The sequence below is a fragment of the Halichoerus grypus genome, chromosome 7 (assembly GCF_964656455.1).
Source record: "Halichoerus grypus chromosome 7, mHalGry1.hap1.1, whole genome shotgun sequence".
Lineage (NCBI taxonomy): Eukaryota > Metazoa > Chordata > Mammalia > Carnivora > Phocidae > Halichoerus > Halichoerus grypus.
Genome location: NC_135718.1, coordinates 96,587,765 through 96,731,943, shown reverse-complemented (window position 1 = coordinate 96,731,943; position 144,179 = coordinate 96,587,765). Strand labels below are relative to the sequence as shown.

Here is a 144,179-nt window from a genome sequence, read left to right as displayed (position 1 = left end):
ATAAATGATTGTCAAATGAAGGGGTGAGCTAGATCTTGTGAGGTTTCCTTGACGCACGTTCTCTTTAGTTTTTGTTATCTCTGCTACAAGGAATAGCTGAATTTGTTTTTGTGTAAAATTAAATATGTTTGAATTAGATTTGTCTTCCTGTGATCCTTAGAAAAATGTGTTTTAAAAATAAAATAAATATGATAGTGAGAAAATTAAGATGCTTTGGTGATCTAAATACTTGTGAAGTACACTTTTTTTTTTTTTTAATGTTACAAAATACTTTTAAAGAGTTCCAAGTAAAGTTAAGAGGGGATCTACTGGATTTTGGCTAAGTGCTAAACAAAAAAAAAAAAAAAAAGTTTTTTAATTCCCTGTCCAAATATTTCAACTTAAATTTACTGGTAGCTCTTTCAGAGGCAAGATGGGAACTCTGCAATCCTTTGTTTGTTATAAAGGAAATGCTTTTGTCTTCAAATGTTTGGAGGAAGGATTAAGGGCAATTTATGACTTGGGTAGAAAGTAATAAAAGTAGTAACAATGGAGTGTCTTCTGAATTGTCATCATTTTCTGGAATTAATAACAATATCAACTTAGCAGGCATTTTACGTCCAAAAGGAATTACTTTCATGTGTCACGCTTTAACGTAAACTCTAATACCAGTCCTGTAGCTGCTGTGTGGGATCATTTCCTTCATTCCACTGTTTAAAACCAGTGTTCATTCAGTTGTACGGCAGAGGAATCCTGCCATCAGATCTTTTACCACAGTGCTCAAGAAACATATTTATAATTCATTTCTTTCAGGAAATAAACTTCAAGATCTGCATAAAAAGTCTTTTATTAAGATAAGTCACAGCTTTTTTAGTTTCTCCAGGAATATGCCATTTTTAATTCCCAAGGGAAATCATAATAATAAATAAATTAACCTAGTAGGTTATTTTCCTTTTTTATGGGACCCCTTTTTATTAGTATAATCCTACTTTACAGATTTCTTACCAGTTGTTTAATTAAAACAATCGCATATACTTTTTACAGCATTTTACAATTTATAAAGAACTTTGTTTTTTAATTTTTTTTTATTTTAAAGATTTTATTTATTTATTTGACAGAGAAAGAGAGAGCACAAGCAGGGGGAGCGGCAGGCAGAGGGAGAGGGAGAAGCAGGCTCCCCACTGAGCAGGAAACCCGATGCGGGGCTCGATCCCAGGACCCTGGGATCACGACCTGAGCCGAAGGCAGTTGCTCAACCAACTGAGCCACCCAGGCTCCCCATAAAGAACTTTTTAAATAAAATTTTTTTGATCTTTGCAACAATTCTGTCTAGCAATAATAATAATGCTATTATATATTATTAAGCCCTTTTACTGTTTGAGGGAATACAATAGTCAGTGGTATCAGGACATTACCCAGTATCAACTAGCAGATCCAGAACTCAATGAAGATCTTACCTCCAAATAACATCCTCTCTTAACTGTACCTCTGGTAAATTCAATGCTGTTTTCCTTGGGGTGTGTTTTTAAAAAGAACTCCCAGAAGTGTCAAAACATTATTATTGCACACATTCTAGTTTCTGTTTTCCAATAAATGGTTGGTTCTGTTGCTTAATGAAGCTCAGTTTTTTGAAACCTGCCCAAGTATTCACTTTTTTGGTGAGTGTGACGTGGAAAGTAAATCTGAGATGATTTTAAAATAAGCATATGAGTTTTTGTATGATACTGTTTATTTAATTATTTTAATGCTTCAGATTTGTGTAATGGAACCACTCTCAGTACCCTCACCTGAAAATGAGGGATATTTCCTTAATTTCTTCTACATAAGACTCCCTTGACATAGGATGAAATGTAGATATAACATTTTTAATGTGTTTGTAGATCATTCCATTCGACATCCTTTGATTCCAAGATGAGAACCCCTGGATGAATTAGCCTCTAGCTCTAACATTCAGTGTTTTTGAATCAAATGTCAGATAATGTTCCTGTGTATGTGGTATTATTTTCTCCAATAACTCAAATCCTCAATGAGTTGATATTTGCTCACCTATCATAAGGTGGATTGCAGTGATCCGTATAGGTCTTTGCTGAAATACATGTGTCTTCTCTCCACCCAGAGTAAAAGAAGCCGAAGAGGTGTGCAGGCAGAAAAAGGGAAAATCACTTTATAAAATAAAACCAAGACATGACTCTGGAATTGTAAGTATTTAACTCTTCTCTTTTTAACTTGTGATTTGCTTTGGCTTTTAAACACTGTTTTCACAATATATACAAACTCACATAATAACATTTTAATAATTTTCCTCTTCAGTGTGAGAGAGATTCTCTCTCTCCTTTTCTTTATGCCTTTAATCAGGCCCAAAAGGCTAAGAGAATCTCAGGATCTAGCATCCAAAGCTTAAGAATTAAGACAAATCTGCTAAGGGAATGCATATACCTAGATATGTGTGTGTTGGCAGGAGTTGGGGGGCAGTTTCCCACTTTCTCCATTACACAAGCATCACCAGCACAAGGCTGCATTTGAACCCCGAGTGGCTGTTATCGTTGGATTAGCACCACTGGGATCTAAAACATGATGGGAAATGCCAAGTGTAGTATTGTCCTTTGCTCAGACTGGGGGGCTCAGACCTGGCGTGTACCCGTATGTGGCTGTTTAACAGTTGTCAGCCAGTAGGCTGAGTTTAACAAGCTAATCTAAGCTTCCTCCTTGCCCACTTCTTTCTTTAAAATGCCATATTGTGCATCCTGGAAGGCAGGGCTTGGTAAAAATGACGAGTTTTCCCTTGTGACGCTGTCAGTATTGTTTTAAATGTTTTGAGGGTGTATCACTTGGTACCACAGGGATAAGTAAATGATGCTGTTTTAAATGAAAAGTTGGGTTAGGCTTAAAATAGGAACATTTTGAATTGGATTAATCTAATGTGGTCTAAGTGGAAAAGATCAAAATAACCCAGGTTGGGATATGATTAAACTGATTAAACCCTATTTAGAAAAAGGAAGTATATCTTCATTTAAAAGATATTTTCCCTTTAGTTTCTCTATATCAAAATTAGTCTTCTCTAATGACAGGTATTATATTATGGTTTAGTTTATTTTCTTTTTGATTAAAGTACAACCTTAAAGGTGCATTGAATGAAGAGGAATAATTATTAATTAACCTCAATCATGCCATTATAAGCATAGAAGAGAATTAAATCATATTAACCATGAAACGAAGCAGCCAATTCAATCTTCATATTTATGTATGTGTGCATAGAATTGAGAATGAGAAAGGTGAGTTGGCACTTTTTCATGTTGGTTAGACGCTAAAATTTTAAAGCTTTTTTTTTTTTTTCTCAAAAATATTTGGTGATTTGGCTGGTGAAAATTCTTTTTTTTTTTTAAAGATTTTATTTATTTGAGAGAGGGAGAGATAGCGAGAGAGAGAGCATGAGCAGAGGGGAGAGGGAGAAGCAGGCCCCACTGAGCAGGAGCCCAAAGCGGAGCTCGATCCCAGGACCCTGGAATCATGACCTGAGCTGAAGGCAGCTACTTAACCCACTCACTGAGCCACCCAGGCACCCCTTGGCTGTTGAAAATTCTTAAAGATAAAACAGTTTACTTATATCTTTTTCCTTTATGGGCTGGTGGATCTTTAACCTTTTCCCAGAGAATTTGATCCAAATGAAAAGATCTTGTTTGAGCTATTCTAAACTCCGTACATTTTTTAAAGTTCTTCTTTCTAACTATAACTCTTATCTGGTGCATTTATTTTCAGAAAGCAAAAATAAGCATGAAAACCTGAACAATGAAAAGCAGAATGAACATGAGTCACTGTAACCACTTCCACAAAATTCAGCTGACCTGAGGCTGGGAAGAAAACTACATCATTTTGTTCATTTTTCCTCTTGACCTCTTGCACAATCTTTGTGTTTTCTAGACAGTTCACTGATTGTTGAATTTTACTGTACATTCATAAAAATGCAAAAGCAGTAGACCAGTGGAGAATTTGACACCTTTTCTTTTTGTAAAGTTTATGGTATTATATCGATAGACCAAAACAGCATGTATAAGAGGCAATATTTGCATTAATGCTGAACATGCTAAATGTTAACCTAAAATTTACTTTTGTGAGAATATTCCTTATCCCAGCAAAACACTTTCCTTTCTACTGACAACCAGTACTCCATGTCACTGCATTTAGATTTATGGTTAAAATGTTATTTCTAGTGAATTGTTTGTATCAGTTACATGTCTACATATAAATTTTCTATTTTAAAATTTAAGTACCATTTATATATCATGATCAAGGCTTTCCCAATTCTTGGGTTGCTCTCCCTAACTATATATTTGTGAAAGAAGATTATCATTTTTTACGCAAGTCAGATAATGAATAGAAGAAATATAGCAAAAGGTAAACCCTTTCCTATAAATCATCTAATATAGGCAGGAATCAGAGTTTTAAGTTTAATGAGGGCTTTTATCAGCCTGTGTTCTCTGAGACCCTACATAAAGCTAATCTTCAGCTAAAATAAACTAAAGGTGTGCCTCTCTATAACTTTACCATTGGCCTTCATAAAGAAAACATGACTCAATATTTTGAAGGAATTTAAATAAATGATGCTCATAAAATTGCCAAACATGACTAATTGTTGGCCATAAAAGGGGGGTGGGTAGTAAGTTTTTGGATGGATTGGCATCTGTTAATTAAACGTACCGGCCTGAGTATTTTTACATGATTGGTTTTGTCTTTATGTGTTATAGCAGGTGATTAAAAGCTGTCGGATGAATATGTAATGATTGGTTATCTGAAGGAGCTTAGGAAAGGATTTTCTTTTATTTCACTTTGAGGGGTAAAAAAAGTAAATCTCCCACTCTTTGTGAGAGTATGTTAAAGTCATCTCATGATGCATTGTGATGGTTTTGTCTAACACTAATAGGTAGGGTTTTTAAAAATTCTTTTGATGATATTTGTTGGGGGTTATGGTTGTTGATATTTCTTGCTATTGGAAACCAATCATGGAAAGCAACTTAAAAAAGAAAATGTTCTGAATCATAACTATGTTTGCGTTTATGTAAAGTGTGGTCTCTTACCTTTTAGTTTGTAATTTAAGTGCAAAGAAACAGTAGTGGATTTTGGCTGTTGTTTTGTAGTCTTCCTGTCTCCTTCAGTCCCTCCAGTGTGTATATTACCATTCTTCACTGAAATAATAGGGCATTTAACAAAGATCGCTATGTGCAATACTGTATTTAGTGTTTCTATTTCAATTTTTCTAGGATGTTAATTTATATGAAAATAAAATGAATAATAAAAGAGTTCTGTACCTATTGTGTGTATATTGCCTAAGGAAACTTGCAAAATGCAGTCATCATATTTAACACAGGGGGAAAATAAGTTAGACTCTGTGTTTGAAGATTTTTAAAAAGTTCTTATTTCAAGTTTAACAATTGTTAGTAGTTGAGTATTTGAAAAAAAATTGAAATGCTTCTTATGCAATCTTAAGGAAGAGGTAATTCCCACTTATGAACAGAAATATATCAATATTTGAGAAATCCTTTTTCCAAAAGTTAAAAGTTAGATGCAAAAATTCATTGGATACAGATTAAGTGGTGAAGGGCTATTGGAAGATGATAAGGCCAAAGGGAAAATAATGGTGCAGATGGGATGTATATAGAAGAGGAAATAAGGAATGAAAACTAAGCACTCCACTACTGGAGAAGCATGACAAGAGTTTTCTTACTCCATAAGTAAGCTTTGCGTTTGGGTCTGATCATTTTTCAATATAAACTCTTTTATCCCCTGTACATTGACTTATCATCTACTTTGTGTCAAGGCATGGTGCTAATAACTGCATGTCTCAAAGATCTTCATCAAGTTGGGGGGCGGGGAGAATATAAAGCAACAATTATGGATCATTGTAATGTCCAATTCAGAGAGCACAAAAAGCTGGGGAGCCTGGCTGGCTCAGTTGGTAGAGCATGTGACCCTTGATCTCAGGGTCGTGAGTTCAAGCCCCACGTTGGTAGTGGAGTGTACCTGAAAAAAATTACAAACAGAGAGCACAGAAAGCTAAATCTAGAGGGATGAGTGGGTATTAGGCAAGTGAAGGGAGAGAAGAGAAATCTGCAGATGGAAAGACAGTGATCAAAGACACATCCAAAACATCATTTCTTTTAGGAGTTTTACCTAGTTCAGATTAGATAGAGGGAAGGAGCAGAGCATAAAGTTCAAGAGAGAATGGTGAAAGATGTTGCTAGAGACATAGAAAAGAATTTTATAGTAGGAACAATGTAATTTTATGACAGTTTGGGGTCAAGAGGATCTTAGAATCATCTAGGCCCTTCCTACTCACAGGCAGTACATCAGCAGCACAGAGAGCACCTGAGAGCTTGTTCGACAGGCAGTCTTACAAGTTTTCCAAATGGTTGGTGAGGAGCGGATGATGATGCACTTCTGAGAGATGTAACAAACTGAAGGAAAAAAGGCATGGAAAACAGATGCAAAATAGTCTGCCACACCTGTGGAAGAATTAGTTCTACATCAAGCAGAAGAGATAGGGTGTGAGGCAGGGTAAGTGATAAGGGGCTAGGGGTGAGATCAGGGGCTAGATCACGGAAGTCTTTAATAAGAGGAAACAGTATGTAGTACACTGTGGAGCCAGTAAGTTATTTTAAGGTAGTAATGTGAACTGGTTTGGGTTTAATAAAGCCCATTCTGGTACCAGTGTTGAGAAGTATAAGCCTGGAGGCCAGAACACCTTTAAAGAAACTATTGCAACAATGAATCATGGAACACTACCTCAAAAACTAATGAGGTACTGTATGGTGACTAACATAACATAATAAAAAAAATAAAAAGAAACTATTGCAATTCAAAGAAGAAATAGGACTTGATCATAGTAGTAGAGATGGAAACTTGGCGCTGAAGAAAAGGGTATTTTTAAGGAGGTAAAATATATATGAGAACTTCTAAAATCTTTACATGTGAAAAACAAGAAAGCATGTTGAATTTAAGATGACAATCTGGTTTCTTGTCTGGGTTATCTGGCAAAGTATGTCTCTGTGCATCAACAAAGGTGATAAGAGGAAATGCTTCAGTCAAGTTTCTTCAAAAATGTGAGTGTCTTAGAGAAACCTGATAAGCCTATCAAGAAAAGCAGCTCCCAAGTCTTTATCTCCCCAAATCTGCTTCATTTTCTTCAGAATACCTGATATTATATAGTTAGTTATTAGTATATAGTCTGTCACCCATTCAAGTTTAAATCCAGAAAGACAGACTTTTTTCCTTCAGGACTAAATCTGTAACATTAAAAGCAGTATTGTGGGGGCGCCTGGGTGGCTCAGTCATAAGTGTCTGCCTTTGGCTCAGGTCGTGATCCCAGGGTCCTGGGATCGAGCCCCACATCAGGCTCCTTGCTCCGTGGGAAGCCTGCTTCTCTCTCTCCCACTCCCCCTGCTTGTGTTCCCTCTCTCGCTGTGTCTCTCTCTGTCAAAAAAACAAATAAAATCTTTAAAAAAAAAAAAAGCAGTATTGTGGCACTCAATAAAGATGTACTGATTTAATGAATAAATAAATTAGAGGAAGAGAAGGGAAAAGTTCAGGGCTGAAAGGGAATGAAGAATCCATATTGTGTGCTGGACATGCAGTTGGTATTTCTAGTAGCTGGAAAATACTGATGAGGAACTCATGAGAGAGGTTTAATTCTGATTTTGATGTAAGAGCCACCTATATTCGGGGTGATAGTTGAAATCAGTTAGATTGTTGAAACTGCCTGGGAAATCGGGAACAGATTTTTTTAAAAAAATCACTGAGATGGGGTTGAAACCAGTGTTGAAAAGACAAACAGAAATAGAGAGGTCACAAAGGGAACCTCAGGAAGATTAACCAGGGAATTAAAAGCAGAGAACCATGAAGAAGTAGTATTGCAGAGGTCAGAGTAAATAGCACTTCAAAAAAAAACACTCTCTCCACTGTCACCATCCTTTTGCCCTTCAAACATACTACTATTATAAATAACAAATGTAATAAAATATATATAATGGATTGACTTATTCAATATTCTGTCTAAAACTTTTAGACAAACAGTGTAGAAAAGAGATTTAAAAAAACAACAAGACACATGAGTTCTGGAGTTCTATTCCTGATATGACTGAGTAAGCTTCTAAGAGACCAATCCTCCCCAGATAATAACTATAAACTCTGAACAAAATATAAAAACCACTTGGAGGCCCTGGTTAGTGAACAAAGGAGGCAGGTTCTGGGGCCTCAGGGAGGATGGAACCAAAAGACAACCGACAGAATGGGAGAAGATATTTGCAAATGATGTATCAGATAAAGAGCTAGTATCCAAAATCTATATAGAACTTCTTAAACTCAACACCCAAAGAACAAATGATCCAATCAAGAAATGGGCAGAAGACATGAACAGACATTTTTCCAAAGAAGACATCCAAATGGCCAACAGACACATGAAAAAGTGCTCAACCTCGCTCGGCATCAGGGAAATCCAAATCAAAACCTTAATGAGATATCACCTCACACCAGTCAGAATGGCTAAAATTAACAAGTCAGGAAACGACAGATGTTGGCAGGGATGTGGAAAAAGGGGAACCCTCCTACACTGTTGGTGGGAATGCAAGCTGGTGCAGCCACTCTGGAAAACAGTATGGAGGTTCCTCAAAAAGTTGAAAATAGAGCTACCATAGGATCCAGTAATTGCACTACTGGGTATTTACCCCAAAGATACAAATGTAGGAATCCGAAGGGTTATGTGCACCCCGATGTTTATAGCAGCAATGTCCACAACAGCCAAACTGTGGAAAGAGCCAAGATGTCCATCGACCGATGAATGGATAAAGAAGATGTGGTATATATCTACAATGGAATATTATGCAGCCATCAAAAGGAATGAGATCTTGCCATTTGCAACAACGTGGATGGAACTGGAGGGTGTTATGCTGAGTGAAATAAGTCAATCAGAGAAAGACATGTATCATATGACCTCACGGATATGAGGAATTCTTAATCTCAGGAAACAAACTGAGGGTTGCTGGAGTGGTGGGGGGTGGCAGGGATGGGGTGGCTGGGTGATAGACATGGGGGAGTGTATGTGATATGGTAAGCGCTGTGAATTGTGCAAGACTGTTGAATCACAGATCTGTACCTCTGAAACAAATAATACTTTCTGTATTAAAAAAAAAAAAGAAGATAGCAGGAGGGGAAGAATGAAGGGGGAGAATTGGAGGGGGAGATGAACCATGAGAGACGATGGACTCTGAAAAACAAACTGAGGGTTCTAGAGGGGAGGGGGGATGAGAGGATGGGTTAGCCTGGTGATGGGTATTAAAGAGGGCACGTTCTGCATGGAGCACTGGGTGTTACACGCAAACAATGAATCATGGAACACTACATCAAAAACTAATGATGTAATGCATGGTGATTAACATAACATAATAATAATAATAATAATAAAGACAATGGCCTGAGGACAGGCTTTAGTAATGGCACAGCACTTAGCAGCCAGAGTCCCAAACCAGCAGTCTTTTTGGCCAGATGACATCATCTTTAAAGTCCTGGGGGTGGGAGGGTGGGGGAGGAGAGCCCCGGTCAACCAGAATTCTATACCCCATGAAAATATGCTTGCTTTTATAAGAAAACTACTCGTATTTATTACAAGGAGACCTGTACTATAAGAATGCTAAAGTTCAAGTTGAAGAGAAATGATACCAAAAGAGAATGTGCATCTTCAAGAAGGAACAGCAAACATTGGAAATGGTAAATACCTAGGAAAATATAAAAGACAAGTTCTTTTTGCTTTTAATTTATTTTAAACACTGACAATTTAAAGCAAAAAATATATAACATTTCGTTGAAGAGTTCATAATGTATGTAAATGTAATGCATAAGGCAATTTCCAAAGATGGCACAGAATGAGGGAATAAATTGCAAGATTTCTACATTTTACATGATGCAGTAAAATATTAATTTCAAATAAATTGAAAACAAGGGTATATACTCTCAAAATGTATAGTATAACCCTTAGTGCAGCCACTAAAACATAAGGGAAAGAAGTATAGCTAAAGAGCCAATAGATACATTAAAATGGAATTCAAAATATATTTGAATACTTGGGGACAAAAAAGGACTAGGAACAACAGAATTAGGACAAAGGACAAAGAACAAGATGACAGCCTTAAACACCACCTTATGGACAGTTATTTTGTATGTAAATTTATGTGTAAACACTGTAGAAGGCAGAGATTATCACAATGTACTTTTTTTTTGAAAGGCAGCATTATGCTGCCTACAAAAACACGAATTAGAAAGATACAAATAGATATAGTCATAAATATGTATGCACTGATAACAGCCTTAGAATAAATGAAGTAAAAATTGACAGAATTAAGGAAGAAACAAACTGTTCCATAATCATAGCTGGAGGTTTTAATACTCCTTTCCCACCAACTAGTAGAACTAGACAACCGATCAGTAAGGGAAGGGAAGAAGGGTCTATAAACAGGGAAGGAGATAGTGCAAGTGAGTGAGCAAGGAATCTCTATAGGGTAATGGGAGCTAATCAAGCCCCATTTATGGAGGGAAACCAAACGAGGCTTCCCACCAGAGATGTGGGACTAGAGTGGGACTTACCCACCAGTGAGAGTCAATCAAAAATAATTACAGTGGATGCCACACAATATGGCAAACAAAACAGCAGGTATGTCACAACAGGAGAAAGCAGAGAAAGCCCCAAAGAGCAAACTGGCCCAGTTACCTTGTTGGCCCATGTCTACACCTGCAATATCTCCGATGTCACTGCTACACGGGAGCCAAGTGCCCCCCCCAAATTTTGTTCTGAACTGGGAATGGATGGAAATGACAGAAAATGACTCGATATAGAAAGCTAAGGGGAGAAAGAGCATGAATATCCCCTCAAGACAAGTCTGCAAAACACACTTCCCAAAGCACTTAAATTGTCAATAATGAAGAACAAATCAATTCAATAAATGAAGACAAATTCACTTTCAAAAATGCAAATAGGGCAAAATTTACGTGAGTTAATAATAACTATGTTTAGCACCTGCAAATAATTTGTATTATATAATCATTGAAATAAAAGTACATATGTAAGCAAACAATTCTAGATGGACTCAAGAGATCATTAGTGATTTGGAAGATAGTACCAAGGAATTCACTGAAATTGTATCACAGGGAGATAAAACATTTTTAAATGTGTAAGAGAAGTTAGATACAAGATAGACTGAGAAACCAATCAGAGAGGCATTCCATAAGGAGAAATTAAAGGAAATGGTAGAGAAGCCAGATAATGGCTTGAGGGATGGCTGAGAATTTGAATTAAAGAGAGACATGAATTCTCTGCTTGAAAATGTGTAACAAATTCCAGGCAGGATAAATATTGATAAATTTGCGTCTAGAAAAGTCAAAGTCAAAGTCTCCAGCCACATAAAGACAAAATTTCAAGACCCCCCAAAAATATACATCACCTACAATGGAATGATAATTATACTGAAAGCAAGTTTGTCTTCAGCAACAATAAATATTAACAAAGGGTAAATAGTACCTTCAAATTATGTAATGAAAACAATGAATCAAGACCATTATACCCAGTTTAAGTATCATTCACATGGAAGAGGACATAGATATTTTCAGACATATGAAAACTAAGGGTTTACTACCAAAAACCTCACTGAAAGAGCTGCTAAAGGGCACACTTCAGCAAAGACAAAAGATAAAGACAGTGAAAAGTTGGGATATAAGAAATCACAGAGCAGAGAAATTGGTGAAATAAATCAACTCTAGATTGTAAACAGTAACTATAACGAGTATGTTTATAAAGGGGACTAGAATTTTATTAATAAAATGAATAGGAGAAATTGAAATAATTCAAGCATGCTAAGGATCTTGCCTTAGTCTCTTCATTCATATCATTCAGAAAATGTTTATAAAGTGGCTGATATGTGCCAGAAACTATTGTTGGCTTTGAGAGTAATGCAGCAACAGTAAAAGGTCCTATCTGGGGTGGGGGTGGGGTGGGGGGCAAACAAAAAAAATCATGAAAAATAATGTCAGGTGCTATGATAATTTAGTAGGGTGACCAATAATTTTTCTTCAAACCAGAATACCCTTGAGGGTGCAAGGACGTACTCTTATGTCAAGAAAACCTCCATAAACTAACACCATCCCATACAAACTCTGGCCACCCTGTGAATGTGCTATGTAAGCTTTAAGTGCTATGATGAAAAAAAGGCAGAAGATAGCAACATTGAATATGTTTACACTCTGCTACAAAAATATGAGATTAAATATAAGTGAAAGTTTTAGGCTATTCTTTAAAATAATGGAAATAATTAAAAACACAAAGGGAATTAAACTATCCATTCAACTAAAGGCCAGAAAAGCAAGAAAAAGCAAAGCAAAACAAAGTATGGTAAGAAGAGAGTGATTTGGATGCCAGGTAGGAGGACTAGGGAAGAAAAGCAATTGTCAGACTCTGGAATCCTGTGCAACCCTTCCTTGTGTTACATCCGTCAGTCATGATCCTTTTCACTTCCCAGCCAATCAGTGAACTCAGACCTTGAGAGGCTGTATTTTTTAATTTTTGTTTTCCATGAAATGCATCTTATGCATTATGTAGTCAAAAACAATAGGAAGAGGTTTAAGTTTTAAAATGGTGTGATAAAGGGAATATTTACCCCCGTCTTTTCTCAGAAATCATCCCAAAGCAATAAGGAGCAAAAGCACAAACTTCGTCTTTGATTAAAATTACAGGTATTGAAAACCCAAACCACAAATTACATGGAAGATCTTCCAAATGTGTGGGTATGGAAAGAGGCAGAGAAGGGATGCTCACGGAGGCAGATCTCAGAGAAAGCCAGGAAGGTCTTCTTCAAGATGAGGTCACACCCTTAGGTGCCACCTCAGAATCCTGTCTTTGCCATAATGGATGTTGGTACATTGGCTTTAGAAGCTTCCCAGTATATGGTTTACTTTTTCATAAAGCAGGGAGGAGGCCTAAATGAGCAATGAGACAGACAAGTAAGATTTGCAGGAAGATGTCTACCAATACAATAAGGGGGAGAAAATTACTCTGAATTGGAGTAATAAGTGCAAGAATAAGTCATGCTCTCCACATTACTTCATAATGAAATATTTGCTAGCTTGAAACAAAGCCCAATCCACTCCCCAACACACATCTCTCACCAATAGCTGGTGAGCTTAACCTGCTAAAGATTATTCGAAAATACTACAGACCAACACATTTAGGAAGAGTACTGCAAAAATACCAAGCAAAATACTAGCAAACACAAAGAAGAACCACAAAGAAGTGGGGTTTATTTCTGGGATACCAGAATGATCATATGTATATGCCTTTGCATGTTATTATGTATTTTAAAATATTTATATGTGGTGAAAAATCATGTGAGTTCCTCCAACTGCTAAAAAATCATTTTTGCATTCAACATAATTTTTGATGAAAAAGTCTGGATGATGTAAATACGTCCTTAAAAGATCAAATATCTCAAGGCAAAGTCAACTTTGACCATAATGGGAGTGTTAGGAATGTTCCCATTAAGAGCTCGTAACAAGACCAGATGTCTACTTTCACCATTTCTATTTATCACTCTTCCGATGAGAGAAAAAAAAATTAAAAGGATAAAATTGAAAAGGTGGAGTTAAAATAATTTTTATTTGCTCTTTATCAGATTATACACTCAGAAAACAAAATAATCAGCCAAAAATTTATTGGAAATCATCACAGAATGTGGTAAATTGACTAGGCAAAAAATTAACATACAGAAATCAAGAACTTTCATGTATACAAACAATGTCCAGCTGGAAGATATAATTGGGAAAATTCCCCACTTAAAATAGCAGCCAAAAAAGGTGAATAGCATGGAATAAATTTAATAAATAATGTGTGAGATCTATATGAAAATAACTGAGAGACACACAAAAAATAGAAAGGCATATGACTGGTAATGTCAGTACTCCCTAAAGGAATCTTTAAATTTAATGAAATCCAAATAAAAATATCAACAGAATATTTTGGGGTGTGGGATGGCAAGAACTAAAGAAGCTGACTTTAAAATTTATATATAAAAATAAATAAACAAGAAAAGTCATGAAGGTTTTGGGGGGGTGGGAAGAGCAGTAGAAGGAGGAACTGGCCCAACTATAGTTAAACATGTATTAAACATGTTAGAAAGTGACAATAAGTATTTGTAACAGCAAAATAGTGGAAATTTCTAAATAAAGAGGTAATATGCAGGCTTTTTTTTTTTTTTTTTTTTTTTTTTTTTTTTTATTTGACAGAGAGAGAATGAGAGAGAAAGCACATGAGAGGGGGGAGGGTCAGAGGGAGAAGCAGACTCCCCGCCGAGCAGGGAGCCCGATGCGGGACTCGATCCAGGGACTCCAGGATCATGACCTGAGCCGAAGGCAGTCGCTTAACCAACTGAGCCACCCAGGCGCCCATATGCAGGCTTTTAAAAAGAAAGAATGTGGGGCACTTTCTGTACTGTTATAAAAGATGTACAACATTTTGTTCAGAGAAAAAAAATCATGAAAAAGCTAATATCTTTGTCATTTTTGTGTGGAAAAAAACTAAGAAACAACACTGTACAGTGCACTCCCCTTTATGTCAAAATGGGGGCAATGTGATTACTGAATCCAGAAACTAGCATACATAGATGATCTCGGGAGGCATTCACGAGGAACTGCTAATATGAGCTGCTTCTGGAGAAAGGAAACTGGTGGGCCATGGGATAGGTGAGAAAAAGATCTCTCCACTGTTCTTTCCTTTGGTTCTTTTGGATTTTGTATAATTTTGAAAAATAAGTCAATATAGAAATATTTTATAATTTTGGGGATGTATCTCATTTCAATTATCAGATGACACACCTATATGGTCAATTCTGTGAAATCAAGCAGACAATATGCTTTAGGTAATTTCTAATGTTTGCACATCACTATAGCAACTCTCTCAGATATCGTCCACAGGGAAGATCAGAAAAATTCTCACACTAGACCACTATGGAGATTTGTAAGGGTGGGAAGCCAACCTTGTTTGTCTGTTGCAGGAATGAAAAAAGAAAAAAAAAAAAGTCAGGGTGGTCTGTAGGCCACTGGACACATTTTCTCCTATGGTGGTCTGATTGTTACAGTAACACTGGGCTTTTTATTTCACAATGGCCCATTTTGGTAATTCTTATGCAAAACCCCATTCACTTCAATTGTGGAGTAACTTCACGCAGCCCTCATTGACTTTATGTAAATGGCTATAATCCTATCATATACGGTAAATTTTCCAGAAATTAACATCACTTTCTAATCCATGCAATGGATCCCAGCCTAATCAACAATGAGATTTTTCTGTTGGTTTTGGGCTTTTGGGGTCAGAAATTGGCAATATGCTTAAGCCATGTTGTAGTAAGCCATATCACAATAGAATTCAATTAATCTAAATTGGGCTCCATAATACTGGTTATTTCATATCCATATATTTCACTTGGTAAATGCTATCTGTAACTTGTCAGTATATCCTTAAATTAGGGAGCTCATTTTTTCAAGCAAATGGTGAGAATCAAGAATTTTAATATTTAGTTTACAGAATTCCAGGATAAATCCAGAAATAGACCCCATCAATAGAGTGCCTTCTAGCACATGTAAAAACAGATGTGTGGTGCTTATGGGAACACAAGTTGTATATTGGTTGGCTCCTCAAATAAAACAAAAATTAGAAAAAATATACACCACCACAAAACAAAAACAGAAAGCAAAAAACTACAAGATGTAAATATTTGGATAACTCTTAAACCTTTTTGCTGAACTTTCAAACATAAAATTTAAAGTTTCCAGCCTTGATTAGACACCCAATTCATAATTTGGGATCCAGTACCTACTCACCAGACATTAGCAATTGCATCCTTCTCATGGCCTTGGTCTTGTTAGATGAAGAATGTCCCGGCAGCAGAATTTTATGGATGGAGGTAGTGGTTAGGAACTCTTTATGTGTACCAGGTTTTTAAACACACTTCTTTCCTTCAGGATTGGAGTTGGGGTTGGGACTCAAGCTAACTATGCTTCATCAGAAAGGAGTGGCACTGCTCAAATAGCGGAGAGACGCACAGGACAAGGGAAGGGTAGAAGCATTGTGTAGGACAAGAGTGGCTCAGTGAAATGATAGTAAGGCTCCACTTTTTGTATTAGGTAGTGAGCAGACATCGCCCGAGGAAATGTCACTCATGTCCTTTATTCCTATTCTTTCTAAGTACAGTTGACCCTTGAGCAACATAAGGGTTAGGGGTGTCAACCTTGCACAGTCAAAAGTCCACTTATAAATTAACTTCTGACTCCCCCAAAACTTAACTTTTGTTAGCCTGCTGTACTGGAAGCCTTACTGGTAACATAAACAGTTAACACTTATTTTTTATTTGATTTAATTTAATTTAATTTAATTTAATTTTAGTATAGTTAACATACAGTGTTATATTAGTTTCAGGTATACAATATTGTGATTCAACAATTCCATGCATCACCCAGTGCTCATTACGACGGGTGCATTCCTTAATCCTGATCACCTATTTCACCCATCCCCCCACCACCTCCCCTCTGGTAACCAGCAGTGTGTTCTCTAGAGTTAAGAGTCTGTTTCTTGGTTTTTCTCTCTCTCCTTTCTTTTTTTTTTTTTCCTTTGCTCATTTGTTTTGTTTCTTAAATTCCACATATGAGTGAAAATGGTATGGTATTTGTCTTTCTCTGATTGACTAATTTTGCTTAACATTATACTCTAGCTCCATCCTTATCATTGCAAATGGCAAGATTTCATTCTTTTTTATGGCGGAATAATATTCAATTGTGTGTGTATGTATACATATATATATACACTCTTCTTTATTCATTCATCTGTCAATGGACACTAGGGTTGCTTTCTTATTTTGGCTGTAATAGATAATGCTGCTATAAACATTGGGGTGCATGCATTTCTTTGAATTAATATTTTTATATTCTTTGGGTAAATACCTAGTAGTTTGATTGCTGGATTCTATTTTTAACTTTTTGAGAAACCTCCATACTGTTTTCCAGAATGACTGCACCAGTTTGCATCCCTACCAACAGTGTAAGAGGGTTCCCTTTTGCTCCACATCCTCTCCAACATTTTTTGTTTCTTGTGTTTTTCATTTTAGCCATTCTGACAGGTGTGAGGTGATAGTCTCGTTGTAGTTTTGATTTGTATTTCCCTGATGATCAGTGATGTTGAGCATTTTTTCATGTGTTTATTGGCCATCTGGATGTCTTCTTTGGAGAAATGTCTGTTCATGTCTTGTGCCCATTTTAATTGGATTGTTCGTTTCTTGGGTGTTGAGTTGTGTAAGTTCTTTATCTATTTTGGATACTAACCCTTTATCAGATATGTCATTTGCAAATATCTTCTCCCATTCAGTAGCTTGATTTTTGGTTTTGTTGTTACTCCGCTGTGCAGAATCTTTTTATTTTGATGTAGTCCCAATAGTTTATTTTTGTTTTTATTTCCCTTGCCTCAGGAAACATATTAGAAAAAGGTTGCTATGGCCAATGTCAGAGAAATTACTGCCTGGGCTCTCTTCGAGGATTTTTATGGTTTCAGGATTCACATTTAGGTCTTTAATCCATTTTGAATTTATTTTTGTGTATGGTATAAGGAAGTGGTCCAGTTACATTCTTTTGCATGTAGCTATCCAGTTTTCCCAACACCATTTGTTGAAGAGACTTTCTTTTTCCCATTGGATATTCTTTCCTCTTTTCTCAGAGATTAATTGGCCATATAATTGTGGACTTATTTCTGGGTTCTCTATTCTGTTCCATTGATCTATGTGTCTATTTTTGTGCCCGTACCGTACTCTTTTGATTACTACAGCCTTGTAATATAACTTGAAGCCTGGAATTGTGATACCTCCAGCTTTGCTTTTCTTTTTCAAAATTGCTTTGGCTATTCTGGGTTTCTTGTGATTCTATATAAATTTTAGGATGGTTTGTTCTAGTTTTGTGAAAAATGCTATTGGTATTTTGATAGGGATTGCATTAAATCTGTAGATTTCTTTGTATCCAAACATTTTAACAATACTTGTTCTTCCAATCCATGAACATGGAATGTCTTTCCATTTCTTTGCCTTGTCTTCAGTTTCTTTCACCTGTGTTGCATATTTTTCAGAGTACAGGTCTTTCACATCTTTGTTTAGGTTTATTTCTAGGTATCTTATTATTTGGGGTGCAGTTGTAAATGGGATTGATTTCTCAATGTCTCTTTCTGCTGTTTCACTGTTAGTGTATAGAAGTGCAACAGATTTCTGCATATTGATTTTGTATCCTGTGACTATACTGAATTCATTTATCAGTTCTAGCAATTTTTTGGTGGGGTTTTTAGGATTTTTTATATATAGTGTCATGCCACCTGTACATAGTGAAAGTTTTGCTTCTTCCTTACCAATTTGGATGCCTTTTTATTTCTTCTTGTTGTTCGATTGCTGTAGCTAGGACTTTCATACTATGTTGAATAAAAGTGGTGATAGTGGACGTCCTTGTCTTATTTCTGACCTTAGGGGGAAAGCTCTCAGTTTTTCCCCATTGAGTTTGATGCTTGTTGTGGATTTTCAATATGTTGCCTTTATTATGTTGAGGCATGTTCTGTAGAAACCTACTTTGTTGAGGGCTTTTATCATGAATGGGTTGTTGTACTTTGTCAAAGGCTTTTTCTGTGTCTATTGAAATGATCATATGGATTTAGCCTTTCTCTTATTGATGTGATGTATCATGCTGATTGATTTGTGAATATTGAACTACCTTTGCATCCTGGGAATAAATCCCACTTGATTTTGGTGAATTATTTCTTTAATGTATTGTTGGATTTGGTTTGTTAGTATTTTGTTGAGGATTTTTGCATCTATGTTCATCAGAGATATTGGCCTGTAATTCTCTTTTTTATAGTGTCTTTGGTTTTGTTATCAGGGTGATACTGGCCTCATAGAATGAATTTCGATGTTTTCTTTGTTCTTCTATTTTTTGGAATAGTTTAAGTAGAAAAGGTATTAAGTCTTCTTTAAATGTTTGATAGAATTTTCATGGGAAGCTATCTGGTCCTGGACTTGTGTTTGTTGGGGATTCGATTTCCTTGCTGGTAATTGGTCCGTTCAAATTTTCTATTTCTTTTTGCTTCAGTTTTGGTAGGCTATATGTTTCTAGGAATTTATCTGTTTCTTCTCAGTTGTCTAATTTGTTGGCATGTAGTTTTTTCATAACATTCTCTTATAACTGTTTGTATTTCTGTGGTGTTTGTTGTTATTTCTCCTCTTTCATTTCTGATTTTGTTTATTTGAGTCCTTTCTCTCTTTCTTTTTTCTCTTTTGATGATGATTCTGGCTAGAGGTTTATCAACTTTGTTGATCTTTTCAAAGAACCAGCTCCTAGTTTCATTGATCTGTTCTATTGGTTTCTCGTTTGTTTTGTTTTGTTTTAGTTTGTACATCATTTATTTCTGCTCTAAGTTTTATTATTTCCTTCCTTCTGATTTGGAGTTTTATCTGTTTTTCTTTTTCTAGCTCCTTTAGGTGTAAGGTTAGACTGTTTGAGATTTTTCTTGTTTTTTGAGGTAGGCCTGTATTGCTATAAACTTCCCTCTTAAAACTACTTTTGCTGCATCTCACAGGTTTTTGGACCATTGTGTTTTCATTTGCATTTGTTTCCATGTACTTTTTTATTTTTTCTTTGATTTCTTGGTTGACCCGTTCATTGTTCAGTAACATGTTATTTAATCTCCATGTATTTGTGGTCTTTCCAAATTTTGTCTTGTGGTTGATTTCTAGTTTCATAGCATTGTGGTTAGAAAAGATGCATGGTATGACTTCGATATTTTTTTTAAGATTTTATTTATTTATTTGAGAGAGAGAGAGCGCACAAAGAGAGAGTGAGAGAGAGAAGCAGACTGCCCGCTGAGTGGAGAGCCTGACGTGGGGTTCCATCCTAGGACCCTGAGATCATGACCTGAGCCCAAGGCAGATGCTTAACCAACTGAGACACCCAGATGCCCCTAACTTTGATATTTTTGAGTTTGTTGGGGCTTGTTTTGTGGCTTAATATGTGATCTATTCTGGAGAATGTTCTATGCGCACTTGAAAAGAATATATATATATATATATATATATATATTCTGCTGTTTTAGGATGGAATGTTCTGAATATATCTGTTAAATCCATCCGCCCAGTGTGTCATTCAAAGCCACTGTTTCCTTGTTGATTTTCTGTTTGGATGATGTGTCCATCAATGTAAGTGGGGTGTTAAAGTCCCCTACTGTTATTGTATTACTATTGATTAGTTCCTTTATGTTTTTTATTAACTGTTTTATGTTGTTGGGGTGCTTCCATGTTGGGTGCATATATATTTACAATTGTTATATCTTCTTGTTGGTTTGTTCCCTTTATGATTATATAGTGTCCTCATTTGTCTCTTTTTACAGACTTTGTTTTAAAGTCTATTTAAATATAAGTATTGCTACTGATATAAGTATTGCTACTCTGGCTTTCTTTTGACATCCATTTGCATGATATATTTCTCCATCCCCTCACTTTCAATCTGCAGTTGTCTTTCGGTCTAAAAAGAATTTCTTGTAGGTAGCATATAGATGGGTCTTATTTTTTTTCATCCACTCTGTCACAGCTTATAGCCTTATAGAGTTTCCTTTGTATATAAGTGTCTTCTTTTCTCTTGCAATCTTTAAAATTCTTTCCTTGTTACTTTTTTTTTTTTTTTTTGCAATTTTAATTACTATGTGTCTTGGGGTGGACCTCCTTGGATTGAATTTGTTGGGGGCTCTCTGTGCCTCCTGAATCTGGATTCTGTTCCCCTCCCCATATTTGGGAATTTTTCAGCTATTATTTCTTCAAATACCTTTTCTGTCCCCCTTTCTCTCTGTTCTCATTCTCAGATCCCTATAATGCAAATGCTGTTATGCTTGATGGAGTCACTGAGCTCTCTAAGTCTATTCTCATTATGTAGTATTGGTTTCTCACCTGTTCAGGTTGACCATTACTCTATCCTCCAGGTCACTGATACATTCCCATAGCCTACTATTTATTCCATCTATCATATTTTTAATTTCATTTATTGAGTTCTTCATCTCTGATATGTTATTTTTTTATCTCTTTGTCAAGGATCTCACTGATATCCTCCACCCTTTTCTGAAGTCCAGTGTGTATCTTTATAATCATTACTTTAAATTCTCTATCAGGCATATTACTTATTTCTGTTTTGCTTGGATCTCATATTGTGATTTTGTCTTGTTTTTTCATTTGGGACATGTTTCTCTGTCTCCTCATTTTGTCTACCTCTCTGTGTCTGTTTCTGTGTGTTAGGAAAGTCAGCTATGTCTTCTGCTTTTAAAAGTAGTGGCTTTATGAAGAAGAGGTTCTGTAATGTCCTGCAGTGTAGTGTTCCTTATTCACCAGAACCTGGCACTTCAGGGGAGTCTCCTATGTGTGTTGCTTGCATCCTACTATTGTGTTTGGGTAGCTTTTCCTTTCAGTCCAGATGTCTGCACTGACTCTGCCTATTGTGGGCTGTGCTTGCTCTCTGTGATGTTAGTGAGACCCAGGCATCTACGGGGGCGTGATTGCAGAAGGGCTGGGGGGTGAGGCAGCAGTATTAGAAAAAATTTGTAATGTTTTTATTTAAATTCCAGTTAGTTAACATACAGTGTAATATTAGTTTCAGGTGTACAATATAGTGATTCAACACTTCATTACCACACCTGGTGCTCATCACTAGTACACTCCTTAATCCCCATCACCTATTTTACCCGTCACCCCACCAGTGCCACGCCCCCCACCCGTGACCATCAGGTATTAGAAACTTTGCACTAAGCTGCTAGTCTAGGCCATATCCTCCACAGCCTAGGGCATGAGTGGTGGTGGCACGCGCTGTGTCTGTGTGCGGGGTAGCTGGGCAGGGCGTGTGTGTGGCATTACCAAATTTGCACTGAGCTGTTAGTCCTAGGCTGGATCCCTTAAAGCACAGTGCATGGTGTGTTGAGGCAGTGGCTGGGCAGGGTGCATGCGCAGCATTGACAAAATTTGTGCTGAGCCTAGGGCTGAGGCCAGCAGGCTTGGAGTGGGCAAGTCCTCAGGAGAATTTGTGGGCAGGGTACACTGCTAGCCCATTAGGTAGCAAGTGCTGGGCAGCACCACCTCCTGCAGACGGCTCTGTGTTTCTGCCGGGGGGCAGGGCAGGAAAATGGAAACTGCCAGCTCCTTTTTTACTGGAGAAGTCCCCCAGCACACTCCAAAATCAGTATAAACATATCTCCCTCCCGTTGTGCAAGCTGTCACTTCTATGTTGCCTCTCCATGGGCTGTGTGGTCTCTTTAAGGGCAGGGACCAGGCTATCACTAGCCCTCCAGGCTCACCCAGTGCTGCTGAGTCAGCTGACTTTCAAAGCTCCAGGCTCCAAGTCCCGCTGGTTATACAAACTCTGGAATCCAGCCCCTCTGGATTTCAAGGCCAGAAGTTATAGGGATTTGTTTTCCCTGTGTGGTCTCCCTGGTGCTTTCCCCTTTCTGCACCCACAGTGCCCTCCTCCTGCGGGCAGCTCCAGACCACCCTCTCTGCCCTTCCTAACCTCTCAGATGCAGCTTTGTCTCTACATTTGTTTGTGGAGTGTGTTCTGCCAGTCTTTGGATAGCTCTCCAGTTTATTTACTTGGAAGTGGGTGTTACCTAGTTGTAAACGTGGAATGAGGTGAGCTTGGGGTCCTCCTACTCTGCCATCCACCCAAGGGAGTCAACACATATTTTTAATGTTAAATGTATTATATACTGTTTTCTTACAATAAAGTAAGCTAGAGAAAAGAAAATGTTATTAAGTAAATCATGAGAAAGAGAAAATATATTTTGCAGTACTGTCCTGTATTTATTAAAAAGAAGTCCATGTATAAGTGGGCTTGACAGTTCAAACCTGTGTTGTTTTCAAGGGTCATCTGTATTTCCAAAGGTAAATTTGTCTTTTATTCCGTTATTCACTCTCTCTCTTTTGGAAGTCTCAACTCTGGTTTTTTTGCTTTTAGCTTGTCACTTGATTCGAGTCTTATTTCTTCAAATGGGACAGTTTTATCTAGATTATTTCACTATCACAGCAGACCTAACATCTCCAAAAACCCATGTCATCACCTCACTTGTATTGGGTTCCCCATCTTTTACACTAACATACTCCTCTTTAGTCACCAAATTCTGCAAATATTTCATATATTTGTCTCTTTCTTTCAGATTCAATTCTGAATCTGGCCCTGTCTGGCCCTAATCTTCCATCTAAGTTCTTGTAAGAGCTGAGCTGGGCTGTCTGGATATGGATTCTGCTCCCTCCAGTCATCTTGCATATTGTGACTAGAATGATCCTCAATCAAATTTGTCAACAATTTCCTATTTCGTGTAAAATCAAGTGGAACCTCCTTTGCTTCTCTTTCAAGGTCATCCACATTCTTTACTCTCTGTTTCCCCCTCCTCCCAAAATCAACTCTCCTCCCACCCCCACCCCCGCTCCTGCCAACACACATGCTAAGGTGAATATTATGGGATCCACTCAGATACCCTCTTCAGGGCTGATGCACCCATCCCATCCCACCTCACCTCCTGACCCCAATGAATTAGTCAGCTGCTGATGGCTCAAAACTCCATCCCTTACTAAGAATTGTCCTTAGTGCAAGAGAATGCATGCTCCCTCCAGGGGATGCTCTGAAGCCTGTAACTGGCTGATGTGGGATCCAAACCCCTGTCCTCCTTGCTGCAATTTGGGACCACTCTAATCACCATCCCAGCACCAGAACTCTGCTTAGGATCAGATGGAGCCTCAATTGCAACCAGATTAATTTTTCTGCTACACAATCCTATTTCCTCATTCCCTTATAGGTCTGTGTTCTGAAATTACTCCCCGATAAACCTTCTGCACAAAACAGTTTGTCTCAGAGTTTGGGAGACCAATCTAAGATAGGCAGTTCCAGGAGTGGTCCAGAAAGTGTACTCTAAAACAGGATTTGGAGATGGATCACTTGCCAGTCAATTGCCAAAGATGGCCCCTGGCATGCTGTAGCATGCACTGTTAATATTTCTCCCAGGAATAAAGTGAGGTGGGATGTTTGTGAGGGGACTCCTGTCTGGTGCAGTACTTTCGGTGCTTAAGAATTATAAGGTACACCACAAAAAAAAAAAAAAAAAAAAAAAAAGAATTACAAGGTACAGTGTGACTATACAGACTTTGGAATTGGGTAACAACTTCCAAGTGGCATAGATTTATTGAAGAGATTAAAAAAAAGACTTAGGGTGATTGATGACCAATTCATTCAGAATATGAAAGCAATGTGGTCTCTGGCAGAGTTTAATTAAGCCCTAGTCTCCTGCAGTCAGGCAGACTCAATTGTAGAAGTAGTGCTATTTCAGAAAAGTTTGGATTCTTAGCTCCAGCAAGACTTCTGTGCCAAGGTTAAGGTCCTAATAAGGAAGGATTGAAATTCTAAAATTGGGATGAGAATACCTTGATAAATGTTGTCAAGAATCTCAAACTCGTCAATTCCTCTGAACTTGACGGGCCTGTCTTTAGACACCCACCCCTACCCGGGATGTGCTGGGTTAGCTAACGGGTAAGGGCAAAGTCACTGCGGGAGCCAGGTTAAGTAAGTACGGGCTTGTGTTCTGAAGGTGCTGGATCAAGGAGGGGAGCAGAGGGTTAAGCTACGTATCACCATGGGAGCACTCTCCCATGATTCAAGATTTACCACTGTGGCAAATACCACGTGATAGGGTACCAGCATGATTCTTAGAGTATCACAAAAACTGATCCATATTCAATGACATAAAAATGCAAGAGCTTCTGGGCGCCTGGGTGGCTCAGTTGGTTAAGCGACTGCCTTCAGCTCAGGTCATGATCCTGGAGTCCCGGGATCGAGTCCCGCATCGGGCTCCCTGCTCAGTGGGGAGTCTGCTTCTCCCTCTGACCCTCCTCCCTCTCATGCTCTCTGTCTCTCATTCTCTCTCAAATAAATAAATAAATAAATCTTTAAAAAAAAAAAATGCAAGAGCTTCTATGATGGATGGTGGAGGAAAGGATCCTCAGGCTCAGAGAAGTGGGCATGCTAAGGTATATCTGCCATGTAAAGCTAAAAAACCCACCAGCCAATGACAGTCCCAGGAAAGCCTGTGTTCAGTAAAGCAATGTTGCCTGTGCTTGTTTTAGGAGCAGCATGGTACTGAGAAGTTCGGTTGTCTGTAGCCCAGGGCTAACAGTAGGAAGAGATGCTGTTAAAAAACTAGGCTCCCTGATGAACCTGAGAATAGCGAGCTCTCAAGATAATAGAAGCCAGGTGCCAGTGCTCAACTTTCAGGAGTATCGTGGGCACAACTGTTGCAAGGAGTTATGGGATTGGAGTGGCATCCAGAGAGTCCCAACTGGGAGTTAATAGAACATGGTGTTGTTCCTGGATATGAGATAGATGGGCTGTCAACACGGGTATTGCTTAATTTATATAGTCAAAAGAAATCAATGATGGATTATCAGAGACAGAGGGCAGTATCTCAGTAAAAAATCACAATTCCTTGCTCAGTTTCCAGATCAGATTGGAACCCATTGACTGAAGGAGGGGCTGATTCTTTAGAAGTCAGGACCCTTTAATACCAGGACAGATATATTTATTTGTTATTCCTCTGGCACTTAACCAGGGGAGTTAAGACTAGTTACTCAGGTAAATGTGCTATGAGGAAAAAAGAGGAATACTCAGAACTTTTGAAAATTATTGAACACTGGTTCTGAATTTACACAAATATCCGGAGACCCAATAAACCAACACCACTGCATATTAAAATGAGGGGTATATAAAGGCTATCAGAGTCCTAGCCAGTCTGGTTCTCAGAGGGCCCACTACTCTATTGACCAATCTGGTGGTCCTTCTCCTAATCTCCAAATGCATAATTGAAAGGGACACCCTTGGTAGTTTGAAGAACCCTCACAGTGATTCCTTGATTTCTTGAATAAGAACTATTGTAGTGGGGAGGGGCAAGTAGAAGTTTCTGAAACTTCCTACCCCAGAAAAAAGAGTAAATGAAAAACAATGCTGAATTCCAAAGGGGATGGAGTAAACTAATGAAACTTTCAAAGAGTTGAATATTATGATAACTCCTACCATATCCCAGGCAAGTTCTTGCAAAAATCAAATAGAACATGGCAGCCCCAGTTGCAGCTACTGTGCTCAATGTATTTTTTGTTTGTTTGTTTTTGGTTTTGTTTTGCTAGAACAGGTTAAAATAGCCTCCAGCACTTGATCTAGCAAATGTGTTTCTAGCCACACCTATCAGGAACACGAAATGGATGCCATTGGCATTCCCTTGGGATAAACGATGGTGTATGGTCTTGCCCTCAAGTCTTTGCAAGTTTCTTACACCCTTTATCAAGATGCAATCTGAAATAACCTGGATTTTATGGACATTCTGTAAAATGTCATATTGATTCACCATATGATTGGCATCATGTAATAGGACCAGATGAGAGATACGGGGAAAGTATATTGGAGGCCTTGGTTTATACATAATATATACACCAAACTCTAAGGTTTATACACTATAAACCTTAGAGAATAGGCAGTAAATCTTACAAAGATTCATAAGACTTCTGATTCCAGACAAGATGGAGTAGACACATTCTGCTTACGCCTCCCACTAAAGACTCTGGAATATATATATATATCTCAAATATAATAAGGCTCTAAAAGTTGGGGGAAAAGAGGTAGATCAGGTAGGAACCTTGGGATCCAAGGAGTGACATTAAAGTGATTTCCCGGGCTTCCCCTACCCCCAACTCCCCTTATGTATCCCAGACTGAGTGGTAGAGAAATCAGCAGCCCAGAAATGCCAAAAGATCCAATCATCACCCCCACCACAGAAACCACTTGGTTTCCCATTTTTCCCTTTTGGTAAATGGCCTGCTGTGTTTGAGAAGTAATGGCAGTGGAATTGGGTGAAGAGGGTAGCAAGGGTGGGTGGAGGTTAAGAAGGATTCAAAGGATAACCTGATGATCAACAAATTTTAACTGTATTTTATGATTTGGTCATATTGGTTATCTTGTATGTAGAGCTAATCATCAGTGGTGATAAGTCAATCATCACATGAGCTTTCTAGGAATACATACGTTCTAAGTTGTTCACTCAATAGCACAAATTCATTTTCATTGACTTTATAACTTAAAAATCTATTGGCCAACTTCAGAAACAAGTGAACTGAAATATCTTAGCCTCATTTAAGTGGAATATTCTGTCCCATTTAATAAACTAAGATATATTATTATTAAGTTAAATTTAATTCCTTTGAAGTCCATACAGTAAATCAATCATATGCAATTTTATTATAGTGTTTATTGTTTTATTGGTAATTGAATTACTTGAATGGGATATAAGTCAATTAGTTGAAAAATAGAGACACTGTGAAACTAAGAAGTATTTAAATTAAGAAATGTTGAAACACATGAAAAGTGAATGTGAAAATGGACAAAACTCAAGACAAGTTCTGGCTTGTTGAAGAGATAAGTGTGGTGCCCTGGGCATTACAAGTAAGATGAGCTATTTGCAGCAGTTTCTCAACACTTCCTCATTCAGAATTTCTTATTCAAAGAGCACAATGAGAAGAGCTTAAGAATTCTGTCTTCAGCTGCTGAGCAATCTGTAAGAGGCTTGGAAACTCCACAAGACCAGGATTGACAGCCATCCCCATCACCTCTGCTCCTTGAATGCCTGATTCTGATTCTCTTTGAAGATGCCCGGTCCCAAAGGAGGTTGCAGGACGTAGGCTAAGGGCTGAACTCACCATGATGGGACAAAAGCACTCTGAACACACAGTGCTTCCTTCATTGCCCACTGAAACAAATTCTGAATTCCATTTTTATGGCACATCACACCAGGATCACATATAATCCTAGAGTATCTTTATTTGTTCTATAATTTAATAGTACACCTATAAAATAATTACATTATACTTATAGCTTTTCTTCATTTATAAACAGACAAAAAAAAAAACAATTAAATACAATTTGAGCCATTATAAGGTAAACTTTGTACATATAAGAACCCCCAGAAGGAGCTTCACACTGCAGCATATCATATTGCTTCTATTGCTACACCCACAATTGGGTTCAAAGAGAGTGTGCTCATGTTTGTATTCTGTGAGTTCATAGCTTAATCCTTCCTCTATCTGTGTGGGTTATGTGTTAATAAAATGACAGGGTTGGCTTTGCAGTCAGCCAGAGACTCCCATCCGCTCCCACCCTACTCTACTCCATTGGCCTCTGTTAGGGTCATGTGGACCTCCTTCCTTCACAGCTTTTCTGCTGTGTGTTCTGCACTGAGTCTGACTTGAGGTTTTCTATTCAATGCAAAAATAATTTCTGAACTTGGACACACTCTCCACTCTTTCTTTCCATCCCAAGGTTCCAGCCTTCAAGGATTTCTGTTGAGTTCTGCCTCCTGATTCAGGGCTGTATATACCCATTTCTAAAACCAATACCCCTTTTTACAACAGCACATTCTGCTCAGGGCTCATGGAGTTACAGAAGAGACAGAAATGAAACCTGCAGTGTAGAAGCAGGAAATGGAGTCAGGGACACACCACGCCTTGATCTCCAGGTGAATGCACCTAGACCCGCCCCCATCACTGTCTAACGTCAGGAAGCCTCAGTCCCCCAAGCAGTTTGTAGAGGGTCCCACAAACCTGGAAATGGGCCTTTCTGAGTGCCCTTGGCAGCAGTACTTGAGACTTGGTGCTCAGAAATTACCAATGAAAGGTTTTCAAAGTATGCTGATTCCCACCAACATCTCATTCACATTTATCAGATTCCATAAACATTACTCACAGGGAAGCCTCTGTGGGGCAATTTAGCAAAGGGACTGAAACTAAGTATAATTTTGCAAGAAAATAAATTATGTCAGCTTTGTTCTGCCAAGAGACCGCAACATGAAAACCTTATTGATTCCTTATAAAAATAAAAGGTAAGCTGATGTTTGATCATCCTTTTAAAAAAAAAAGTCCGTTCTTTGAAAAGGAAGCTTCTGTAGGATAGCTTAACTAGATTTCTATTCTATATATTTTATCTTTTACTTTCTCCTACACCACAAAGTGACCTGACTCCTTATATATTTAAATATTTCTCTCTTTTACCAGGAATTTTTTTGTCTGTTTGTTTAGTGTCATGGTAGTAAAATAGTAGACCTTCTCACACCACATATGCATATTAAACATCACAGGGCTTTTGAGTTCCCTGTTGACGACTTCCCAGTGAGTCCCCTCCCTACACCCATCCATCCCAACGCACGTCCTACCTTGTGCTGCAATGCTTCAGTACCTTCAGTGAAATACTATTCATTGTAAAATCACAATGTAAAATCACCTGCCTTCTCCCTGCCCAGTCTAAGAATAGGTGCATGACAGTGAACTGCTGACCAGGCATTATTACTGAGTGAACCCCCCTGTGAGCCTTACTCAGAATGGTGCTGCAAAGCCAGAGTCCAAACTCGTGAAACAATACATGGATAGGTCTATAGTGCTTTTGAACAGCTCTTTACAATACAGGTCAATTACAAAACCAGCGTTAATATGGAGACCTTTGTGTGTAATAATATTCTAATTGCAGCGATAATAGCATGCACACCAGAGTTCATCTGAGTCCACGGATGTGGGCGGGGGAGGGAGGTGGGGGACGTGGGCAAGAAGAGGTGGTGGTGGCTGGGGGTGGGGGAGAGTGTGGCCTGCTGTGAGCAAGGTCCCCAGGGAAGCCCATTTCATGATCCCAGTGGCTCAAGTCGTCTTCTCGGCTATCGGGTTTGTTAGGAGAACCTCCCTGTGTACGGACATCGTCCGGATCCGCATCGCAGCAGCGCGAGGGCAACCCTCCCTTCACCGGGGAACCTCGCAGCCGGAGGGCCCCGGGCCCAGCGGGAGAGGGGTGAGGGCCGCATCCTTCACTTCCTGGGAAAAGGGGAGCTGGAGTGTAGGGTGAGGCCCGGGAAAGACTCGCTTTTCCACACGGTGGAAACATCAATGCCACATCGGCAGCGCAGCCCCAGAAAGGCCCCCTCTCCGACCGCTGGCTGGTGGGTAGTGGGTTTCCAGCTGCGGCCCGCAGGCCTGAAACGCAGCCTGTTTGGGACGCACAGGAGGGGCCCGCGGTCGGCCAGGAACACAACAGCGAAGCTCCCCCTGCGGCGCGCGCGTGTGACAAGGGCGCCGTCGGCCCCGGGAAACGTGCTTGCGGCGGAGGGGGCCACCGGGCAGCGCGTGCGTGGGCTCAGAGGACGGGGACGGCGGCGGCGGCGGCGGCGGCGGCGGCGCGCAGAGCGAGCTGCGTCCCGCCGCGGGGGCTTCACTGCTTGTCCGAGTCGCTCAGGTTCACGGACATGCACCGACACTGCTTCACCTTCTGGATCTTCTTGAGTCGGAAGGGAGGGTCCATCCCAGGGCATTCGAGCTCCACGAGGACGGAGGTGACGCGCTGGGGCTTGCAGAAGGCGCACGACTGGAAGGACTCCTCCTCCTTGCGGACGTGGCGCGGGATGTAGAAGGAGTTGCACTGGCCGTAGCAGAAGCGGTTGAGGATGGTGCGGCTGCGGCAGCCCTCCTCGCTCACCGTCTGCCGCAGCGGCTGCGTTTTGCACCAGTCACTTTTGAGGTACTTGCGCTCGGTGACCACCAGGGCCTCCTGGCTGGAGGCCAACACCTCCTTGATCTGGTGCTGCCATCGCTCCGAGTGGTTGCTGCTGCCGTCCTTGTAGGGCGAGGGGATGGCGCCCGCAGGCCGGTTCTTGCGGGCCTCCGCCACCTTCACCAGCACGGCCACCAGGCACAAGGACAGGGAGAGCTTCCAGAACATCCTGCAACGAGAGAAGAGCGAGAGCATTTGGCTGGGGCGGGTGCTGGGTTTCCTGGTTTCATTAGGAGGAGCTGCAGTCCGGTGGGGCAGCTGGGAAGTGAGAGGGCTTAGAGGCCACCTGCGGACAGCAAGGATGCTCTCCGAAAGGCTTCCCCGAAGGCAAGGCGAGGGACGCAAGGGTAAGTAGAAAAGAAGACAGAACACGTACACATGTTGAACAGCTATGGAAGAATTACAAAGCAAAGGTCGCCAAAAATAGCCCACGCCGGTTTGCCGCAGTGCCAGTCATAGTTAACAAGTGTACTGCATTTTCATGTAGGACGTGAGCAGTACTGTCCTATGCACATGACGCGTGTACCTCATTTGATCCTCAAAACAGTTTTAAGTTGGAGGTTATTATACCTACATTACAGTGAAGGAAACTGAGGCCCACAGACGTTAGTAATTGGCCCAAGGTTGCACAATAACTGAGAAATGTCCAGGAGCCAGCCATCTCCCTCCGGAGCCACCGAAAATAACCACAAGAGGTGGATCTGATCAGGAATATTAGCAAAAAGTAAAGGAAAGGTGGGCATGGTTCACAAGTTTCTTCCAAATGAGTACTAAACTTAGGAATGGACACAGATCAGGGAAAGTAATATTTACAACCTCTGGTAATTGTTAGGAATAAAAAATTACATTTAACATCTGCACAAAAATATTCAAGTTAGTTCGAGTGAGTCATGAATTAGATTCTTGTAGTGGAAACCACGTTCCAGTCGTGGAAGGAATTGCCAAGGAATTGCCAAGGTTGTATTAAAACTGCCTTAGACAATGCAATGGTAACCCACAGGAATAGAATATTTCTTCTGTGTTATAGGGCCTCGTGACCCAAGTGTGCAGGGAGCTAGAGCTAGAGAGAAACTTACTTTGAATCATGTCCTGTAGGAAGCAAACCAAGTCTGACTGAAAGATGGACTTCTTTGAAGTTTAATTCATAGTTTCCATTGTTATATTTCCATTAATACCCTCGAGGGACAGCAATACCCCTCAGTAGAGATGATCCTTATCTCCTGATGACTGTAGCTCCTTCATTATCCTTGTCATCCTCACCATCATATTCATGTTTATTCATTGCCTCCCTGGGTATTTTACCACCTCTAGAACTGCATGAGACTCTCATTCCTTTAACATGTACACACCAAAATGGCAGGTAGAAATTATATATATATATATATATATATATAACATTATATGGTTCTTTAATGCACACTTCAAATTTAATATTAAATATATTAACTCCCTGAACTATTATCAATGTCTTATCAATATATTTCTGCTAATAATAATAGTTTACATTTATTGGTGTTCAAAACCCATCCCTCTTATGGTTTCCTTTCATGTGTAAACATATCAAAATTCTATGAAATAGGTAATATTATTTCTCCCATTTTATGGATTAGGAAACTGAGGCATGGAGAGCCTTTACAACTTATCAAGATCATATGGCCAGTATGTGAAATATTTGAATCCTGGCTCCATGCATCCTGGCTGCAGGTGAGTATAGCTATCTTGTTGCTAAAAATATTTGTGTTAAGGGGCGCCTGGGTGGCTCAGTTAGTTAAGCACCTGCCCTCCTCTCAGGTCATGATCCCAGGGTCCTGGGATTGAGCCCTACGTTGGGCTTCCTGCTCACTGGGGAGTCTGCTTCTCCCTCACCCTCTGTGCCTGCTTGTGATCTCACTCACTCACTCACTCACTCTCAAACAAATAAATAAAAATTTTTTAAAAATTTGTGTTAAAATATCTAGGCTAAAATATTTCTATATGTCATTATTAGTCTAAGTGTAAACCACAAGAGGCTTTTGGAAACCACATAGCAGAGAATTCCTTCATTTATCAAGTTTTGTTGAGTATTTATTCTGGAACAAACTGTAATAAGCCTTGTGAATACCAGTACCTCCCTCAGAGACAAAGAGAAAGTTCTTCCAGTGTCAGATGAGCCCTGACAAGATCTGCTCTCCCTGTTCTCATCTCATGGACCTCCTCATCTACACTCTCCTACTTGCTCTGCTCCAGCAACACTGACCACCTTCCTTTTCCAGAATGTATGTGGCGTTTTTCTGCTCTAGGGCCTTACGTTTGCCTTTCCCCCAGATATCGACATGGCCTTCTACCACAGTCTTCAGGTCTCCGCTCAATTATCACCACCTTAGTGAGGCCTTCATGGGTAACTTCATCACAAGCCTGCCATTCACTGTCTCCTTCATCCCTGCTTTGTTTTTGTCCCTGGCACTTAGCATCTTAGAAGATAGTACCGAAGGATCTTATTAAATTTTGCATTGTCTGACTTCCCCAACTGGAATGTAAGGTCCAAGAAAGAAGGACCACCTGTTTATCCTGCACTCAGAACAGTGTCTGGTACATAGTAGGTGCTCAGTAAATATGTGTTGAAGGAAATACGAATGCCCTGCATTTTGGCATGCAGATGACAGTGCTGTAGTTATGGGAGGCACAATGAATGGCATAGGTTTGCACAGCCAAGAACATCTGAATCACTGGGATGCTTTTAGATGTAGATTCCTCAGCTCCACCCCTGAATCTGGATCTGAATCTGTAGAGTTGAGGTGGAGTTTGAGATCTGTATTTTAAAGAACTGCTTCCAGTGATTTCCATGGGCTAGTGCCCCAGGGGATAAGGGGGGACACAAGGAAAAAGCATCAGTTTGTCCTGGACAGGGAACAGGGAAGGCCCAGGAAGTAACAGCTAATGAGTGTCTTAAACTCCAAATAGGATCCTTGCGGGCAGGGACACTGCCAAGAGTGCAGACTTAGGCAAATGTAATGACAAGAGACAAGGGAAGTAAAAATGTTGAGAACAGAGAGGGGGGAAAAAAGGAAAGATTTTCTTTTTTTAGAAAAGCATTTTTGTGCAGTACAAGTACTGAAATTTTGAGGCCGAATTTTTAAAGAACTTTCCTTATGCCTCCTTAGTTCCACACATGAATTGTCACTTGAAAATGGCCACGCTTCCAGCAGATTCATGGCAAGCACTGAGTATTGGACTCATTCAACTTACACAGCTTATTATATTTGCAGAATGATTTGTGATCTCAATAGTCTCTTAAAAAGAAAGTATGTTGGTTCCATTTTAATAATTTCCAAAATTATTAACATTCTGAATAAACACAACCAAAAGTTTTAAGTCCCAGCCATGGAAAGATTTACAGAGTCAGCCTGGTCCTCAACCCCTAGTTCCAGGAACAGCTCCACATGCATCTTTGATAGGCTCAAAGTTGCATGCTTTCACTCAATAGGTCCTAGCTGTTGTCAGGGAGAACAGAACTAAAACATATTCTGATCAACTTGGGGTAAAAACTCTTAGATTCGCAGTATTAGATGTGATGATTAACAACATGCATTCTTTGAACTCTTTGAAATATTTTTCACAACATCTGGCAATCACCCTTCGAAGTTATGCGTCACACAAGAACCTAAGAAGGAAAGCAAACCTCTCATTTTACAAGACCAGGAAAAGAGGCTGATACAGCTAGGGGACTGGGGCCAACCCAGGCTCTTCTCTTTCCTTCCCTCCATCTCGTTTCTTTATTCCTTCACATGTAGCAACAGGAACATTGCCAAGGATCTGGAATCTCGATGTCAGGACAGGTAAGTAGGCAAGAGGTATTTTGCTTCAGTGACTGTTAGGCTTTTCACTTCAATCAAGGACACTAAAGCAACTGAGTCAGTTTTTGCTCAGGGCACATTCTCCACTAGCCCTTTAGTTTGTGGGGTCCTCAGGGGAGAGAACATGTATGCCTCTTTCTTCAGTTCACTAACTATCACACACACACACACACATACTTGCACACACATGTCAGTGGCCCCAGCAGGACCTGAAGTTAGCACTCAGAGTCCTGCTTGGCCTTGAATCACTTTGCTACTCAGAGAAATGGTTCGCATACAATTAACCTCTCAGGAATGTTGCCATAATCACTGGTCCCACCGCACCAACATCCTTCATTTTACCCTCACATCTTGTGTTTGGCTTGTCTCAGAAGAAACTCGTAAATAAATCCTTTCGGTTTTATTAACCATCCTTGTGGCCTGACAATGTTCTCAGTTTGCAAGGGGTGCCAGGACCGTCAATGCTGATATGCTAAGCAGTCTGGGTCCGTCAACGTGGGTTGTGTACAGAGAGAGACGGCAAAAGCACTTTCTTCTTAAGTAATGCCCTGGGGCCTGGCCTTTCTTGGTATCAGAACAACGGCTGCACAGGCCAGGATAGTATCTAGGCAGCTAAGAAATAACTGGCCCCTTCTATCAGCCTTTTCTAGAAGTCTCAAGGGGTTCTGCAATAGGAGCTTGAGCAGTAATGCTTCCTGATTTCTAGGAAAGCCTGCTGCAGTGCTGAATCCTCCCTGCCAAAAGGTGTAAGTGACCAAAGGCCAAGGGTTCAGCTAAGCTGATTAACTCACTCCCAGAGTGACCTTGTTGAGTTTTAGAGGTCAGGTCAAAGCAGTACAGGGCTGTGCATGCGTGGTGAATGAGATGAGGCTCAAACATTTTCTGTGACCTATGTAAGAATTCTAGACATCCTTGGCAGGTTGAAGGGAAGCACCCAGGGCTGAATATGGGCAGGCACATCTGGGATAAACTTGCTCCCACGGCTCAAGTGAAAACGGAATCCAAATCAAACAGCAAACTCCAAACAAAACCCCCAACGGTGTTAGAATTCAACGATTATTTTTATGAGTTTTACTACTAGAACCTCAACAGCCAAAGGTACTTCATCCGTGACATAGATTCTTAGTTTGGGAGGCTGTGGCTGAGGTCTCCAACTGAGGTGGGTATTCCTTGGCTCTGGGATCATCCTCTTAGCCTAAAATCACTTGTCTGCTGAAGCCACTTACTTTCAGCAACTGTAATCTGCAGCACACCATAGCCCATGGGCAGATCCCAACCTGCACGCTGTTTCTGTAAGTAAGGTTATATTGAACACAGCCATGCCTGTTTAGCTACATTTTCTTTATGGCTGCTTTTGTGTTACAAAGACCGAGTGAGTAGGGGGGACAGAGACACAGCCCACGAAGTCAAAAATATTTACTATCTGGCCTTTCCCAGAAAAAGTTTGCCAAATCCTATTCCTAACTTTTCCTCTCCCATTCAGTCATTGCTTTCCCTTTCCCTTTGTGCTCTTTTGCTAGAAAGGTAGCTTTGAATTTTAAAATTTCCAACTATGAGACATTTCAAACATAGAGCAAAATAGAACATATAATAAACCCTGTCTGCCCACCACCAAGATTAAAACGATACTAATAGTTCCTATCTTTATTTTGCAATCTATTTCAATTTTGAAAGAAGTAAAATAATATAGGTAAAGCCACAGATTTGTTCTCTTATCCTTCTACTGTCACTGAGATGACCAGCATCCTGAAGTTGATTCTATCATTCCTGCTGGTGCTTTTCCATGTTTACTGGTGTGTTTTGCATATGAGGGCATGTTTGTGTGCACGCATTTGACCGTCACATGTATATAGTACTACACCCTTGTTGAGCAACTTTTATTTTATTTTACTTATTTTATTTTTTGAGCAACTTTTAAATTCAACAATAGGTGTTTGAGATTTTATACATGTGGATGTTTTTAGAAGGAGTCTATTCATCTCCACTGCTGAATCTTAAAGCACAGTTTATACATTCACCCTACTGGGGGACAGTGAAGTTGCTTCTACTTTGTCACTGTTACCAACAGTACTGAACAGTTTTGTGTGTGTTTATTGATACCTATCTGTTATAGGTTTACTAGAGGAGACACTGAGAAGTGGAAATGCTACATCACAGGATATGTACAACTTGAGCTTGGCAAAGTTTTGCCAAGTTACTTTCCAAGGGCTTGTACCAGTATTCTCCCCGCCCAGAGTAATATGTGAGTCCCTGCAGATGCACATACTTGCTAGCCCTTGGTGTTACCAGATTTGTTAGGTTTTGCCTATCTGACAAATTTGAAATGGCATCATATTATTATTATTTTAATTTGCATCCTTCTGATTACAAGGGAGTTGATCACCAAGCTCAAATACTGTAGTTGTACCTTGAAAGGGAGTGATTGCAACTTATTATAAGTAAAGGAGAGAAATTAAAACATTAGGAAAGGAAAAATAAGAAGTACTAACTATCAATCTTCTGAACTGTCATGAGAAGAATAGGAAGTGGCTTGCAATTTCAAAGTAGAATGATCAGGACATCCCACATGACTCAGAAGTTTGAAATCCAAATGGATTCATTTACTTTTCCAAGTGACATTGCCGGAGTGGAACACTGACTATCGTTTTGTTCCAGGAGAAGTTTAATTTCATCTGGAAAAATTATATTGTGTTTTTAAAAAAAGGTTTTCAACCAAAGAAGAAATGATACTGTCATTATTTACTTCGACTTCTGGATAGCAAGTGTATCATTTAGGAATTTGTAATCAGAGTTCTTAATCTTTGAAACAATTGTTGGGGTAAACTCAGTCTGGGAAATGTAACGCTGAGGCAAGATGGCAGCAAAGCATTAAGTTAAATGAGAAAATGGATGGGAAAGCTCTTTGAGCGCTGTAAGCTTCTACACACATGGTTGCTTTTCTCAAGAGCAGAGCCACTTGGGAATGAGAGTGAGAACATGGTTTCTGGGCCTGGAGCTGCCCATCTCGTGACCCTGTGTGACTCACTCCTAAGCTTCCCTGGGTTCCCCTCTGTAAAATGGTGTTAATGGCACTTGCCATCCCCATTCCATGTTGCTGTCATGAGGAGTGTGGCACTGAGATCCAGTCATCATCCAAGTACTCTCTGAGTGAAAAGAATCATGAGTTTTATTTGAAAGGAAGGAAGAAATTACAAGCAATCCATTAAGGATTTTATAGGCAGTGACATTGTTCTCTGTCGCCATTAGGCAGAATCTTTATTATTATTATTATTATTTTCAGATGAAGATTTTAGGCTGTGGCTCAAGGGACTAGTCATACTTCAGTGATTCTGTGCTTCTCAACCTCTTTCCTCAAGTCTTCCTAGGACAGCCTTGTGTGTTCACAGCGGGCTTCTAAGACAAAAGGCTTCCACTTCTCTGACAGCAGGGTATAGATTTTCTGTCTGTGTACACATAAGAATCAGAGGGTCCTGTCTGAAATGCGTGAGCAAAATCAAAAGCATCCTGCCCATGCACCCCATCAACACTCTCTACTTCAAGCTACTCTGTTTCACTTGTGTGACAGTGGATATCAATGGGACAAGGCATGTAGGAAAGCCTGACAAAACTGTGTACCCCAGTTTCACTTCTTCTGGAATTCATGACAAAAGTATTTTTATTCTTTTTCTTTAGTCTTTTGATGATGTCTTTTATGGATTTTTCTTTCTCTGGCTTCCTCTTAGAGGATAGTGTTCCCCAAGGATTTTTCCATAACCCTGTTTTCTCCTGCCTCACATTCCTACTAAGAATTTCATCCATGCCAAGACTTTAGCCACCAGTTGCTATCTGCTCATGACTCCCAGACGCTATACCCAACTGCCTACCAAACATTCCCTGGATGCCCTATAGGTACCCCAAATTTTATATGTTCCAAATCTCATCCTGTTTTTTCACTCAGCTCCTCTTCTGAAAGTTACTATCTCCATAAAGAGCACAACATTTATCCATTTCCCCCAGGCCAAAAAGCTGAGAGTCCGGGCAGGCCCCAGTTGATTTACTACCTGAGAGCTAATGTCCTCATTCTTCTTGCTAATAAAAGCACAATGTTGTGCAGGTTCTGGAGTCCAGGTCCTTCATGGGCACTTCTACATACCTTGGAGTACAGAGTTGATAGGTCCAAGTCAGTGACTAACAAGATGTAAGAAATAGCCTCCTGGGAAAGATTTTTACTCCCTGATAGAAAGAGACATGCCAGAAGAAGTTATTGTTCTGGTCTGGGTTGTGTTTGTGCAAGGATCTGGTGACTGAGGTCACAGCAGCCACCAGGAGGGTACAGCATGGGATGAAAGTCAAACCTTTGCAATATAAAGCACAAAATGGAAAGCCACTGGATTCTTGATTACATTGGTAAACCACTGAATTAACCATCCCTACAACTGCTTATCTCTGGGCTTCAATGTTCTCAGTTAAAAAACTCTTCAGTATGTAAATCATTTTTATTTGGGTATGGAGAATATCCAAACTTAATCTTCTCACATATTAAATCCGTTAACAAGACCTTATTGTCTTTCTTGCCTCACTTCTAAACCCCACTGTTACTACTTTGGTTTGGGTCTTCATCACCTGAACATTACACCAGTCTCCTCACTGGCCTCCCTGCCTCCAGACTCACACTCACATCCACCTTCCAGGCTCCTATCAGAGTGAACATCCTAACATGCAGATCTGTCTCTGTTATCCCTTTCGGTTTTCCCTTTTCAGATTTCCCATCATGAACAAGTTCAAAGTCTTTGGCACAGTGTACAAGCCTTCTGTGATCTTTGTCCCCTCTAGTCTCATCATGTTATCCCCTCACAATACCACGTTATGCTTGAAAGACACAAAAGTATGTGTCCTACCGCATGCAAGGTTGTTTTCTACCTGCAATCATTTGCACAGTTGTTTCTTTTGCCTGAAATACTGTTTCTTCAACCACTGGTGGGTATTTAAGTTTCACTCAAATTCCACTTCCTTTGTGACAGAATCTGTGCTTCCCGTGTTCTTCATTTCTGCCATTATCATACCTGCCTCATCACAACCAACAGGCCACTGTGCGGCTATGGGCTGTGCATTCTCCCCACCGGAGTGTATGTTGTTGGAAGACGTGATATTTAATCTTTGTTTCCATATGGAATTGTGGTTGGTCTACAGAATAGTTCCAATAAATGCTTATTTATGCATGCATGAATGAAAGATTGAATGATTACATAGGTTTTAGCTACACTGGTATAGATGAGAATGTTTTTATTTTTAAAAACTATAAAGAAGAACTTGAAACTGGGTTAACTTTTCAGTAGCAATGATGCTTTTTATGTAAGCCTTTCATCATAATGATTGAATACATATCAAGCTATCAAAATCAGAAGTCAACATAACTATTCAAAGTGGAATAACTTTTTTTACAGTCTAATAGACTTGCCTATGATTCACTAGTAATATTTTTGCAGGTCCTTATCCTCCTTTTATTTCAAACTGTTGTCCACCTCTCTTTGCTCTTTCTGCCACTGGCCTGAAGTTCTTGGTCAATCTCTCATCTTCCAGCTGGCATAGGTACAGTCCTGGGGGTGACCGAAAGGCTTTCCAAGGGGTATTGTTCAAGGGTAGTTTTCGATGAAGCAATATTCAAATCCTCAACCTCCATTTGTTCCTTCTCTTCAAAGAGACCTGCCCAAGAAGTTGTCCTTACACTAAAGGTGTCTGCAATAGGCCAGGCAAGTCCTCCCTTCCTGCCTCTATCGGTATCCCTTCCCCCACTTGACAAAAGGAAGGGACAGCTCTCATCCACACTACTTCTACTGTGCTATCTTGCCTGGGGTATAAGGAAGGTTCCAGGGTACCAAGTGAAAGAACAATTCTAAATATTGGAACTCTCACTAAAAAGTAAATTTTAATAAATTCTTTTTCATGTCAGATTGTTTCCAATAATTTGCTTTTAATCAACACTGAAAGAAGATCTAAATGGTCTGGTGATCTATCACCAAAAATAATTTTTTGATGAGTATTATGTGATTATTTACATGCAAGTAAGTCTGAAAAGTTTTAAGAAATTGAGACATTGCTATTAGAAAACACATTTCTATTACAACCTATTTTTGTGAACAGATTTACTTAGTGTATATTATATACAAAATATAATCATACACATATATACACATATACTACATGGTAGAAATTTTCTGCTGAGTCTTGTTTCCTCCTGGCAATAACTAGCATTTATTCGTGAAAATATAAACAACGGTAAATCTCCATGTGTGGGGCAGCTTTTCAAGAGAGGTAAATAATTAAAATTTACCTTTTTGTATTTAATAATTACTTACTAAATTTGCGACTTATTAATGCTATTTTGATCAAATACTATTCTGATCTCTAATGAGTATGATTACTCATCAGCAAGAAACATTAAATATTTAAAGCTTATAGCAACAGAATTAAAATTTGCATATAGACTTTTGGTCACAGGAGAGTGACGAGGTTAAAAAAAAGGCTTTCAGGGGCACCTGTGTGGCTCAATCGGTTAAGCGTCCAACTCTTTTTAATGTCTCCATAGGAATCTAAATACCATATCAGCTAAATACCATAGCTATATTTTATGCCCACTATTATACATTTTAAAAAAATACATGTAGAAACACTTCCTGAAAGGAAATGGTACATTATATTTTTCCTTGATTTCATATTTCTCTCTAGTTGTCCCCCATAGAATTTATCCTATTATGACAGGTTTTGGGTTTGAAAGGCTTTTTTCTTTTTAAAGATTTTATTTATTGTTTATTTATTTATTTATTTATTTATTTATTTATTTATTTTAGGACAGAGAGAGAGAGCGTGAGAGCATGCATGCGTGAGTGTTAGTGTGTGTGGGGGGTGGGGGTAATGAGGGAGGGGAAGAGGGGGAGGAGGAAGGAGAAGGGAAGAATCTCAAGCAGACTCCAGGCTGAGCTGGGAGCCCAAGGTGGGGCTCAGTCTCACAACCCTGAGATCAGGACCTGAGCTGAAACCAAGAGTCCGGCACTCAACTGACTGAGCCACCCAGGAGCCCCTTCTCCTCTTATCTTAACTTGACAGGTTTTGGGTTTGAAAGTCTTTTTTTCTTTTTAAAGATTTTATTTATTTATTTATTTATTCTAGAGAGAGCTCCTGCGAGTGCACATGTGGGCGGAGGGGCAGAGGGGGAGGGATAAGGAGAGGGAGAGAATCTCAAAAAATTTAAATCGACAAGATCTTCAAAACTTTAATTAAGAGTATAAGAAGGGATGGGGTGCCTGGGTGGCACGGCCCGTAAGTGCCTGACTCCATTCAATCACTTCAACATGGTAAAGCTCAAGTACCTAAAATGTTTCCTTCTCTTCTATTCCCATTGCCCTTTAGTTACATCCAGCATTGTTTCTTTCATGGATTACTCCCAACAGCTGACTAGTCTCCTACTGGGAAACCCGGTATCTGCCTCAGGCAACAGGAAACTGGGGACCAGGCTAGCTTTCCCATGATAGAGAACAGGAGAGCTGACTGGAGGAGACAGGGCAGTCTCCACACACAGGAAAGCTGTCTGGTACAAGATGGGCCTCACAGGGTCGATCTGAAGGGATGTCATTATGTGGGGGTAATAAGATCAGTCAGGGGTAGAGCGAGAGGAGGAGTGGGCTATGGGTGGAACTCTGGGGGTATAAGCTCTTCCAGGAACTGAGGAAAAGGAAACCTACAAAGGAGGCCGAAGGAGGGCAGAGATAGTCAGGCTCTAAGAAGTCAGATGAGGGAAGACTGACACGTGTTCCCTGGATTGATGGTCCACCAGTCTTGGGCGGAGGAGTTTTAGAAACATAGTGGGGTGAGAGCAAGATTGCAGAGGGAAGAAAGTGAAGATAATATGTAATGGATTCTGATTTTCATACTTTAAAATGTTGGTAAGCCGTAATTATCTAGCCTTCCAAATATTTAACAATTTACTCTGAGTGAAGTCAAAAGGCCAACTGGAAAGGACAGAAAGTACTTTCTGAACCACAACATCAGTAACCCAAGCAATATCACCCTGAAAAGCTGAGCAAAATGAAGCAAGGGCCAACCTGATACCTGGGTTTGAAGTTCCTCATACTCTTCCTGAGATTTACCTTGATTTTCAAATAATTAATCTTCTCCCCCAAACACCTAAGCTACTAGTCCTCTTCAATGGAAAACTCCATCAGAATAGAGATCAAGTCTGTTTTAATCACTATCATATCCCTGGAACTTAGCCCAGGTCCCAGCATATAGAAAATGACCAATAAATATTTATTGAATAAATGAACAAATATCTAATATTTTAGAGAAATTACAGATGTCATAATTGCTAGTATTCAAATAGCCAGAATACAACTGATATTTGAGAAAAAGGAAAAACCTGAGAGATTAAGAATCAGTCCTTGCCTTTTATTTGGGAAATGAAGTAACTATAAGTGTACCATTCATGCAGCAAATATTTACTGAATGCACATGTGCTCATGATATGTTTGGTGTCCATTCTGCTTTTTATAACTCTCTGTTTAGATCTTTCCTTGGATCAGCCTAATTATAAATAATGTAAATAAAAAGGACCCTTACTGAACTTTTGAAGTAATTCTAAGGAATGTTTCTTGTTAACATCAAATAGAGCCAGTTATACCTTAAGCGAAGCTTATCGAATATTTTCGAGCATATCGTTTCCAAACACACGGATTGGCACATTTTTCTACAGAGCAAGTTCTATTAACAATATCTACTGTTTGCATTCAATACAAATTCAATATAGGACACTTTTTTTCTTTAATAAGTGGTCCTCAAACTTCCTTATGACACATATGGGAACTTGTTAAAAATGCAGATCCTAGGACCACATACTGCAGGAGTTCTGATTCCCAAGATTTGGGCTGGAACCTGAGAAATGGCATTTATAATAAGCATTCCATATTCTGAAAAACACAGTCTAAATTATTTGTCTAAAATAAAATTATCTGGGCTCTGGTCCACTGCCCAGGGCAAACTTCATTAATTATATCCTCATTAATAAGGACCAGAGACTAATCCAGTGATACGTAGCAATCAGTGTTAAAGTTAATTGAAATTTAGATCTAACATCTCTTCTTTCTGTGAGCAATTTCCCCATGTTTAGAGTAGAGGACTTCTTTCACGGTTTGTGACAGGAAGATGTGAGGGAGATGATTTGCAAATAATTGTGATGTATGTTTCCACTTAGGATGCCTTTCTTCTCAAGCCTGTGAGCTGCTGTGGCTTCTGCAGCTCCGTGGATCTCAAGGTTGGGAGAGATCCCTGCACGGGGCCCGGGGGAGAGGGGCTGCACCAGGGACCTGGGCAGTGCGACTCGGGTGTAGTGGAGGGTGGCAGTCACAGAACACGCAGAAGCCTGCAGCACAGGGACCAACTTGTCTGATTCTCATGACCTGTGTCCCCATCTCTCCTCTGACTTTTCCGTGGAGTTTGGGGCTCTTTCAGGCAACACACATGGAGTGGGAGCTTGAAGAGCTAAAGAGAATCCATAGCAGGAATCAATTATGGGGAAAGGGGCCACATAAAGAAATCTGTATGTTTAGGGGCGCCTGGGTGGCTCAGTTGGTTAAGCGGCTGCCTTCGGCTCAGGTCATGATCCCGGAGTCCCGGGATCGAGTCCCACATTGGGCTCCCTGCTCGGCGGGGGGTCTGCTTCTCCCTCTGACCCTCTTCCCGCTCATGCTCTCTGTCTCTCATTGTCTCTCTCTCAAATAAATAAATAAAATCTTTAAAAAAAAAAAAAAAAAGAAATCTGTATGTTTAATATGAAGAAAATCATAGGGATTTGGTAGAGGCACCGGCGATGGTAGTTTTGGGTGATGAGGGAGAGAGATCCCTCGGAGCTGTAGTCAGTATTTGAGGGGCTGTCATGTGGAAGACACCAGGCCTCGCCCGGCTACTCCAGAGCAGGCAAGGAACAATAAGCAGGCAGGCCAGGGCCAAGTATTCTTACCGAATGTGTACATTTTTTAAAAGATAACCATAGCTCTTTAAAAAAATGACTGGTATCGGGGTCCCTGGGTGGCTCAGTCAGTTAAGTGTCTGCCTTAAGCTCAGGTCATGATCCCAGGGTCCTGGGATGGAGTCCCACATTGGGCTCCTTGCTCAGCAGGGAGTCTGCTTCTCCCTCTCCCTCGGCCCCTCCCTCTGCTTGTGCTCGCTCTGTCTCTCTCTCTCTCTCAAATGAATAAATAAAATCTTTAAAAAAAAAAATTACTAAAAAAAAAAAGTGACTGGTGTCAAGAATACATAAATCCATAGAGACTGAGCACAGATTGGTGGTTTCCAGAGGCTGGAGTGGAGTGGGAAATGGGCACGAGATTTCCTTTTGGGGTAATGAAAATGTTTTGAAACTAGATTGAATTTGTGTTTGCACAACTTTGTGAATGTACCAAAATGTCATTGAATTGTGCACTTTAAAATGGTTAATTTTATGGTATGTGAATTTTGTCTTAATTAAAAAAGCAGAGAAATTAATATAAAACTATTTTTTGAACAAAATTCTGTTTATGGTTAAAATCTAAATTAGTAAAAATCAACCATTGTTCTCAAAAACAAAAACAAAAAAGTACACGGATCGATTCATAGCACATTAAATGCTTTACCTCTGAGAACATATGTAATGAAAGTTCTGTGATTGTCCTTCAAGGACATTGTTGGGTGAACAGTGGCAATATGTATGATCCAAGTTAACTTGCTTTTCTGTTTAAAAGCTTAATCTTTTTGTCTTTAAAATAATTTCATTTGGTTGCAAAAATTCTGTTTGCTATTTGTAGAAAATTTGGAGAATTCAGAAAACATTAAAGAGATGTATAAATAAGTTTCAATGACTATATAATCTTCTAACACATATGAGTGTTCAATGTACTTAATTATTCTTCCATTTAGCTGGTGTCCCGATTTTCAACTTTACAAGTAATACAATAAGAAACACCTGTGTATGTGAATTTTGGAGTATCACATTAACATAGCTCTCTAGAAATACCATTACTTTATCACAAAGAGACCTCTGGATTCTAAGATTTAATGGGTTTGAATATTTGTTTAGGAAATCAAGTGTCTGGTCCAGGGACAGATGGATGAGGTAGCTGCTGCAGGCCCTAATAAGAATGAGCATGGACTGTGAATTTTGTAAGACTGATGAATCCCAGACATGTACCCCAGATACAAATAATACATTATACATTAATTAAAAAAAAAAAAAGAATGAGCATGGAAACTGAGAGTTCAGAACTCCTGACAAGCCAAAGAACCCAGAAGAGATAGGGGCTGACTAGAAGCAGAGAATGATCTTTGATTGGTTGTCTATCTCCTCAGTTTACCATGTCAAGTGATTTTAAATATAATAGAAATTTTGAAGTTCCAATACAAGGGAATGGTGAGAGACAAACATTATTTGGGGTGGATTGTCTTTAGATAAATACAGGAGAAGAATTTGCTAGTGAAGAAAAAAGGAAACATGTGAGTAGAGCATCAGTATGAAACATGTATATGCGTGTTTAATAAATATCAGGTAAGAAAAGGAGTCTTGACATCAAATGAGATAATATCCTATATTAAAATAAGTATAAAGTATTTAAAAAATGATTTCTCTGGATAGCTCAGTAATAGGTTAGTAGAATAATTCTGGAAGTTATGGATAAAATTTCCTCCTATTTTTTTCCTATTAGGGCCCTTTTCCTCTTTTCACAATTAATTACAGATAAATTTTGATCTTAAAGTGTGGTTCCCTGATTAGTAACATCTATATCACCTGGGAATGTTTTAGAAATTGCCCCTCACTCCCACCCCCCAGATCTACTGAATCAGAAACTCTGAAGAGGAGGTGGGATGTTTTGGGGCTCCAACAATCTGCATTTTAACAAGGCTTCCTGATGATTCTTGTTTTTTGTACATGGGCTTTCTGTTACAAAACTTACAGGTAGAGGGCTTTAATGGTAAGAATTTTTAACAATTGATGTAATTACTTTGCTCCATGCTAATTACAGTACATTTCTTACTTCCCTGACATATTGATTTAAAAAGCAACATAAGCTCTGTATATAAAAAGTAACTTAATCATTCCTTATAAAGTTTTCATCTAAAATACTTAGTGAAAATACTAAGATATTCATCTAAAATTCATAGTTCATTTGTTGTTTCATAGTCCCACTTTTCCTGGAAGTTACATTTTAGTGAGGGTGCACAGGTAATAAACCAGGAAGTGTTATAAAACTAAGATATTTTCCAATAGCAGGAGGTGCTGTGAAGAAAAAAAATCCAGGATGATGGGAGAAAAAATGATTTGGCTGGGGTGTCATTAGGTTGAGTGGTTAGTTAGGGAAGGCCTTTCTGAGGAGGACATACAACCTAAGACTTCAATACCAAGAAGGGGTGATGGTCTTCTTTCTGGGAAGAGGCAAGAGCCTAGCACAGGAATGACCGGTGGTGAGGACAAGTTGTCATGTTCTTGCAAGAGAAAGGCCAGGGTGGCTAGTGATTAGTGAGCTGGGGGACAGTCTCAAGGCATGGGGGGGAGGCAGGCGGGGACCAGATCATATATGGTCTTGTGGACTACAATGTTTGGACTTTATTATATGTCGAATGAGAAGGCAGCACAGGGTTTAGTGTAGCAAAGTGGTATGATCTAATTTCACGTCTTAAAAACCTTAGCACTCTTACCACTCTATGAAGAAAGGGGAATACATTGGTCAGAAAGCAAGTGGAAGACCATATAGGAGGCTATTGGGATAATCTAGCTAAAAAATAATGGTGGTGGAGAAAAAGAGAAGGAAATGGCTTTAAGACATGTTTCAAGGATAAAGACAACATAACATATATTTGGTTAGATTTGAGAGTGAAGCAAATTTTTTGAAATCAGAAAGACTAAGGGAAGAGCAGTTTTAGGACAGAAATCAAGGATTTGATTTTGGCCATGTGAAGTGAGATGTCTAATTAGCTATCCAAGTGGAAAGGATCAGTTAAGTTGTTAATATGAGTCTAAAGGTGACAGTGAGAGGTAAGAGGTGACAGTGGGGGAAAGATGGTGTTTAAAGCCAGGGACACAGATGAGCATATTTAGGCAGACACTAGAGAAGAGTGAGTGCCCAGAACAGCTCTGGGCCCTCCTGTCTTAAAACGTTATGCAGAAGGAGGAACCAGCAAAGAAGACTGAAATGGAGCAGCCAGAGGTGAATAAAGTAAATGAGGAGTAAATGTCACACAAGCCAAGAGAAGATGTTTCAAGAAGGAGTGGTTAAGTCTTTGGAATGCTACTGAGATCATGCAGGTGAAATTTCAGAAAAAAAAAAAAAAAAACCCTGGCCCATGGATTTGGCAATATGGAGGCCACTGTCTACTGAACGAGAGCAATTTCAATGGAGATGCTTTCAAAGGAAGCCACATTCAGTAAGGATGAGGTGAGAATGAGAGATAAGGAAGTAGAAACGGAATTTTGCTGTGCATGAGCACATAGGCAGGAGATGGTGGCTGGAATGGGGAGGGGGAAGATTGTGAGGTTACAGAAAGGTTGTGGATTATTTCAGTGTATGTGATGTGAGTGGTGCCATTAAGCTTGTTCTTCACCGAAACAACAACAAATCCTATAAATCCTCAACATATATCATACTCTTACAAGTCCAATTGATTGATTTTTAACTTTTTCTCCACTCACAGTTTTATTTATTAAAGCTTTTTATTAAGGGGACTTAATAGTCCAATGTCTTTTTGCCTCACTTTCCCTCTCCATAATTTAAAATATTAATTTGTTACTCCCCACCCCTTTGATGGAAGTCAAAAGACATTAGAATAAGATAATATCTCAGAAGTACTTTAAGCCTCTTGGAGGTACTCTATATCAGTAAGGCTTTTATTATTTTTCCTCATTTACTCATTTCCTTTCTCTCTCTGGGAGGGCACTTTTGAGATTATACGAGGTTGGGATTTATGAGTTAAACAACACAAATACTTAACAACACAAGTACTAGCACTTAAAGAAAAAGGGATATGGGTCATTGCATAATATTGTAAATTTTGGGACTAACAATTTTGTTTTGTGGGTTTTCTTCCTGAGGCTGTGTTCCAGAGAGGGCAGTAAAGGGTAAAACTCATTAGTGCATCATTATCTTTTGTCTGAAGGAAACAATGTGTGGTTTCTGGGCAGCCCACTTGGTGTTTGCATTGGTCCTGGATGTATTTCAAACCAACTATATTGTTTGAACAATTCCCCCTCTTAAACATGAAAAAGACCACCACTAAACCACAGAGTTGATGCTAAATTACTAGGTGATGACTCTTCTGGCTCCTAAAGGTTTCTAGATCTCAGTGACTGAAATCATGGATCTTTCTTCTAATGAAAAGATCTAAGCCTTTATGGTAGACCTCCCATGCAGTCTCCCCACTCCTGCCCCCAGTGTGCTCCATGGACTTCTGAGAAGTTTGGTTTAGAATCAAGGTCATTGAGTTCTCACCAACCCTGACTCTTAATAGCAATTCTTTGGAAACTGCGAAGTATTTCCAGGTCAAATCTGCAAATTCACAATTATCAGCAATTGTATAATCAGTCAATATGTTTGATAACGAAAACCCAATCTGTTTTCTCTTTGTCAAAATGAGGCATTAAATGGACAGTGGTGGTTTTACTTTTATTCTGTTGTTCCCCAAATTTACTTATCTTCCTTAGGGATTTCATTAGACTTTATTTTTATTTATATTTTTTTAAATGGTAATATCAGAAGAGCATTTATGAGGAAACTGAAAAAATACATTTGAGGTCATCTGGGAAGAAATACTTTTCATAGGGATTTCCATTAAATACAGTACCATACACTGTGTCTCCAAAAGATTTATTGTTGACTTATTTGTTTGATTTATTGATTGATCAATCGCTTTGTTTTGCTTATTGTTTGATTTGTTTCTTGTAATCTTATGTCTAGATTTAAACAATAGCAATAAAAACAATTGACTATCTCCTGGTTTATATAACTTTCCAATTATGCAAAAGTTTCAAGGTTTTAATGTCAGAGAGCTAGAAAACTATAGGAACAGAAGAGTCATCATATAGTGACTGAGCCTCAAATCTGTGCTTGAATTGTGGGTTTTATTTTTGTTCTTAATAATGATTAGTGTCCAGTATGATCCAGTGATGCATATATGGGAAGGTGATGGTTAAGTGGTGATTGGAGTGGTCCTTGAACCAGATTGCCTGGTTGTAACCCCATGTCCAACACTTTCTACTGGCAAAAACTGGAGCAAGTTTTGAACTGTCCTTGTACTGTGGTTTCCTCATCTATAACCAGATAAGAAAACTGAAACTTCATCATTATTAAGAGCCAGGATTCAAATTTATGTCTGACAGAAAGTTCCTTGCTTTTCCATATATATCCCAATTATTCAAAAATTGAAACCCCCCTTACCTTTTTATAATTTAATAGCCTTTCTAATTATATCACTTAAATATCCAAAGGAAACCATAAAGTGATATTTAATAATGGAAACAATCTATCATGCCATTTTGAAATTCTTAGTAAATTTTGTACAAAGAGTCCCATATCTTTTATTTTCTCTAGGTGTTCACACTTAGAGGCACAGAATTCAGGGACCATCTGCTCCAGGCCTCTTCTGGCCATCCTGTATTTCTGAGGGGATTGATTATTCCAGCACATTTATCATCTGCTCGTGCCCATTCTTGTGCCCTTGGTTAACACTGGATAACAACTCTTCTTCAAGATAAGTTCTTTGATTTGTCTTTAATTATGAATTTGTTGAAAAAAATTTTTAAAATTGGAAATACCACATTATAGCTAAGGAAATCCATTGTGCCAGCAGAAAATAGGAGTTCTGTGACATAGACCCACTATGGAAACCCTTACCTTTCAAAAACCCAAATCCTATGTAGCATCACTCAAAGACATTTTAGAGATGCCAAGATAGTGAAGGTGGTACCTTATGAAGCAGCAGATTTTGTTGTTTCTATTCACTGTTACCAATGTTATTTCTGCTCACTTTCACAGTCTTTTTGCTTTTTTTCAAATATTTTTTAAAGATTTTATTTATTTATTTGAGAGAAAGACACCGACCGCAGAGGAAAAGGGAGAAGCAGACTTCCCGCAGAGCAGGGAGCCCGATGTGGGACTCTATCCCAGGACCTGAGCCGAAGGCAGCTGCTTAACTGACTGAGCCAACCGGGTGCCCCAACTTTCACAGCCTTAAGAACAAAATATCATCGTTCCTGCAAATCATGCCTGTTAAACTCCTTTCATGTAAGCCAAAGAATTGGTCATCACGTATCTAAAGATGTCAGTTTTTCCCAATTAATTCAGGCTTTAAATGACCTGCTTGTGCTTTTCAAAGGAATATATATTCTTGGAAGACAAGGGAGTAGTGAGATTCTGGTGCAGAAGTGAAAATTGCAGTTCTGAAATGTTATCTATCCAATTCTGCCGTCAGTTAGAAGGGCAGGGCTAATTAACTCATGGTAAAAAAAAATCAAATAATTCCCTTGCTAAATGTACTTGCTTTTTCTCTAAAGGATGGGCAACAATTCTGAACAGAAAATATGCCCTTGTTAGTCTATATTATGTGGAGAGGAATGTGTCCTCGCCTTTTTTCTACTTTTTAACTGTTAATTCTTCATGTCTGAAGGTCAAAGTGGACTATTGAAGGCTAAAAGTTTCTGGATTTGCTGCTAGATGAATTCATAAGAAAAGCTAACTCCATTTGAAAATTAGGTTTTGATCAAAGAAGTACATCTCATTCAGAAACACCCACCTCACAAAAAGAAACATCTTTCTGTGTAGCAACATGTTTCACTCTGATCCTGCCCCCAAATTTGTGTTTTTGGTCAAAAGAGGCTTTGGATTAAAAAGCTGCATGGATGGCTTGGCATTACTGGGCACTAATTGGAAAACAAAACCTCTTAAAGCACATATTGTCTTTACGTAAGGACAGCACGTTTTTATTTCTTGATTAATTTATTTCTTGAAAGAATGTCAGTTAATTCTAAAGACCAGTCAGTGTTGAGAGTTTTCAGAGTGCATTAAATTGCTGTTGTTGTTGATGGTGTTTGGCTTTTTCAAGTTTCCTGAGTTTTGGAGAGGAAGAAAGCTGACTGTCAGTTTCAAGGGGTAATACTCTTGGTGGAAACCAAATTTTAGAAATTGATTCATTTTAAATGTATTAAGCTAAAAGCTTGTAACTACAGGAAAGATTCTTGCAATGTATTCTTTTAAAAAGCAGGTATTTTTGGAAATTGATCACCCCTTAAGTTTTCCAAATGTACCTTTCACATATTAGTTTACATGAAAAAGAGAGGTTAATGATGTGTATGAGGTCATTTGCTCATACACTCAGTGCTCTTAGAATGGGGATATAATTGTAATTGGTATTTTTTTCTCTCCCTGCCCATAATAGCTTTTTGCTAGTGTCGCTGTTTGGACTGATTCTTCTATCATGGCTCTCTTCTAGCTTCTTCATTTTTTTCTTTTCCTTTCTTTTCTTTCTTAGTTATCATCGTAATTTTCTCACTATCTTATTTTTCCTGGTAACAGGACCTAGCTTTTATGACCACCATTTCCAAAAATAAAATTGCTTTATTCTCATTGGTAAACCAATCAATCATACTAAATTTCTATATTTTTAGACTCTAGGTCAAGAAAAGCTGAATATTAGCATATATGGTATTCATATAAGACTTATTTTTTAAAATATCTGAAGCCATATTTGTACCGATAGAGATGAAGTGTTCTTTCTTCCTTTACCATTTTATTTCTCTTGATCTCCTAAAATTAATCTTTAGTGTTTGTCTAGTATGTTTTGGGAACAGAAAGACACACTTCTTGTTCTCAATAATATAATCAATATATGGAAATAAGTTTAAAGCAAAATGAAAAAGATTTAAAAATGCTATATGGAAAGGTCAACAGGTAGTCAGAAGTTGCTCTCTCACTTATAAAAGCCAGCTCAAACTCACCTACTTCAGAAAACATTTTTTGTGTATATCCCAAGCTCATGGTTCTTCCTCTCTCCTTTTTTTTGGCGGGGGGGGGGGGAGTAGGGGGGCAATTTATCACTATTTTTGCATTTTCCTGATGCTCAATTTTTCTAATTTGTTCTTAATGCCTTTGAGTGTAGGCATCATGTCTTAAATTGGAATGGGTCCTAGTGGTCTTCTTGTTCATTCTTCAAACACAGGAGCCCAAGTTGTGGAATACACACTATGCTCTTGACTCTGTTTTCACAAAACGGTGACTGCTGGATGAGACTCTGGGACAGAGTGGAATGTAGACTCTGCTTGCAGATAGGCTGCTTCAAGGGACAGCTATGAAGCAGATGTTTCATAGAGTGTTTTTTTCCATCTAGATTATAAATTCATTGGCAGCAGGAATTTTTTTTCACATATATTTATATTTTTAAAGTTTTTTTATATAATATTTTGTATTAGTGGGCAAAAAAAGAAAAATCTTTTTTTTTTTTTTGGCCAATTTGAACCAACAATCTGGTTCAGCATCCTGTCTTTCATATTTTTTGGAAAGCAGAAAAAGTAGACTAAAGTACCAAAATAAACTCCCAATATAATTAGAGTTTGGGTAAACTTTGTTTTTTTGATCCCATTAAATTCTATTGTTGGGTCCCTTACTCCCTTCTGGTTTCTCTGCTCTGAGTTACAAAGGCTTCATATTTTCCTGATTCTGTCTTGTGAGTGATGTAACAGCTTATAAATGTCATTAGTATGCTCTTGCTTATGGTTTCTTATTTTTATATATTTTAAATATGAAACAGGAAAAGACAGTAAGTATCCCAAAGGAAGCACAAACAGCAGGATATTAATGACATCTGTTAGGATAATAGTTATTCACAGTGGAGAGCTTTCTTCAGTTCTCTCATATTGTGCTTAAGATGGCCTACTCTTTCTACCCTTAAGGAGATATATATATATATATATATATATATATATATATAGAACATCTTTGTCAAGGAAAGCCACGAATATACTCTGGGCAGGGTCCTACCTTGATCACAATGAATTTGGCTTCTGACACATTCAAGGCCTCTGTTGAATGCTTTACCTTGATAAAGCAGCTTCAGGACAGTGATAATTAAGCGGGAGGGTAGAGATTTAATGGTAAATACAATCTTACCACCTTTCTGTCAACATCTAGTGGCGACATGGAGCAGGAATGACTAATAATGAAAATTTACAGTAGATTTATGAAATGATTCCAGAGAAATTTTTAGAGGTCCTTTGACCTCGAAAGGCATGTTGTCAGGAGTTCTAATCAAAAGTCACCTCTGCCCTATCAGTTCCCTTGTATAGGAGTGTTTGTCCTGCCCCTGAGAAAACATTGACTTACACATTTGTACCTTCTAGTAATTTAGGTCACAGTTTTCTCTGGGGTTTGCTAAGACCAGAGCCTGTTTGGTCAGATACAATACACTGTAACTTCATTCTCCTATTTTACTCTATTGTTGGAAGTACCTTTCCAGGAGAGAACACTCCATCTATGTCGAAACAATCAACATATATGTCCTTGAATTTTTCAAAAGGACAAGAGGCCACAGGGAAAAACATAAAATGAGTAAAATCAAAGATTTTTCTTCAGAACCCCTACAGATTTTTTTAAAGATTCAACAATGAATTTTTTTTTAAAGCAGTACTATTTATTTATTTTTGAATAAATAGTACATGTACATGCAGGTACATGATTCAACAATCACAAAATGGAATACAATGGAAAGTTTCTATCCATCCCCGTCCCTTAGCCTAATAGTCATGTCATATAATCAGTTTCTGATCATTATTCTAGAGCAGGGTTTCTCTTTCTTGGCACTATTGACATTTTATACTGGATAATTCTATGCTAGGGGAGGCTATCCTATATATTGTAAGATATTTAGTAGCATCCCTGGCTCTTACCCATTGGATACCAGTAGCAGCCCTTCTCTGCCTCTCAGACATGACACCGAAAATGTCCCCCAAATAGTCCCAAATGTTCTTTGGGGAGACATTTAACAATATATCTAGAAAAAAGTCTCCATAACAGTAACTCTCCATAAAGAGAATTCTCACTATTTGGGGAAGCCACATCAAAATTCATTAAATATATTATGAGACCTTATTTAATTAGTAACTTATCGATAATCCTTTAGATTTTTTTTCTGTATTTGTAGTTATATGCATGGTGGCAATGAAAAAAATCTCACACATGGGTTTTTTCAATATATGTACTTTCACCTTTAATATAAATTCTTAGAAGTAAATTGCTGGGTCAAAAGTTATGTGTGTTTGTAATTTTGATTGGTATTTCTAAACAGCCCCTTTTAGAGGCCATATCAATTTATATTCTTGGTAACAAGATATTTTTGCCAATATAGTATGTTATTAACATTTAGATTGTTGCCAATCACATAGTTAAAAATGGTGTTTCACTGTTCTTTTAGTTGTCATTACCACATTGAGAGAGGTAAAGCCATTTTTCATTTATGTAAGATCTATTATTTATATATCCCCTTTTAAGAAATATCTGTTCATATCCTTTGCTCATTTTGATTGATTTTTAGAAGTTCTTCATATATGATGCCCTTCATCTATGATGTGTGTTGCATTTATTTTTTTTATCCAGTTCATGGTTCTTTGATTGGCTTATGGGACAGAATATTGGTTTTGAAAAGAGACTCAGATACACATGGATATTTAGAAAGTGATTATGCTGGTATTTTGAATAAATGAGGAATTATAGATTACACAATAAATAGTGTTGGGACAACTGAAAAGTCATCTGTGAAATATATAGTTGAGTCAATAGCTCACATTACACTAGTATAAATTCCCATGGATCAAAGATTTAACTAAAAGGGTAAAGTATCAGAAGAAGCCATAGAAGTATTTTTTAATAATCTGGGTATAGAGAAGGTGTTCCCAAATATCACAAAATAAAAAGAAAAAAAAAACATGCTAGGTGAAATATGTTTACTTTTTGATGACCTTTCTTCTGTACCCTTTTTTCCTACCATAATTTTCTGAACTAGTTCCAAGACCAAAACAGACATATCAGCAGGGCCTCAGCCCCTTTAGCACAAGCCGAAAGTGACCTCCTGATAATGATGTTGAAGCCACACCGGGAGCAGCTCAGAGTTGCGGAAAGCCCGTGGACTTTCGGACCAGGCACACCTGGTTTTCACCTTGTATTTCAGCTACTGAGACTCCATATAGCCTTGGGCAGTTCACACAGCTGCTCTGAGTCTTAGTTTTCTTCACTTTCTCATAACCTCAGCTGAAGTAAATGTGATAAAGGCATGTGAAGCACTGAGAGGTTGTAGGTACTAAATGACTGGTGCCCACTCCCCTCCTCTCCCTTCTCCCTGTAACATCAGATTCTACACAAGCTTCCTCCATTTCCCACATCATCTCCAACTGCACACTTATTGGGCAGGTAATGTCATGATTTCTCAGCTCAAGATTGCTTAGTTGTACCCTGTTGCTGAGTCTCCATTTTGGGACAACGTTACATGTAGGACTATGTTTCCTTGTCTTCCCTCTGAAATCCCTCCTCTGAAGAGATGAGCAGCAAGCCCCAAGTGTGTTACTTAAGGCTCCCCTGGCTCTCAGCCTGGGGCTAAGAGGGACTTTTTGAGAGTGAAGGGCCAGGATAAGGACCCTGCCTCTGAAACCTGCAGTCCTCCTGTATTCATTTTCTATTGTTCTCATAGCAAATCACCACACATTGAGTGGCTTAAATCAACACAGATTTATGACCCTACACTTCGGTAGAAGTCTGACATGGGCCTCAGTGGACTGAAATAAAGGTGTTTACAGGGCTGTGTTCCTTTCTGGAGACTCTTGGAGGATTCTGGCTCTTTCTAGGTTCCAGAGGCTGCCCACATTCATTGGCTCATGGTTCCCTTTCTCCATCTTGAAAGACAGCAAGGTTGCATCTCTTCGACCATTGTTTTGTACTCACATCTCCTTCCTCTGACCACAACCGGAAAAGGTTCTCCTCTAAGGACCCTTGTGTTTATATTAAGTCCACCTAGATTATCCAGCGTAATCTCCCCATTTTAAGATCATTAACTTAATTACCACTGCAAAGCCCCTTTGTCCGTGTGAGGTAACATATTCACAGGCCCCGGAGATTCATCCTTAGGAGGACATTATCTGGTTTACTACATTTTTATAACATGATTCCAGGATCTGGGTAGTGGGCAAATCATCCCTGAGACATTAGGGGTCATATTTTATAATTGTCGTCATGATAAATACATTGGCTGGGTGGTTTGGGGTGATAATTTTATCAGAATTAAGGCCCTTTTTATAACCAGTACGTGAGTTTAACATGCTGGTTTCTGTAGAAATCAAAGCAACTCAATCTCCTCTTTGCCTTTATCACTAATCCAGCAAGCATTTAAACCCGTGTTCTCCCTGGCTTGCTTGGCCATCCAGGCAAGCAGTCCAAAAGGGCCCTGGGTATAGCTGCTCTAGCTATCATCAGTGCCATGGCCTGGATCAGGTTACTTTGGCCTTCTTCTCTAACTTGGCTCTCTCCCAAGAAGTACTTTGATTTAAATATTCTATTACTGATCTACCAGGCACTCTCTGACCCCCGTCCATCTTTGAGGCAATTCCAAATCTCCATGCTTATGTGAACGTGTCTTTAAGAGAATCTACTGGACAGATGCACACTGTTCTTCCACTGCTTCAAAAAAAAATCCAGGCTCTAATGCAGGTCTCTCAATATTGACACACAGCAGAAAAAGTGAATGTTGCCAGGTTAAAAACTGCATGTCTAAACTGCTTTTCTGGGCATATGAAGAGATGGCATAAGTGCACTGGCCGGAGAGAAACTTGAGCCCCGAGGATGGGGTCAGTTATCTTGTTACCTTTTAACCCTGTTAGCTGATGTTCCACTAGCTAAGCAGTACTTATGAAGAGTGATCTTCAAAGCTCAGACTAGTGAGATGGTGAGATGGTTTGAGAATTCAAGGAAGCGAAACAAGACAGGGAGCTGGTGAACAGGAAACAGGAATTAAGTCTACTTCGGGGAGAGGGTACCTCTTCGATGTCACTCATTTGTATCCATGGCCTGTTGATTAATTTTGTTCTAAATTTGTTGTCATTTTCTTCTACTTGTTCAGGAGCCCAGATATGAAATGACATTAATTTTTATTAAAAAAAGTGAAATTTAATCTTGATAGGTTGAATAAGATGCACAGTTGTTTATCTTCATGTATCATTCACTATTTGTTACTTGAAACCATTTATAGTTCTCACCGAGAGTCTTTAAAATAATCCTACCTAAAGGTAATCACAGCAATTTTATATCATGAAAGAAGATTAGAATTAATTTTAGTGTCTTTGCTTTTGGGCCAACTTCTTAGGGTATACTCAGATTTTGCAGAAAATACTTCTTTAGGACAACCCACTAGAACTAGAGAGAAAACAAAAATATTTTAAAATGCCATTTCTGCTGTTGACAGCAGAAAGTGTTTTGAATATGTATGTTGGTGGGTTTGCACAAGCCATTCAGAAGGGACGAGTAAAGAGAGGAAGGAGTCTCTAAACTGTCATTTATTTAGTGCTTACTGTAAATGGGAATAAATGTTCATAATCTCTCATCCTTACCACAGACAACCATGTGTGATACTGTTTTCCCAACCTCACAGATACACAAACTAAGGCTTTAATTACTTGTCCAAGATCACAGAGCCACTAAGATGTGGAGACAAACGTCAGATCCCAAAGTGTCTGAATTCTAAGTCTTTGCTTATCCCATCATGCAATATGTAAAATTACTGAAATCACCCATGGACTTGTTCTGCTTTCTTAGCAGAGGAATATGAAATTATAGAAAGAAAAATGGGTTAATGCAGAAATGCCCCAAAATAATTTTCAGACAGATACCCAAAATTTAGGTATACAAAAATGTACTTATTATAGCTAATCCTTGATGCTATGTGCTAGGTACTGAACACACATCTCGTTTAGTCCTTACAGGGACCTTTAGAAGTACAGTAAGGTCACTCCTTACCCCTCTGTTATATTTGAGGAAACAGAGGTGCCTAGAAGTTTGAACTGTATTTAAATATTCATTTGAATATCAAATTTTGCTCAGAGGGATACAATTGCCTTTTATTTTTTAAAATTTTTTAATTAACATATAATGTATTATTTTTTTCCAGGGGTACAGGTCTGTGATTCATTAGTCTTGCAGAATTGCCTTTTAAATAATGAGATTTCCTATGGGATTTTGAAATTTCTGAGATTAGACCTACTATGTGAATCTAGAGAAGTAGATGCTCAATAATATTTGTTACATTAGTAATTCTAAGTCCCAAATGATCATGCTTCTCACTGGCCGCTCACGCTTTATTCACCTGTCTCCAGTCCCTAAAATTTCAGAAACATCACTGGCCACAAGGAGAAAGATGTACCCGGATTGAAAAGGGAATATTTTAGGAATGGTAAGAATAGTTTTCTTTGAATAAACCTAAGAGCCACAAAACAACTACATCAAGATAATTAAATAAATTAATTAATCAGTACCAAGCCCATTCTCAGTATGTTCCGTGAATTTCCTTAGATAAGTCTGACTTGAAAACACGTCTCACTGGCCCCACTCTGTGCATGTCCAAGTGTTCTGGCTCCTCAGTTCCAACATTACCCAGGGCCTTGCCAGGGAAATGATAAACAGCCTGCCTGCTGGGATTTTATGACTTTCTAGCCTTAGAACAGCCCTTTATATCCAAGTAGAGCTTTAGATTTAGTGTCAAATGTTGCCAAAGGCACATCAAGGAGAATCATTTAACTTCAATTGTTTTCCATCTCTGACTCCTGCATCCTAGTGAATGGGCTCCGGGGGCTTTCTTAAAGGGAGCCTTTGATGAATCCCTGTATCAGCAGCCAGAGTTGCCCTAAGGTGAAACAGGATCAAACTGTTTGAATTCAGTTTCCTTTAGTATCTGATCACTTATGATGATGTGAAACTTTTAGCCTTAATTCAGTAGGTATGTGAGGGTGTTGGGGAAAATGTTTTGTTTTCCTTTTTTTCTACAGGACTTTCTGGTGAGGTGAGGGGAGTCAAATGGATGGGTTCTTACCAAGTTGTGTCCCAGACAGGGATGGCATGGTAATCTATATTGTGCCTTTTTGATTGACTCATGTGAACCATTGGATAGACTGCTCTATTTAAAAATTGTCCATGACTATGGTTTTTCTTACAAAGTTTAAGCTAGTGATTGCATATTTACATCAAAGAATTTAGGAAATTACAAACAAGGCATGGAGAGTCAGAACCAGAATGAACATAGAAAAATGGCAGCTCATTTAGCAAAATAGCAGATCCTCCCATAATGCTGATCTCATGGCCCAGGGCTAAAGAACTGTCTCATCTTGAAATGACTTCCCAGCAGACTAACCCATGTGGGCTTCAACCCTACAGCAAGCTAGTGTAAATATCTACCTGACACCTCTATTATACAAAATGATTAGTAATGAATGTATCAGATGAATAGAAAAAAAAAATAAAACAAAAAACCAGAAACAACTTAAATCTGCTCACAACTCTGTTTTATTCACTAAATTCCAGGATTATCAAAAAGTCCTACAAATATATTTAATGACTTAGAAAAGTGGTAGTGGAGTACACTAGTTGTATAAATTTCCCTAAGCGTCTAGAGGGTAGATGCTTTGGGATATACCTCCCAAGTGATGTCAGTGAACTATTAATCTCTCTTATGTTGGGCTTTCCGAGGTTCATTTGCACAACCTATAAGACATAATACTGTTGCTGCTTAGATAAAAACAATGTATTTAATAAGCAAAGAGCCAGCCCTGACATTTACTACCCAAGGACTTTCACAAGGTAATCTTAGGACACAGGTTATCCCTAAATGCTAGTTAATGTTTCAGTTCCAAGATTCTGGTTTTAGATACTAACGGACCACTTGACAACCTTGTTGGGCCCCAAATTTCTCAAGAAAAGGGAGTAGCTCAATGTTTCCTAAAACACAAATCTCAGAATGATAGTTCCATGGAATAAGAGAGTTCTGTGACCAAATAAATTATGATGACTAGGGTTAACATGTCTATAGGGCCTCCTTTTCTGAAAGACTTAAATGTGACTAATGTGATATGTGAGTCTCTAAAAGAGAGTTATAGGGTGCGGGATTTCCTGACTTGTCAGACCATGGAAACTGGAGAAGTATCTCACTGGACTAGTGTTACAAGCTAGGGATATACTTTGGGACGTTCCAGACAGATGATTTCTAAGAGTTTTTCCTGCTCTAAATTCTCTGATAATCTTTGGTTCACACGAAAAGCCAAGCTATTCTCCAGATATTTCCTATACACCTAGCTCTCAACATTCCTTTCTAAAATATATGACTCCTTTACGATTGTAAGGATCAAAAGGATCACATGTGGCTTCCGTGAAAAGAAAGGTATTTTGAAATTGTAGTGCATAAAAAATATACAATTCAAGGGGAACTTTACACACAGTTTTAAATAATGTTATCACTGACCATTCTGACATGGAACAATCCCAAATGAAATCACGCTTTTATAAAATGGAAAGATCAGTGTATACCAGGCAATGCAATGATAAGCTCTATGGAGAGCAGCTACTACCAAAAAGCCCAGAGTCTTTCTGCAGTGGACATGTATAAAAAACTCCAAGTTGAATGCTGTTCTTTCTGTCATATTTTTCCTTGAATATAAATTATAAAAATTGGGCCTCACACTTTGAATCATTCATTTTGTCTAGCAACCAAATACTTGTGAACAATAGTACAAAGTGAACCAATAAACTGAATGGAAAAACACAATGCTTTCTAGAGGTAACTTTTGCTGTTTTAAAGAAATTTCAGAGCAAAAATAGACTATCCTACAAACTTTGAAATGCAGACAGATATCTAGAAGCCTGTGCTTAATATTAAGGGCTTTATTTTATTCTATTAAGTTTTCAATCAGATTTGTTGACAAATAATTGGGATGACTGATTTTATTATCAAGAAGTTCGTGGGATTACGAAACTTCCTTAACCAAGGACGACTCATTTAGAAGCTCCCATTTAGATTTCTGCAAGAGGAAGAAATATTCCCAGCTATTTAGCATTTTTTTTCTCTTTCTGGCACAAAATGATATTTTTCTTGCATGTTCTCTCAATCTCCATTTATAGAGATTCTCTTTCTTTACCCTACCCTTCTGGAGTGCCTCAAACAAATTGACAATATGAATAAAAATTTGATTTTTCTGGGAGATAACTTCATAGGGGAAGGCAACATAGTTAAAGCTAGACAGAAGTGGTGAGATTAAACCTATCAGATCTGCATGCCGGCCCTGGGGAATGTGTCCATCTCAACTGACGGTTTACAGTCACTGGACTTTTAATCAGATTTGTATGTAATAGTATTTCATAATTTTCCACAGAGGTCTTTATCCTTTCTTCAGAAAAGAAAAACCTCCCAAAGGAAATAAAGCAACAGAATAGTATAGTTGGTATGTGGTTATGTGGCAAGGTCAGTCAGTTCTCCACCCATTTGGCATCTTCCTCTTCCCTGACATGGACTCAAGAGTCTCAAGGTGCTCTCATTGTTCTTCAAATCTCCCATCCAAGTACTAACCAGGCCCGACCCTGCTTAGCTTCCGAGATCAGACGAGATCGGGGGCGTTCAGGGTGGTATGGCCGTAGACTTGTTCTTCAAATCTAATAGTCACATGAATTTCATCAATCCAAGCAACTGGGAATAATAGGCATTGATATATGCTTTGGTTCTAGTCCTGGATCTTCACTAACTAGCCTCTAATAAGCTATATGATCTATTAGATCTTAATCTTCTTAGTCCCTATTTCCTGTTACAGAAAGTGAGGGTTTTGAACTAGATGATCTTTATCATCCCTTCCATTCCAAACATTTAAATCTTGAACGTCATGGCAGTTTTCCAAAATTAACCAACAGTTATACAGTTCATTTTCATTCTTATAACAAATTTTAATTAAAAGACTAATAAATTAAACAGTGCAATTTAAAGCAACCTGCCAGATACGAGGTAGTAAAAATGGTAAGTGACATTTACTAAGGGCCAGTCTATGTCAGGTAGTATAATAACCATATCATAGAAGTTATATGAATTGATCCTTGCCAGAACCTCATCATTACCATTTTACAGATAAGGAATAATTCTTTGAGAGGTTAGTGCCTATCTAAATAGGAATAGCTAGTGGTTAGCCAAGGTGGGATTCAAACCCAGTTTCTTTATCCTCCAAAGTCATGCTCATTCAGAACCAATGTAGTTTGCTGCCCCTAGCATTCTGCTTTGAAGTGTACACTGTGTCCCTCATACTTTTCAAGTTGTTTAACTTTTCTGAACTTTATTTGTATTGGTCCATTCATTCATTCAACCAGCAGCATAGTACCATAGGTACTATGATTGATATTATATGGAGGTGACTATGACATTAAACCTATCTAGGAAGAACTCACAGTTTTATTAAGGAGTTGGGCAAGAAAGGTGGCACTTACAATATAATGTCATAGGTACTATGAGATATATGAGATACGTGTGCATGGCACATGGAGAAAGAGGACTTGGGAGTAGAGATCGGGGAAATAAAAATCAGTTCCTCAGAGAATAAGTGGAAGGCACTTCAAGAACCAGTAGAAATGTGCTAGCTGAAAGGCATTCCAGCAAAGAGAGCAGATGAGTTCAGAAGTTTGTGAGGGCATCACATTTCCTGAGAACTGAGAGTAGGTCTCCATTAATGAGGTACAGTGTGCATGATAAATACTGGGAGATGAGTCTGAAAAACTACGACTGAGAAGACCTTGGTATCTCATGCTAAAGGTATGGAACTCTATCCTGAAGACATTAGGGAGTCCCTCTAGAATTTTAAACATGATATATTTATGTAATAGGGAAATCCCTTTGGAAGCAGTGAAGAGGCACAAGTGGGATGGAGTGTGTTGGTGGCCCTGTTTAGGGGCACGAAGAAGAGATTGGAATCTCCTGCAGGATGTGCAGCCCCCTCCCAAAATCCAACAAAGGAATCAACTATTGAAATATAGAGAAGCAGCTGAATTTGAGTGATGTTTGGAGGTGGGTGAGCAGGGATTTTGGTGGTGGAACAGATATTGGGGTTAGAAGAGATACTATTGGCTGTGTCTCCAAAGTTTCTGGTTGGGCTAACAAAATGGATGGTAGCTGGCTCTGTTCTTGGGAAACTAGTCAATAGAAGGAGGAAAGACTTGAAGAGAAAAAAGTTCAGTCTACAGAATGACAATCTTGAGTTGCCTGTGAAGTTTCATTCAGGTAGATAAATGTTCCTATCACAAGTCAGAAGAGACATGGTGCTACCCTTGGATAATACATATTTGAGAGAAGGACAGATTTGTAAACAAATAACAGTGTCAAATGTGTATTGGACATAGGTATTATTTAAACATAATTATAATAGCAATAATATTAATAAAACTATAAAAGTATAATTTAAATTACTATATGCAGGAATTGAGTAATGTATACTTTATATTAATGCATACATTACCCTGATAACAATCTGGATATAAACATCTGGATATGAATCCTTTTTATAGAGGTGATAAATAATAATGAGATTGTATAATTTACCCAGCATTGTGCTGTTAGTGAAAATAAGTATAAGAGCTGATATTCAAATTCAGGTTTGTCTAGGTCTTCAAAACCAGTGTTCTGTTTGTTTATTTGTTTCTTAGCCACAGCACTTCTTTGAGTTCATAAAGAGGGAAGATTATAAAAAGGAGAGAGCATAAAAAGAACAAAGGCCAAGAATGACAATTGTAAAGAACAGATGTGGAAAATACAGTGTGCAGGTTTTCCTTTTCTCCACACCCTCTCCAACACTAGTTATTTCTTGTCTTTTGATAATAGCCATTCTAACAGGTGTGAGGTGATATCTTATTGTGGTTTTGATTTGCGTTTCCATAATTGGTGGTGTTGAGCATCTTTTCATGTGCCTGTTGGCCATCTGTATGTCTTTGGAAAACTGTCTATCCAGATCTTTTGCCCATTTTTAATTGGGTTTTTTTGTTGTTGTTGAGTGGCACGAATTGTTCATAAGTTTTGGATATTAATCCCTTGTCAGGTATATGATTCACAAAACACTTTTCCCATTCAATAGGTCTCCTTTTTGTTTTAGTGATGGTTTCTTTCACTGTGCAGAAGCTTTTTAGTTTGATGTAATCCTCGTTTATTTTTGCTTTTGTTACCCTTACCTTTGGAGTCAGATCCATAAAAGTATTGTCAAGACCAATGTCAAGGAGCTTACTACCTACATTTTCTTCTAGAATTTTATAGTTTCAGGTTTTACATTCAAGTCTTTAATCCCCTTAGAGTTAATTTTTGTGTATAGGGTCAGATAGTGGTCTAGTTTCATTCCTTTGCATGTGGCTGTCCACTTTCACTATCACCTTTTATTGAGAGACTGTCCTTTGTTTGTTCTTGGTTCCTTGTCATAAATTAATTGTCCATATTTGTGTGCTTTTAACTCTGGGCTATCATTTTTATTCCATTGATATGTATCTATTTATTTTTATGCCAATGCCATACTGTTTTGATTACTATAGCTTTGTAGTATAGTTTGAAATCAGGGTGCATGATACTTCCAGCTCTGTTATTCTTTCTCAAGATTGCTTTGGCGATTCAGGATATTTTGTGGCTCCATACAAATTTTAGAATTATTTGCTTTAGTTCTGTGAAAAATGTCATTGGAATTTCAATAGGGATTTCATTAAATCTGTACATTTCTTTGGGTAGTATGGACATTTTAATAATATTAATTCTTCCAATCCCTGAGCATGGAATATCTTTCCATTTATTTGTGTCTTCTTCAATTCCCTTCATCAATGTCATAGTTTTCAGTGTACAGATCTTTCCTTCCTTGATTAAATTTATTCCTAGGTATTTTATTCTTTTGATACAATTTTAAATGAGACTGTTTCCTTAATTTGTCTTTCTGATAACTCATTAGTGTATAGAAATGCCACAGATTTCTGTATGTTCATTTTGCATGCGGCTACTTTGCTGAATTCATTAATTAGTTCTAACAGTTTTTTGGTGGAGTCTTTGGGTTTCCTATATATGGTATCAAGTCATCTGCAAATAGTGACAGTTTCTTTTCTTCGTTTCTGATGGAGATGCACTTTATTTCTTTTTCTTGCCTAAATGCTGCAGCTAGGACTTCCAATATTATGTTGAATAAAAGTGGTGAAAGTGGACATGTTTATCTTGTTCCTGATCTTAGAGAGAAACTTTTCACCTTTTTACCATTGAGTATGATGTTACCTGTGTGTTTGTTACATATGGCTTTTATTATGTTTAGGAACTTTCCCTCTATAACCACTTTGTTCAGAGCTTTTATCATAAATGGATGTTGAATTTTTTCAAATGTTTTTTCTGCATCTATTGAGATGATCACTAATGTGATTTTTATCTTTGATTTTGTTAATGTGTATCATGTTGAATGATTCATGGATGTTGAACCATCCTTGCATCCCTAGAATAAATCACACTTCATCATGGTATATGATCCTGTTATTTTTATTTTATTTTTTTTTAAGAGACATCCTTTTAATGTATTGTGGAATTCAGTTTGCTAATATTTTACTGAGGATTTTTGCATCAATGTTCATCAGTGATATTGGCTGAAATTTTCTTTTCTTTGTCCTGTTTTGGTATCAGGGTAATGCTGGTCTCATAAAATGAGTTTGGAAGTATCCCATCATCTTCAATTTTTGGGACGAGTTTGAGGATAGGTATTAAATCTTTGTATGTTTTGTGGAATTCACCAGTGAAGCCGTCTGCCCCTGACTTTTTGTTTGTTGAGAGGTTTCAGATTACTGATTTAATATCCTTACTAGCAGTTGGTCTATTTAGATTTTCTATTTATTCATGATTCAATCTAGGAATATTTTATGTTTCTAGGAATTTATCTATTTCTTCTAGTTTGTCCAATTTGTTGGGTGTATAATTGTTCATAGCAGTAGTCTCTTATGATCTTTGTATTTCTGTGGTGTCAGTTGTAATTTCTATTTCCAAGATTTTTTTTCATTAGAGCCCTCTTTTTTCTTGGTTAGTCTAGCTAAAGGTTTTTCTTTTTCTTTTATTATTATGATTATTTTATTATGTAATGTTAGTCACTATACAGTACATCATTAGTTTTTGATGTAATGTTCCATGATTCATTGTTTGTGTATAACATCCAGTGCTCCACACTATACATGCCCTCCTTAATACCCATCACTGGGCTCATTTTGTTTATTTTTACAAAAAATTAGCCCTTAGTTTCATTGATCTTTTCTATTTTTTTAATCTCTATTTCATTTATTTCCACTCTTATTTTCATTATTTCCTTCCTTAAGTAACTATTGATATGTATGTACTTACTGCCATTTTGTTAATTCCTTTATGGCTGGTTTCATAGTTCCTCTCTGTTCCTTTCTTCTCTTTCTCTCTTTCCTTGTGGTTTGCTGGCTTTCTTTAGTGATAGGTTTAGATTCCTTTCTCATTTTCTTTTGTGTATTTAGTGTAAGTTTTTGCTTTGTGATTACCATGAGGTCTGCATATAACTTCCTACATATATGACTAAGTTGATAGTAACTTAAATTTGAACATATTCCAAAATTTACATTTTTTCACCCCCCTCAGAATTTTTTCCTTTTAAAATTTTTTATATTTTTTAATTCAAGTGTAATTAATGTACAATGTTTCATAAGTTTCAAGAGTACAATATAATGATTCAACAATTCTGTACACTTGTCAGTACTCATTACTCTGAGTAAATGTACTCTTACCCCCCTTTATCTATTTCACCCATCCCCCTACCTATCTCTGCTCTGGCAACTATGTTTGTTCTCTGTATTAAAAACCCAAACCTCAGTCTGGGTTTTTGTGTTGTTGTTTGTCTCTTTTTTTCTTTGTTTCTTAAATTTCACCAGGAACCCTCCTGCACTGTTGGTGGGAATGCAAATTTGTGCAACCACTGTGGAAAAAAATATGGAGTTTTCTCAAAAAATTAAAAATAGAATTACCATTTGATCCAGTAATTCTACTAGTGGGTATTTACTCAAAGAAAATAAAAACACTAATTAAAAAAGATATAAGCCCCCTTATGTTTATTGCAGCATTATTTATAATAGCCAAGATGTGGAAGCAAGTGTCCAGATAAATGAATGCATGTTTTGCATTTTCGATGTCACACTTTACATTTTCTTCTTTTATTCATCTTTCAATTAATTATTGTAGTTTTAGTTAATTTTACTATTCTTACTATTTTACTATGAAGATTAAAATAGTTGCTTTAAAAGTGATTGATCCGGGCGCCTGGGTGGCTCAGTTGGTTAAGCGACTGCCTTCGGCTCAGGTCATGATCCTGGAATCCAGGGATCGAGTCCCGCATCAGGCTCCCTGCTCAGCGGGGAGCCTGCTTCTCCCTCTGATCCTCCCCCCTCTCATGCTCTCTCTCTCTCATTCTCTCTCTCAAATAAATAAATAAAATCTTTAAAAAAAAAAAAGTGATTGATCCACTTTTCCCTTCCTGCTATCTTCTTCTTTTTTTTTTTTTTAACATATAATGTATTATTTTTTCAGAGGTACAGGTCTGTGATTCAGCAGTCTTACACAATTCACAGCGCTCACCGTAGCACATACCCTCCCCAATGTTTATCAGAGGGGGAGACGAACCATGAGAGACTATGGACTCTGAGAAACAAACTGAGGGTTCTAGAGGGGAGAGGGGTGGGGGGATGAGTTAGCCTGGTGATGGGTATTAAAGAGGGCACATACTGAATAGAGCACTGGGTGTTATACGCAAACAATGAATCATGGAACACTACATCAAAAACTAATGATGTAATATAGGGTGATTAACATAAAATAATAAAAAAAGAATCAATAGGGAGAATCAATACATGTGCATCTAAAAAAAAAGTGATTGATCCACTACCTTTATTATATATTTACCTTTTCCAGTGAGATTTTTACTTTTGTATGTTTTCTGTTATTAATTAGTGTCATTTCTTTTCAGTTTAGAGAGGTCCCTTTAATATTTCTTATAAGGAGATTTAGTGTTCATGAACTGCTTTAGCTTTTGCTTATCTAAAAAACTCTTAATCTTGCCTTCAATTATGAATGATAATCTTAGTCGGTAGAAAATTCTTGGTTGGAAGTTTTTTTCCTTCAGCATTTTACATATATTGTGTCACTCTTTTTTGGCTTGCAAAGAAGGATTTCTGCTGAGAAATCTGCTGATAGCCTGGTGGGGTTTTTCTTGTATGTATTATGTTGTTTTTATCTTACTGCTTTTAAGATTCTCTCTTTATCTTTACCTTTTACCTTCTTAATTACAATGTGTCTTGGTGTGGCTCTCTTTGGGTTCATTTTATTTTGGACCCTCTGTGCTTCCTGGATCTCCATATCTGTTTCCTCCCCAAGATTAGGGAATTTTTCAGTCATTATTTCTTCAAATAAGTTTTCTAGTTTTTCTCTTTCTGTTCTCTTTCTGGGACCCTAATGCAAATGCTATTTCACTTGATGTTGTCCCAGAGACTCGTTTAACTTATCTTCATTCTTTAATTTTTTTTTTCCTTTTGTTGCTGTGAGTTCTGTTGGGTGAGTTCTATTACTTTGTTTTCCAGGTCACTAATCTGATCTTCAGCTTTATCCAGTCTGCTGTTGAACCCTTTACTGTATTTTTCAGTTCCGTTGATGATTCTTCAGCTCTGTAACTTCTGTTTGGATCTTTCTTATATTTTCTGTCTCATTGTATTCATCTATCTATCCATCCAACTCTCTCCTGAGTTTGATGAGTATCTTTATGACCATTGCTTTGAACTTTATCATAGATTGCTTATTCCAATTTCATTAATGTCTTTTATTCTGATGTTTTGCTTTGCTCTTTTGTTTGGAATGTATTCCTCATCTCCTCATTTTGCCTGACTCTCTGTATTAAGCAAATCAACTACCTCTCCCAGTTTTGAAGGAGTGGTCTTTTGTAGGAGATGTCATGTGGAGCTCAAAACACAATTCCCTCTGACTAATAGAGCTAGTTCTCAAGGGTCATCCCTGTGTGGGCTGCACACATGCATTTGCTATCTTGGGGTCACATCCATGGTGCAAGGGTGGGTGAGGCTGCTGCCTAGCCTGGCTGCCAGTACATGCTAGTCTTTCAAGAAAAATGATCCAGAAGGGAAGGCAAAAGTGGCTACACTGAGACACAGGTTATGCTTCCATCACAGTAAGTTTATTGCAGTGGTGACAATGAGACCTGTAACATTTTTTGCTAGGCTCATGAGTAAAGAGTGGATGTAACAAGACTTTTCAATATTAGAAACATTTAAGGAATAATGTATTTTAGATTATTTGCCAAAATAGCAAACAGTATACTTCCTATAATTTGACTTCTGGGGCGCTAAAGTAAATTGCTTGAAGAAATTGGATCTTAAAGATTAAAGATGGAGAATTTTTGAAGTATATCCATGTTCAAGTAGAGATCAAAGAAGCCCAACCACCAAAAGAACCGTGGGCTGACTTACAATGACAACTGGGGATTGAGTAAAAGTTCTTTTTAAAAGGGCTATCTTGAAGATTATGACTTAGACTTTTAAAGAACTAAGGTGATAGAAGGAATCACATGTGAAATTCCTCAAATGAAAATTTATTGATTTTAAAACAAAAACAAAAAGAAGAGAAAGCAAAAGACCAAATCTCAATTAGAGTGGTTAAAAGAAAGGCAGCTCCAGAAAGGTAATTTATTATTTATCCATTTATTTATTTGGCTAGATTATAAGTACATGTATTTTTAAAGCTGAAAGGTAAAAAGTAGCAGGGAGCATGAGGTTTAAATCATAATAGTCATAGATCATCTAGTTAGAGACTATAAAGAATCCTGGAGCAAGGTCTGTAATGAAATGAGAAGAAAGGGGCATTCAGCCAAGTGCACAGTAGATGTGCTGACCTTCAATTGATCAATGGGTAATTTGCCTTTGACACCAGAGAAAATATTAGATGGAAGAGTAAATTGGTACATTGGTATGAAGAAGGGTGAGAAGTTGATGCTTGTGCTTGAGCAATTTAATTTTCTCAATCCAGGAGGGGGTTATGGTAATTTTTCCTAGTATGAAATTGAAAATATGGGTTTCAAGTAGAAGAGAAAATTCCAGCTGGGGTTGTAGATCCGGAAGCCATCTGTAGTTATGTGCATGAGGATAAGATCTCCCAGGAGTAATGTTAGGTTTAAAAGAGATAAATGTTGAACCTTGGAGAAAAATATTTGGGATGAGCAGAGGGTACCATTCCTTCAAGGGGGCGATGGAGCAGTTTGGAAGGAGGAGGGCTCAGAATCCAAGAAAGGCAAGAGTACCAAACAGCTGAGTGCTGAGCAAAGTGTACTGCCACAGCATGTTAGAGAAAATACGATGGAAATGAGCAGTTAATTCCTAACAAAGTAGATACCTTAGTTAAAGCAGTTTTGGTTATGCTGTGGGAGAGAAAATAAATATAGATTTTTTTTTTCTAGAAACTAGAACAGACCTTAGAAATTATACCCTTCCACCCTCCTTCCTTTCTCCTTTCCTTCTTTGCTCTTTTTTAGAGTTAAATTTTAAATGAGAGCTATTTGAATATATTTTAAATTGAGAACAAAAAATGGAGTGGGAAAATAGAGGAAAGAAAGAGAATACTGGACAAGATTAGATGCATTCTCTAAGATGGGAAGTAAGGAGAAAAGAATGGTGAGTTGTGGAGGGAGGTAAGTTCTAAAGATGAGGAGATTCATATCTGGTGGCCTCTCCATTCTCTGAAGCTGTCTACTAAGTGAACATGGCTGTGGACATGAGATGAAAGCTTAAGAAGCATGGTAAATGCAGGAAACAGCACTGCAGGACAGGAAGAAGGGAGCTAATGTCCAAGGAAACAACAGAAAGAGTTCAGTAACCTCTACAAAAAGTGAGGGTGTATTAATCTATTATAAAAATGGAAAAGCATCAACAATATAAGTTCTGCAAAATACCCATGATTCATGCAGTAACTTCCATAATGTTCTATAGAACTTTGTGTCAGACATTAAGTCCTGAAATGATTGACAGACTGTACCTTCTCCAATAAAAAGACTGAAATCTGTTTTATTAAAACTAAAGAAACATTAAACCTCAATAGATTTCATTTATTTGAAACAATAGAACTTAAAACTAATAAAAGTCAATAAATAGAGGAAAAAGTTGAAGTAGGATTGTCTAGAAAGTAAAATTTCTTGGCTGCACTGACCTTAAATTTAGTTACTCTTATTACCTATAAACTAACGTAAAATGTTCGGGGGTTCAGGCTTCATGTGTCCCCAAATGGCAAGGTCTGTGGCTCTGTCCTGACTCTCTTGATAAAAAGAGATTTTTTATCCTCTTGAGAAAGCTTTTTCTTAGCTCTTTCTTAATTTATTATTCCCCTAACAATGTCAATCCATTAAATTAGAACTAACATAAAGTAACTTCCTTAGCTTCAGTAGCCTGGGAAAAAGTTTATAAGAGTATGGAATCATTGAATTATTCTTCCATCTACATCTGTATTAAGGACACATAAAGACTTTTTAGAACAGAGTTTGGTAGCTAGCATATACTCAATTAATATTACCCATTTATAAAATATTAAATTCAGTGAAATACTATGTGTATGTGTGTCTCTCCCAAAATGAATCTGAAACTTGGCACACTGGCGAAAAATGCTTTGAAACATCTCTCAAATGAACAATTTTTAGATATTACATTTTAGAAATGAAATAACAGTATCAGATAATTGGCAGCAAAGTCATTTTCCCAAGTACTGATGCCAAGCACATGGCAGACATCCATTATGGGTTGATGTAGATCAAAAGGGGCTGAGACACCATCTCATGCTTATAGAATTTCAGAATTAGAGACATTTGGAAGGGAAAAGTTAGCATCATTTGCCATGTCAAAGCCAAGCCATGTGCACTGAGCTGCTTTTCCTCACTAGCCAGGCCCCAGTCATTCCATCCTTATTTACCACCCCCTCTGGATTTCTTATAATAGCCGATGCATGCAGAATTAGTCAAAACTAAATGCCTCACTCCAGTTACAACAAAGGCTGACTTAGGGTCTTCCTGTTGGTGACAAGTCTCTGTATTTGCCTGGCAAGCCAGAATTTTTCCCCCTCTCCAGATGAGCGTGCATGAGTGAACCATCTAAAAGTACTTAGAAAAAAAAATCTGTCTCCTAATTCTAGAGAAGGGAGGATCCAAACATCTCTCTCCTTTCCTGGACCCCCACCCAAAGCCCTAATTTTCTTCTATTAGATCTTACCACATTCTCCGGTCACTTAGAACACCAGTCTCTTTAACAAAATAAATTTATGAATTGATACATGGCTTTAAAACATACTTGAGCACTTCCAGGACTTTGAAAGACCTCGTGAAATAATGTATTCAGACTCCCTGTAACACATAATCCATACACACATGGTGAAGAAATGACTTGGAGCTAACAGTAGGCTTTAGAGGGTAGAAGGAGGAAAAGGGCAATTGACTCATCATGTTAAACTCCGTGTAACACGGATTGAAGAGGAGATCTTAAACTGCAATGTTATTGTAAATTTTCCAGTAATCTAGATTTCTGAATTGCAAATACTGGAAACCAGTTCTGCCTTCCTGCTTCACACTGACAGCGACACTTTGCTTGCCCACATCAGAGGTCTTGTGGCTTTTGATTCATTCTGTTGTTGATGCCTCCTCTTTTGTTTTCTCAAAATGTAAATATTTGTTCTGTCTGCATCCTAATTGCTGGTCTTGGTGTCTTATTGTGTATGAGGCCTGTGGTAACTCAGATGCCTCAGGATCCCTTGCTATGTGCTGGGATTTCATGTCTTATGACATTAGCTTGGCATAGCTGTCAGCTACCCTGTTCCATGCCCCTGACTAAACTGCAGTTATGTCTCTAATTGAAAGCCAAAATTATTTTATTCCTCTCTACAGAGAGGAAACCCAGAACTATTATTCTGTACACACACCAAACCACAGGAGCCTGGGTGAGGGTCTGTAATGACAGGGCCTCCTACACAGCACATTTGCAAGCTTTCTACTAATTACCTTAATTTTCTTTGTCTAGACTGACTTATTGCATTGAAGAGCTCCTTTTCTAAAGGGGTGGGGGTGGGGGTAAAAGGGACATCGTTAGTCCTCCAATTCCTGCCAAGTAAAGAGGAGAGAAAAACATGAGTAGAACCAAGAAAACAAATAAAACAGAATGAGATTAGCTCTTGAGTGGGCTGTTTCCTAGAGCACATGCTGGTTTAAAATTGATCTGGGAGGTTGTGATCTAGTAAGACTAGAATCTCTACCCTTAACAGCAGAAAACACATTAAGCAATATATAAACCCAAAGAAGAAAGGTGTTTCATAAGAGAAGACCATCACTAAGCAGGGAAATAACACTCATCAGTGTATTCCCTACATCACCAGCAGTAATGAAAACTCTTCTGTTTTGTTCTTCTGCTTTCATGACATTTTCCTAGTTTGTCTTTTCAGATTGAAAAAAAAAATGGGCTTGTTTGGAATAACCTGGCTTCTGTGGCTCCTGCTTGTGCTGAACACTAAGAGAAAGGTAATATCTCAGCTATAAGCCATTTTGAAAACTTTCTCCTTGGATAAAGCAGTTGGATCAGCTCACATAATAGCAGGCTGCATTTTCACTCTTCTTAAAAGCTAGCATCTCTAGCTTTTCAACAAATGTTGATATTTACAGACTGTATGGCTTTAAGGCTAGGGAGAGGAGCACCAAAGGTGCTCATAGATTGTCACGGTGGATTGAACGACCAAAGGGCAAGGCTGGCTCCTCCTGGGCTGCAGCTGTCCCTTTGGTTGCCAGCAGGCCAAGGCCATGGGAACACTGGTCCTGGCTGGGAGCCCTAGAAGCTCCTTTCCTGTGGGACATTCTCTTTAGCCAAATTCTCAAGCCCCTGCTGGTTAACTCACTTCCCACCTCTCTTCTGTTGGGAACATTACATTTATTTCCATTTGCCATATTCAAAGACTTATTGGTTTCCTAGGATATGATGATGGGTTTCATTTTACTGCTATCTTGTGTTTCAATTGTTCCCCTTGATTGATCTACTTCTGAGTTTGGTTAAATTAATTCTCAGTGGGCCAAAAATTCAGGACTCTTTTTTTTTTTTTTTTTTGCCTCTTCTTAAATTGTGCATTATAAAGATATTTTCCTGGATTAAATATTGGGTTTCTGTTTCTAAATCCGAGGGAACCATTGAGGCAAAGATTGTGAAGGTCCCAAAGTATGTCTTGTGTCACTGGCCCCAGGATGGGTGTAAATAATCTGGACTGGGCAGGTACACACTTGGAAGTGAGCAGTGCTGTTGCTATCTTCATCACTCATTTATCCATGTCATTACTCTGAGCCCCATTTCTGGGAGACATAATTATATATTGATTAGATCAGTGATTTTCAGCCAGACATGACTTTGTTCCCCAAGGGATATCTGTCAATGTCTGGAGTCATATTTGGTTGTCACTACTGGGGAGTGGAGTGTTACTGGAATCTAGAGGGTAGAGGCCAGGGATAATGCTAAACATCCTGCAGTGCTCAGGACAGTCTTCCGCAAGAAAGAATTATCTTGTCCTTGATGTCAATCGCATCAAGACTGAGAAATCATGAATTAGATTGACAATTTGCTGCTCTATCACATCTCTACAGATGTGATGGAATTCAGAGCTATCTCTATTCACTCTATGGAAACTGATTCAGCATTTTACTTTCTTAGGAGCTGATACATTTTTCTTATAATGCTGGATAACTCTTTGGCTTTTGCCACTCAGTTTTAAAGAACTGGAATCCTATGAAGCTGTGGCATAAGAAGATTAAAGCCGGGCAAATCTGACATAAAACTTTGCTTATGCTTCTGATTTGGGACAAATATGTCATAATTTTTTGTGCTTAGTAGATTTGTATCTAGATTTTTTTTTCTAGTAAATTGAAGTTCTTGCAAAATTATTCACCATCTCTGAGGGAAAAAAAGCTCCTTCCACTTACACAAATTCTATGAAATCCCACCCAAAATACACCTTCTTTTTGAAGCCTTCCACTTTCCTTCTTACATATTCTCAAGATCTCATTAAAATATTAATTCCTCTGTGAAGCATCCCTAAATGCCCTAGGCTGAATTTTTTAGATCACTATATTTTGATTTTTTGTCTGCAATTTTATCTCCCCCATCAGATTGTGAATTACCTAAGGTTGGGGCCAAGCTTGCTTCATGTTAGGATGACTCTACAGCCCAGCAGAGTAAGCAGAGAAAGTGCTCTGTAAAATGTGTCAGATAATGAGTCCAGAAATTATCACAAATATTTCATGTCTGTTTTAGAAACAAAGTACACCTTTAAAAAATATTTGATATAAATACAAAATATGTCATCAAAGGTAACTTGCTATAAAACTAAACCTATCTTGACATTGATCTTTCATAGGAATAACTAAGTAATTACATTTCAAAAGGGGTTGATACATAAGCCTAGCACTATTTCTGAAATTTGATATGTTAAGAGAAATACCATATATAATATGAGACTATTATAATTTAAAAAGCATATTATATGCTTTCTTATGGAAACAAGAGTAGAACTAAGGTGGCTCATATATTCAAAATATTCCAACGGTGACTCAAAGAACTCATTATATCAATTATGGCTATGTGTTTTCTATTATTATAAGAAAAATGATTCCACTCCTATTTTTTAAAGCGCTTTCAAGTTCATCTATACCCTTTCAAAGATCCCTTTTACTTCATTTTATGATTTTTGTAGTTTGAAATATGTGTTTTTGGTATCCTGAATGCTATACTCTATTCCCTTTTCCTACCTCAACTGCCAGTGTTGTTTTATCTGTGGTTTGTGTACATGTTGTAAAGAACTAAACTATCAGATCTTTCTGGATCTTCTCACTCCTCCAGCCCATGAAAAGTTATACAATTCTCAAAGTTCAAAACTTAACATTACCCACACCAATTCATTTCATAAAGATTAGACTAAATATTATATGTTACTAAAATATAAAACATCCAGAACATGAATGTTTTGCATAAAACTAAACAAAAAACCTTTGGTAGTTATTTAATTGACCAAGTAACTTATTAATTAGTTATCATTTAAGCCAAAATAAATAATGTTTAAAACAAAACTAATTAATTAACAACTCCCAACTTCTACCCAATTTCTTCACAGGTGTCTCCAATTCCTCTAGGAAGACTTTTTCACTTTCATCATTTGGCCACTCTATGTATGTCTCATAAGACCACTCACTGCCAGATCTAAAAGATAGGGACATATGCACATGTCTTTATAAGATTGTAGCTCCTTAAGGGGAAGGTTATCACATTTATCTTGCCTTCCCACAGTACCTACCACAGAGTTTTGCACATAACTCACTAAATTCAGTGGAGGTATGCACTACAGAGAAGCTTACAAATAATACTCCTTGCACAACATTTGTGCTTCAAAGGTATGCTTCCTTTTCAGAGATTTGTAAAATATACTGCAATGTGTTGACCCTGTCCATGGTATCTTTTGGGAATAAGAGAAAATAAAGGGATGCCTGGGTGGCTCAGGTGGTTAAGAGACCGCCTTTGGCTCAGGTCATGATCCCAGGGTCCTAGGATCGAGCCCTGCATCAGGCTTCCTGTTCGGCGGGATGCCTGCTTCTCCCTCTCCCACTCCCCCTGCTTGTGTTCCCTCTCTCACTGTCTCTCTCTCTGTCAATTAAATAAATAAATAAAATCTTAAAAAAAAAAGAGAGAGAAAATAAAATTTTTATTTCATTGAAAAAGTGGTTGTCAACTTATAAGTATTAATCCCTTGCTTTGTTTGTTTGATGTTTTTAAGTACCATTTTAGATGTCAGGAACACAAAAAAGTAACTTGTCCTTTGTGGCCTTATAATATAATTAGGAAGGTAGACTGCATTCATACATGTGAAAAAAATACATAGTGATATAGGATATCATGTAGAAATTGCTGATGGAAGGAAGAAAATAGTGCCACCAGAGTTCAGATGAGAAAGAAGACACTGAAGACTGAGGTGCCTGTTGATGGCCCTAATGGGGGAGGTGGAAATTGGCCTGACCTTAAAAAGAAGAGAGGGATTTAAAGGGGAGGAGATGATGAAGGGTATTCTTGGCAAGAAGTGTGAAGAAATGCCTTGGAAGCTGGAATGTATATGGCATGGTTACAACAGAGAGATGGGAGAGGAGTATTTTGATGTGAAAGAAGGTTAGGCACATTGCTGGAGACAAGGGAAACAAAAGCAAAAAACTATTGGGACTTCATCAAGATAAAATGTTTCTGCGCAGTGAAGGAAACAATCAACAAAACTAAAAGGCAGCCTACGGAATGGGAAAAGATATTTGCAAATGACATATCTGATAAAGGACTAGTATTCAAAATCTATAACGTACTTATCAAACTCAACACCCAAAAAATAAGTAATCCAGTTAAGAAGTGGGCAGAAGACATGAATAAACATTTTTCCAAAGAAGAATTCCAGAGGGCTAGCAGACACATAAAAAGATGCTCCACATCACTCATCATCAGGGAAATCCAAATCAAAACCTCAATGAGATACCACCTCACACTGATCAGAATGGCTAAAATTAACAACAGAGGAAATGACAGATGTTGGCGAGGATGTGGAGAAAGGGGAACCGTCTTAAACTGTTGGTGGGAATGCTAACTGGTGCAGCCTCTCTGGAAAACAGTATGGAGGTTCCTCAAAAAGTTAAATATAGAACTACCCCCACAATCCAGCAATTGCACTAGTAGGTATTTACCCCAAAGGATACAACAATACAGATTCAAAGGGGTGTAGGCACCTCGATGTTTACAGCAGCATTATCAACAATAACCAAACTATGGAAAGAGCCCAAATGTCCATCAACTGGAGAATGGATAAAGAAGATGTTGTATGTGTATACACACACACACACACACACACACACACACACACACACACACAAATGGAATATTACTCAGCCATCAAAAAGAATGAAATCTTGCCATTTGCAATGACATGGATGGAGCTAGAATGTATTATGCTAAATGAAATAAGTCAATCAGACAAAGACAAATACCATATGATTTCACTCACATGTGGAATTTAGGAAACAAAACAGATGGTAAGGGGCAAAAAGAGAAGCAAACTATAAGACTCTTAACAATGGAGAACAAACTAAGGCTTGATGGAGGGAGGTGGATGGGGGATGGCTAAACGGATGACAGGTGTTAAGGCAAGTACTTGTTATGATGAGCACCAAAACCAATATTATACTATATGTTAACTAACTAGAATTTAAATAAAAATTCAGAAGGAAAAAAAAAGGTTGGGAAGGAGCCTCTGAGCAGACAGAGTGGAGCATTCAGATTAAGAATGTCAGATGTGAAACAAAGGAAGTTAGACTGGTCTTGATAACTAAAAAGCTTTTTTTTTTTTTTTAAGATTTTATTTATTTGACAGAGAGAGACACAGCGAGAGAGGGAACATAAGCAGGGGGAGTGGGAGAGGGAGAAGCAGGCTTCCCGCCGAGCAGAGAGCCCGATGTGGAGCTCGATCCCAGGACTCTGGGACCATGACCTGAGCTGAAGGCAGATGCTTAATGACTGAGCCACCCAGGCGCCCCAACTAAAAGGCTCTTTAACAGAGTAGTGAATGCATGAAGAGATGTTTTCGGAGGATTAATATGGCACTTAAAGGAAAATTCTGGGAACAGAAGTCTTTGGGAGAAAATTATAATTATCTACTTATTATATTAAAAAAGCACCAAGAAGTCAAGCTCCAGCACAGTAAATGCTGACCGACAAGTTATTGAATAAATGAGTAAACAGATGTGAGAATCACAAATATGTTATCTGATAGAGAAAGAGAAGGGAATGCTAAATCATTGTAAAGGAAGATAATAGGATTTGGCAATAAATACTTGCTTTTTTTTAAACAGGGAAAAAGATTATATGGATTTTTGTTTGTTTATGTAAAAAACATAGAAATAGGATTTAGGCTCTTCAATCTTATAAAATATCTAAGATTTTCTTCTGAAACTTCCAAATCTTCCCCAATTGCTCAGATTTAATTTCTCAGTCATAATCCTTAGGACTTTGCATCTAGTTCTCTTAAAGCTCTTATAGTCTGGTCTATATTGCATTATTTTTTTGAATGAGATTCAAAAGCTTTTGGGGGCACCTGGGTGGCTCAGTCAATTAAGCATCTGCCTTTGGCTCAGGTTATGATCTCAAGGCCCTGGGATCGAGTCCCACATCAGGCTCCCTGCTCAGTGGGTAGTCTACTTCTCCCTCTCCCTCCGCCCCTCCCCCTGCTCATGCTCTCTCTCTGTGTCTCAAATAAATAAATAAAATCTTTAAAAAAAATCTTCAAAAGCTTTGGCCTTAGGTTGATAGGAAAATAATGTTTCCAATAACATATATATAAAGAATAAACTGGTTTTGCCAAAAAAATATATAGATCTAGTTTAAGATATTGAGAGTTTGAAGTAATTGTAGACTTTCAGTAAGAAGTATCTAATTGATAGACAAAGATAAAGAGTGAATTTAAGACTGAAGATTTGGCAGAGGTGTCCTATTAAGTCATGACAATGGATGAGATTCCTGAGAGAAAAGCAAAAAGGTTATACAAAATGAATGTCCATGTTCAAGGAGGGAATAAAGAGAAGTAGACTTTCTCTGACTTTCATTCAAAAGAAAACGTTATTTATTTTTTTTAAAGATTTTATTTATTTATTTGACAGAGAGAGACATAGTGAGAGAGGGAACACAAGCAGGGGGAGTGGGAGAGGGAGAAGCAGGCTTCCTGTGGAGCAGGGAGCCTGATGCAGGGCTCAATCCCAGGACCCTGGGATCATGACCTGAGCCGAAGGCAGACACTTAATGACTGAGCCACCCAGGTGCCCCTAAAAGAAAACTTTAAAGGTAAAATAAGAACTAGGTCCACGTGGAATCACAGAAACTAAGTGAGGAAAGTTATTTTAGAAGAAGATAAAAGTAATCTAGGAAAATAATGACTGAAAGAAAGACCTTTGGATTTGGTATTTAAAAAGTCACTGGTAACCATTGAGAAAAAGATCCAGGGGCACCTGGGTGGCTCAGTCGGTTAAGCATCTGACTCTTGGTTTTGGCTCCTGTCTTGATCTCATGTGTTGTGGGATGGAGCCCTGTGTCGGTCTCCTCACTCAGCAGGGAGTCTGCTTGAAAGATTCGCTCCCTCTGCGCCTCCTCTCTCTCTCTCTTTCAAAATAAATAAGTAAATCTTAAAAAAAAAAAGAAAAAAGATCCAGTCAAGGTAGCAACCAAAATCAGATCAGACTTAAGAAGATAAGAGAGCGTGAAGATAACACATTAATTACTGAGTCAAACTAAAAAGAGGGTTAAAAAAGAAGGGTGTGTGTGTGTGTGTGCAGCAGCCCATTAGGACATTTGAGCAGATTTACAAGGTAAGAAATCAGTAGGGAGTAAAAGATTAAAGATGCAACAGGAAATAATGTGCATTAGAGCATCAGAAAGTTCAGGAGGATACCGGGATTTATAGGACAGAGATGACTACAACAGGGACTAGCCTTGTGAAAGAGGAGGTACAGCTTTTTCTCTGAGATAAGATGGAAGAACAAGAGGTCCAGCAAGCTATGAATATGTGCTTTGAGACTGTGTAAAAGATGTGGCTCTGAGTCATACAGAGGTAGCAAGGAATAAAAAGGAAGGTAGAGTTCCATTTATGGAAAGAAGTGAGGACATCAGAGGGGTAGAATTCTGAGAACAGCCTGTGGGAGCAAGAGACTACATGATTATGGGGCAAACTTAAACCATGAGAACCCTGTGAGCTTACAAATTAATAAACACATGGCACAATTTCCAGCTTTCTCTAGCAATGCTCAGAAGATTGAGTGAATGTGGGTGTGACTCAGGATGGGGGGCAACATAACCAAAGGCCACAATGAAATGTGGTGTGGGAGGTTGGGGAGTAAGAGGAAATGGAATAAGGCCAAGCATAGCATTAACTCAAAAGCTAGAAAGGATCGCTTTCTGTTAAAAATGAAAGATGGAAATAGAACTCTATTAAATAGTGTCAAGACCAGTTTCTAATCTTTAATTTTCTTGCTTTATAATGTCATTTCCTTTTCCATATTTACACTGTAGACTGATCTGTTGGGTTACTCTGAAAAGATTTTAATTATACTTTTGTTATATGCTAATTAAAATGGTTTTTGTTGCATATTGCAATATTTTGAATATTTTGAATGATTGAAAGCAAATATTGTGCTGATATATGCAATAAATGTTTTTCAAACATTCCCAGACTATATTCTTTAAATTAGGTCTTTCATATATTTGGACATATTGCAATTACTATGGCAAGACCATGAAGATCAATTAGAATGGAAACGTAGAATTTAAAAGGAATACTGACTTTGAAAAAAAATTCTTCCATGGCCAAAAGAACCTATTAAAAGTGTTCTATAATGGGCTAAATATTACAGAATGTTCCTTAATTTGATTTATTCTGTTGTATTCTGAAATTGGGCTGGTTTCTCATCATCCCCATGCTTTCAATGGAGCTGATCCAAGCACAGAGTCTTCTTTAACATTGGAAGAGACTTTGCATTTGGATCTCATCCACAAGGATTCAAAGTTAGATGAAACATTGGTTCTTGGGAATGAAATGACCATGGATCTTAATTCCCTGACATCTGAAAAAAATCTGGTTGATTTCTATTGAGACCTGAGTTCAGTGAAGAATACATATTTTGAGTTCCTGGGGTCTGATTGTCATTAAATGTTTTTTTAAATGATCAATTGAATGAGGTGCAAAGTATAAGCACAAATAAGAATGAAAAAAACACATAGAAATAAGATCTGCTTCTTTTCTTTCTTTTTTCCTCCTTGAATGCAGAGTTCAGATTAGTTGAGGCTATTGAAGGCAATTATTTGTTGAATTAATAGAAACAGGAGGAAGAATCATAGCTTCTTAGAGCCAGAAGGGATCCTACAGATTATGCCACCATTTCTTACGAATTTTGTAGCTCAGGAAAACTGTGACTACAAAAATAACATGATGTGTTTAGGTTTACACATCTATTTAGTGAATAATCCAGGACTATATGCCAGAACTTTTGGTTTAGTTAGCACTTTCCATTGCACCATGCAGTCTTTTATGTTTCTCTTAACCCAACTAATTCATTAACTGAATGACTTTCCATAGAGAACATAGATTTTTCTTGTAGCGATAGCATTAGGATTCTAGGGTATTAATACTATGTGATATCTAATTTAGTTCTCTGCCTTCAGCAATCAGCTGCATTTAAAGTACTCAACTAAAGGAATTTCTAATAGTTATCTTTGGAAGTGATTTCAGTTTTTAGTAGCCTTCATTTAAAAAAAAAAAGACTTTAGCTTTGTAGAATATTACGTTTACAAAAAAAATTGAGAGGAAGGTAGAGAGATTCCCCATATACTACCTGTCCCCACATATGCATAGCCTCTCTCATTATCAACATCACTCATCAGAATGGCACGTTATTTTTTAACCAAGGATGAACCTACATCAACATATCATAATCACCCAAAGTCCATAGTTTACCATAAGGTTCACTCTTGGTGTTGTAAATTATATGGGTTTGGACAAATGTATAATGATGTGTCTCTATCATTATAATATCATACAGAGTATTTTCAGTGCCCTAAAAATCCTCTGTGCTTTGCCTATTTATGCCACCACCCCCACCCCTCATTGGCAACCACTGATCTTTTTTATTATCTTCATGGTTTTGTGTTTTTCAGAATGTCATATAGATGGAACCATATAGTATGTAGCCTTTTTAGTTTGGCTTCTTTCACTTCATAATGTGCATTAAGGTTCCTCCATGCCTTTTAATGGCCTGATAGCTCATTTCTTGTCAGTGCTGAATAATACATAATACATAATAATACATCTGCTGACTAGATGTACCACAGTTTATTTATCCACTCAACTACTGAAGGACATCTTGATTGCTTCCAAGTTTTGGCAATTATGAATCAAGCTAGCATAAACATCCTTGTGCAGGTTTTGTGTGGATATAACTTTTTAATTCCTTTGGATAAATACCAAGGAGTGTGATTGCTGGATCATAAGGTATGTTAAGTTTTGTAAGAAACTGCGAAGCTGTGCCATTTTGCATTCCCACCAGCAGTAAAGGAGAATTCCTATTGCTCTACATCCTTGCTAGCACTTGGTATCATCAATGTTCCGGATTTTGGCCATTCTGATGTTGGGTGGTATCTCATTATTGTTTTCATTTGCATTTCCTCGATGACATATGGTGTGGAGCATCTTTTCATGTGCTTATTTGTCATTTGTATATCTTCTTCACAATAGCCTTTATTTTTAAAAAATGTATTTCCCAAATCGGAGGGGGAGATGAACCATGAGAGACTATGGACTCTGAAAAACAAACTGAGGGTTCAGAGGGGAGGGGGGTGGGGGGATGGGTTAGCCTGGTGATGGGTATTAACGAGGGCACGTTCTGCATGGAGCACTGGGTGTTATATGAAAACAATGAATCATGGAACACTACATCAAAAACTACTGATGTAATGTATGGTGATTAACATAACATAATAATAAAAAAAATGTATTTCCCAATGTGGAAAGGCAGTTTTTGGTGGAGCATAAAGAGCCCCAGGACAAGCATCAGTAGTTTGGTCTTGTCATGGATCTGCTGTGTACAAGCTGTGTGATGCAAGATCCAGTCTTCCTGAACACCATAGTCATTGGCTGTAAATACAGAATGATAAAGATCTTCCATCCTACTTTGATGTAGGGATGAATCTTATAAGATGTTATATTTGAAAGTTCTTGAAAGATGCATATGTAAACTGATATAACATTAACTAAAACATCCTTTCCTAATTATTAAGCTCTTCTCTTATGTAGTGTTCCATGGATATTAAGAGTAGTTGGTGACTGCATTCTATATAATGAAGATTCTTAAGCTCATTTTAAACATTTTTCCTCTATCATTTGCATTTCTTGCCTAAGTACCTGGAAAATACCTTATAAGAAAGAAATTCAGTGGTATTTCTGCAAGAGACTCTGTATGAGGCATTGTATATGGCAACCTGATTTCAGCATTCTGAGATGCCAAAGAATATTAGAAGTCTATGGGAAATCACAGACGCTTTGAAGTGTCTGTATCCTGACCACTGAGCCAAAGAGACCCCCAAATCAAAATCTTGTCATTTGTGACAATGTGGATGGACCTTGAGGGAATTATGCTAAATGATACAAAGGGGTGGAGGGGTATAAGGGTGGAGGAATTTGGTAAGGTGGCAAAAGGCACAAATTTCTAGTTATAAGATAATTAAGTTCTGGGGAGGAAATGTGCAATATGATGACTATAATTAATAATGTATATTTGAAATTTTCTAAGAGAGTAGATCTTAAAAGTTCTCATCACAAGGGGGCGCCTGGGTGGCTCAGTTGGTTACACGTCTGCCTTAGGCTCAGGTCATGATCCCAGGGTTCCCAGGGTCCCAGGGAGCCTGCTTCTCCCTCTCCCTCTCCCCACCTCCTTCATTCTCTCTCAAAAAAATAAATAACATCTTTTTTTAAAAAGCTCATCACAGGGGAAAAAATTGTAACTAGATGAGGTGATGAATGTTAACTAAACTTATGGCAATTCTTTTACAATACACACATATAAAATCATTATGTTGTACACCTTAACCTTATACAATGTAAAAGTAAAGGTACTTTCCATCTTGACCATGATATGGTTTGAGAGGAGAATCTAGCCAGAGTGTGGAAGGCTAAACTATTTTTTAATTCTCTTGCAGTTGGGATGTATGCAGCTTTCAGGACCACAGGGCAAATGACACATCCAGTTTTTATTGTCGTTTCCCTATTCTCTAGGAGTTAAATTACATGATTTTCTTTTGATGTCTTCGCTAGGGCTCTTGACATACCTGCTAACCTGTCAGATGTGTACAAATCTCCTAAATTCAACATGAAATATGGACATTGACATAATCTGATAGTACTCCACATTTAATTAGGCACAAGTTCCCAATTAGCAATCATAAACGAGCTCACACACTTTAAACCATTAACACTTTGTGTTTAATGTGGTATGAGATCTCAGGCTTGCCACCATTTATTTACACAATGAATTCTTTTGAGACCAATTGAAACGAAATGTATATGGAGAAGTATAAAAAAATGCTGTACACGTGTCTATAAATAATCTGAAGCAGAATTCATATTCCTCAATGGATAACATCTGAATTCTTAATCTTTACAGAGTTTGGTTTTCTTAATTCCCCTCCTAAATTTCCATGGAAAATACTCCACAGATTTATAGAGAATGTGAATCTGCTTTAGAATACACTGACCTAGAAGAAAAAAGTGAACAAGAAAAACAATTTTAGGTATGGGTGGATGAACTCTCTTATCCCAGAGTGAATAATCAGCCCTGGTTGAAGGGCTTGCCAGTGTCCCGTGAGTCTAGAAAGTCCCCAGTCTCTGGAGTTGCTTGAATCATCAACTCCAGACTTGGATGCTAAATGCATTAATGTCTTGTCTTCTTTTTTGCATCATTTCTTTCTTCTTGATCCTGGAAGGAAGCAGTGACCTATGATCTATCACTTTCCAGGTTTTTTGGACCAGTCTCTAGAGTCAGCACCTCTTCCTCAAATACCACTTATGGCCCCAGAAGCAGATGTTCTTTGCAACTAGCTAGGAATAGCTTCTAGAACAGAGGACTATCACTGCCTTGCATAAATGGCATTGCTAACCTCATGCCACCTGCCTACAAATTCAGGAAAGCCACATAATACAATAAAATGGAGTTGTGAGTTGGAAGTTTAAAAATTCATTTATTCCAATTCAAATTAAAGGGAGAAAAAGAAATGTGTTCACTTGAGTTTTACTTTGCAAATGAGGAAGGTAGAGAATTTTTAACAAATTTCCTCTAACCTGAGTCTTCAAAGACACTTGACACATGAGTTACAGAGTTAGAAGTAAATGCATAAATATGGGAACAATCTAAAGAAAAATTATACATTAGGGAAGCTGTCTTTTAGGTGTTTTACTGTTTTTCTCTTTGAAGTCACTATCTGAAATCCTCCTTTCCAAAAAGTAGAACTTGTTGTACATCTAGAGTTGTGCTCTGCAGAAATCCTTCCTGGATCTTAAACTTCTGATAAACAAACAAAAAACAAATCAACTCATGAATCCCTATCTGATTCTGCTATCATCTTCTCTTCCTTTTCCAAATAAAAATGAACATGCGCAGGTCCCTTTGGGTTAGATCATTCCCTTCTGCTAAGAGTGTTCTGTCTTGGTAACACATTGATTTTTAAAAATAATTCCTTGGCAATTCAAAACAAAACAAAACAAACATGAGAATTTAGTGACTCTGGAAGAGAAATGGGGACAATACAAAAGATTGAATGAATTAGTAAAATAATGAATGAACATATTCAAAACATATTTATTGATCATCTTCTATATCCTAGGCACTGGAACTACTGAAAAGAGCAAAGCATATATGGCTCGTGGATTCATGGCACACAGTCTGTAGAGGACCAATAATGCCAGGATAGGCAAAGTACTTCTCTGCCCTGACCAGCCCATGGAAATTCAAGATAACTGCCTCCTTCTCCAGTCACATAAACAATTCTCGTGCACTGTGTATCTCATCTGGAGCAGATCATCTCGTGTCTCTTGTTATAATGATTTATAAACATGTTTTAGCCCTTCTCCACTTGATTTTTCTTTCACTTGATTTTAGGTTTTTTTTATAGCAGAAACTGGATCTTATTTGTCTTTGTATCTCTTACAGTAACTACATTCAATGCAATCCCCATCAAAATACTATCAAAGTATATTACAAATAACTCCATAGGATATTCTTAAAAATTGAATGGGTTTTCTTCTGGGTCAGAAGAGTGATCAAGAACAAGTAGAAGGCAGATGTTTTTTTTATCTTCTTTACTTTTTCTTTTTTTAAAATGAGAATACTTAAGTTCTACTTTATCAGCAAATGTCAATTATACAATACAGTGCTAGCAACTATAATCACCATGTTATATATTCAATCTTCAGACCTTATTTATCTTATCACAAAAACCTTGTACCCTTTTACCAACCTCTTTCCATTTCCCCCACTCTCCAGCCCCTGGCAACCACCATTCTACTCTTTCTATGGGTTCAACTTTTTTTTTTTAATGTTATGCATTATTTGTCTTTGCCTGGCTTATTTCACTTAGCATAATGCCCTCCAGGTTCATCCAGTTGCAAATAGCAGCATTTCCTTCTTTTTAAAGGTTGAATAATATTCCACTGTGTATACATACACCATATTTTCTTTATCCATTCATCTGCTGACCAACACTTAGGCTGGGATGATCATGTGATTTTTATCCTTCATTTTGTTAATGTGGTATATCACATATATTGATTTGTGTATAGTGAACCATCCTTGCATCCCAGGAGTAAAACCCACTTGCTCATGGTGTATGATCCTTTTAATGTATGGTTACATTTGGTTTGCTAAAGTTTTGTTGAGGATTTTTGCATCTATGTTCATCAGGGATATTAGCCTATAAATTTCTAGAAAAAGTATATTTTTAATTTGGAAGCTTTCAGCAGCTAAACTTAAAGTTCATATTTTACAAATCCCTAGTTAATTTCAAAAGAAAAGTTAGGGCTGTAGATAATCACTGAATAAACTGAACGTTTTCATGCTCTATAATTTTCAGAAATTACATAATTCCTGAGTTGTACTTATTTAAATCTGACAGTCTTTTTGGTATAATCCTAAGAATTTTTAGACTTCAGCCATGATTGCTAGACAGAAAAACCGGTAAATACACAAATGTTGCATTAGTTTAGAGTACCGAAATTTATTCCAGAATGGTACCTCCAGGGACACAGTCTACAGTGTGATAGATTTTTTTTTTCATAGAGCCTACATTATTTGGTTGCAGTAGTGATAGCTTCTAACCACAGCTCAACTATCCAAGTAAGCACTAATTTCCACGAGTAAATGTTGACAAAGACAGACACATTTGCATAGGCAGAGCACCAGTGATTATTAAATTGCTATAAAAATTGCCATTTTACATTGTCACAGAAAACAGAACTGGTATCTAAGTTTCACAGTTTGCATACTGGAATTCATGTATTATTCACAGTTTTATCTCACTCCCATAATTACAGCATATTTTCCATTTTGGAATTTGCGTTGGCATATCTTATCCCCCCTTTCTCTCACTTCTCACCATTAGTTATGCTAATGTTAAGCATCAACCATAATTTAAGAATTATGACCACATAATCGGGAGGCCATATTTTGTCATTTTGAATAATGCAGAATTTGGGGCAGATGGAACTGTATTCAAGTCCTGGCTTCACTGCTTTGGTTCTACATCTATAATAATGGGTTGTTATAAGGGCTGAGTACAGTTAATATGTACAAAGCATACCACACAGGGCCTGCCACAAAGTGCAAGCATTAGAAATAGCTATAATTACTGGAAATGTGAAAATGAATACATGTTGGTTTCTAAAGTGTTGTAAATAATTTAAATATTTTTAAAAAATAAAAATGATTAGGACCAAGATAAATCAGAAATGGATGATGTAAGATGAAACTATAACAATGTTTGATATGCCCTCTTAGTGTCTCTGAGGATGGAAAAGAAAGCTGTATGTACACTAGAATTGAGTACATACACTAGGGAATGTTGTCACCCATATTTTGGATGTAGATGATGTGTTTAGGAGAAACTTATCAGCAGATCAAGAGATAAGTGTAAAATGGACCTTCAATAATTTGAGTTTAAGATACTTGTACTGGGAAGATATTCAAAGTATGTTCTTCATTAAGTATTCACCCCAGCTATCCTTGGAGAATAGTATGATTTGAAACAGATGCAAAAACTGCAGTTAATTCATAATTCCCACAGAGTGGATAGATTTTAATTGCCAGGATATTTTAGTCACCTTTGATTTAATAGCCTTTGGTTTTTCTTTTCTCTGTCAAATTTATTTTTGTAAGGTGGGACAAAAATTAGCTTTGTGACACCTCCTTAAAGTTTATGAGTTTCTAGTAGAGCATATCCTAAAAATATTTTTTCAGTAAATACTTGTTGCAAATGATGAGGGGTTGACTTTACTTTTTTAAAGATTTTATTTACTTGAGAGAGAGAGAGAGAGCAGGAGCGAGGGGAGAGGCAGAGGGAGAAGCAGACTCACCGCTGAGCAGGGAGCCCACTGAGCAGGACCCGATCCCAGGACTCCAGGATCATGACCTGAGCCAAAGGCAGACACTTAACCGACTGAGCCACCCAGGAGCCCGAGGGATTGACTGTAGTCATCATTTATTAACAAGCTCCATTTTTCTCTGTCATTGGATTCTAATATCTATAAGAGGCTTTATATAATATATTCATTTAAGTTATGTTTGATGTTTGAAAATTGAATAAATCTTCAGTTAAGTTTATAAATTAGATCAAATTTTAATAAAATCTTTAAAATTTTTCTTTGCAAATGCTGGAATATGAAATCTCTGACAATTTCTGGAAATTTTGCCAAACAATAAGCAATAAAAATCAAAGTGGGCCTTTATTTAAAGATAGCAAGTTGAACATATGCAAAAACTGCCCCTGTCTCCCAAAATAGCTGCTTAAATGACAGTTAGGATATTAAGAAAGGGAGGAAGGTATTAGGTTAAAAAAAAGAGATATATATCAAAATGGATATAAACCCAAATAGGAGAACAGACAGCAGCAACAAACACTTGCTAAAAGGAGGTTGACTGAGTGAATGTTGGGATAGGCAGTCTCCAGACATCTTCCCAACTCAGCAACCAGAACTCTGGCAGCCAGGTTTATACCTCCCAGCCAGGACAGGAAGAGCCTTCCCTGGGACATCTGTTAACCCAAGGTGGGATTAAAAAAAAAAAAAAAAAAAAAAAAGGCTTAATGATACTGCCTTTGGGGTCGCCCCAAATAAAGAACTAAAGTAGATCGCTTGCAGTACATTTTACTATTAGCAAGTCTATTCAGCAGTACTGCAGTGCCAATCAGTTTTTTTAGTTCTTTAACTTTAAATTTGTATCAAAAACTGCCAAGATATCTGTCAGGCATCTGAGGAAAGACTAGCATCAAAGAAAGCCCCAAATAAGCCAACCAATGAGCGGAAACAACCAGAGGAAAGAAAGAACTATTCAGGGAGAAGAAATCTCAAAATCCTCAAGTAAGACAGCTCTTTCACCTTTGGAAAAAAAGAAGACACCACCAAGAAAGGACTCCAGAGAATAAAAGAGAACTCTTGGAAGCTAAGGAATTCTAAAGCGAAACAATTAATTAATAATAATAAATATACTGTAGCAAAAAATGAAAAAAAAAACGATAAAAATGGGGAGATAGAGTTGAGGAAATCTTTACAAATGACAAACAAAACAACAAAAGATGGAAAACAGGAGAGAGATGATAAAAAAAATTAAAGGACCAGTCCAAGAAGACTTATCTGAATAAAAGGAATTTCAGAAGGAGTAGAAAGGAGGAAATTATCAAGAAAATAATTGAAGAAAATGTTCAGACGCAGAGGAATCCACCAGTATCTAGCATAATGAATGAAGCCTACGTTCCCAAAGTACATTAAGAATTTTCAAAAATGGGACAAGGTGAAAATCCCAGGTTCTTCCAAAAGTAAAACAAACAAACAAAAAACAAGAATAGTTTTTATACAAATAACCAAGGATGAAAATTGCACTGGACTTCTCAATAGCTATACTAAAAGCAGAGGATAATGGAACAAGTGTTTTAAAATTCTGAGGCAAAATGATTTTTCAAGCTGCAGTTCTCTTCCAAATTGATAAATCTATTTTATTTATTCATTATTAATTTATTAATACATGTATTTTCAGACATGCACATTCTAAGAAATTTAATCTTCCATGTACCTTTTTTGATGAAGTTACCAGTATGTGCTGCACCTAACTAAGGAGAAAAATAAGAAAGAGAAAGACATGGGATCAGAAACAGAGGCAGTATTTGGTGAGCTGTGCTGGTGAGAGATCCCAAAGAGCCTCTGGACTAGACCAGGTCAGAGGGCACTCTCAGACACTACCTCAGGAAGATGAATATCAGAGAACATCTAATGTGATTAAAATATCCACAGGAGATTATGCAACTATGGAATGTTTGTGGCTGGAGAAGCCATAAATAGAAAGAATATGAAAATAAAAAAGCAATTATTAACCTAGGGAAAATAAAAAAATATGCAGGGAAGGGGAATTAGTAATAGTGTGTTACATAGTTCCACTGTGAATTGTGTGTGCACAGTTATAATGGTATAAGAATTTAAAATTTTATCTAATTAAAACTTTAGTATTAGGAGGATGGGGCTTGAGGAGTGTGTATGTGTGTGTGCGTGTGTGTTTGGGAGGTGGGTTTGGTGGCATAAGGTGACAGAGAGCTCAATCCTCATCTTCCACAGCGGGGAGTCAGAACCTACTGCTAACAGCTAAAGACTTAAGATCTCAACATATAAGCATGTTATATAGAGAAAGAGAAGTAAACACCAAGAGGATTAGCTGGAAACATTGGAAATAACTGCCTTTTGGAAGCTGAAAATTTGGGGATAGGCTAAGCAGCTGAGGGATTTCTGATTTCTTTATTAAGCTTTGTAGAAAAATTTGCCTCCAAACTATGAAAATGTGACTTTGATGAAATAAAAAATAAACTCAAAAAGAAAAAAGCCCAAAAAGCATTTATAGCATTCAAATTAAATAAATAAGACACTAACTATGGAAAGGAAATACATAACATATAAAACAGACTGAGGAAGTTCAGCAAGTTCTGAATTATAATTGCAACTGATAATTAGTGAACCACAATGATTTCTTTTTTCTACACTGATTTCTATTAATTGATAGGATAAGGGGCAATTGAAAAGTAGAAAAAGTCTTCCCTGGACACTCCACAATTGGCTAGACCAGCAATTCTTGAACTTGGTCTATGAACCTTTTTTACTCTTAAAAAATTATTGAGAATCATGAAGAGCTTTTGTTTCTGTGGGTTATCTCTATCATATTAGAAATTAAAACTTTGAAATTTTAATTATTAATTAATTCACTTACAAATAGTGATAATAAATGCACTATATGTTTTATGAAAAGTAACTATTTTTCAAATAGAAGAATGGCGTTCTTTTACATCTTTTGCAAATCTCTTTAATATCTGGCTTAACAGAAAACAGATGGATTTTCATATCTTCTTTGGCATTCAAGCTGTTGCGTTGTTTTAGTTGAAGTATATGAAGAAAATCTGGCCTTACAAAGATATGAAATTATGTAGCCTTTCTAGATAATTATTGTGAATGTTCTTTGGTAGTACACCAAAACCTGACATGAAATTATTTCTTAAGGGTTAGTTGAAATGTGGAATTTAAAATGATATGAATGAATTTCTTGAACTCTGTTACATTAGAACTCATTGGTCTACCGTTCACTTCAAATGGATCTTTTACTCAAACATGATTTTATCAACATCATACACTGGCTTACTGAAATGCAAAGATCCTGAAACTGTTGACACACCGACTGTACCATATGAAAGAAATCAGCCATTATGTCACCACCAATCTCATCAAAAGTCTTTGACAAGTTGTCAAGCCACTGGTGGCAGATAAAATTTCCCAAAATTCTAATATTTGCCTGAAAGCTCAGATTTTTTCATTGGCAATAAATACTGTAACTTGCTTTCTTTGAAGTGACAGACTCATTTTGTTAAATTTTCCCAGCTATCCATGTTGGAGTAATCCTGGTTTTCCTGATATTGGTGTTTGATGGTACTCAATGGTGTTCAACTCACACAGTCACACAAGTGCTTTACCTTGAAACAGTCCTGGGCTTTCAGCATGCAACAGGCATGTTTTTGCGTGTGTGTGCTTCTCATTTGCCTCATACAGTATTAAAAAGACATCTATTCAAGGGTTGAGATTTAATAAAATCAGGAAGTTTTACCACTGTATTGAGAGTGTCCTTGGGTGAAACTGGCAATTTCTCTCCCGCGGTGACTGCATGGTCAAGTACAACTACAGTACAGTTTGGAGACACTGCCGTGACTGGTGCTGAGAGAGTAGACGTTGTAGCCCCCACTGCTTCTTACCATCAGTACCAGTGTCAACACAGTTAAAAAGACCAGTAATGTCTCAGTATTACTGTGACCTTCTGGACCGCCAGAAACTGCCTCAGGGACTCCTTCCGGGCTAAATCAGAAGCTCCTGGAAAGTGGTGATTAATTCTTACTTACTCTTCTTTGTTTCTATAATAGGTGGTCAAAAAGTATATTGACTTGAATGAAGATAGTTAAATGAGACATTTATGTGGAAAAACAGTGGGTAAGTTAATGGGACAACATGCCAAGAGGTGGACCCTCAAATAACAAATTAAAACTTCTGAATGATATTACTATATTTACTATTCTCCTTAAAACTTGGCCTCCACTTCTCCTCCACCCCCCTACTGCTTCTCAACTGGCACTATATTGGCCTATAGAACAAACCAGTCTACCGCCAAGCCTTGCATTCAAGACTTCCCCATCCAGTGAAAACTGATGTCTTTTTCTATAGTTTCTTCTCGCTGATCCCTAATTAATCACTTGGCCTCTTTCAACTAGGTGATGGTCCAGTACCCCTCTAGGTAATATCCTTTCACTATTTTCCAGCTTCTCTATGTTTTCCCTTGTCTTTCCTGTCTGGCTAAAATCAAAACATTTTTATGATGTATATCCTGGTGACCTGACCCTAGTGACGTACGCCATCCCTGGCCAATGATTTAGGTTAGGTTTAGGTCACATGACTTAGTGTTATAAGTAGACAGTCAACTGCTTGCTAATTGATTCATGTGTATGAATCGTCTCTCCCTAGGTATCAAGCTCCTGGAGCATGGAAATCATCTCTTTCAAGATGAGACCAAGAAGGAAGGAGACAAGTTCCATGAGTGGCTTGTGAACCAATAATTACTATATAATCTGTCATCATTTATTTTTCTTGCAGGCTCCATAGTGTTTAACATGGTACAGGCTTACTGTAGGTCTTTAGTAAACACTTGTAGATTAATTGAATGCAGAAAGTAAGGGCTGCTATTTAGAAGAAAGATTACCCACAAGGGAGTTAAAAGACTTGAAGGATTGTATGTGGTAAGTTTGAATAGAGCAAAGCCAAGTAAAGTTTGTAGATTCTAGCTTTCCAGTTGATTTTCATTACATTTTATTTGTCTACCATAATGGGCCCAGGCAAGAGTGGACATGGGAAATGCAGTTAAAAAGAATAAGGCCTTTTGGTTCCATAAATAAATAATTTCACATTAAAAGCTCTCTCAATAATAATAATAAAATAAAATTTTCTCAGAATCAATCATTTTTATGTCCTGATACAAGGTTTTTACTGAAAAAATTCCTTGAGACACTTGCTGAAAACTGAGACTTTTGTCATCAATTACACAAAATAATGCTGCACTTAAAAAAAAAGAAAAGGAAAACTGCTGTAGGAACTGTGAAATGGAAATATTTATTGTATATTTATGATATGTCAGATACTTGGATATCACTTATTTAGTCCTCCCACCAAGTCTTCAAAATAGGTATTATTATCCTTATTTAGAGAAAAGGTCACTAATGCCTAGAAAGAATAAGAAACTTGACCAAAGTCACAGAATGTCAGTGTTGGGAACCGTTATCTGAACCCCAAAGTCATGTTTTCTTCTCTACCCAATAAAAGGATCTCTTGTTTTAATAAGACGTCAAATAGCCTAACGAAAAATTGACCAAATTTATTGCAAGCCACTCTGTGAATATTAAATGCAACCCTAGGCTTCTTCTTGCTAATTGAAAGATTCCCTACAGAAAGAAAAAAAAAAAAGACTTTTTTGGATGAGGTGTGCGTTTGGGGTGCTGGTGGTTGTTTAGAGAGAGGTGATGCAATCCCCTGCTTGTTGCTGACTCAGAAGTGCAGAGCAATGGTAAACATAAACAGATGGTCCCAAGGCCCCATTCCTTTTGTGAACTCTATGACCCCAGCTCACCAAATCTACAGTTGTGGCATTAGATGCCCTTATAGTATAGTCATTTTACCTTGTCGGTCTAATGAAATGACTGAAACTGAAAAATGTCTGAGCTGCTGTAACCTTTAGAAGCAGCCCTGCTTCTGAGACACAGCCGTTTTGTGCTCCGAGGGATTACAATTCCTACGCTAACAGGTGGTGTCAGAAAGCAGAACCTAATCCTCCAGGGGCTGCCTTGGTGTTCAGTTTCGCCTTTCACTGTAGGTGTAATCCATGCCATTAGTTTAATATTTCTCTGTGGGAAAGACACCAAGAGACAGGATCCTGGAGAATGTCCCGGGATTTCCAATATCTCTAGAGGAAATTATTTATATCTGATATAGGGCTTTCCCTGTAGAATTTCCTATACAGACATTTGTAGAACTACAGAGTCTGTGGTGTGTATTTGCGTGCATGTGCAGAAACATATTTGTTTTGAATTTAACATCTCTTTACACACCCACTGCATATGCCAAAAAGTATGAAGTCTTGTGACTGGAGAACACAATGCTCCTTGGGCTAAATTCAGGGAGGATGGACTTCTGTCTGCTTGTTGCTGCACATTCAAGGGAAAGAAGCAAGTTAGCAAAAATCGCTGTATGAATACATTCTGTAATATAATGGCAGAACAAATTGATTTAGACAAGAACAAAATAGCTGAGGATGGAAAAAATGTTCTGGGCCCAGCTATTAATCCAAGTATGGGATAGGATTGCTACCTTTTGTCTGAGTTTCCCAGGATGTTAGTCAAGGGGACGCATGTGAAACTTAGGCAGTCTCCATAGCAACTGCTAGTATGACCAGGTCAACCTGGAATCCCACATCATTTTGCAAATGTCTGTGTTGGCAGGACCACATATCTGGATGGCCTTGCCTGGTCCACCTTCCCATCCCTTACACACTTGCTTCCTTTAACCTTCCTTCTACTTTATGTGCCTTGTTAAATAAAAGATAAAGGCAAACTTGTTCTCAATGGCCTTTGAACTTTCAGGGTTTAGGGATATATTAAAGGCAAGATTTCTAAAATTACTTTGGAGAGAGGTAGAGGTGTGACAATTTTAAACCCTATTACTGGTCTGTACTTCCTCCATATCCCACACCCTTCTTTCTGAGTTGGATCTGGGATAAAGCTAATGAAAGAGTAACCTCAGGATCCCTTGGAGGCTAGCAATATTTTCACATGATCATATGGTTTTGTAACATTAGCAAAGGTAAGGTATATTAGCGGCAGTTGTTGAAAATTGAGTATCTTTCCATTTCAACCTGCCCTCCTGCATACTTTCTCTTGTGTCAGGTAACACGGGCATGGCCATGGGCATATCGTGCACTTTTCATCTCTGGGAGAAGCAGAGCTGGACACACATTCATTTTGGGTTTGGTAGGATGTATTTATGTGGTTCACAGTCACTCCTGTATGTGGGTGAATGAACTTCTAGTAATGGATGACTTTTAGAAATAATGCATTGACTTCCTTTTTGTCAGAGTTATATATTTATAATTTTGGATTTTGTTCCTTGAAGAAGTTCCCCAAATTAAGTTTTAAGCCCCATCAAACTTGGGTCTTACCCTGACTTTACTTTATATGTCTCTTGGTGTTTGCCTTATGTTAATATTTTGTTCTACATGGATAGAGGATTCTCTGTTGTTAAATGTATGACTGTGGGACCCTAATTAACACTTTTTAAAATTTAGTTCAGGACAAAGTTCTATTCAGAAGTTATGCATAGCCTCTATATCTTCTAATGCCAGACTGTATTTACGTGTGAAATGACAGTGTCAAATTATAATATAGATCACCAGAATTGAATGCACCTTCTATTACCTAAATTGACTACACTATTTTTTCATTGTATTTTATAAATTTACGTGAGAAAGCTTGAGATGTAAATAACATTTTACACATGGTTCTGTGGGCTATGTTTTTACCAGTTGCAATGAGTGTCATCAATTAAAGCAATGTTTTAGGGAGTGCATTCCTATTATTTACATGTTGGGTTCAGTCACTTCAAATAAGTATACTAAGAAGTTATTCCTATTTATTGTTTCCTCCATAAACTCGATGTCACTAAATTATTTTACATTTTAGGGAATAGTCATCCTTAACTCTGAATGCTCAAGTAAGATTTTTTTATTTGCAGTAGTTTGCATCAAAGCCGCAGATGGACACTAAATCATTTAATCTTTGAGCTTTAGTGTTTTTCTTTGAAACCAGGGAACAACTTTTTCCTTTGATATTTCAGCATCAAACTTTAAATTATTAAAGATTCTGAGAAATATAAATATACATCTTTCAAAAGAAAATGCAGATTAGTTTTATAACAGGTTACAAATTAAATTGAGGACCTCTGTTTCTGGCCAAGTTAGAAAAGAGGGGACTGAATTTATGCTCCTGCCTGAAACAACCAAACCCCAAAACCAAAACCAAACCAAAACAAAACAGATAAAATACTTGAAACTGTGGTTTTCAACACAATGAACCCAAGAAAACAAAAGACACTGATCCTTGAGAGATGGAAAACAAGCAAGGTGGACCTTATGATTGCCCCAGCTTACTGCTTTGAGAGAGCTTCTGGGTGGCGCTGCAGGGAGAGGGGACACAGGCAGAGCCCAGTGGATTTCCCGGGTTGAAGAAATAAAGCTGAAAATCTGGGGAGATCAAGGCAGCTAGAGTTCTTATAACAGAATCTATGAGAGTAGAGAGCGGCACAGGGAGAGAACTTCAGGTATCTTCAGTGGGTCCTCTTCTAGTGTTCAGCCGAGTACTGATCAGAGAATTCATGAAAAGAAATTACCCAGGGCCAGGAAAAGAATTATCCAAATGTATTAGAGATCCCAAAGGATCAACCTGCTTCCATGTAACTTAATTGTTGCCCAGAACAAAACCCAAGAATATTTAAAGCACTATAGAATTATCCAGTGCCCAACCGGTAAAATTCACAATGTCTGGCATCCAATCCAAGATTACCAGGAACGCAAAGAATTAGAAAAATATAAATCACAATGAAGAGAAAAAGCAATCAATTGAAACCAACTAAGAATTGACACAAATGATAAGATTAGCAGAGAAGTACATTAAGAAGTTATTATAGCTATATTCCATTATGTTCAGAAAGTTGAGACATGAAAAATATAAATAAAGACCCAAATCAACTTCTAGAAATGGAGACTACAATATCTGAGATTAAAAATACACTAGAAAAAAATACACTGGATAAGGATTAATGAAAGATTATATATGGCAAAATAAAAGATTAATGAATTTGAGGACATAGCAATAGAAACTATAGTTGACATTTGAATGACACAGAGATTACAGGTGCTGACCCCTTCAACTGTACTTTTATATGCTAGGATCAAACATTTCGAAATTGAAATTAAAAAGTGATATCACAATAACAAAGATATGAAATATTTAGGAATAAAACTAAAAGTGCACAAATATGTACACTGAAAACTACAGAACATTGCTGACATAAATTAAAGAAGACTTAAATAAATGGAGAGACATCTTGTTTATGAGTTGAAATACTCAATATTGTTAAGATGGCAACTATTCTTAAGTGGATCTACTGATTTAATTCAATTTCAATAAAAACCCAAGCAGGTTATTTATTTATTTATTTTTTGTAGATACTATCAAGCCGAGTCTAAAGTTCATATGAAAATGAAAAGAACCTAGGAGAGCCAAAACAATTTTGAAAAAGAACAAGGTTTACGTGAACACTTTCTGATTTAAAAACTTCTTATGAATTTACTGTAATTGAGATAGTGCGTCCTTCGCATCAAGATAGACAAATTAATCAAAGAAAAAGAATAGATTGTCCAGAAATAGATCCATGCATGACTTCTGACAAACATGTACAAGCAATTCAGTAGAGAAAGGACAGACTATTCAGCAAATGGTGCTGGGACAACTCAATATTCACATATGAAAAAATGAACTTTGATGTATACTTTGCATTGTATGAAAGAAGTTACTTGTGGTAGATATAAATGTAAAACTTAAAATATAAACCCCTTTAAGAAAACATAGAAGAAAATCCTTGTAACCTTAGGCCAGGCAAAGATTTCTTAGATATGACACCCAAAGTACAATGTATTAAAAAGAAAATGATAAACTGGATTTTATCATCAAAATTTAAAATGTCTGTTCTTTAAAATAAACTGTGAAAGAGGTTATTTAAAGAATGAAAAGATAAGCCACAGGCTTGGAAACCATATTTGTAGAACAGATATCAGATAAGGGACTTGTATCCAGACTGATTATATCCTGAAGTCTCAAAATTCATTAATAAGAAAATAACCCAATACGTGAGCAAGAGAGTTGAATCACCACTTCATTAGAGCACATGTAAAGATGCTTAACATCAGCGATCATTAAGGAAATGCAAATTAAGATCACAATGATACTACTGCATACCTATTAAAATGCTAAAAAGGGTGACCATGTAAGGTGTTAGCAACTGTAACTATTTCACTGTTGGTGCAAATGTAAAATGGTACAGCCACTTTAGAAAACAGTTTGGCAGTTAAAATAAAAAAGTTAAACCCGTACCTACCATTTGATATAGTCACTCCATTTCGAGGCTTTAACCAAGTGAAAAGAAAGTATTCCTATATCTAGACTTCCACAGAAATGTCTGTAGTAGCTGTATTTGTAACAACTCAAATGCCCATCAACAAGTAAATGGATGAACAAATTGTGGAAGAGCCATACGATGGGATACCACATAAAAAAAGAAGGACTGAACTATTGATACACACAACAACATGGGTCAATATCAAAATAATCACCTGAGGTACAGAAGCCAGACATACTGACTCCATTCATACAAAACTCTAGAAAATGCCCTGGGTGGTAGAGGGATTCTGAAGGGACTGGAGGAAACTTCTGAGGGTGTTGGATATGCTCACGGTCTTGATATAGGTCAAAATCGTACACTTTAACTAAGCATAGTTTATTGTATGACAATCATATCTTCCTAAGGCTTTTTTTTTTTAAGATTTTATTTATTTGAGAAAGAGAGACAGCAGGGGTGGGGTAGGGGCAGAGGGAGAGGGAGAAGCAGACACCCACTGAGCAGGGAGCCTAATGCAGGGCTCGATCCCAGGACCTCAATCCCAGGACCCTGGGATCATGACCTGAGCCGAAGGCAGACGCTCAACCGACTGAGCCACCCAGGCGCCCTCTTACTAAAGCTTTTTAAAAAATGCAATTAAAAATGTATGTCAATACTGTATTGGCTGTCCTTTGCCTCCCACTGGCTTCCTGGTGGTCACGTGGACTTCCCGTCCCTTATGTTCTTACAATTTGGTTGGAAATCTCTTGCATTCTTTGATGCTTCAAGTTGTAGATGTACAGATGGAGGTACTTACTGGATTTTCATAGGCATTGAAATGTTTTCACTGGAAAGCTTGGTGTTGTCAGGTCTCTGATACTATCTTTTTGAAACTAAATTAATTAGGATATGAAGGTTTTGTGAATACATTTCAGAAAGTTGAGAACTCCAGTAAAGGACAAATATGCCTCAGAAGGCCTGAGACCCTTACTGTCCACAAACAGCAACACTCCACCGTTGGAGCTGGAATTGTGCTCTGTCCTGGGGTCTTCTGAGTGTCTTCTGGGAGAAGTTAATACTGTACTGACAGTTCTGTTTTGTAGTTTCCCTTAAACACCAATGAAATCATTCCAAAAATGACAGTGCCAGGTAACCTAAGCAATCATGTTTTTGTAGGTCATGTCCCACATTTTTTTCCTACATTCTTTTTGAGTGACTACATTAGTAAAATGTACATAGATGTAATCATCTGCATGCAATACAATATTAAGTCCCTTGCTCTCTTTTGCTATTAATCATCACTGTTCTGAGCTTAGTGCTCCATACCCTATGGGCATGCAATTAATGAAGGCTGACTCACGACTTAGGCAGGAAACAGTGCATGCAGAAAAGAGCTGGCCTATCCAGGTTAAATATCTGCATATTAGCAATTTCAAGCATATAATATTTCAACATTTGGAACACTAAAATTTTACTGATTTTGATACAGAACCAGTATGTCTATAAGAAACATTCATGTGTATATATTTTTCTACTTCGTATGAAAGAAAATTCCTGATTCTAACTGATGATATTCTAACTATATTCAACTTAACAAATGGCATTCCTTATGAGTGAGCAGAATTAACTAGTGGAAGGAACACTGGAAAAGGAATTCCATAAATCTGGATTCTATTCTAAAAGATGTGTGGCCTTGCAGAAGTTTCATCACCTGTAGAATGAGAGCTGTTTGAATCATCTGATTTCTAAGACCCCACCCACTGTTAAATATCTGATTAGGACAGATCTTTAGAGAAGAATTCAGGTCAGTTTCTTATCCGGCATGTATGGTAGTCCCTGCCCTGCAATGAACTTTTCAGGGGTGCCACATGGGCCCTCAAGTTCCACTACCAATTACTTCTCAGTTTTCAAACTGAGGAATTTGAATTATTGATTTTGTTTGAGCACTGAGGAGATAATGAAGCCCAACGCAAGGGCTGGGTTCATCATCAATTCCCTAGTCCCCGAGACATTCTGACTGCCAGGACCAGCCACCTACGTCAGCATCACCACTCAGAATTGGCTGATTCCAGAAGGGAGTCTAATTACACCCACAAGGCCCCATGAGAATTTTGGCACCTTTTGATCCAAGATGTAATTGATGCCGAACTAATGATAAATAAGCTTATTCTTCCCCTTCTCTTGTCTTCTCTACTTTTAATTATAGCTGGAATATTCCAATGGATTTATTAGGAATTTTTAAAATTTTACATTAAAAAAAAAGAGATGTATTTGTGTTCTGGGGTATTCAGACAAATCTTTTACATTGCACATACTTTGTAGAAGAATTTCAAGCAGTAGCTAATGAGGAAATTGCGTTTGTCTCACTGGTGTGTTCCTCCCATCACTTTAGCTGTCTATACAGTGAATAGTATGAATCTTTAGCACTAGAACAATGATGGAAGTAGTTGGCACTACCTGACAGAGAAGACTTAGATTGACTTGTCTAAGCCTTATTTTTCTGCATTCTATGTAAGTAGACACACCACCGGTAACTCAAATTACCTTAAAGAGTAAAGTCTTCTCTAGCAGCTGACAATTGATGTCCCTTTGTCAACAAAGGAGAGACATTGCCAACATCTAGTTTATTTTATCCCCTGCTGGACTTTACCTTTGACTAATGATTATGGAGAGTTAAAAGTCGATTTTCTTACAGTTGTGAGGTAGTCTCCCATAATTCTTGCTTTTTTTGGTGGATGGGCTGTATGGGAAATCATCAATTCAAAAATGTTCACTGAATAACCTACATATTTCAGGCAAGCAGTCACATAAGTTGACTCGTTGGATAATCACTGAACTAAGCGTTTGTTTTACCCAAGTGTCTAGATTGGCAGCACACAGTGGGATATATGGAGGGAAATGCTCTGAAAAAGGACTTTTGTTGTGATAACATGGCTGACACTAATTCTCAACTTGTCTTACTGGCAACATAAAATGATGTTTCTTTTATTTGAATCAGAGTCTTTAATCTTATATTAAAATTAGTCACTGACCTTTGGAAGCAAATCTATCAAAATAGTGCTAATGTGTGGGCAGAGTAGGGACCAGGGTGAGGCAAGTAAGGCCCTTCCCTGAAATAAAAATTGAAGTAGGACCAAAAACCTCAGTAATTAAGATAAGTAACACGTTAAGAAAATGCTTGAAAAAACAAAACCAAACACCAAATCATTAAAAAAAATCCATGATGAATAAAAACATCAAAATTTTAATAAGGATAGGATCAATATTATTTGGATTTTTCCCCTTTGGTTTGAGCTTAGTAAATAATAACTCCACACAGTATCATTGCTGACAACATCTATATTTAAAATTTTGATATTTTGTTCATCATGGATTTTTTGCACTGATTTTTATTCTTTAAAATATTGCATTAAACTATTATTTATCTTGATTAACTTAGGTTTTTGGCACCCTCTTAAATGTTGTACCAGAGGTGTTCTCATGTTGCCCTTGTCCCTGCCCTGGCTTTCTACTTCGATGCCCAAGATGAGAGGTTGAAATTCCAAAGTCACATAGTCAATAAGTGGTAAAGTCTGGATTCAACATCAGGCCTCATCAGGCCTTCTGTTGAGAACTGTGCTTTTATACTTCCCAAAGCTGCTGTGCAGTCTAACAACTCTGGAGGAACCAACTTTGTTTCTTTCCAGACTGGAATGGTAATTCAGAGCTAACAATGTCAGAGATGAGATTAAAGTTTGATAAGGATCCAGGAATGAATTAAGGGCTACTTATCTCAAATGGGAGGAATGTTTAAAATTTTTGTTATTGTTGGACAGGATTCAGTCCTAAAAAGTCAAAAAAGGGAACTGGTAATGCAAAAAGGTATCATCTAAGGAGTAAGTTCTCAGAGAAGAACCTAGCTCTGTATAGCCTAATGATGGAACAATAACCTCTCTAACATAGTACTAGTGCTTTTCCTACATTTCCTCACCTGTGTATTTATGTGATGCAGTCAAGAGCTCTGGGACACAGAGGTAAGCCCTTGGAGGTGGAAGGGGTGCTTTTCCTCTGAGATAAGATAGAAGGTGTCAATGGATAAAAATAAGGGGAAAATGTTTACTTGCAGAAGCGAAGAGGAATATCAGGTATTTGCAGGTAGAACTAGTAAATTTAAAGCTGCTCCTGACTGCCGGCTTAGAAGTCGGTGAAGTAGGACGCTGGAACTACTGGTGGCAGGTGGGGGCGGGAAGAATGTAGAAGAGGACAAAGACAAGTGGACAATTTTGGAAGACTCTTTGTGGTAAGTGTGGTAAGTGTTATTCTAATTTTTTCACAAAAAATAAGACCACAAGATTATACTTCAGTGGGAACAAAACTGAGATTACATGGTGGAAAAGAATATGAACCTGAGATTTACTTAATTGAAACTTAGTTTTCAATAACTTTTATTGGATATTTCCTAAAGGGTGACTCTTCTCTTACATTAAGTATGCTGTTACATTTATATTATTAATATGTTGTTCATTCCAAATACCATCATAGCAAGATTGTTCATTTTTTTAAAAAGCTTACACAGAAGGAGAGTGAAAACAACATCAGAATTTGGGTGATACATGCTATGCTGGGAAAAAAAGAGGAAAGAACAAAATCACCTCTGTAAAATCATAGAGCATTTATCAATGGCAAACCCCAAGAAAGAAAGGCTGTCTGCCCAAAGTAAGGAGAAAAATTAATCAAATTGCTATGTGTCCTATGGAAGTTATTTTTAAAAACATTTCTTCCAACTTCTTCTCAAGGCAAACAGCCACAAACCTTGTAGAAATGAATTCTCTGGAGAAAACAGGCAGGAAAGAAAGAAAGAAAACCTATGAGCTCAGTGATGTACACCAGCTAATTCACCAAGGTAGCATGAAAGCTTAACTAGAAATTTGAATTCATAGATAACTCACTTTGATTTACTGGGGCCCGCAACAGAATTGGCTATGTTCTCTCTGCACCTTGGTTTAGCTTCTCCATCCCCTTCCTCCCAAATGTAGTCTTTTACAAATCTTGTAAATGGATCTGCCTTCCCTTTTTTGACTGAGCTTCCTGCTTTCATCTAGGGAATGTAATGTGGCCTTTGTGACAGCTGGTCACGTTACTAGCATCACCCCTCCATATTTCCTGTTCAGATTTCAGGGAAACCACAAACTCTGGAGAATCATAGCTTTGGTTTGGTTTGGTTTGGTTACAAAACTTCTTTTTCTTTTTTTTTAAGAAACTGTGAAACCACACAACGAGTCCATAGTCCCAAAGGCTGCCAAGTATCCCTGGTTGACCTAGTTAGTACTGTAGTGGAAATGGGGGAGGGGTGAAAGTTAAAGAACACAACTCTAATTAAAATATTCAGAAGACTTTCAAACATTTTAAACTGAATTCTTTGGAGTGAAAACAACTAAATACTTGGATGTGATAGAGAATATGTCAGAAATTATAACAATTTTTTCTTTAAATTTCAGATATCCCAATTGGAACTAAATTAAACTCAATGAATTGAATTTTATTAAGCTCTGCTAGTTCTTTTTACATTTGTTTGTAGTATTTTATTTTTAAAACAACCATGTAATCAATATTTCAGGAAACAATACATAAGAATTATTTGGTAAGATTTTTTATTGTTTCTTTTTTTTTTTAAAGATTTTATTTATTTTTTGACAGAGAGAGAGACAGCGAGAGAGGGAACACAAGCAGGGGGAGTGGGAGAGGGAGAAGCAGGTTTCCCGCTGAGCAAGGAGCCCGATGTGGGGCTCGATCCCAGGACCCTGGGATCATGAACTGAGCCGAAGGCAGACGCTTAACGACTGAGCCACCCAGGTGCCCCATTTTATTCTGTTTCTGATGTATATTTCTTAGTAACATGCTACACGGTTTTCCTTGCTAAGTTTCAGTACTTACCTAGTAAGCAAATCAATAGATTCATAGTTGAAAGATTTACACATAATTCCCAAATGAATTATTTTGTCTCTATTTAAAGTAGGCACCAAAATTAGTCTTTGGTTTATAATGAATCTTTCTTATTTTCCTTTCAGAGTCATGCAAAGCCAGGATCTCTTCTTTAACTGAACTTTAAAAACATTCCTGGCACTGTCAATATCAAAACAAATAGAAGTTCCATTCCTCAAAACTAACATGGAATTGAGTCGGCTATAAAAGTGATGTTGTCGCAACTTATTTCAACAAAGAGAAGTTCAAAAATTAAAAACATGTTTCTTCTGTCATGTGTCATACAAGAAAAAAATGGAAATAAGGGAAATCTCAGTGTGTTCCTAATTTAGATTCCTCTTCTTTACTATAAACATAACTTTCTCCAACAACGACACACAAATATGTTGTGCTATTCTTGAGTATTGAAGGAATTTCTTTTTTCAATTTTGATTCCCACCATTTGGACACTGCATTAAAAAGTAAAGTTTATATATATGAGTGATGATGAGGGTTGGGTCTACTATTTACATGGATGTTTCTCGAATAGGGTTTTGGTCCTAACTTGAAAACCAGAGCATCATGAAACATATTTCTTTGAGAAATTACAGTTTGGGATGTTAGCCTTAATGCCAAGTTTGTAGATATTTTGATCAATTCACAAACTATTAAATTACCTAGTTAACAATATTAGCAATTCCTAAATAATAAACTTATGGCTACCTATGTGTATATTCTGTATAAAATATTTTGTAATTTTAGCTATTAGATTTATGGAAATTCACAATGAAAATGAGTCAGGCACAGACTAAATCTATGTGAGCAAATCTACGTTTTTCGAATAACGGAGCCAAGTAAACAACTTATTTTCTAAAGACAAAATATCCAAGAATTCAACGTCATCATTTCTTGAGAGCAAGTCATGAACCTTTGTATATATGCGGCATTAAATTCAAAGAGCAGGAAGCTGAAGGTGTGTGGTCTGAAGACTGTAGGGTGTTGGCTTATTTTTTTCTTTATGGCTTCTTCACTCCATGACCTTTCACAAGGCAATTCTTTATCTCTTAGTTTGCTCATCTAACAATGGGTATAAAAGCACTTGCTACTCCACTGTTTAGCTTTATAGAGGCTTCCCGAACAATACTTCTGATGAGTAGGTCTTATTTTGCAGTCAATTATTTTGTTTTTATGTGTTTCTAATCTGCCTCCACCCAGGTTCTGAGACCTCAATTTCACTGATGATAAAATAAAGAAACTGGAACTCTTAACAGATGCTACACCATAAATTCTTATGGGCTTCAGCCAAATGTATTGCAAGCTTTATGGCTGCTTATGAGGGTTAATAAGATCTATGAAAGGATCTTGGGAGGAGACAGCAGGTTAAAATGGTCACACAAGTAATCCACATGCTGGACTCACAAGAGGCACTAGAATTACCTGTGAGTTTACTTAAAATGCAGATTATAAGACTTTCTGGTACATACTAATAAATCAGAAGTCCTAGGGCAGAGATTGGGAATCTGCATTCTTAAACAATCTCAAGATTGGTGGGGGGAGGCGAATCTTATTTAAAAATTTTATATCTCAGACTTTCTTTATACAATGGGGCATGGAGAGCAAGCTTGAGCCATATGTCAGAGCTGAAATCAGGATGGCTGCAGTCATTCACTGTTACTATTCTCAGCTTCTTCCTTCCCCTAGTTAGACAGCTAGTTTATAGTTCTCATTGAGATACCCAACTAAAATCCTTTGTAAGGGATGGTAGGCAATTCATTATTGGGGTGATGCTATCCAGAATATAACAAATAACATATATTGAGCCCCATAAAAAGGATTGGGATTGAAAGGGAAAAATTTTCACACTCAGGTAGGAATTCATCTGGTATTTGGCATTTTTGAGACTAGAAGATTCTTCTCCCTCCTGTTCAGACATTCATTGTCAGGGCATTTCTTGAAAACCTTTGGGAGGGAGATGAATTTTCTAGACCATAGCTGCCAGATTCCTCATGGCAATTACATCCATACCCCATTCTCTCTGCACTACTATCTGTGGAGAAACTTAGAGATCTGTAGAGAAGTCTAGAAGGTTGTGGGAAAGCAATGGAAGACTTTAAATCAACTTTGCAGTAGGATCTCAACTACCCCAGAGTTGATTAATTTATTTTTAAATTTGTCAATTCATTCAACAAATATTTGAGAACAGATATGCATTGAAGGAGCACACACTCAGAGTGAGAATACTCACAGTGATAATAAGCAAAGCACTTTCTAAGTCTCACTCTCAGATTCTTCAGGTATTTTAAGAGAATCATGATTATGTCTACTTTACAGGGTAGATGTAAGGATGAAATGATATTTGGGGTGAAGCATTTTGTAAATTCTAATGCCTGAGCAAGCATTCTTATTTCCATATGCAAGACTCTGCTATAGAGGTTATAAGAATGCAAGGATGTTGAAGACATGCTTTTTTCCCCTCCGAATAATTGCAGTGTCATAGGGTGTTGACATCTACATGAGCAGCTGTAGTGTGAATGTCATGTGAGTGGATGAAATGCTAAAGAAATTGCGAAGGATTTTGCCTGGGATCATCAGGAAAGTTTTGTTGCAGTGCATGATAGCATATCATTTGAGCTTCAAAGTGTGGTTAAGATCTCAAATGACAAAGTAGACGGGCATTTCTGGGAAAGGGAAGGACATGAAGAATAATAATGTAGACCTTAAAGAATGGAAGATGTGCTTGGGAAATGATACACTTTGCCCCCAAGTCCATCTCTATCTTGGGACCATACCCTTACATGTGGCAGTATGGTAAGCAGCTATAAAAGTAGAGTAGCTAGAGTCAACCAGACATACTTGTTGCCTTTCTTGAGACTCAAAGAAATCTAAAGCCCGTGTGCCTCTAAAAGTGGAGATTGCTCTCCAAGATGCTGCTATCAGGGCAACTTTAGAACAATATAAAAAAGTTCATGTCAATGCTAAAATATTTCATAGTAATATGTATACAGGGATGGAGCATGAATAGATACAGTAGGCTTTTGTTAAATTTCTCTTCTTAGCCTATTAAAATAAAAATTGTTTGAATTTTCACAAGCTTTCTCTTCATACCAATGATCAACTAATATTTTCACTTGTTGGCATGCTTAATCAAGATATAAGTTCTTGTCTAAATAATTAATAACTCCTTTGACAAAAGGTTTATGGAGACATTTATCTTAACTTGTTAATTACTACTACATACATCATCTTCTATGCAAAATATTGTTGTAAAATATTCAAGATATTGTTTATATTATATAAACATTTGCATTTAAAAACCTGAAATAACCTGCTAGTTAAGAGCATGAACTCTGGAGTCAAACAGCCTGAGTTTGTAAACCAGCTCTGATATTCAGTAGTCTTCTGATCTCAAGCCAGTTATCAACCTCTCTGTGTCAGTCACCATATGCAAAGTACAGCTAATAGTACCCATCTTATACAGCTGCTGTAAAGACTAGCAAGGCCTGATATGTAGAAAATTCTGAATAGATTGTGGCTAATATTATGAAGTCCAAATATTTTAAATCAAATTGACTCTTATCTAAAGGTTTAAAGAGGGTTTTATAGCCTCATAACAATGTTAATAAAAATATATTAAACCAAATAACTTTTTAAATTAAGTTATAAAAACTAATAATTTTACTTAATTTATATTTTTATTACTTACAAAATAAAAGTAATATATTTTATAATAAATAGCATAATAAAACATATATAATATATACAATTTATATAATTATATTATACAATATAGATAGTATGAATAGATATAGTGATATTATAATAAATATATAATAAATATAACATAAAAATAAACAATATAAATATATGCCAATATTACATTAGTTATATAATTACATTAATAGTATTATAAAATAATATGTAATATATAATTATAACTTATTAAAATAAATTATTTTTCTCAATTGTATTCTTTAGAATTCGGGAAGCATTTTTTGGCATGAAATACTCTTTAGATAAAGAATTAAACTTGGAATTCAGCTTTCCTATGCCTGTCAATTTACATATATAAATAGCTGTTTACTGAATAAGGGTTTTGACTTTGAATTTTCAACACAAAGATTTCTGCCTTTAAGTCTTAAAGAGATAGTAATTACAAAATATATGAACATATAATTCATTTTGATGGTTCTCCAAAGTAAAGCATTTATATTAATAATTTATGTAAACTCTTCAATAGATATCTATTTGGAACCTGCAAGGAGATTCTGTAACATAGAAGTCCTCAAACTTCAGAATCACCAGAAGCCTCATTAAAGCACAGACTGCTGGGCTTCATCCCCAGATCTCTGATTCAGAAGGTCTGGGTACCGGGTGAGAATTTGTCTTTCTAACAGGTTTTCTGGTTATGCTGATGATGCTCGTCAAAGAGCCACACTTCGAAAACCACTGCTATAATTCATTACGAGAATTTAAAATGTTGATTCTTCTTGCCTAATATGAATAAAATTTATTAAGAAATCTGTTATATATTTCTCTCTTCTTCAAATCATGGATCAAATATTTATGTGTGTTTTTTCTTTTGTCTTTCTTTTTTTTCCTTTTAGATTTTTTTCTCTGAATATAGTTGACACACAATGTTACATTAGTTTTAGGTGTACAACATAGTGATTCAACTTCTCTGTATATTATGTTCTTGAATTCCAAAAGGCAAATAAAATCCAGGAAAGTCTATTTCTCAGAAAACTATTCCTGGATCCCATGACTGACTTTTTTTTTTCCCACTTTAGATATGTTCTATTAAGACCTCTTGTATTTTATTTCTCCTCCTCACCATACTTTATTTTAATGATGATGACAATCTTCCTTTATGTGATTTTAGGATTTTGTTTTGCCTGGGTAAGTCCTAAAAAAAATATTTCCTTGTATCTACCTGCACATTGTCTTGTAATCTATAATTACATTGAATCACCATTTAAAAGAGCAATTTCTGGAATGTGACACTTTGGAAATAATCCTTAATTGCAGAAAATGTTGCTTATCCAGCATAGTATGCATTAATCTCATGGAGGAAAAAGGGCAAAAGAGAATGAAAATATGTGCAGTCTGAGTAAACATCAGAAGTATCCAAACACACACACAAAAAACCGCAGACATTATTTAGGAAAAATAAAAAGATGTGGCAAATAGATAATGAGAAATTGCCAATTTTCCTGTTTCAGCAAACATTGCTACCAGGAGCTTTCCCTGCTTATGTTGACACCAAATATACCTGAGGTCAGTGCCTTTTTTTTTGAGGCAAGTGCTCCATTCAAATAGCAGGGCTTGAATTGCCTTCCATAATTTTGCTCTGATGGCCAAATATGCTCTACATCAATTCAAATTTCTAAATCACCTTCTTCCATCCCCCTCTTCCTGCTTTCTTCCTTCATCTTGTTCATGTCCATTTGATTCTGCATCACATCTAGTTTTGAAGCTGAATCCTCTAGAGACATGACTATTCCCTTCCCCTCCTGTGACTGAACAAGAGTGAGCAATGAGTCCTGCAAGGTTTCTCATTACTGCCCTGTCTCTCCATGCCCTCCCATTTTTGTAGTCTCATCTCCATTTGGAAAAAAGAGCATGGTTTAGTACAGAGAGCATGGCATTAAAATGAATCTGTAGGCTCCAGTCCATCTATTACCTGCAAGACCTTTATCTGCAAATTTAGGTTCCTTATCAATTTGGGGGTCATTATATTTGATGATTTCATAAGACAGTAGTGAGAATCAAATTAGACTATCTAGGTAAAGGCTCTTTAAGCATAACCTACATGTCAGGGCCAGGACTAGGGTGAAGCAAATGAGTTGCCCAGGTGCAAAGTTGAAGGAGGCGCTCACTCTCAGAGTTGTGCCAATGCAGGGTGTGAAGGCTGCCTTCAATTTTCCCCCCTTAACTGTTGTCACAGGCAACTCAGCTGTGCCCAAAGGGTTAAAATCAGAGTGAATGACTGACATTAAGTAGATTCAATACTATTCTTTCTCCCAGGGGAGATGCACTTTAACAGAGACAGGAGTTTAGGGATTAAAGGAAAAGAAATAAAGTTCCTAGCTGGTGAAAGAACCCTCAAAATTTTGCAATAGATTTATGGCGACCTACTCTACCCAGGAATGAGGCTGGTCCTGGGTTTCAAGGACACTGACTTAAGAGTACTAGCAGGGAGGAAGCTTGTTCATTTAAAAAGAATTTGCATCGACTGAGCTCCTTCTCAGAACAATCTTTCCACTTGGGTCCTCAAAAGAATTTAGAAGAATTTTACTATATTTAATTCAGAACCCACATTAAAAACAAACAAGCAAAACCCACACATAATTAGAGCAGGAAGCCCTCTTTCTGCCTTATACTAGAAACTGTTATGCTTCACAAGCAGATTGAAGGAAAATTTCTCCCTGCCTCAACATAACATTAAGACAAAGATTACTACATAGTGACAAAGCTAAATCATTGCAGGAGGATAGAGTTCCTTGCTCACTAATGATTATCATCTGCCAAGAACTAGCATGCTATTAATACTTGCAAAGTTCTCTGGACTAGAAATCCATTACTAGCAAAAGTACAAGTCCATTTTTATTCTAGGTAATTAATCTAATTTGACTTTCTCCTGATTGCTGCTTAGCAGAAATGGATGCTGACTCCCTTCTCTGTAAAGAACAAGCAGATCTTTAGAACAAGTAGATCTTAAAGCATAGTTCTCTCTCTCTATCATACACTCTCTATGTTCTGAGTTCTCCAAGTGCAGAAACTTGTCCAGGACTATGATTATTAGCAGAAAAGATACCCAGTACCTGATGGCTGTAATGTAAGAAAGGAGGTGGGCCTGGGGAAAAGGGCTGAGGAGAAACCTATGAACAGATTCCCAACCCCAAATGAAAACAAAAAGTAAACCCCACACATTCATGGTGATTTTCCAGAGAATATAGAACTGGGGCCCATCAGCCTTCAACCTTCATATGTTGCTTCCTTCAAAGAGAGCTGAAAAAGCATTTATCTCACAATAAATAAGATGGCTCTTAAAGAAGGAAGTTCAAAAGGGTTGATTTCAGTGCTTTATTCAACCTCTAAAGATGCCTCAGGCAAAGAAACTACATGTATGAAAATGCTTTCCAGGTTCCAGTCAGCCCACTCTTCTACTGAAAGTGAATTTAAACTGGAAAAATCAGAGACTGCAGAAAAGTGAGGGAACGGTTTAATACACATCCGTTACCAAAGCAATCAGTGGAGAATTCTGGAAATATATGTGACATATATTATAGATATTTCTGGATTACATTGATTTTACTCTCTAGTCTGATTATTTGATCCTACTTCTGGGTCTGATTATATTTTTCTATTCTGAAGTTAAGTTGTTCTAAGCTATACGTGTCAATTAAAGAAAAATGAGAAGGTAGAGGTAAGTGGAAAATAAAATCACTGAGAAACTTCCCACCCAAAGATAGCCTCTGCTAAAATGAACACTTTTTATATAAATATTTCCTTCCAGACTTTTGTGCATACTTATATATACACACGCTTATGTTAAAAAATTTTTTAACTTGTGTTTTCACTTTCATGAGCATCTTTCCATGTAAATAAGCTTTAATATATTATTCTTATTCACTGCATTATGTTGCACTGTGTATCAACCAATGATTGACAGGTGTAGGGGTATTAATATCTCAGCTCTTTCACTTCAAGGCAATGATTCTGAGGTTGTGTTTTGTACTGTTTGTTTTTTGTTTTTTGTTTTTTTTTTGGTGTTGTCCCACTGGATTTAGAACCATTTGCTCACTGTGGTTGCTGGTTTAAAATGCATGCTTTATTGACTGCCTTGCCTTCCCTGGTCACTTCTATCACTCTCCTGTGTTCCTTACACTTTCCAATACACTGCTTGCACTTGAATCCTTGGCTCAGTGTCTGCTTCTGGGATTGCCCAAACTGAGACACCTGTTACAGTCTCTTCACCAGCAGAGATTCTGAAAGCATGGCCTCTGTGTTGTTGCAGAGGTAATATGGGAATTCTTCAAGTAGCAAACAGGAACACTCTTCTTACTTCACATCAATATAACATTTGGTGCATTCACAGAAAAGCAGAGCACTTAACACCATATTTATTTTTCATATGGAAAAACTGTAGGTTCTGAGGTTAAGCAAATATTGTACAAGGTCATGCAGCTAGCTGGAAGAAGAGCCAGTACCAGATCTGTTTGTTTGTTTTCTGGAAAATTGTATCTTTACTAAGTAGCAGTTATGTGTCAAAAGTGAGGTTGACTTGGGACAAATACGAATTACTTTTAGGAAGCCTAACCCTTGAAATACGGTCTATTCAGAGTATTTTAAAAGCACAGTTATTTGCTTAATAAGTATGTTTCATTCCTGGCTCTAATCTCTATTTTTCATCCTCTTTCTGTCACTTCTACAGTACCGGTTTCACTTCCTTTGTCACCTGAGGGTGAACTGTCTCTACCGGGCACTCTAGGGGGTCATAAACTCACAAGTGCCATTTAGCTGAACCTTAGTAGGTTGGACTCACGGGGGAGACTGATGTACATAAATAGTTATAGTTCAAGGCAGTGTGTGGTAAGCACTCTAAGAGAGGTGGAAAGTCCTCTGGGAGGACAGAGGAAGGAAAGATAAATTCTGGCAAAGGGGAGCAGAGAAGGCTTGATGGAACAGGTGGCCTTTAAGCTGGATCTGGAAGGATGGGTAGGATTTCAACAGGCGGATGTCAGGGTAGGGAGGGGTGAGGAGAAAGGAGCAGCATGAGCAAAGAAAAATGCAATACGGGTTCAGAGAATGTCGAGTGGAGTGGGGTAACGGGCTCACAGAGCACATCGTTAGAGATGGAAGAGATGTGTTTAACATTATATGGCGAAGACCTCTCCCTTCAATGCCTGGGAGTTACCATTTTATTTGGTGAGCAACAGATCTGTGAGCAGGGAAGTGTCATAATTAAATCTATATTTCAAGAATATTTGTCTGAAGACACAGTTTTTTATTAGACGTGATTAATTGTGTTGTACTCAGTCTTCTTTTACTATAGAATAAAATTCACATAGAATAATATCAGAGTCCTTTACATGATTCTGACACTGTATAGTATCTGGCCTTTGCCTGCTTTTCCACCTCAAATTGTTCCACTGACATTTGCACACTAAGCTCTGAGCACATTTGCTTCTAGAAGTTCCTAGAAAACACCTGCTTCTGTTTGTCCCTGGCCCAGGGATTCTGCATTGCTTCATTTTCCAGCTTTCACATAACTGGCTTCTTCCCCCTCCCCACCTTTATTGAGACATAACTGACATACATCATTGTATAAATGTAAGGCATCCAGGATAATGGTTTGACTTATGTATATTGTGAAGTGGCTACCCCAATAACTTTAGTGAGCATCCATCATCTCATGTAGATCCAATAAAAAGGGAAAGAAAAGAAAGAAAGAAGATTTCTCAAAGAAAATCTCCTTGTCCACCCAATCTAAAACAACATTCATGCGATTTTCTACATAGAAGCTAACAAAATTATTTATGATTTATTTGTTTAATTTTTCACTCTCTGCCACTGTAAGTGGCTCATGAAGGCATGGATCATCCAGTCATGGTCTTCGGGGTACCCCTAGAGCTCGGCAGAGTGACTAACACATGCAAGAAGCTAAAAAAATATTTGTTGAATGAATAAATTGAATGAAGTAGGATTAATATTGTTAGAAAACTGGAAAGACATTACATTGCTTAGAGATATACCTAAATAAGGTATTCAGCCTCAGATTATGGAGGTTTGTATCGAGGACTCCGGAACATTCTGGTTCAAGTGTGTAGAATATCTTACAACTTTGGCCCTCCTTATTCATGTTAGTCAATGCGTCATTTCTAGGTGGAATTTCCTTTCAATACATTTGTTCCTTCTTCCCCACATTTCCCACCTCCAACATTTTCTGGCCATTATTTCAGCTAAGTGCTAGGCTTGGTAATTTTCCTAATGATCTGGAAATGGATTGTTCTTTTGCAGATGGCCATGGATTGAGTTGCCCAAGACCCGGTCATAAGTCATGACTTGCTGAAAAGAAAGGGAGTTTTTTGAAGTGGAAGGGGCCTTTGGAGGTCATCCAGCAGCTTTTGAAACAGCTCCAGCAGCCAAACTAGTAGGTCCAGTACCTTCCCTGGCAATCTGGTTTCCTGATTTACTACGAGGTATGGAGCTGTTTATGATGCTTTTGATAGAAAATAAATGACTCTTAATTCTACCGCAAGATGAAGTTCATATTTGAAATGTTTGAATAGGTTTTTCAGACCATGGTTCTACAATTGGCTATAAAATTTTACAGTCTTGTTTCAAGGATATAAAAATCTGTGATTGGAGCCTCTACTCCAGGCTACAACTGGAAGAATTATAAAGGCTGAGGTTACAGCTGAGAGACACTCCTTCCTGGCTTTGGAATAAAAGATGCATAGAACTAAAGAATCAATGTATAAAGGTAGATAGGACTGATTTGAGACTACTTCTAAAATTAAGTTTCACCTGGACGGTGAGTAAAAGAATACTAATTAACAAATTCTATGATTTCTAGAGTGAAATGCAATCAGAACTGTAAGACACAGTTTGTTCTTAAACTGAGTTCATGTGGAAAGAGATTATTAGTTTTAAAATTATTTTGACTGTGCTAATGGACACAATGAGATACCACCATAATAGTGGCCTTTTGGATATTTGGAAAGAAGCTCTACCTTTGTTCATCATGTGGAACTTCTTTCTCTTCAAACATATGATTTCTTGCCATAGTTCCACGAACATAATACAATTCATCCTCACCACTTCAATGTTAGAATAAGCCAAAGAACATATCTATATGAATTGTCCAGGGTTATGCAGAAGGTCAGCATCCATGGTTCTAAATGGAAGTTAAAAGTTCGCATTTCCTAGAGCTGTGCTATTAAAGTGGCTTCTCATATAGCTAAACATCATTTATCTGACATCTTTGAACACAGTCAAGAGCTGGAAACCAAGTCAAAATGATCTCTGGATAACAAAAACATATGGCACAAAATTCATGCACAAAATCTTCCATAATTTTTAGAAGACCGTCCTCTACCTCTACCATCTTCCCCACCAGCTTGTGTACTTTTATTTCATACTTAACTTTAAGAAGCTCTGTTATTTGGTTCACTGTTGCTAATAAGGCAAATTCACCATGGTTAAGTGTAAGGAATAAGAAACCACAGCATTGGAGTGTCTGGGTGACTCAGTTGGTTAAGTGTCTGACTCTTGGTTTCAGCTTGGGTCATGATCTCAGCGTCCTAGGATCGAGCCCTGTGTGGGGCTCTGTGCCCAGTGGGGAGTCTGCTTCCCCTCTCTCTCTCCCTCTGCCCCTCTCCCCACTTGTGCACTCTCTCTCTAAAATAAATAAATAAATCTTAAAAAAAAAAAGAAGCCACAGCACTTTAGTGAGGAAAAAGCATAGTGTTCTTATGTGATTCAGCACACAGCATACAGATGAGAAATCTCAGCCTCATAAAGATGACATGACTTAATTATAAAGCATTTGGAACAGTACATGGCACAGAGCAAGCACTCTATAGCTGCTTATTAAATTAATATAAATAAATGTGTATCTTAATAAAAAAATGAGGGCCTAGAGGACAATTGATGTTCTCTAGGATGAGTTTCATCACTAGTACATCATGTTTAATAGTGCAGGAAAATAAACACCATTTTTTAAAATATTTCCATCAGAAAAAAATATTTAAACTAAAAAAAAAATAGCAGTTAAAATGGTACATTTTAATTATTTTCAAAACTCACATAGGTGGAACTCCAACATTGGACGTCATCTGACAAATAGGGTTTCTTGAAGTCTTTCTATTCTTGATTTATTCCTTGATTTAATGCTTAACAAGGAGTCTATCAAAATTCTGAAATGTGACAGAAACTACTTTCTAGCAACAGCATTAGAGTTGGAGTCAATTTGTCACGTGAAAGAAAGAGCTCAGGGCAGAATGGGGACCAAGGTTCTGGCCCTAACAGGGATCTTGATCCTAAAGCACAACTCTGCCTACCATCATAGGCTTATGTGCCTTCAAACTGTTGTCACCTTTAGGCCCTCTCCTGCTTTCCACTGCAGAGACAAGTACTTTGAAGGCACAGGTCCTCTCCCTGCCCTTTATACCCTGGTGCTATAGGGGAGAAATCTGCTCCCCCTGGCCCTTCGCCTGGAATATCTCCATCCCACTCCTTGGATTCCTGATGGAATTCTAGGTTTTCATCAAGACCCATCTCAAATGCTACCTCCTCTGTGACCCTTCTCCTCCTTGAGTGCTCCACATGTACCACAGGACGTGGTGGGAGGTTTCTTTGCGCCCCACCATCACTCGGCTCCTACCTCCACTGTGACATGTGTCTTAGTGTCCTCCACAGGGAAGCAGCAAAGCATGGTGGCCATGAGCTCAGGCCTGGAACCTGCACACATAGAGGCCTGAGCCCTGTTTCCACTAGTTGTATGTTGACAGACCTTGGACATGTCCTCCTTGCTGAGTCTCAGTATCCCGATTTGAAAACCCAGCATAGATACACTACTTAGTTCATAGGATTGAGTGAGGATTACATGAGATAACGAACAAAAAATCAACCACATGTCATATGGACACTTCTCAGTGAGTGTCGGTTAGCCCTGTTACTATTACGAACTTAAGTCATGTATGTGTCTTTTTTCACTAGATTGTGAGCATCGTCAGTGACTCCTCAATAGTGACAAGCCCTGCCCTGGTACACACGAGGTTCTTAGTGCTTGTCAATGAATATATGTGATTGCTTTCAGTGTCATATGTGATTTTCCAGGACTGTGAAGCGCTTACACTACCCTAGTGGCCAGACCACTCTTCTTCCTTGCCCTTGTTTGCCCTGCAGTGGCCTGCCTTCTGCCTCTTGTCCCAGCATAATTATTAATAGCACCCCCTGAGAAGTGTCTGGTTTAGACAATAAATTTTATGGTCACCCTAGTTTTGAGAGGTGCCTCATCAGTTTTATTCCCAGAAATCAAGTTCCTTGCTGTGCAAAACACATGCTACTTTTTTTATTTTACATTTTTAAAAATTTTATTATGTTATGTTAATCACCATACATTACATCATTAGTTTTTGATGTAGTGTTCCATGATTCATTGTTTGCGTATAACACCCAGTGCTCCATTCAGTACGTACCCTCTGTAATACCCATCACCAGGCTAACCCATCCCTCCACCCCCCTCCCCTCTAGAACCCTCAGTTTGTTTCTCAGAGTCCATAGTCTCTCATGGTTCATCTCCCCCTCCGATTCCCCCCCTTCATTTTTCCCTTCCTACTATCTTCTTCTTTTTTTTTTTTAACATATAATGTATTATTTGTTTCAGAGGTACATGTCTGTGACATGCTACTTTTTTTAAAAAAGATTTTATTTATTTATTTGCGAGAGAGAGAGTGAGAGAGTACAGGAGCAGGGGCAGAGGGAGAGGAAGAGGGAGAAGCAGGTTTCCCGCTGAGCAGGGATCCCAATGTGGAGCTCGATCCCAGGACCCTGGGATCATGACCTGAGCCAAAGGCAGACACTTAATGACTGAGCCATCCAGGAGTCCCCACATGCGACTTTTGACATTATGGGGAGCAGTCAATCAGTTGCTGTATGGGGTTGAATTCCTTCATACAGAGAAAATGTTCAATAAAGAGCTGATAAAAGAATAAAGGGATGAAAATTGGGTCATTATTTTCCTTTTTTGGGGGAAATAAAACAGGGTAGAATATTGGATATGAGTCTAGGAAGATAGGAATATTGGCCCAAGAAATTCTTTCTGCCATTTAGGATTAGAGGTGGGATAACCCTATGTGGGTAGAACTTTAGAGAATTTAATAATAAAAACAAGATATAAAGGCAAGACCCAAGAAAAACCCATGTTAAGGGTATATATGCTCTTTGGCCTCATATCTACTTGTGAATAATATTTTCAGGGAATGCGACAGTGAAATAAAAAAAACCTAGTTCAGAGTTTTCTGTTTATTTGTTTGTTTAATACTAGGCAGTGTGGTTCACTGACCTAGCCCTTAGAAAAATGGTGAAGTAGTTGCTTTCTTCATTAATCCTCAGGCTCCTTTCCTTAATTTATTTTGTTCTCTCGGTGTTGTGCCCTCAGACCCTCCCTGTGTACTCTCTCTCCGTTGTCCCCCTCCCCCTGTGCACCTGTATGCTGGCCTTGGCAACCCAGAAGTCTTTGGTCAATCTTCAAATACCCCAGCAGTGTTTTTCTTTCCAAGTCATTTTCCAAATTATGGAATGGAAGGTGTTATTTCCTATTAAGGGAATTTCAGGCACCAGAAAACCCACTGGGAAGAAAGGCAATCTGAGGATGAGGATAGCGTCCTGGAACATGTCTGGAGGCAGCATATTGAGTAGATGGAAAGCAAGGGCTTTGGAGTCAGGCCGAGTTGGGTCTGAATTCTGGCTCCTTGCTATTGGCAGTGTGGCTTTGGGTCTTCATGTGTATGAAAGGAATAATAGTAAGACTTGACTCTAAGGTTGCTTTGAAAATTAATATGATTATCTTTGTAAAACACCTAATAATATGTGTAGGTCATAATCTTGCATGAGGGTTATGAGTTAGAGCTTTGGAGGTAGATAGACAGAGGGCCTAACTTTTGCTCAAGGGGGAATAACTTGACTCTCAGACTTCTGGAGAACAGAGATAGCAGTGCTTTTCTCAGCTCTGTTATTAAGGCTTAAATGCATGTGAAAAGACTGACTCCCGTCTTTGGAATACAGTAAGTTCTAAATGAGGTGTGGCCTCCTCTAATCACAGTTACAATTAGATTATTCTACTATGGATGGGCTCAATGAATGACAAAGATTATTTTTCTTGTCATTATTAGTGAATCATTGGCATTTCCGAATTCCTTTGGGAGATGGATATCTTCCTTGTTTAAACATGAGGTAGAATCCTAAATCTAATCAATCATTTTATATAATATTTCTTACGTAAGGGAAACTTAGTCAATGTTTGAAATCCATTATATTTTTCCAGGGGGAAGCTAAGGAAATGCAAAACTACAGAGAAATCACTTGACCTTTTTTGTCCCCCATTACTACTGACCACAGTCATTTGTGTGCAGCCACCCGATATAACAAGGCGACTGAATTTATGTTTAATGCCATTTGGGCTTGTGGAGAGCTGTTTAGAGCACTCCAGGTAAGCCTCTGTTATGAAACAGGATTCTAGTTCAGCTGCTTCTAGTCACGTAGATGTACCCAAACTTATGTTCCGACAGAAAAACAAACATTTGGTTATCTCCTTGTGCGTACTTGGGGGAGAGGGGAAAAAAAAAGAAAAAAGAAAAGGATCTGACCTTTTGCTATTCACTTTCTCCATCCTGTGTCTGGCCAGTGCACAAGTAAATAAAGGCTGGAAACTATAAGCCCACTGTGCCATTCTTCGTCATGAACTAAAATTCAGCCAACGCCAGATATGAAACCAGAAACAAGGAGCATTACTACTCTACTGAGGCACATTGCCTTCTTCAGATCATGTTTTTTCCAAAGAGCTACACCTGAATGTGACTTGCTGGGATTCCAATAATCCTTTTTTATGATCGTGGTTACGATCCTTTCGGAAAAAGCCAGGAATGAGACCACTGTCTCTGGTGTGCAGCAAAACCCAGAGGCCAGAATGTTCAGAGTGCAGTGCCGAAGGAGTCTCCTGAGCCGCAAGCAGGCGAACCGGCAGGACATTTTAGAGGCCATGAACCGTTTGCATTTCACTAGTAGTCCAAGGGACCAGGAGAAAGTTGCATAGCAGGTCTATTGTCCTGTCACAAGGACAAAAACAAAAACAAAAACAAAAAACAACAAAACCAAAAAACCAAAAAATGAAAGTGCAGAACAGATGATGTGTGGGAGCTGTAAACTCCTTAGCATAATAGGCAGATGGTCTTCCTCCAGTGTGACGTGGGCTTTAGAGTCTCTACAGAGCAAAACTAGCGATCCACATTGCCGTTTTTGCCCTGTTCCCACTTCACTTGGCTCAGAGGTAGCCCCTCCTATTGAATGTTGCTGTTATCTGTCTAGTGCTTGTCTCCCCTGCTGGACTGGGAGCTGCTGGAGGGCAGGACCCTATCTTCGTCCTTTTTTATATTCCTAGTGCCTGTCACACTGTAAACACTCAGGAATGTCTGTTGATTATGTATCGATCAGAACCCTGACAAAACAGGGCTAACGTTCTAAACTGATGGTCAATCTGCTAACATTATCTGTGACTTATTTTATATTTAAACAACTACAGTTCCTTACTTTCAAATTCCACATGCTCTAAGTTATTTGTTTTTTCATGCACCCCAAAGACATTTTCAATGTACCTACCCCATAGGCCAGCTACTACACAGATGGAGAAAATCTCTTCCCCTCCTTTAATGAGATTATTGAGTCTGTGTCAATATTTTTTTTTTATTTTTTTTTATTTTTAAAGATTTTATTTATTTATTTGAGAGAGAGAGAATGAGAGAGAGAGAACATGAGAGGGGGGAGGGTCAGAGGGAGGAGCAGACTCCCTGCAGAGCAGGGAGCCCGATGCGGGACTCGATCCCGGGACTCCAGGATCATGACCTGAGCCGAAGGCAGTCGCTTAACCAACTGAGCCACCCAGGCGCCCGAGTCTGTGTCAATATTGAGTCTGCCTATATATTCAGAAGCTGCCCTAATAGATATTTTTGGGTTTATTTGATAGCCTTGGCTGTCACTTGAAACTGAAAATCAATTCAACACCACGGCAGTTAATGTTGACTAAACGGCTCCAAACCTCCATTGGCCAATGTTTTAATCATATGGAGACAATCTGAATTTTACCACCATCAAGAAACAACAGGAATATCTAATGCAGGAATTAGGAATGCATATCAATTTTCACAGTGCAGTTTGGTAATTATGAGAGTACACTTTCTTGTTGTCATTAAAGGGGCTTTCTGGTAGCCAAACTATTGTTCTGGTGTGTGGTGAGTCTAAAGACTCCACTGGTCCCTCTGCCTTTGATCTTTTGAGTTTCTGAAGTTGTGGGATTTTGTATGCTACACTGATAATCTGGGAAAATGTACAATCACTATAAAAGGAAATTTTCCTATTAGTCCAAGAATAATTGTTTATAGCAAAACTACCTGACAGAAACATGTGGGTGCATATCACCCTTATGAAGACCAAAGATATTTTTACAACTGAGGATTATTTTCTTCCTTTTGTACAAATCCATATGGTGCTTATTCAGACATCAGTCATCAGCACTGCTGTCTCATTCAACCCCAAGAATAGAGTTCACAAGTTTTGCTCCAAATTTGGATAAAAAGAAGTTTTATGAACAGTTAGTTGTTTCATCCTCCACTGCCCAATTACTTGAGGTCAATGGCATATAAACTCGACTGGAGTAAGGTAGCAATCAGGAATCAAGTAGCCATGGAGTACGGCTTTCCTGCCTTGAATATACCCTGCTTGATCGATGTCCTGCTTCCTGCTGCTTTCTCTCCTGGAGTAAAACATCTTCCTAACTGTATAAGGGATAGTACTTCTCCCACAGAGAGAAATCTATCTCTTGCTGCCCCTCAGAGTCATCTGGGGGCATCATGGGTAGGGACCGCTGCACCTCAGTCATTCATTCAATGGAGAGTAAAGGAGGGAGGTGCCCACTATTTACTGGGCGGCCTGTCCCAGGTGGATGTCTGGTTCTGTGCATGTCTGGTTTTGTGCATGTCTGGTTCCAGGAATAAGAGGAACAAGGAGGGAGAAGAAGCACTGTGCCAACATGACCTGGCTGAGGAAGAGCAGAATGTTTTCCTCCAGAGAGTGACCTTCCTCTGACAAATAGGAGGAGGAAAATTCTGGTTGGACCGTGACACCAACTCTTTTCTTTTCGCAAATCCTGTCCAGAGGCTGCATTTGTTGGTAAAAGTAATTCTAAGTATGACCAACTAAACCTGTCTAACTAGGGCATTTGAACTAGAGAAGACACCAGTTGTTGGGCATGTGGAAAAACCTGACTACATATATCACACACACACACACAAAAAGATCCATCCTTGGTCCAAACAGAGGGAAGAGAAAGTCATTCCTATTACTTTAATAAGCCGAAATGCACTATGACACTTGTCGACCCAGGAAGGAGAATCCAAGGCTACTTTACTCCTCCGCCTACTTCATTCCATTTTCTGTTTGTTCATCACTTGATTTGAAGGCATTGTTGGACTTCTAAAAATGATTGGGACTATTTCAATGGGCCTCAGCCTTGGGGATTTCAAGCTCTAGGATTATCTAGTATTGCAGAGAGCAGGAGAAAAGTTCATCCAAATTAAACAACAACAGACTACACTGCATTTATACAAAATCTTTCTACTGTCCCCAAAGCAAAATGATTTCTCCCCCACTTTGGCACACATCCCGTAGGCTGCACCTTGGACCTTTGTGAAATCTCCTACAGCACTTCATGTACTGTTGATTTAGGCTTAGCTTAATGGTGGAAGTCCACTGGGGTGTATGGTGTAGTAGAAAGAGGAACAGACAGGGAGACAGGGAACCTGGGTTCTATTTCTAGTTCTACAAAATAACTAGTTAGCAGTCTTACAAGGCACACAATTTTCTGGGCTATCAGTTCCTTATATATAAAATTAGAAGATTAAGTAAATCATTTCTTTGTATCTCTAAAACTCAGTGAGTTAGAAGACATTAATACATAACACAGGTCATAGGATGGAGAAAACAGAAAGGAAATAATGCAAAGTAACACATGGTGTGATTTGCCCAGGCTTTACTGGAGCATCAAAAATTCTTTACTGGAAGTAACTTCTCACTCCTCCAATGCCCTTGTCACCTTATTTGTCCACATCTTTACCAGTTTTATCCAGTTTTTACCTGGTGTCCTCATTATTGATCTATACAACTTGTCTTCCCCATTAGCTATAAGTTCTTTGAAAATATGATCCATCTTTTGATATTCTGCCATTTCTAGCTCTGGATCCATACATATTTGTCAAAAGAATCAATGGTTCTAGGGAGAGTGTTTAATTAACTCTTCTAAATAATTATTACATTTAAAAGATAAGCTTAAGACTCAAATGCTTTATTTATCTCAGTTCATAAAAATGGGTTTGAACTCCCAATTCTAAAGTATTCATAGTAATGTGCTGTTCTTTTATAAAACATTCACAGATACTCATTCTGAAGACCTTTGCTTTTTTGCCCCAATCCACCAATATCAAAAGCCTGCTAAATAAATAAACAAATAATAACAAGAACTGCATTTTTCATTTTTGTGCCTGGGATGAAAGCATTATTTTATATAATTCTTAAAACAATACTATGCAATTTTAGATGAGGATTACTGCTTCTAAGTAATAGTGTCCCTCAGGTAGGAATGCAGCCAGGTTTATCTGACTCCAAAGTTCATGCTTTAAACTAGTAGTGCACCCTTCCTCTGTGTTTGATTATCTACCCCACACAACACACCTAGACTCTTATCTCTGTGAGTCTCTAGTACGAACCCTGCATCACTGAGAGGCAACAGAGCCAAAATTATGGAAGAAAAAGGCAGTGTTTTAGAGCTTTGTTGTAGTGAAAAGGCAGTGAATTTTATTTGGGGTTCTTAAGCTCTTAGATTAATGATTACTTAGCTACTTAATGGCTGTATGAAGTTAAGAAATTTACTGAAGCTCAATATACTTCAGTTCTTTGTTGGTAAAATGTGGACAATAGCACCTACCGCAAGAAGTTTTTATAAAAATCAATGACATCTTGTATGTTCAAATACCTAAAGTGCATAATATGTGCTCGATAAGTCCTTTCTTGTCCCCTCCCAACTCTGCCTTCCAGCATAAGCACTACCTTCCCAGAGTCCATAACAATGGAAGAGTGAGCTATACATTTGCAGGGACACCTTGGCATCCTCTATGAAGGAGAACTTCTCTCCTCCTCAGCTTAATTAAGTCCCAAATAAAATTTTTTTACCTCCCTAAAAGTTACCAGAGCCCACAAGGCCCCAGCCATCCTGAAAGGTATTTGCTATCAACACTTCCATTGAGTTGAATAGAAGTTGCTCATTTTGCCATGAACAGGATTCTTCTCTGAGGTTCTTATTTGGGTACTCAGTGGCCCATAACTATGTTCTCCACGAGCCCATCCCACAATGATACTTATGTTTAGTAAAATCAGAAGTATTCTTTCTCATATTTTCTTCCTTATTTTTAAAAAATGGGGCCACTGGTTCTGCAACAACAGTGACCTCTACAGGGGCATTCATCAATTTGTTTGCCAAACATGAAGTATCTTGGACTAGAGACATCAAGATGCAAATGCATGGCCCCTTAGATATCTCACAGTACAGCAGGGGAGAGAAGAAATGAAAAGACGATTACAATGCAGCCTAGAGCTATCTATGCCTAGGAACCCCATGCAGTGGGTCTCTGACTCTTTAGGACACTAGCCAGACCTGATCAGTAACTGTGGCCCTCAGCCATCCAATTCACAAGTACTTACTGATGTTTGAGACTAGCCTAGAAACAAACACAGAGATAGGTGGTGTGATGTACACCTCTGAAGGACTCTTCTCTCCTTACAGAAGCCGGTTGGCTCAAACCCTCGCAAATCAAAATTGAGGAAAGCAATGGACTTTTCTTTGTCTCTTGGTCTTGACCATGTAGCCTCAGTGTTAGGTGGCATCATCATGCCCAACTCCATGTCTGATGTATAACTTCCCTCGACTGAAATCCATCCAGTACCCCACCTCTGCACTGCCCCTTGCCAGCACAAGCTTCTTTGGCTCACAGGGTGGCCTATTTCATCTGGGGCAACTTCAGTTGATAGAAAGTTTGCCATCTCATAAGCCAAATTTACCAGCCTATAGAGTGAGGTGTTTTACATTTTTTCCCCAGGGACCTCCTTTGGGTCTACTGAAGCTCCTCTTTAGGATAATGTTTCTAAGTTCAGAAATGTATACTCTTTTTTTTAAGAGAGAGAGAATAGGAGGGGCAGAGAGAGAAGGAGAAAGAGAATCTTAAGCAGGCTCCACGCTCAGCTCAGAGTCCAACACGGGGCTGGCTCTCATGACCCTGAGATCATCACCTGAGCTGAAATCAAGAGTCAGATGCTTAACCAACTGAGCCACCCAGGCGCTTCCAGAAATGTATACTCTAAATAGGAAACTATGTATGTGTGTATACACACACACACATATATACATATATACCCATATATATGTGTGTATGTGTATAAATACACAAATATGTATATATACCAACATATTTTAAAAACAAAAGTGTGATATAGATTTATGTGGTCTTCTTTACATGTTAATAATAAGATCTAGAAATAGGTATAATAACTACCATAATTTTGAAGTAGTGATACGTGTAAGTGATATTTTGAAACATCTGTATCAACTGTGAGGTGATATGAAAATAGCTCTGATTTCTATTTGGTGATGAGGCGACAGTTCTGCTAATACTAGTGTGGTATGTTGCTCACATTCATAACTAAAGGGGATGGGATATTTCAGTTTCAGGGCAGTAGAAACATAGATGTAATTGTTTACCACCCAAATTCATAGACCCTCCTGAATTGTCATAGACTACCCAACGGTAAAGAATTCTTTCACAGAGATTTTTAAAAATCTGCTCTTTGCAACCACATAGGGCAAATCAGTCCTCTTGAACTCTCCTGCTTCTCCCAAATTAAGCCTTCCAATTCAAAACCCAACACTGTTTCCAGAATCTTTGGTAACCTTATCACTTTCTCTGCATGAGCTAGACTTTGTTAATTTCCAAATTAAAGCACAGAGCCCAGAAAGCTAGCAAGCATTCCAGTATGTTATGACCAGCCCACATAACCCCAGAGGAATGAAGGATAAACTTGCAGGAACACCTTGGCACCCTTTAATGATGAAGTTGTCTCCCACTTGGGGAGAAAAATGTGTCAAAATGGTTGAGAAAGTATTTTAAAGTCAAAGCAGTAAGTTGTTTAAAAAGAGGATTGACTTTTAATGACAGTTTGATTTTCTTACTGAAATGACCATTTTAAACAAAAATGTATAACACAAGGGATCAGTAACACAAAGCAAAAAGAAAAAAAAATGTTTTTTCCCCAAGATGAATGACTGAGTTTGTCATTTGTTTAGCCTATGCTAGATGTGTGTATTTAAAGCTTTTTGAAGACTGCGCCTTTCAGCAGATAAGCAGGAGTCTCTGATCCTAGCTGTAAATTAGATGTAGCTGGAGCTCAATGGAGGTACAACTAATTAAGCATCGATTCTGTGCTGGGAAACCAAAAGTTGAATAAGATATGGCTTCTGTCCTCAAGGGAAATTTAAAATTTAGTAAAAGATGTAAACATATGACAAAAATAATTACACAAGGAAGACTAATGCCACACTGTATTGGAGAGGGAGAAATATCCAAAATGATATAAAGAAAAGAGTTGAGCTATTATAACCAGCAGACTTAAATTGTCCAATGGTTTTGTTAATAAGGCAAAATAATACCATAGATTTGCAAAACATCCTGTATTATCATACTCAGCAAACACCATTATAATTACTAGGGTATTCTCTGTCTTTCCCACTTATTTGAGCTCTTCACGATTATCCCCTATAACCTTGCACAGCACCTTGCACATAGTATCTTCCCCACACATACTGTAAATAAGTGAATGAAGGTGCAACATGCTATGCAAAAGGTGGAGGAGGGGGGTGTGAAACCCAGTTCTGCAATTTGCTTGTCTGTGTTAATTTTTGAAAGCTCTTAATCTCTCTAAGCCTTAGTTATCTCACCTGTAAAGTGGGGATAATAAGAATACCAGGCTTTAGAGAAAAAAAAAGGAATACTAGGCTTTTGATAAAGATTAGATGATACCTATAAAATACTTAACAAATAGTCATCCTTCAAGGAATGTCAGCTATCGTCACAGAAGGAAGCTTGTAGAACTGATGTTTAGGGCTGGCATGAAATACGATGATCCACTTCCGCTTTCTCTTTTTAAAGAGTGAACTCAAGAGATTGCAGGTTCTCCCTAAGGCCACACTTTCAGTGTGAATAACAGGAACAGGCGCAGACCCGGTCTCTTGAGTTTCCTAGCTTAATAAGTTTTAATAATAACCAGATAACCCTCTTCTAGGTCAAAGGAGTCTTAATACCATTTGGCCCTCTGAAACACAGTGATGCTATTGTCTGCTATTGTCTGTTTTCTCCGAAGTTTACATTCTCTGAATTCACAGAAGTGAGATATCTTAAGTACTTTTTCCATATTATTTGTCAAGATGAAGTCTAGGATATATATATTTGAAGCCACACATTTCTGTATTGCTCCAAAGATTTAATGAGGAACAATGAGGGGTGCTCTCTGCAGGCTAGAGGGAGTGGCCCCAAGACATGAACACATCCTCAGCAAGGGGTTAAAATGGACACATCTATTTTTTCTCTCCAGTAGTAGGCCTGAGGATGAATGTTTTTCATCTGTTTATACTCTGTCAAATGACACTCCTATGACTATAGACGTAAATCAAGCAACAATCAAGATTATTTCCATATACATAATTTTAATCACTTAGTGACGAGTTGGTGTATAGAAAGATGTTTGCTTGTTGTTGTTTTTACATGTGTGAGTAACTGGCTTATCCAGGAATTAAGTGCAACCATGTATGTGGAAACATAATATAAAGGATCATGCTAGCGACAATAACCATACTATTTTATTACTGTTGCTGTTACTGCTATACAAAGAAGAAGCTCAATAGCTATCTGTTGAATGAATGCTTGCATAAATGGTTATATTCTTGGTTATAACCAATTGCCTCAATCAATAAAACTTGCATAAGATAAATCCTCAGAGTTGTGGTAAAGATTAAATTACATACTATGCAGGAATGTGTCTAGTATAACCTGGCATGTGTTACGCATTCAACAAATGTTAGATGAATCTTAATTTGTAAAATGATCAATAAGGGAAAATTAAAGATAGCTTGAAAATTTGATGAGATTTAGATTCCTAGAAAAAGCAGTTGGCAATGAAATCTCATAGAGCTGCTGGGTTTTTATTAACTGTAAGTACGATATCACACATCTATCAACTTTCCTGCAACACTCCTACTACAATTAGAGAATTTAATGCATTATCCAGGGTGTGTGTTGTAGTTGCATAAAAGCAGAGTGAGGTGGCGAGTTTCCCATAGGTGATAAGATTAGCTTCCTCCAGCTTTTAGAGTCACAGCTGTAGAAACAGAATAATTTTTAATGCAGATGGTATTTGTACTAGACAAAGTCAACTCAGCTTAGCATTTCACATGAGCTAGTCAAGTGTTCCCCTGCTCCGTGTGTTCTCTTTTTCCCCTCTCTCGCTGTTTAAATAAATTATAGGAGTGGAGAATTTTAGTTTGGAATGACTACTAATCCATAACATGAAAGTCATGTTTGTGAATATTTGTGCTCGTGGCGTCATATCCTTCAAAAACTCTCTTTTGGGAGAATTTTTTCCTTAAGTCATGTAGTTCCTTTGTCTCTAGTTCCTTTGCATTCACAATTCAGAAGGGTTTTCTTAGTGTGACTAAGAACTAACTATCGGGTATGTCTTCTCCTGAGGGTTACTGTATCTGCCAGCATTCTGTAATCTTACTTACCCTGCTTTGCCTCTCAAACAGGGAAGTGCCTTCAAAGAGATTTCCCCTTCAGTCATGGGATTCCTTTATTGCAAAGTAATCTAGAAAAAAAAGATGGAACCCAGAGTTTCTCTGACTGCAAGGAGCTCGGAAGGACTATATTAAAAACTGAGAAACAGCAGTGGAGCTTCTCAGCTCCTAGGATTTACCTCTCCCTCCCTTGTTGCAGGCACCCCACGATTACAGCATTGTGCCTGGTTCTACAGTGACCCTGGACGAATGTGCCCCCTTCACCCAAGCATCCACAGAAGCCCTGGGGCAACTGCGTCATTCCAGACAGTACATGGGAGTGCTGCAGAGGCTAATCTGGCTGAGAATGGGGGAGACACACAGTGACCTCCCTTTCTTCCCAGACACCGAGAAATCTTTACTTCGTCCTTGAAAAAAACCTTTTGCTTTGATTCAAGGACACCACACCTCCTAGCAGAGTACAGTGGCACCAGAGAGAAGCGCTTCCAAGGCTGAGCCCTGCTGGGCAGACCCTGAGGGTCCCAGGAGTCACACTCTCCAGAAGCCTCAGCACTACCCTTTCATGGCTTCTCGATCACCTCGTGTGCCCATCCCCAGCCCAGTGTCCCTTCTGCCTCCTCTTCTCTCAGGAGAAACCTCAGCTTTTCGCCAAGACTGCTTTTTTCTGGGCCTCCCAGACTTTGTGTTAAAGCCCCCCCCCCCCCCCACCAAGCTGCATTTTACAGCCTTCATATTTAGCAGCAAGCTGTGTGGCATTTGAACCAAAGATGGCAAGGTGACAAGGGTGTTCCTGAAGCTAAAATCACCAATCTAGCTAAATTAGGATGAAGCATGCAGGAATTATCACTGCCAGCTACAGGTTGCCCACTTTAAGAGTGATTATTTCTCTCTTCTATGCACATTTACAGTTTGTCTCTAGAATATGGCTGATCCGTGAAAGTAAGAACAGTGTAGGCTTATTAGCCATGAGTTTCTAAAAGGCTGGACTAGGTGAAGTAGGGATTAGGTTTGACCAATCTCTGACATTCTAAGAGGTAGATGCATAATTCTTATTTTTTAGCACATGTCTTCGACTCTGGAAACCAGTAAAAAAAAAAAAAAAAAGCTATTCTAGCTCTTCTGTTTTGAAACCAAATTCACTAGGATTCTAGAGACACTATTGACTGTTAGTGTACAAAATGTATTCTTGTGGCCCTGAACCTACCTTTGAGACATGCTTAAAACAAAGGCTAGGTGTATGGAGAAAAGCAGTTCATAAACATTTCCCCTGGAGGACAAACTCAAGAAACCCTATTCTCTCTCTCTCTCTCTCTCTTCTTTTTTTTTCTCTGTATTTTACTTCCCTTTCTCCTACCCATCTCCTGGCAGAGTAAAGATAAAGAGCACTTGGATAGCTTCAAAGAATGAAGCTAATTCAAAGAAAGAGAAGTTGAGTTCTCTCTTAAATAGGTTGCTTTCCTTATTTTGCTGGGCGGCACCAACTCTGGAGGCAAAAGTAGAAACAAATCTTTCTGAATGGTGTATCCCTTAGCAAGTAAGGCTCTAGACTCAGCTTTTCAAAGGGAAGAAGGCACATACAGTTAGGGAGACAGGTTTAGCTATTTTGGAGATTGGAGTCTCCCCTTGGTCAAGAGGAGACGTCACTTTTTACAGTTTGCGTGCTGCCCTCTCCTGGCCTGTGTGTAGGGGAGTGTTAACAGCGCATCAAATGTCTTTATTTTCATCCCATACCTGTGTGCAAGGTACATGTGTACACATGAGAGTTTGTTTAAAATATTCACGAAATCTCACTAAAAGTTTATACTGGAAGCGTATTTGAGGAAATAAACTCATTATTCCTTTGACTCTTGGATTCATATTTAAGGATGCCCATCTTTATAATATCTCCCCTCACACCCGTGGTACTTTGGCCCTCTTCCTATTCATTCTCTTACTGCCATGTGGCTCTGGGACTCCGCTCTGCAAATCAGTGATCCACATGAGCTGGGTCCTATGGATGAGCTGGCCAATCAAAGACATACTCCCAACTAGAAGTGGTGGCCGTAGGCAATATCTGGTTATTTAGATTAGTGGTTTGAGGACCACACTTTAGCCTGACTTGGGATCAAAATTAATTCTATACATTATTAGGTCAGTGTGTCTAATTTATATAAAAGAGAACTCTGTGGTAGGAAGAGAAACAGCTAGGCAAACACAGGCGTAGATGGCACCAGAGGCCAAGTTTATAATTGTATACTTTCCCCTTCAAAACAATTTGTCTTATTTGCTGGCTCTTTGTGTGACTGGTTTTAAGCCCAATACTTGGCACATTTGGTTGCAATAATTCATCACTTTCTCCTAAATAGTTAAAGGGCCCTGATACTGAGAAAATGCTTGCAACCCGGCCTGACTGCTCTAGCAATGCTGAGGTGCAAACGAGGCTGGTCTAACCTGCGCCTCTGCAGCCTCCCGGTGCTTGTCCTTGACCTAGGCTGGCCAGTCCTCTCCATATCAATAAGAACCGGCGCCCAGACTGGGAGCTTAATTCCATTCCTTTGCTTTAGAAGAAGAGAACTAAGGAAGAGGTGTTTACTTTAAAGAGATTTAAAGGCATGTGCCTTGTTTAAACTTTACCAAACTTATAACTTGCGGGTATCTAAAGCTCTAGCTGGCCATACTAAAATGCACAGGGAATGAACTTTTGATTACTTCTCTCAGTGAAGAATGATAGCACAAAACAACGAGTAATCAAAGCATTGTTGACATTTATCTTTGAAAAGCCATCAGCGTCTCTTAGTCCAGACAAAATGTGTATATATATATATGTTCAGCCTCACATTTACTTTGTCACTACCGACATGCCCAAAATCGCTTTAGAGTTTGAATGGCAAGAGGGAAATGGGTCTCAATGTATTTCAGATATTATATTTATAGATTGAAAAATGTTTATGGTGATGCAAAACTAGAATTTAGTTGGGTCAATTAATTAGTATTTATTTAAATAGGTAAATTCTTGACAATCAGTTTCCTTTATGATATAAGAAAGAAAAATATTCATCTCTAAAATCAAAATGCTCTCTCCTAAATATTCACTTGCCATGTCTATTCTTTGACATGATTTCAAAAATACCCGTGAAATCATTCAAACTTGGCATTGGGCAAAAATATGAACAGTTTTCAAGACTCCGTGGTAGAGCTAACCATGCACTTTCCTTAATGACAAAAGATTAATTTGATTAAAAAAAAACCCCACAGGTCAATGTAAATTCTCCATTGTGATATGTAAAACAAATACCTTTCTTATATCTTCCTTATCTACCTTGGGCAGGCACATGTCTTGGATAAGGCGTGCCCTAAAAACCAGGCATGACAGAATGGGGAATTGATTGTGAATTAGCAACGGAGGGTTTGAATATGTTCTACCAAGAACCCACTGAGAAGAGTGCTAATAAGATAACATCCTCCATTGGTCCTGCACCTGCTGTAGTGCCGTTCTCTTGTGGAACTAGAGTCCCAATCTGTATATGTTCTTCACTGCAGGAAAAGCTCTTTATCCAGGGATTCAGAGCAGCTATACCCCGGTTATTTGAGGATCGCCCAAAGCAAGACTAATCTTTTAACTCAGCCTTCATTCAATCCCCACTGGCTTTTCCAAGGCAAAGACTGAACTCATTAAGCAATGTTAATTTAATCACAACTAATCAACAGGAAGAAAAAAGTTACATAACCATCTTCAAAATTTGAAAGCAAACATGGTAAAATCCCAGGAAATAGATTTTTTTTTTTTTTTTACAAAATTCATTTCTCAAAATAAAATGAATAAAGACAGGAAAAGAAGTGGCCAGATGTCTACCGATTTTAGTATCAAATAAAATCAAACCAAAAATGGGCATTTCCTCACAAGTGTCACATTTATGACACAGTTCCAATTCATGACTTTTTAATGTAGTAACACATGAAGTCTTGGAACTCATCCTGCCTGTGGGTGCAGAATACAAATGCATTTTCAACTCATGAGACAATGTAAAAATAAATCAGGTACAGAAGAGGAGTCACTGACCATCACATTGAGAAATCTCGCTCTCCCTTCTCTCCTTTTCTTCAACCACAGCGAAGCGATCCAGTGCTGTTTCACTCATGAGCTTAGTCCACGTTGGCCATACGCTTTAAAGATCAAAACCATGCTCAAGTCCGCTCTGGTTCCTATTCCTTAGAGGAGGATCTTAACCTGATAGGTAGGTGGGAATGCTCAAAGCCTGCTTTCTAACAATCAGACGGTGTTTGACTTGCTATTAGGTCACAACTATAACGGAGGTCACCAAGATCTATAAGTGGGCAGCGTGACAACAGGCAGATAACTGATGTTATTTTAAAGAAAGAGACGACGGTCAAGTTTGAAGGTCTTTGCTTTACACCCACGGAGAATTCAATAGGTGAATAAAGCCTGTGGCCTCCAAACACACGTTAACAGCTTTAATAATCGAGGGTGAATCAAGATAGACAGTGCTTTCTACTCTGACCCACAGTGGAACCAACGATGTCAATTACTTTTCAGTGCCTTGTGAAGGTAGAAATCAGAAACCGTGTCTGTGCCACATTAGTCGTGACAAGCTGCGTACCTGCAATGACGTGATGGAAGCCTCCTCCTCGGGTCCCTCTCCTCTGAGCTATAGAGTCCACGGCGGGCTGTGCGCCGGCTCTCCCTCGGCCGCCTTCGGGGGCCCGCGGCCGGACCACCGCGGCCGCGCATGCGGAGGCGCGCGGGCTGGGGGCGGCGGGGAGCCGGCTCCGCGGTGCGCCCTGGGCCGCGGCTCGCAGATGTGCACCGGCCCCAGACTCGGCTCTGACTCCGCGCGGCGCTGCACCGGGATATTATCGCAGTCTGGGATTTCTATTGGCTCCGCACACCAAACAAATCACACCAGCCACCCCCCTTCTCGGTTTCACTCAGCGCTTGTTTCTCATCTAACCCACAAACATTGCAGCCACACACACTTCACTCGCTTGCAATGTTTCTCTTTTTCTCCTTCCAGTCTGGATTTACAACCCTGTGGTCAGCTGTAACATTTTTTTTTAGCAGACTTCCAATCCAAACCTTCTTGTTTATGTAGAGAAATTCTCCATCCCTGAACCCGCAAAAACCACTCATTCCCCTCAGATCTTCTTCCTCCTTTTGTTGATGGGTTTGCAATGTGAAGAATGTACAAAGCCTGTGTGTGATGCGTCCCCGTGTGTGTGTGTGTGCGTGTGTGTGCGCACACACACACGCACGCACACATACCAGGCTCCTTTTGTTTTGAATAATTGAGGCCAATGAAATTAAAGGCAAGCTGAGCCTAATAACCTAAGTGAGAGCTCAACTAATAAAATCTTGAATGAATTCAGTGGAAAACACTCATTGCTTGAGTTTGTTTTCTGTTCCAAATAGCGCTTTGGTCATTATCCCTATTTTTGTTTATTGAATGCAGAGGTTTCTAATGCAAATCAGACTTTACAGCATCCAGTGAACATGGAACAATGACGCCAGACCAATTCTCGTGCTGCGTGGGCTCCGTGTGTTATATCGGAAGGCTCCAGTGACGCCTGCATGCTCTTGCATGTTTCCTTTTTTTTTTTTTTTTTAATTTTTTGGTCTTGTCTCCATTGATGGTCTCAAGAGACGCTTAGTGTGATTCACTGGCCAAAGAAAGCTGGAGAGACTCTGCTGATAAAGTTTTCTGAGTTAATAATTTCAATCTTTGTATGTCAATAGTGATAAACCCTCAGCAGAGAATGAGCCCCCTAATTTTTTTCTAAGATGTGACAAACCTGACTGGGAAAATTAAGAATAAAATAAAATTTCACTATGTTTCCTAAAACAGACCCTCCCTTAGCTTCCATCCCCCCTAAAATCATTTTCACTTATGCCTAATAACATTTTAATGGCAGTTATTCTTGACAAGAAATCTTGCTTCTGAAATCACTGAGCTGTATTTTGATTTTTGACTTGAAATTTTTCCCCCAATGTTATGCCTTTTGTATACTATTTGGTTTTTGATGTTCTGGTTTCAGACCAGCTCATAACACATTTTGTTGCAAAGTCACAGGAAACAAAAATTAGTTTTTGAAATTTATTATCACCAAACTACCTGCTTGCTTTTCTTACTTGGACATGCTCCAAGAAGCCTTATTTTTCAGAATGGGCCAACCCAAAACCAGCTGAAATTGGCAAAAGAAATACAAAACAAAACCACATTTGGCCACATTGGTTTCTGCCAACAACAATCCAACTTCAAATGGCATCTCCTTGTTACTTTTTCAACTCTAATCCATCCCCTTTCTTTAGGTAAGCAGTTAGAAAAAATAACACTGACATAAATCTTTGAATGTGTGAAGTGTATTTCCTCTAAAGTTCTCAACAGTCATAGAAAGAAAGGAGTCATAGGTAAGACTTTCCAGATTTTCCAGGTGGAGAAACAGAGTCAGAGAATGATAAAGTGACTTGCCTCGGTTATGAAGGTAGACAGCAAGCAGAGCCGGGAGATTGGATGACTGCTTTCCTTCTTATCTTTTTGAGATTACCATTTTATACAAAGTATTCAGCTCAAAGGAAAGTGAAGTGTTAATACAGCAGATTTGGATTCCTGTGTGCCTTTGCTTAGACGAGCTAACAATTCATGAAATCATCTGACCAACTTGGTAAATAGTTACTTTACACATTATTCTGGGACAGATCATGATATGTTCTGATACGTTGCCAATAATTTGTACTTTCTTAGAGTTGCCTTTCTAAAAAGAAAGAAGTGACTGATAAAAACAAGCAGGTTGTTATATTTTCTGCTTGTTATTTGGGGGGCCCAATATTGCTCTTTCTATTCCTGAAAAGACAGTACAAATAAAATCATGGATAACTTAAAGTCACAGATAAATCTTAAACTTTATTTTAGGTGCTAATTCAATGCCTTCTTTCTTTCATTAATGGAAAGATATACCTCTTATACCCAATCAGTCATGTGATTTAGAGAAAATAAATTATTAGTATTTGTTTTTCTACATTTTACTCTTTTGATCGTTTTGCGACTTTTAAAAGATTTTTTTCAAAGACATTTTTTCAAATGCTGCAATTAAATTAGCTCTTGATAAATGACATAGGTGGTGGTAATAAGAAAAACTCTGCATCTCAGAAGGCACCACAGCAAACTGCCAAGCATAGTAATGGCAGAACAAGCCTATTTCATTTTCCACTCATTCGGCCACATCAGGATCATCCTGTTTAGCTCAGTGTGGCACCTTTTACAGGAGACATTCGCAAATTGGCATGTATCCAGAAGAGTCCATAAGATAGTGATTTTGGATATTATAATTTATAGGAGATGATGAAAAGAATTGGGCAGTTTGTCTTGGAGAAGGGACTTGTGGTAGACATGATAACAATTTGCAAATAATATATGTGAAAGAGGAAGTATGTTTATCATCCATATTTGCTTTAAATGTATTGTCATTTTCACAAGTATTTTCTTACTTGAATCTTTTAACAACCCTATGAGGAATATGGGGCAAAAAATATTAGCCTGATTTTATAGATAAAGTCTGTATAGGAAAGTATAGTAAAGTAACATGATTTAGTTACGGCTATGCCACTAAAGGATGGGAAAACCTGAAATGCATTCCAAGCCCAGTGCTCTTCTGGGGAGGAGTTAAAGGAGGTGAACAAAATTCAGAATAGGGCAGGACTTTTCATAATTAGAGCATGCAAGCAAATGTAAGGATTTCCTGGCAAATTGATGATTTCCCAGTGACTGAAGTGGTCAAGAAAGGGCTCACAGTCATCTAAAGAGATTATTAAAGCATTGCTGAAAAGGCCAAGCTAGATGATCCAGGGTTTATTTCAGTTTGACATCTTTGGTTTTTTTTTTTTTTTTTTTTTTTTTTTTAAAGATTTTATTTATTTATTTGAGAGAGAGAATGAGAGAGAGAGAGAGAGCACAAGAGGGGGGAGCGGGAGAGGGAGAAGCAGACTCCCCGCTGAGCAGGGAGCCCGATGCGGGACTCGATCCCGGGACTCCAGGACCATGACCTGAGCCGAAGGCAGTCGCTTAACCAACTGAGCCACCCAGGCGCCCAACTGAGCCACCCAGGCGCCCTTGACATCTTTGGTTTTGTTATGGACCTTTAAAAAATTGTAAAAGAACTTATAATTTCACTGAATGATCTTCATGACATGTTATTAAGTTTAAAAAGATTATGATTATAATATATTTCTGGACTAAAGATTATAGATGGCCTTTTAACCTTTTACACATATGATGGATATGCATCATTTGTAATAGGAAAAACTTTAAAAAACAACATAAAGGAGAATAAAAGAGGTTACAATTTTTCTCTACTATTCAAAGATATGAGATTTACACATAGCTAGTATGCTGAAGACTGAATTTCTAGTAAGATAAGCATCATACTCTCGATGTTTTCTATACCTATTTATCGTTTTCTTTCCAACTTGTGTTAGATGCATTTTTAATGCTGATTTTTTTTTTTTTTCTTGGTTATCTCATATTCATCTTGGTAGCTTTCTTCTAACCTGTCAAATTATTGATAAATCTACAAATGCTTGTTTAGTCCTTTTATAGTTATAGTCATTTTCCTTAGATTATCATGACAGTTTAAATTTAAAATTAAAATGAGTTTGATATATGACATTTTTAATTCTTCAATTTAAATATATATTCTTCCATCAGATTAAAATCTTCATTTTATAGAAAGGCGGAAACTCTATTTATTAATGTTGTATACATACATCAAAATCTCCAAAAGAATTAATATTTAGGATTCACTGATATATATGCATCTATCTCTTACCACCCACACATTTCTGCTGTTTACATGTATGGAATAGCACTTACCTCTCTTGTGTCACAATATTCCTGCCCTAAATGCATAAGGGTGATTTATAAGATTTATAAGAGTTTTATAGCAAAAAATATAGCCCTTCCTGGGTTGCAGAATAAACTCCTTGGGCATGAGAGTGCCATCTGTCATGTTTGTGTCACCCCAATGGAGCAGAGAACACAACCCACAGAGGAGCTTGGGAAATTAACAGGAATGGGAATGACCACATATTCAGCTCAAGCCTTATATTTTCCCTTAAGACCCAGGGAGCAGGTGGCTGTGGGTTTTTTTGATTCATTAGTTCATGCTTATTAGATGTCAGCAAGGCCTCTGCACTGTACTCTTAGTTCTGAGATATGGATGGAAAGAGGTGAAGAGGGCAGACTTAGAGTGAAGGGAAGATAGAACCACCTTTGACCTCCATGTGCTTATGACATAGCAAACAGAGGAGATAGCAAAAATAAGATTTAGTAATGACAAATGTAGTTGAGATAATGGCCAGGACAGTCTCAATTATGGTGCCTGCCACCCCACAGCTCTTTCCCCAACTTCACAACCAGCTAAGGAAGCACTCCTAGATAGTTTCATACATGAGTACAGATGCCTCATATTCATGTCCCTCTGGCTACAGGTATCAGACTAGACTAGGCTCAAAGGCAGGCAATCTGCCATCCATGCAGAGATAATGGTGGTTAGCTGTCAATCAGATTTTCTCTTTTGAGGATCTTGAACTAAGGCTATCTACGTATCTATCTGTCTGACTATCTATCTATCTATCATCTATCTATCTATCTATCATCTATCATCTATCTATCTATGTATCTATCTGTCTATCTATCATCTATCATCTATCTATCTATCTATCATCTATCTATCTATCTATCTATCTACCTATCTAATCTATCCATCTATAGTTGGCAGTTGATAGCAATGACATTATCTTAAAGAGTCTGAAAATCAGAGAAAAGAGAATATACTATGTATGATTATGCTAAAAATGATCTTTTATGAAGTTTTGACTAGGAATGCAGCACTAAGAATGCAAGACAAGAGGAGGTCCAGTTGCTCAATCTTTCTTAGCTTCCACGAGCTCTACCTATATTTCCCTTGTTTCTGTGTGCATTCTTATACTAAATCTCTCAATGCTTGAGGTAAATTTTGTGAATTTCTCCTCCTTGGAAAGGAGACTACAAGAAGAAAAGAACCCAGTGAAATATGGGGGCATCTCCCATAATGTGAAAAGTTAGATTAACCTCGGGCTAGTTTTAGATGATGGAAATTCTTGCACTATCATTTGGTGTGTGGACTTTGATGTCAAAACAGGGTTTGAATGCTGAATCACTTGCTGTTTGGGATTTCTGCTTTTCTTCTTGGGTTTTGGTTTTTGCATATATAAAATAAGGTTAAAATACCTACAGTGTAGAATTCTAGGAAGATTAAAGTAGATTTTGCTTCAGAAAGATTATACAGTGCCGGTCCAGAGAAAATACTTAATAAGATAAGGAATCCAAGCTCACTAGAGCAGGCATTTCATATGCTGTGGCTAGCAAGAGCTGTTGAAACTCACTAATCAGTGTTTGAATGTGGAGGGGAGAATCTATGCTGTTCAAAATGAATTGGGGGGACGGTGTCCTCTCTGGGATTGGTTTTAATACCCACAATATAGTCTACTGATCTGATTTTTAAAAATAATCCCAAGTCATTCTGAGCTGTGCCTTATGGGAAGAGAATAAGCTGCCTATTTCCATTTTAGAACAGATTAATGCAGTGTAATTATGAGTCTCTCTACACTCCTTAAGGGTAGGGACTATGTCTCATTTGATTTTCTATATCCAGCGTCTACCACTGTGTCTGGTACATAACTGGCACTGAGTAAATGTTAGTTGAATGACTTATTTTATAAATACTTTTATGAGAAAATTAACTGATTGATGAGTTAGCTTGTTAATGGAAAGATAACTTCTTTACATGGATTACAAACTGGCTTGGAATGTAATTCTAAAGAAGGGCTTCCAATCTGTTTTGTCCAATAGAAACACTGTTTAAATTAAGTGGTTAATAGTGTTTGGTTGTATTATTGTTCAAAATAATCATTTCTCCATCCTGCAGGACTTATCCTTAAGAGAGGATTATATATGCCCACTCCCCCTCTGACTGAGGCTTGGCAATTTGGCTTACTCTGGTCACAAGTTACATGTGTACTTCCCAAACAAAGCAACAGTCACCATGCATGGCTCCCAATTCTCCACCTGCTCTTGTTTTCTTCCAGGAGACCAGCAAGGTCCTTGGGTCCCCTACTTTATTGCAAACTGCCCAGACAGATTAATGTCACAATTAAGAGAAAGAATTCTGGACTCAGACAGCCCAGGTTCAAGCCCTAGCTCCATCAGTGTCTCTCAGCCTCTCTCTGACTCAGTTTCCTCATCTTGAAAGAGGGATATCAATAACCCTTCCTCATGGATGTATCCAGCAGAGTTCTTGGTAGTGGACATACAAATAACCTTTCTTAAATGAACAAAAGGTTGCCTGTGCCACTGTGGTAAGAAATACGACTCCTCCCCATCTTCTAGTGTATTTTATTTAATAGACATGTTGCCTAACTGCTGCATAACAGCCATTGATTACGTCTCAGAGCAATTTCTGGAGGAACAGGCAGAATTTAAATACTCTGAAGGGATTTTCTCTAGTTGTGCTTATAATAGTAGGAAGTATTAATTTTTAATTTGTTTCTGTTAAGAGTGGCAATATACAATACTATTATTTCTTAACCTCTGCTCTGGGTTATTTACAAAGTAGATTGATCAGGTCTCCCCTCTCCAGTCCAGAGCCAGAATTAAAATAAAACAATCCTCACTGCTTCTTCTGTTCTCCTACACGCACATTCCTGCTGTCTGGAAGGACCCGAAGCAAACGTTCCTGATATATTTGGAAGGGAACAAAAGTTAGTACGGAACAGCATTTGACCTCTGTCTTGTATTAATGTGAATCTTAGGCTGCCCTGCACGAACTTCCGAAAGTGACATATCTCCCTGTGGGATCAGTGACAGGGGGACAGCTGGCCAGCCTCAGAACAAGCTTGGCCCCATAAGGACTGCTGGGCTGTCCTGTTAGAAAAGCAAGGGTGAGAGGCTCCTCCCCAGCTGGTGCCTTTGTAGGGACTTTCTCATCAAGAGTGGTTACAGAGCCAGGGTCGAGGAGTCACAGATCTACGGGGATTTGGTAACAATAGGATTATGTTCTGTTAGTCTTGACAATTCAGAAATTCATGAATATTGAAGAAATGCATGTGGTCACCATAAGAAAATATCGATTAAACTTCTGCACCCAAGTGTCAGCATATTAGGAGTTAATAAAGTGAACTAAATTGATTGGTAACACTGATCTCTGACTCAGGCAACAGAATTAGACCTTGGGTGGGTAAAGAAATCAAAACCAGTAGATACACCCCATTTCCTTGCAAATAGGTCTGAAGTCAGAGTCTATTCTTTGGTTTCATATTATCAAGAAGATTCTTTAATATTTATGTATGTGTGTATGTATGTATATACACATATGTATGTATGTGTATGTATGTATATACACATATGTATGTATGGGCAGTCACCCATAGACAGGATGCAAGACAGGGTTGAGCTTAGTGTGAGACCCCAAGGGATTCATATATATCACATTACAAACCTGAGTACTTCGGCCCTCTACTTTCTTCTTGAATGGTTGGTTGCACTACTGAATAACTCCTTACCACATCTTCACTGGAATTGCGATAAATTAAGAGAAAGAACTAACATTTCTTAAGGGTCTATTGAGCCTTATGCACTTTCAATGGGTTAACTAGTTTTTTTAAGATTTATTTATTTTAGAGAGAAAGAGAGAGAGAGCAGGGGGAGGGGCAGAGGGAGAGGGAGAGAGAGAGAGACTCTCAAGCAGACTCCTCACTGAGTGCAGAGCTGGATGCGGGGCTCGATCCCGTGACCTGAGATCATGACTGAGCCAAAACCAAGAGTCGGGCACTTAACCTATTGAGCCACCCAGGGGCTCCGGGTTAACTCATTTAAACTTCACTACAATACTTTAATTCAGGTATCATTTTTCTCATTTTAAAGGTAAAGAAACAAGAGGTTTCCTCAATCAGAAAACTGAAGATCTAGAATACGAATTTGAATCCTCCATACTCCACAATTTATGCTTTCTGTCTTGCAATAAACATTTTCCCAGAAGAAAAGTAATGCATTCTTACTGTAAAGCTCTTTATAGAACAGTAGTGCACAGTTAAAGGAAAGCATATCAGTCATAATTCTACCACAAACTTTTTAGTATTCTGTTTTCCGACTGTTCATTTTTTGCCCAATTGAGATCATACTACATATTAAACTTCCATATTGCTTTTCTATTTAATATTATATCTAGGCATT

General features: G+C 38.0%; 2 protein-coding genes, 1 long non-coding RNA gene and 1 other non-coding gene across 7 annotated transcripts in view; 3 read left to right on the top strand and 1 right to left on the bottom strand.

Annotated features, from left to right (window-relative positions):
* The window catches only part of FMN2 (formin 2), a 372,324-nt gene extending 367,041 nt beyond the window's left edge, over window positions 1–5,283 (top strand). The window contains exons 17-18 of the mRNA XM_036076720.2: window positions 2,096–2,177; window positions 3,736–5,283. Of these exons, the coding sequence (XP_035932613.2) occupies window positions 2,096–2,177; window positions 3,736–3,762 (109 nt within the window). The 3' untranslated portion in view covers window positions 3,763–5,283. The remainder of the gene's footprint in view (window positions 1–2,095; window positions 2,178–3,735) is intronic.
* Window positions 5,284–27,935: 22,652 nt separating this feature from the next.
* On the bottom strand, window positions 27,936–136,030 carry GREM2 (gremlin 2, DAN family BMP antagonist). 4 transcript variants are annotated; one of them, XM_036076717.2, is made up of 3 exons: window positions 135,519–135,639; window positions 130,912–130,991; window positions 27,936–30,895 (listed from the first exon to the last, which is right to left on the bottom strand). In XM_036076717.2, the coding sequence occupies exons 2-3, from the start codon at window positions 130,965–130,967 to the stop codon at window positions 30,388–30,390; spliced, it is 564 nt and encodes a 187-aa protein (XP_035932610.1). In that variant the 5' UTR covers window positions 130,968–130,991; window positions 135,519–135,639; the 3' UTR covers window positions 27,936–30,387. The 4 variants fall into 4 exon arrangements, with proteins under 4 accessions (XP_035932610.1, XP_077934035.1, XP_035932609.2 ...); XM_078077909.1 differs by lacking the exon at window positions 135,519–135,639 and adding an exon at window positions 134,960–135,512; XM_036076716.2 differs by lacking the exon at window positions 130,912–130,991 and having other exon boundaries at window positions 135,519–136,030.
* LOC118525829 (uncharacterized) lies at window positions 30,903–97,553 on the top strand. The gene is made up of 4 exons (XR_004912333.2): window positions 30,903–31,073; window positions 32,337–32,430; window positions 93,983–94,049; window positions 94,578–97,553. It is a non-coding gene; the product is annotated as an uncharacterized LOC118525829 (long non-coding RNA).
* Window positions 69,757–69,872, top strand: LOC118525858 (small nucleolar RNA SNORA1). Its single transcript, XR_004912346.2, has one exon. It is a non-coding gene; the product is annotated as a small nucleolar RNA SNORA1 (small nucleolar RNA).
* Window positions 136,031–144,179: the final 8,149 nt, after the last annotated feature.

Coding starts and splice junctions, on each gene's coding strand:
- GREM2 (XM_036076716.2), bottom strand. CDS start 135,649: ATGCGCGGCCGCGGTGGTCCGGCCGCGGGCCCCCGAAGGCGGCCGAGG. Junction 30,896..135,518: donor CTTCCATCACGTCATTGCAG/GTACGCAGCTTG, acceptor CTCTCGTTGCAG/GATGTTCTGGAAGCTCTCCC.